Here is a 115,372-nt window from a genome sequence, read left to right as displayed (position 1 = left end):
CCTTTCAACACTGCCAAATTCAGAGTTGAAACAGAGACCCATGTCATTAGATTTCAATCAAGTGTTATCTTACTTAATTGTCTGGCACCCTGAAACACTGGAAAGTCCAACTGGTAATGGCAAAATCTTTGTGTAATAAGCCTAAACTGGTAATGATACATGATTTGTAGTAATGTGAGAGCCAAAATTGGTAATGGGAAAGTCTATGTGGAAAGTCCAAATGGTAATGGGAGAATGAGGAACGTCTTGAAAGTGGTTATAGGAGATTATAAACTGTTAATGTGAACATCTTTATGTGGTAATGGGAAAACCCAAATTGGTAATGGGAGAGCCCAAAATAGTAATTGGAAAGTCCAAGTTGAATGGAAGAGTCTTAACTGGTAATGGGAATGTCCTTATGGTAGAACCCAAAGTGGTTATGGGAAAGTCCAAGGTGGAAATGGGAAAGTCCAAGTCCTTATGTGGTATTGGAAGAGCCCTAAGTGGTAATGGGAAAGTCCAAGGTGCAAATCGAGGGGTGAATGCGAAAAGGTTCTAAGTGACATTAAATAAAGAAGCAGATAGAACCTTTTCGCTTTCACCCCTCTTAATGGGAAAGTCCTAACCTGGTAATGGAAAAGTCATAAGCGGTAATGGAGTCCCAAAATGGTTAAGGGAAAGTCTAACTGGTAGTGAGAGGGAGAGTCTAAACTGGTAATAATGAAACATTCCTAATAGATGATTGGAGGGTCAAATCTGGTGATGGAACTTTTCTAAATGGTAATTTGAGGGTTCTAACAGGTAACAGTCAAGTTTTAACAGATAATTGGATATTCTAAACAGATAATTGAACAATCCTGTAGTGGAACATTTCCAACAGGTTATGCATGTTGAAAAAACATGCATAAGTATGACAATGCTTGTCAACCTACCCAAGGGTCATAACTTTACACATTTTAATTACTCCAGATTTACAGGCAATGCAGAACAGATCAGTATTTTATTCACATAAGCAATACAGTTTCTTGTGACATATTAATACATTTGCACAAATCAAACTAAAAGACATACATGTAAGCGCATATTTAGAATGAATCTTACATTGAATATAGAGTTTTAAACATTTCTCAAGGTAATGGCACTTTCCATACAAAATTAGTGAATATAGTGTTTAGTTCAAAACAAGGTAAATAACATAATGAAAGTGGTAAAATAAATATTTTCAATACAATATCATAGCCTTTAATATAATGTTGATTTTTTTTAAATCAAAACTTAATAATTCTAATGTTTATATTTATATACAGCGGAAAACTCCTTCTATCCGAACACTTTTCCCTTTCATCTATGCTTTAGGGAATACACCACAACTTAAAACTTCTATTGAATATAGTTCCGCCACCGACCAACCCTGGTCTAGTGTGAGCGTGATATTTCCAGGCTATTGTACGCTTAAACCAGAACAAGATGTCAACTTAAGTCAAGACATTAATTTCTATGTCATACTTTAACATTCAGATAGTTCCATCATGTTGTTATATAGATAAACAAGCGTACATATCATACAGTATGAGTATCATCTCTGAGCCCCAGAATCCAGGAATAAGCCTTAAGGTAAGGGGATTTGATTTATAGTCAGGTTGGCCATTTATTGCCCAGAATAATAAGCTATTTCTCTGGATATTTAGTATAATATTAGTTATGGTATAGATTTCAATGTAACCATTACCTCGCGAACTATGCGGTTCATGTCTGGATGATCCGGGGAATGAGGTTTACGAGAATTGTAAATAGAATAGGTTACAAGATTTTGGGAAGGTTGACAAACTGTCCCTGGATTTGTGGGGTTGATATGCAAAAAGTAGGGGCTCTGGTGATGTCATCGATAAGATGACATACACCGGGGAAAAGAATCGAGCACAGCCATTTCCGTCATTCATGGACATTACTGATTACCATTTCGTCAATTCTTGGTTCTAGCGGAGAACCCTGAGCATAGAAAATGACGCTTGACAGGCTAAACTCCAGGTGGGGAAGGTGTGATGATTAAGAGGTTGTTTTATCTCTTTGACCGAGAAATACGAACTATCCTGGAGTAGGAAGTACTGTACCTAGTTCTAAAGGGAATTTTAGCTATATGGAGAATTGGATATGGGCCAAAGAAGATGGTTATTTTTAGACACAAATATAAACATAGTACATGTGTACATGTATAATATGATTTGATTATGACAACATGACGAGCACTGCCTAACAATTTATCAATAATAAACCAACTTAAATATCACTACCTGACAATGGAATACTATTTGTATTTGAGCTACCATTTAACTCTTAAAATCCCACCAAGAATCACGCGGTTTCTTTGATTTTAAATTTTCAAACTTTCTACAACACTTCTATTCAAATTGCATTACCTCCTTCTTTACAGTAATCTTATACATAGATTTAAGTCTACACAATTCAGTTCTACCAACATTTAAATGCGATGAAACAAAGCATTTTTATAAAACATTTTTACATTCTTCATCAAACCAGTGGTTTGAACTTTGACCAATATATCAAAACACAAGGAATAGTCAAATATTTCATATTCAAATCAAACAATTCATTCAAACATTAGATTAACAGTAAGGTGTGAATGATAGTTCATTTTGCGCCCCGATAGGAAAAGAAATTGATCCTTTTAAAAAAGTTAATAATTCAGAACATGGCAAAACAAAGGCGACCCATACCAAATCCATTACCTGTTAGTTGATTTTCAGTAGAAAAGGGCCATTACTCAAATTATTAAAGCCAAAGTTATAACTATATGTAAGTTTTGTCTGTGGCGACATGTGTACCAAGTCATATTTAAATGGTTTCAAGTTATGGCCAAGTTCAAGTTTTTGCATGACAACAACAACGCTAAGGCTTTCACAAAACTCTTCTTTGAAAAATTGAAAAGCTTATAAGAATGGTTCATTCGATAAAAAAAATAGTGTTTCGTGATAACATATTACAAATACAATCAAATTCCTTATTCAACTATTACATGGCAATGTTATCAAACATAATTATCGTCTGCAGTCACAGGTGAATAATCACACGCCATCTCAACTGTCCAGCAGTTCCAATTCAGTGAATCAAGTATCGCACGTGGGCTGAACCAAGTATGGCACTTGGGCTGAACCAAGTATGGCACTTGGGCATTTTATAAAATTGTACGACAGCGAAGACGCCTGTTCACTTGTTTTGCTTCTCTAAGACGTTCAGATACTTTCCTCGGGTCATTTCTCGGGCTGAAAAAGTCAACAACATAATAATTCGACTACAATCATTCTGGCTTTTATGGGTCTTGATAATTTTTTGCCAAATTCTTTCAGACAGAACAAAAAGTGTTGAAGATAACTCTTATACATCTAGTGGTTTCTACCAATACTGCTATCAATGACTTAGTGTTGTATCAACTTTAGTTGGTATGTACATTTGACAAGTATACATATATTTTTCTGAGTCCAAAATTATGTTTCGCCTCAATATCTCATCTCAAAAAGGCACAATCTTAACTCATCCTACCACATATAACCCAAGCATGATTTAAAATTTGGTATGATATAACTCTTTCAATATTCCATTTTCTCATTTTATTAGTACAAACCGTTTGTCAGTATTCCAAAAAATAATAATACAAGCACAGAAAATGCACTTGAGTAATTGCTTTTAAACAAGGAATTGCACTCAAATCCATTTTTGGCTTTATATTATTATTTTTTCCATAGAATATACACCAATGTTTTTTATCAATATGTTTTATAAGAGCATGCGGTTTTAAAAAGATTAATTACAATAGGGTAGGTAGGTATATTATTTTCAAATTTACTTTATGTCAAGATCGTTTTCATGCAAATAGCGCAATTACTTGTAAATACCACTCATATATTGCTGTTGTTATGGAGCTTTATTCTGTCAAAAATTAATGACAGTTTATGTTTTAAAAAATTGTGTTGATGGTTGGAGGACATGGCGGCATTGTTCTTTATCTTACAGATATTGTAATGCTTGAAGTGTATTGCAGCTATTGCTTGTCAAAAAAACTTTGACGTTCAGATATGTACCCCTGTGGTAGCGTCACCTAATACAATACTTATGACAAATTGATTGCCTATTTGCCTGTTTCCATGACAAAATAAATTTTGAATGAGTGTTTGTTATACCTTCATCCAAGCCAAGCTGATAAGCCAGGTTTTGTAAGCCTTTTACTTTCTCCATAAGCTGGGACGTTGTCAAACTTCCAAACTCTGAAAATATTCACACCTCTGTAAAAAAACTACCTGGTATATGAAACCATTGAATTTCACCATTCTACTATGAATTAGTAGATGCTACATGTAAAATATAAATGATCTGGGCCTAGGAGTTTCAGACAAACAGATTTTCAAAGATTTCCATTTTTTTTGGCCTTAAGGAAATTGTGAACGCCAGGATGAGGCCAGTTTTGACCCCATGGGCATTTGTACAAACTTGACTTGGACTACTTTATGCTGCTACATACAAACTGTCCAGGGTCTGGGCCTAACTATTTCAGACAAGATGTGTTTCAATGTTTATCTTATTTAAGTCGATAGGAAATTTGTGAACCCAGGGCATGACCAATTTTGTTCCTAGGGATGTGATTTGAACAAACTTGGTGGAGGATCAACGTATGATGCTACATACAAAATATCAAGCATCTGGGCCCGGCAGTTTCAGACAAGAAGACTTTCAAAGTTGTTCTTATATAAATCTATATAAAACTTGTGACCCTCCTCGGGCATGGCTAGTTTTGACCCCAGGGGTACAATTTGAACAAACTTCATATAGAACTACTATATGACGCTACATAAAAATTTAAAAGATCTTGGCCTAGTGGGATCAGACAAGAAGATTTTTTTCAAAGATTTCCCTTTATAAAAAGCTTGTGAACCCCAGGATGGGGCCAGTTTTGACCCACGGGGCATGATTTGAACACACTTGGTGGAGGACCACTAGACAATGTAACACACCAACTATCAAAGCTCTAGGCTTTATTATCAAGATTGTTTCCTTTCGGTTACCATAGTTCTGCATGGAATTCATTTCTTTGAACAACTTTAAAAGGGCACATCCAAGGAACATAACAGTTAAGTTTCTTCTAAATTGGCCATGAGGTTTAGGAGGATATGCTGTTTGAAGAAACTGTTGACAGAAGGAGGGCAGACAGATGATGGACCAAAAACTGATGTTGGACTATGGGAAAAGCTTACCCTGAGCATTTAGTGGTCAGGTGAGCTGAAATCAAATATCATGAAAATCAGAACCTCGATCTTGCTTCACAATGTTAGATTGCATACAAACATACACTAATGACAGAAATGAAAACTTGGATTGATACCTTGAAGAAGATTGATGTCCTCGTTTTCCAAGTCGGCCATCCATTTGGGCGGGTTTCCGTCATGCTCCAACTGACGATCCCATTGTTAACAAGATACACACATTAATACTTTGAATAGTCACAAAAACATACAATTATAGCTAAAAATATTGAAAATTTTCTTTTTGAAGACTAGTGTCATTCTGGTTATAACAAAATCATATTCAGATTTAATAATTTCAATCAGTGATTGAGAGAAATCCATATAATGAACAGGTGGATTGTGAGTTTAAACAGCCCAAAAACATTTAATGAAAACAAAATTATAATCACCATTCTTTCAGCAGCAAACTCTGACACACCAGGAACTGTAATGAAGTAGTAAAAACATAACAGTGTACAATGTATATACGTATAACACTAAATTAGAACATAAAGGGTTTTCCCAAGGATTTTTCAGCTAAGGTTCCTGTGACCCTCCTTCTTGATAAGTTTGGGCTCTCTCATTATAAATATGGAGTCCTAATTGCTCTACATTAATGTTAACTTGGGGGACCCAGGGATGCACATGGGGGGACCCAGGGATGCACATTAAGTTCATAATGTGGGGTACCTAGCATGGAAATAAGGGAAATTTCTGGACCCAATGTTTTCAACTTAAAACAGATAAGTTGCATGCTTTAATACAGTGAAAGCATTATTTTATATGTGAATGTGCGTTCCTTAGGAACATTTCTGTAGATTATTTTAAAATTAGGCCAAAAGATTTTCAAAGTTTTCCATACAGATATACAGTAAAAAGTAGCCCCACCCACTGGTGTCTAAGCCTTTAGACAAATCAACACAAATCAAAGGATCATTTCTGTGAACTTGTTTCAAAATCAGGCCAGCAGTTTCTGAGAAGTTTTTCAAATTGTGTCCTTTTCAGGTGCCATGGCAATCAGAGTTCTGCATGGAACCAATTTTATTGAAGGAATTTGAAAGAGTACCACCAAAGGAACATTCCTGTGAAGTTTGGTTGAAATTACCCCAGTGTTTTAGGAGAAGTTATTTAAAGGAAAATGTTGACCACAGACAATGGACAATCATCATTACTCACTTTGTGCTCAGATGAGCTTAAAATTAAAATATGTTATTGACAGACACAGATGGAATTAGAAGAGCCAATGTTTTAGCTACAACAATAGACTATAGAAAGTCAGACACATACATTTACCCACATTTTAATTTTATATTTATTTCAGACTTACTTTTTTCTGGCCAAAGATCAGGTGAGGCTCGGTCTAACTTCTCAAAACTTAACAGCTGATCGCCATCTGGATACTGCATCCAATTGGAGTCACCTGAAAATAATAATTCGCAAAAAAACTCTTTTTTAATAATTATTCAAAAGTATGTCTCAGTCTTCTATAAATAAAATGAACTTTGGTTGTCAGGGGGGTACACGCATTCCGAATCTGCAAGGGTTTAAGTGAGGTTTTGGAGCTTGATATGCAGGATGGCGGCGAAACCATGACGAAATAGGATTTTTGGAACCTGTTTTCGCCTGGTAAGTGGTATAAAGTATATATTTAAAAAATATCAGGTTCCAAAAATCCTATTTCGTCATGGTTTCACCGCCATCTTGCATATCAAGCTCCAAAACCTCATTTAAACCCTTGCAGATTCAGAATACGTGTACCTCCCTGGTTGTGGGATCCTTGAATATCGCTTGTTTGTCGTAAAAATTTATATGATTTAATAAATTCATCAATGGTTTGCTGAGGCGGACAGAGTGGCTGGCATTTATGGAATATAAGACCATGGCTTATACACATGACTGCCCCAATGAGTGGTAGAATGTTTGCTTTCGGTGCAGAAGGTCACAGGTTCAAATCCTGGTCGGGTCAAACCGTAAGACGTTAAAATATGATATCAGCTCTTTTGACTTGCGCTCGGTATCAAAAGAATAATACTGGTTAGATGGTTCATTCAGCACTGGTTAAACTCAGGAAAGTTGTATCACATATATCGGTGTTTTACACAGAGCATGACTTTTTGTTAAACAAGAGCTGTCACAGAGACAGCGCTTGACTTTTCCGCCGCTCTTCAGTGTAAGGATTGAAAAGTTTTGGTGAAACATGCATGGATCACTGTTAGATTAGATTTCAATGCAATACATGATGTGCTGAGATATTAAGATAAATGTATTTACATGGAACATTTTAACCAGAATTTTTTAGTCTAATAATAAAGGGCCATTATTTGCAAAATACAGTTATCTAACTTGGTTATTCAATTACTTTGGGTGGTTGAATACCATTGTATAAAGTCTCAATACAATACATCAAGTAATTGCTGAGATATCATCCTATGTGTGCTAACATGCAAGACCTTAACCAGAATTTCTAAGTTGCAAAATAAAGGGGCAAAAAATTTATAATATGAAAGATAGAGTTATCTTACTTGATTAAAAAAGAAGGTTAAATGGTTGTGAGCATGTGTGTAAAGTTTCAATGCAATACATGATGTATTCGCTGAGGTATTGACTTAAACGTGGTAACAAGCAAAACCTTAACCAGAATTTCTATGACTAAAGAAGGGGCCATTATTTGAATATAATGCAAACTAGAGTTATCTTACTTGGTTAATTAAGTAGGTTGGATGGTTGAGTACCATTGTATTAAGTCTTAATGCAATACCTCAAGTAGTTGTTGAGATATTAACCTATGTGTGCTACACGCAAAACCTTAACCAAAATATTTTAGTTGAATAATAAAGGGCAATTATTTACATTAAATGCAAACTAGAGTTATCTTACTTGGTTAATTAAGTAGGTTGGATTGTTGAGTACCATTGTATCAAGTCTCAATGCAATACCTCAAGTTGTTGCTGAGAAATTAACCTATGTGTGCTTGCACGCAAAACCTTAACCAGAATTTTTAAGTCGAATAATAAAGAGCAATTACTTGCATTAAATGCAAACAGGAGCTATCTAACTTGGTTAATTAAGTAGGTTGGATGGTTGAGTATCATTGTATCATGTCTCAATGCAAAACCTCAAGAAGTTGCTGAGATATTAACCTATGTGTGCTACACGCAAAACCTTAACTAGAATTTCTAATCGGATAATGAAGGCCTATTATTTTCATAAATGCAAACAAGAGTTATCTTACTTGGTTAATTAAGTAGGTTGGATGGTTTAGTGCCACCGTATCAAGTCTCAATGCAATACCTCAAGTAGTTGCTGAGATATTAACCTATGTGTGTTTGCACGCAAAACCTTAACCAGAATTTCTAAGTTGAATAATAAAGGGCAATTATTTGCATTAAATGCAAACTAGAGTTATCTTACTTGGTTAATTAAGTAGGTTGGATGGTTGAGTACCATTGTATCAAGTATCAATGCAATACCTCAAGTAGTTGCTGAGATATTAACCTATGTGTGCTTGCACGCAAAACCTTAACCAGAATTTCCGAGTTGAATAATAAAGGCCTATTTTTGGCATTAAATGCAAATTAGAGTTTTCTAACTTGGTTAATTAAGTAGGTTGGATGGTTGAGTACCACTGTATAAAGTCTCAATGCAATACCTCAAGTAGTTGCTGAGATATCAACCTATATTTGCTTGCATGCAAAATCTTAACCAAGGTGTGACGCCGACGCTTGGGTGAGTAGTATAGCTCTCCATATTCTTCGAATAGTCCAGCTAAAAACCAAGAGGTCTCTTGGCAAACAGCTACTACTGTATTGCACCCGGATATCTTGCATCTCACTCAGTTTCTTCAAGTCTTAACAATCATTTCTATTTCATGTCACTTATGGCATTTAAACACATTTACCGGTAAAAGGGTGATGGTGTTGCGGCACTGTCAAGCCATAGTACTGCCCACATGGGCAGGCAGACCTTGATAAACTCAATTAAAAAAACAGACACTAACATAGAGAATCTAAGGTATTTCACTGATTTAGTAAAAACAAACATTAACCAAAAATAATGAGCGTTAATCATTTTGAAATTTGTTATGAATCCCTGTAACTAGTCTGCCATGTACAAAAATAATCAAAGACTCTATGAGATAATGACGTCCATTTAGGTGAACTAAGACATACATTAGCCACATTAATCTATATTCAGAGACTCTTTCACTTTAAGTCATTCTTTGTGTATTTCTAGAGTGTTTTTGCAGTCCCATGAAATAGATACTGGTGACAGTGGTCAATTATATTTTACCAAATTTTCTAATAAATCAATATATATATTATATATTTCATCTAATATTCTACTCTCTAGTCAACTTTTGTCTGTTGACTATCTGTTATGTTTCTTGCCTCTTTCCTCTTAAATAAATCGACAAAGAATGTAGATTAATTAAGTCTGAAAGCCAAAAAACCTTGCCAAGTGATTTTGACCAAATTCCTGTAATATTATACCTAATATTGTCCACTAGTGAGTGGAGGCCTCACAACTTCTAAATAGTGTTGTGTAACCTATTGATTCCTATAAGAACACGTATAGTACACAAATCCATGGGTCGTTAAGACTTCCTTTAAATGTTTAAATAACAAACATATTCAATCACTTCATTTTTACTGATGTTTTATAAGCGTAATATATATTAAGGTTATAATTTCACCTGTGTTTGCCTTTTTTCGCTTTGAACTTTCCGCCATCTTTTTTACCAATAGGGCATAGTTTTCAAGAACGAGTTTTACCAAAACGATATCTCGGGGCACCTTGCCAATACATTGTTGTCATTAGAAACGAAGAAAAATGGTCAGTACTTCAGTGTTTTTCTTTTCTTTTTATCAATGTTTTGTTTCTCATTATAATATTTTTGCTTTTATGAAGGCCTGTTTATTGATAATGATATCAATTATCGTTTCAGTCGAAGGGAACCACTATCAAGGACGCGATTGCAAAATTTGTAAGTAAATACAAGGAATATATGCATGTACAAAGAAGTGGGTGGGGTAACCGATCTATCTATCTATCTCTGTTTAATGTCAACTCCTCTTCCGAGTGTTACTGACATGAACGGTGCGCGCCGGCTTGTTAGTGAAAAATAATAAAACGCTGATGAGGCAAATCACATCAGAAAAGTGAGAACTAGGGTATAAAAGAGAACACAATTTAGGTAACATGATAAAAAGTGATTGGTGAACTGGTAAAAGGATAAAAACACTGCTCGCTTATCTAATGGTTGCCACAGCCACGTTAAATGTGTTAGGGGTGGGGATAGTGACAATACGATTGGGCAAACTGTTCCAAAGTACAACAGAGTGAGGATAGAATGAAAATTTGTGATTGTCAGTTTTTACTTTAATTTGTCTGAAACATAGTGGGTACATTAGTCTGGTAAATCTTATTGGTGTTTGAATATATGATGGCAGCGTAATAGCAAGATAGATAGATAAATAGACTTGTGTTGTAAATAGCATCTATATTATAATATCTTAGTATCTATCTTCCATTAATGTCAAACACAAACCCCTGCTGGGGACCTAGACATTTGTGTGTCAATCTACTATAATATTATTAATGGTTGTAAAAGAAACGGAAAAGTTAAATAAAACAAAGTTAAAAATAGGAGGTATAGATATTACCCTATATACAGATTAGGTTAAGAAGTTTGATATCCCTATACAGATGGCATAAATCAGAACAAAATATTTCAATGAATGTGTGAATTTTATATTATTTTCTGACTAGCTGTTATTTAGCAGAAAAAAATCCAACCTATATTTGCTACTCAATCAGTTACTAAGAATATTATATGCTTGCCCTAGGTGCAATATCTAAAACTTCAACATCTAAACTTATGCTTATTTCAGGAAGAAAAGGAAGGCTGTAAGGCTTGTGATGCTGAAGTTGTCAGTCTAATAAGCCAGTTGCCACCAGTTGAAAAAATGGATGCCTCCCTCTCCACGCTTGTAAAATGCACGTAAGTAATATACTTATACTTACCCTATTTTTTGAAAATCAAAATAAACTATAATCAAGACTTGCAAAACAAATAATATTTCCTTACTTAGTCTTTAAGGAATTACTTTATTACAATATTTGCTGACTGACTAAGAATGTTTTATAATCATATTTCTGTAATCTGCATTCCAAAATATGATGACTTATATCATTATACTTAAATAATGCATGTTGATCAGTCATTTCATAGGCTTACATAATCAGAACACCTCAGCCATTTCTGCCATATGAAGAGCCTTTCATATAAGTCGGTGCATAGAAAAAATAATTTGTTTAATTGATAATTATAATATTAATCAATTGCACTGTTTTAAATAGTAATTTCTATAACTTATAAAGTTCAGATTATTTCAGATTATTTCCCAGTGAAGTATATTATTTTATAAATCATTAAGATTCCAAAGTGTCAAGTCATAAGAAACGCAACTTTTTCTTAACATTGTTTCATGTTAAGTACATTTATATACATCCTCCGAGGTTGTTTGAAAGGAAAATGGTAGTGGTGTTCCGATTAATAGGTTATATTCTATTGAGTATGCTGCTGTAGTAGGTTATACACTACCCTGTTTTACCTGCTTTATTAATTACAGACAGCTGTCTCTCTCAACAAACTGTATTGAAAAGATTGCAAACTTAAATGGTTTGAGTAAGTATAATTTGTTTTCATTTATAATTTTAAACATGAATTTTGAGAATTGATGGAGAAAATTATTATGTTTATAAATGGCATGTATTATATTTAAAACTGCTCATTTTGTACTATTTAGAAAAAGCAAAACCGGTTGAATTTGATTACAACATTGTAAGTAATATCAAATGAGATAATTATCAAATGAGTTAATTATTGCTTTATGATATTTCCAAATTGTCAATACTAGTAAACTATTGTTTTTTATTTACCTAGTGTCAGTAATCCTTTGTGCAGTATTTTAAACATTAGAAATAATGTGTTTCAGAGAACCTGAGGATCTTGTCGCTTGGGAGAAACAATATCAAGTCTTTAACTGGACTGGTGAGTAGCAACCTTTAGGCTGTTGCAGAATGATAAAGGCCAGGTATTGCTTTGTTGAATATTCAGAGCAGACTTACATATATTTAGAGTTTGGGCTGATGTCACTGCCATTTGTAATTACAGTCAGTATGAAATCAGGTTTATCTAATTTGAAGGTTTGCTTTCTGGAGATCTGATGTGAACAACCTCCACCAATACATTTTAAACCATGTTGTTAGTTTAAACTTATTTGTTTTACAACAATTGGGAAACATTAGTTATTACAACATTATATCAATCGCTCTTGTTGGTATGATGTTACACGAGAGTGTGGTCTTGTGTAACTGTGGGTAAAACAGAGTACCCAGAGGAAACCCACTTGTCAGGCTTGGTGACCACAAACCAAACTCACATGCTCCCAGGCCAGTGATTGAACCCAGGTCATCTAGGTGAGAAGCACTTTGCTAACCACTGTGCTAGCTGGACAACCATAATTCCTGTTGTTTTTTTTTAAATTGGAATGTGCCATTGGTTGGGTCTGCGATGGGCGAGCTGGCGTCAAACAGGGAATTTCCCCTCTATATATGCTCCAACTACAACCACTGTAATATGTGTTGCATTGCAGTCACTCATTCATGTTGTTTTTTCTGAGCAGGAGGCAGTTGGTGATACATTGACTGAGCTGTGGATTTCATACAACAGAATTGAGAAACTTAAAGGAATAAACGTCCTCAAAAAGTTGAAGGTACAATTATTTTTTTAGTTAGTCTTTTTGTTTGGACAAAGGAATTTAGTCAAATGACTGGGATATTGTCGTAGACTTGGTGTCACCATTGTTGTAGTGCAAACCTTTAACCTTAGCCATAACTTAAAAACATTTAAGGGCTTTAATTGAAACTTGGTACAGTTGTTGCCAGAGACAATACAATCATGCATAGCAAAGCCCATAACTCCGAGTTGAATATTTGTTGTGTTATGCCCTTTTTTAACTGAAAAAACAAACAAACAGACATTAATAGTGTTGAAGTTGTCAGTAATACATGTTCAAATGCATATTATTTCTGTCATAATTTAAATTAAACATTCAAAGTTTTATATGTATAGCAAATCAAGTCAACTTTTGTTAATTGTCAGATGTCGATGGCCTTACTTCAAAATGTGGAAGCTGCATTTTTTCTGTTTCGAAATTTTTACATCTCTTAAATCATAAAGGCTTTGTTTAAAGTCTTCATTGGAATATTGCCATTTATGACATAATTTATCACGTGGCATTCACACACTGTTTAACATTTCTATTCTCCAGGTGTTGTTTATGTCAAATAATGAAGTGAAGGACATGGGAGAATTTTCCAAGCTGGTGAGTGATTTTATCTCAACTTTTAAATTTAAATGACCGTTTATTGTTATATCAATAGAGTTAAATTCGATTATTAGTGACCCACATCCAGTTACATAAAACTTCAATCAGTTGTGCACAGAATGACTTAGTTGGATGACTCATCAAAATTGATTTGATTGGTTAGAAGTTATTTTAGGATAAATATTGACCAATTAATAACCTTGACATATCCAAAACTTAACCATTTTAATACAATTGGCTGCAGCTTTATAATCATACATACTCATCTCAAAATTTGTAAGAAGTACTTCAGGGGCCGTATTCATAAAACTTCTTAAGTTTTTCTTAAGAAAAATGAAACCTGTCTCAACTTAAGATAGGAATTTCATTTATCTTAAGTTCTATTCATAAACGTTCTTAAGAAGTAGTTGGTGAATGTCAACTTAAGATATGAAGAATTCCTAGGAAGTCCCATTGCTATGTGTTGAATACTCTTCAAAGAAGAAATGCGCCAAAAGCTACCATCTATTTTTAACGGTTATTGGAAGCAATTTTTATGCCCCCTTTTGAAAAAAGTGGGGTATATTGTTTTGCACATGTCGGTCGGTCGGTCGGTCGGTCTGTCTGTCGGTCGGTCGGTCGGAATACCAAATGGTTTCCGATCAATAACTTGAGAACGCTTTGACCGAGGGACCTCATACTTGGTATGTGTATTGGTCATCACCAGCAGATGAACCCTATTGATTTTGAGGTCAGTGGGTCAAAGGTCAAGGTCAGTGTGACCTTTACATGAAAAACGGTTTCCGATCAATAACTTGAGAACGCTTTGACCCAGGAACCTCATACTTGGTAGGTGTATTGGTCATGACCAGCAGATGAACCCTATTGATTTTGAGGTCAGTGGGTCAAAGGTCAAGGTCAGTGTGACCTTAACATGAAAAACGGTTTCCGATCAATAACTTGAGAACGCTTTGACCCAGGGACCTCATACTAGGTAGGCTTATTGGTCATGACCAGCAGATGAACCCTATTGATTTTGAGGTCAGTGGGTCAAAGGTCAAGGTCAGTGTGACCTTTACATGAAAAACGGTTTCCGATCAATAACTTGAGAACGCTTTGACCCAGGAACCTCATACTTGGTATGTGTATTGGTCATCACCAGCAGATGAACCCTATTGATTTTGAGGTCAGTGGGTCAAAGGTCAAGGTCAGTGTGACCTTTACATGAAAAACGGTTTCCGATCAATAACTTGAGAACGCTTTGACCCAGGAACCTCATACTTGGTAGGTGTATTGGTCATGACCAGCAGATGAACCCTATTGATTTTGAGGTCAGTGGGTCAAAGGTCAAGGTCAGTGTGACCTTAACATGAAAAACGGTTTCCGATCAATAACTTGAGAACGCTTTGACCCAGGGACCTCATACTAGGTAGGCTTATTGGTCATGACCAGCAGATGAACCCTATTGATTTTGAGGTCAGTGGGTCAAAGGTCAAGGTCAGTGTGACTGTAAGCTGAAAAAAGGTTTTCTGATTGTCCATATTTTATTTTCTTATATAGTAGACAGTAGAAATTTATATGTCACTAAATGCATGAGTTGAAGTATCAGTTTTCAGTGAACATCTAGTTTAATTATGCCCCCCTTCGAAGCAGAGGGGTTATATAATTGCTTTGCACATGTCGGTCGGTCTGTTGGAAGACCAAAGCTTGTCCGAGTGATAACTCAACAATTCCCGGACCTATGGTCATCAAACTTGACATGAAGATTAGGTATGACCAGTAGATGACCTGCCTCATATGCATCCAATGACAAATCAGCTGTCATTTCAGTCCATGCATATTTCATTCAATTGTCCAAATATTTCTGGCAACTTGGCGCTCAGGGGGCATAATGTTTGACAAACATCTCTTGTTATCTTTTTGGTCAATTTGATCTTAAGTGTGTCCATATATGAAACTTTCAGAGCAGTGAAGATTTCGAGGTTAACAATCATTAAAATGTAAATGTTAACAATGTTGCAAACCTCGTAATTGATAACTTTTAAATCCTTATAACTGTGGAAGTTTAAATGACATACTTTTGAGCTGCAGAATATTTCATAAGATTTAAAATCATTGTCACTGTAAACATTCCACAAACGAATTTCCTCTTTCCCCCAATTTCTAGGCGGACCTTCCGTGCCTCGAGGATCTAGTATTTGTCGGGAATCCGCTGGAAGAAACCCTAAATAACACAGAGAAGGGCTATAGACAAACTGTCCAGGAAAAGCTGGTCAAAGTCAAGAAGGTTGATGGTAAGATCAACGTACTCTATATATATAGAGGACAATTGTTTGTTTCAGTGTCTGATCATAATATATATCACCGAGTGAGCACCATAAGTTATGTTTCGTGAGTGGCGTAGCCACAAGTGAAATATTCACTTTTGGTGTTCACAAGGTTAGATATTCTGCTATCTTATACTGAAAGAAACAATTTTCCTTATTATAAGATGTCTAAAATTGGAATTAAAAGACATTTAATAAAATTTATTTGAAAAAAACATGTCAATTGGTAGGCGCATGTAACTTCATTTCAGAAATGACGTCGTTAATATTGTGTCCCAGCCATGTGCAAGCTGAAGTTTTATATAAATGAGAGAACAGGCTAAATTTCAAAACAGTGAAATATATCAAATTGTTATTTTCACTGTCTGAAAAAGTGAAATATCATTTAAAATTTCACTATAAATCTTTATTAGCCACAGGAAGGCATATAATAAAATATATTTCTGTAACGTAACAACTGCTTTTAAAAAAAGTCAAGGTTTTGTCATAGCCTTGATACCTGGGCTCATAACTCACAAACTGTTCAAGATGTTCAAATGAAACTTGGTACACTTGTTGCCTGAGACAATACACACATGTGTAGCATGGCCCGTAACCCTTTAGTAGTTGATGAGTTATGATTGTTTTTAATTCGAAGTTATATTAGGTTTATACTGCCAAATATGTAGATTTTTTGTGTGTTTATAATCATATTGCAAGTTTTAATGAAAATAAAAGAATATTTGATTATCATTATTAGTATTTATTTAAATTCTCTGAGAGCAGAAGGGTTCCTGTCCAGGCCCCAATTTCAAATTAAGTCCCTTATAACAGGATTAAGCTAAGCTCACTATTTTTGTTGTTCTATAAAATGTGTTATATTTAGTTCTTCAAGAAGTGTTAGAAATTATGTAGAAATAATCTGTATGATTATCAGAATCAACCATTTTTCATTTATCAAAATCCATTTTCAGTATGTATTTTGGCGAATTGAAATAAGCGACTTAAGCCTGTTAAGCTTAAGAAGTTTAGAGAAATTGGAGCCAGATCTCTATGAGGGCAGAATTGTGCTACCAAAAAAAGATGAAGTGCAGAACCCTTCTTTAGCTTTTAAGCCTAAACCCCATATGCAACTTATTGATTGCCTCATTTCCAAATGTCGAAGCTACAAAATCCCATGTTTTCAGAAGAAACATTTTTAGTATTTAATCTTGGTGATTTGATCACACATTTTATTTTACAAAATGCCAAAGTTACAATTTTTGTAGTTACAAGTTCTGAAGGTTTGGCATTTTTACTTCTCTGTGAGATATCCAATCATTGCTTGACATTTTGATCACATGATTCAACTCCATTTTCTCATTGGACTATTTGCCCGCCATTATGCAGGTAGATGCGGCTCGCCATTATGATTATAGTGATGTCAAAATTCCGAAACAGAAAAATGCAGCCTCAGCATTTTTGAAGTAAGGCCATCGATATGCAATGATTTGTAACATATATAAACTTGTTATTTATTTTACAGGTGTTCCAATAATCAGAGATAATGATGATGAAGACTAAAATTTCAAGAAGGAAAATCTCGATGACCGACTGTGTTGATAAAAAAACCCAATAATTTGCCGGACTTTATTCTGAAGTACAAGAGCGCAGATATAATGTTACTTTGTGGTTTCAAAAATACTGTTGTCGCTGCTGATTGTTCAACTGTTAAAAATAATGTTTTCCATAGTTTATTTTGTTCTACAGTATGTATTCATCAGTGATAACAAAATGTTGATGTTAAAATAAGAAATATGACCTCCAACAATAACGTCTTGTTTATTCAGTGGAATATTTTTGGTTAAACTACTTCATATTGCTGTTAAATCACTCTTAAATTTAGAGAGATATATGGTTCAATTTTATTTTAAGCTTTTTTCAACTTTTTACCTCTTCTTTCTTCACCTGAATGTTGCTTTTTCCAAGTTTAATTTTCTTGTTAATTACTTTGTTTTCTAAGTTCAATTTTCATGTTAATAACGTTCTTGACTTCTGACCTCTTCAGTGTTTCTTATTAAGTTTCAGAATTTATTGTCCTTTTTTGTTTTAAATGTCTTTTTGTGACAATTTTCAAATAAATTAATTGTTGTGATGGAATTGTTTTCTACATTCTTTACAAAAATGTCTTCAAAGGGTGTTCACGGAAAAAATATTTATCGGAATATTTTCATTGTTTTTCTTTATTTCTATTCTGTTCTGTTCTTTAATGCAGTTAGAAGATTTCTGTTACATACACACAGCCACCAGGAGTGACTTTGTTTCTTAACAAACCAGTATAAGTATTCATTGAACTATACATATATTTGTTTATTAATTCTTTACTGAATAAAATCTATATATTCATACTCGTAAAGGCGTTCTTCTTGCATCACTCCTTACACCCAGCAAATACAAAATGTTAGACTAACGTACCAGCTTTGGACTTACATTATGATGTCGGCAACCATAATCGAACAACGAGTTAACATAGGAGCCCCAATTTTGACCAACATTATGGACCGATGTTATATTAACATTGGATTTTGGTCATACACGATGTAAACTCATTCATAATTGACCAATTAATTAGTTTTATAGTGTTGTCAACCGATAAGGCTTTCTTTGTGTTTTTAAGCCCAAAAAACTTCAGCTATTGACGCTAGCTTACTCCCCTTAGCAGTTTCTTTCCACTGTGTGCGGCTTAAAGTGACCTTATTAATTTGAACTTTTGGCAGAAATCTGAGACTCGATCTACAGGCTTCCATGACATAAACTTGTTATTGTTCTGTGTTACAGAGCTAGAACCCCTGAATAACAAATTGTGGTATAAATATAAGTAAGTAATATGTATTAGGGTATAAGCCATGTTTTAAAAAGGACAGGGTGCTGCTAAAAAGCAAAAGGGTGTTTAGAGGCTCAAAAAGGCACATATTTCATCGGTCTGATAAGAATTTAAATATCATGAATCTGACAGAAAATGTTCGAGATTTTGTTTAATTGAAGTTATATTAGGTTTCAACTGCCAAAAGTGTCAAGTGTGTATGTATTTATTATATTATAAGGTTTAATAGTTAGTAGCACAGCTCCAGCATGTTTATACTAGCCATTCAATAAACCTTAGGAGATACATACATGTATAATTATATTGTGACCAATTTTTGTGCACTCTCACAGATTGACCATTTTCAAACTTTTTTTTGTCCTAGACTCAGTCAATTTTTGCATTAATGTCTGGAAACCAGTGATATAAGACTGCTGACAAAAGATCAAATTGCAGGTTTCCATATTTACTGGGGGGATTTTATGCCCAAAAACTCATTTCTCTTAAACTTCAGTAATGCTTTTAGCCATAATTAGCCACATTTTTGAACATAAATATGAAAACTGCGATCTGATCTTTTGTCAGCAGTCTTATATCAATGGTTTACAGAGATTTATGCAAAAAATGTTTCATTCCAAGATAAAAAATTAAAATGATGTCAAAACGGTCTATCTGTAAGCTTTAAGAACACAATTGATAAGAACTGCATAACCTTATGGACAGTCAACTTTGTAAACTTTTGACAATTAAACGGCCATAATCAAGGTGTGATTAAAGGGATCAGACTAGTTATGGACTGAGTTAGAAATATTATGCTCATAGACATTGTCATCAAGTTTGGTAAGGAATAGATTATAAGTATCTATCATGTGTTTCCGGTACAGATAGAACAAGAGCTGTCACAGTATGTGTCGAATGCCCCCGAATGTGACATTGACCTATGAACAAGGTCAGTACATGAAAAGTTGATCTTGCCTTTACGTGTCAAATACATATGGCAAGTTATTTTAAATTGCCTCTGAACATAAAAAAATACCACCCATACTTGACAACCTACACTGTTATGTCCTTATATTCAGCATTCCATTGTGATTAAACACTAAGTGTATCTTTCTCCTTAGAGGTAGGGACACGGGTCTTGCACGCGACACGTCGTCTTGGTATGTCAAACACATGTTGCAAGTTATTTTAAAATCTGTCCATACAAGAGAAAGTTACAGCCCGGACACGACAAACTATACTCTGTGTCCTTATATGCAGCATTCCATTGTGAATAAACACTAAGTGTGACCTTGAACTTAAGAGGTAGGGTCATGGGTCTTACACGTGACACGTCGTCTTGGTATGTCAAACACATGTGGCAAGTCATTTTAAAATCTGTCCATACAAGAGAAAGTTACAGCCCGGACACGACAACCTATACTCTATATCCTTATATATGCTGCATTCCATTGTGAATAAACAGCTAAGTGTGACCTTGACCTTAGTGGTAGGAACACTAGTCTTGCATGCGACACGTCGTCTTGGTATGTGGAACACATGTGGCAAGTTATTTTAAATTCTATCCATACAAGGGAAAGTTACAGCCCAGACACGACAATCTATACTCTATGTCCTTATATGCAGCACTCCATTGTGAATAAACAATTAAGTGTGACCTTGACCTTAGAGGTAGGGAGACGGGTCTTGCACGTGACACGTCATCTTGGTATATGGAACACATGTGGCAAGTTATTTTAAAATCTGTCCATACAAGGGAAAGTTACAGCCCAGACACGAAAACCTATACTCTATGTCTTTATATGCAGCACTCCATTGTGAATAAACAATTATGTGTGACCTTGACCTTAGAGGTAAGGACATGCGTCTTGCAAGCGACACGTCGTCTTGGTATGTGGAACACATGTGGCAAGTCATTTTAAAATCTGTCCATACAAGGGAAAGTTACAGCCTGGACACGACAACCTATACTCTATGTCTTTTTATGCAGCACTCAATTGTGAATGTGACCTTGACCTTAGAGGTAGGGACACGCGTCTTGCACGCGACACGTCGTCTTGGTATGTGGAACACACGTGGCAAGTCATTTTAAAATCTGTTTATACAAGGGAAAGTTACAGCCCGGACATGACAACCTATACTCTATGTCCTTAGATGCAGCACTCGATTGTGAAAAAAACACTAAGTGTGACCTTGACCTTAGAGGTAGGGACACAGGTCTTGCACGCGACACGTTGTCTTGGTATGTGGAACACATGTGGCAAGTCATTTTAAAATCTGTCCATACAAGGGAAAGTAACAGCCCGGACATGACAACCTATACTCTATGTCCTTATATGCAGCACTCGATTGTGAAAAAAACACTAAGTGTGACCTTGAACTTAGAGGTAGGGACACGTGCCTTGCATGCGACATGTCGTCTTGGTATATGGAACACATGTTGCAAGTTATTATAAAATCTGGCCATACAAGGGTAAATTACAGCCTGGACACGGGTTATTGAGCCGGACGCACGGACGGACGGACGGTGCGATTTTAAGTTGCCCACCTTCGGGGGGCATAAAAATCCGACCGGAGGGCACGTTTATTTTCAATTTTAATTAAAAGTCTTGCATACTTATATATCTGATTGCACTTGAAATGGCATAATATTCTTTTCATAAATCATACAAAAAAATAAGAAGTGGCGCGTTGTTGCACGTGTCTCATCTTACATGGGGGTGTAAGACCGTTTTTTCCAGCACTGGTCATATGACCAGAAACACACGTCTGGTATGCAAGAAAAGATATTGTCAAAGAAGAGAATTTTCACCTTCATAGATGCCAGCAGCTAAACATGTACCGGTATAGGACCTGCTTTTCATGTGTGTGTGTGGAGGGGGGGGGGGGGGGGGGGGGGTGTATATTAAGGGTTGAATATTAACACAGAGTTTAATGCTTAGTTTAGAATTTATTTCAACAAAACATATAAACATATACATGTCCTATCCATTTGAATAGAGCACCAAATTAACATCCATACAACTGTGGCAGAATTTACATCCTTACCAAAACTGATGTTGAGCACAAAATAAAATTCTTCAATGACTGTAATGAATATGTGATCTGCTTTGAGAAATTGCAGAACAATTAAATTATATGCAATATGTTAACTTAAACTATCATATATGTGGGGTTATCTTAAGAAGGTACTTAAAGCTGCACTCTTACAGATTGAACATTTTGACAACTGTTTTATTTCTTGTCTTGGAACAAGCAATTTTTTGGTGAAAATGCATGGAAACCAGTGATATAAGACTACTGAATAAAAGATCGCATGTTTTCATATTTATGACCCAAAACTGATATTTTATGCTTTTTTCGTTAGTAACACTTTTAGCCATTAAACTTTAATTTTCGAATGGAAATATAAAATGCTGTGATCTGATCTTTTGTCAGCAATCTTATATCACTGGTTTTCTGATATTAAAACAAATTTTGGCTTTTTTCAAGACAAAAATTAAAAAAATATATGTCAAAACGGTAAATCTGTGGGAGTGCAGCTTTAAACCTAAATTTTAATGTCACTTTCAGCCTTCTGGCTTAACTCCACAAATTAAATCTCCACAGTTTGATACCACTTGAGATGACTAGTATTCCCCAAATCAGGTGTGATGCCTGTTGGGATCATTTAAGGTCATGATCTTGACATTTGACTTATTGACCTCTAAATCAAGAGGGGTGATCTACTGACCATGACTGATGTGCATATCAAGTTTAAAGACTCCACAACAAGTCATTCAGTAGTTACTGCTCAGAAAGGAAAGTGTGACCCTGGGGACAACACCAAAAGTAATCCCTACATGTGTATGTGTCTGCCATGCTTTGCAGGCAACCACAGAAATAAATGCAAATATTCACTAACATTCCAATGGGCATATAGCAAACATGACAACCATGACACAAAATGGGCACATAACATCCATGACACACAATGGGCACACAGCAGCCATAAATCCCAATTGACACATAGCAGCTATAACACACAATTGACACATAGCAGCCATAACACACAAAGGGGACATAGCAGCCATAACACACAATGGGCACATAACTGCAATGACAGTCATGACACAAATGGGCAGATAACAGCCATGATACACAGGGGACATAGCAGCCATAACACACAATGGGCAAATAACTGCAATGACAGTCATGACACAAATGGGCAGATAACAGCCATTGCACAAATTGACACATAGCAGCCATGACACAAAATGGGCACATAACAGCCATTACACAATATGGGCACATAGCAGCCATAACAACCATGACACAAAATGGGCACATAGCAGCCATGACAACCATGACACAAAATGGGCACATAGCAGCCATGACAACCATGACACAAAATGGGCACATAGCAGCCATGACAACCATGAGACAAAATGGGCACATAGCAGCCATGACAACCATGACATAAAATGGGCACATAGCAGCCATGACAACCATGAGACAAAATGGGCACATAGCAGCCATGACAACCATGAGACAAAATGGGCACATAACAGCCATGACAACCATGAGACAAAATGGGCACATAGCAGCCATGACAACCATGAGACAAAATGGGCACATATCAGCCATGACAACCATGAGACAAAATGGGCACATATCAGCCATGACAACCATGAGACAAAATGGGCACATAGCAGCCATGACAACCATGACACAAAATGGGCACATATCAGCCATGACAACCATGAGACAAAATGGGCACATAGCAGCCATGACAACCATGACACAAAATGGGCACATAGCAGCCATGACAACCATGACATAAAATGGGCACATAGCAGCCATGACAACCATGACACAAAATGGGCACATAGCAACCATGACAACCATGACACAAAATGGGCACACAGCAGCCATGACAACCATGACACAAAATGGGCACATAGCAGCCATGACAACCATGACACAAAATGGGCACATAGCAGCCATGACAACCATGACACAAAATGGGCACATAGCAGCCATGACAACCATGACACAAAATGGGCACATAGCAGCCATGACAACCATGACACAAAATGGGCACATAGCAGCCATGACAACCATGACACAAAATGGGCACATAGCAGCCATGACAACCAAGACACAAGATGGGCACATAGCAGCCATGACAACCATGACACAAAATTGGGAACAAAGCAGCCATGACAACCATGACACAAAATGGGCACATAACAGCCATGACATAAAATGGGCACATTTATCAGTCATATTAACCATGACACAAAATGGGCACATAGCAGCCATATTAACCATGACACAAGATGGACACATAACAGCCAGGACAACCATGACACAAAATGGGCACATACAGCCATGACAACCATGACACAAAATGGGCACATACAGCCATGAAAACCATGACACAAAATGGGCACATAACAACCATGACAACCATGACACAAAATGGGCACATAACAACCATGACACAAAATGGGCACATAACAACCATGACACAAAATGGGCACATAGCAGCCATGACAACCATGACACAAAATGGGCACATAGCAGCCATGACAACCATGACACAAAATGGGCACATAACAGCCAGGACAACCATGACACAAAATGGGCACATAGCAGCCATGACAACCATGACACAAAATGGGCACATAACAACCATGACAACCATGACACAAAATGGGCACATAACAACCATGACACAAAATGGGCACATAACAACCATGACACAAAATGGGGAACAAAGCAGCCATGACAACCATGACACAAAATGGGCACATAACAACCATGACACAAAATGGGCACATAGCAGCCATGACAACCATGACACAAAATGGGCACATAACAACCATGACAACCATGACACAAAATGGGCACATAACAACCATGACACAAAATGGGCACATAACAACCATGACACAAAATGGGCACATAACAACCATGACACAAGATGGACACATAACAGCCAGGACAACCATGACACAAAATGGGCACATAACAACCATGACACAAAATGGGGAACAAAGCAGCCATGACAACCATGACACAAAATGGGCACATAACAGCCATGACATAAAATGGGCACATTTATCAGTCATATTAACCATGACACAAAATGGGCACATAGCAGCCATGACAACCAAGACACAAAATGGGCACATATCAGCCATGACAACCATGACACAAAATGGGCACATAGCAGCCATGACAACCATGACACAAAATGGGCACATAGCAGCCATGACAACCATGACACAAAATGGGCACATAGCAGCCATGACAACCATGACACAAAATGGGCACATAGCAGCCATGACAACCATGACACAAAATGGGCACATAGCAGCCATGACAACCAAGACACAAGATGGGCACATAGCAGCCATGACAACCATGACACAAAATTGGGAACAAAGCAGCCATGACAACCATGACACAAAATGGGCACATAACAGCCATGACATAAAATGGGCACATTTATCAGTCATATTAACCATGACACAAAATGGGCACATAGCAGCCATATTAACCATGACACAAGATGGACACATAACAGCCAGGACAACCATGACACAAAATGGGCACATACAGCCATGACAACCATGACACAAAATGGGCACATACAGCCATGAAAACCATGACACAAAATGGGCACATAACAACCATGACAACCATGACACAAAATGGGCACATAACAACCATGACACAAAATGGGCACATAACAACCATGACACAAAATGGGCACATAGCAGCCATGACAACCATGACACAAAATGGGCACATAGCAGCCATGACAACCATGACACAAAATGGGCACATAACAGCCAGGACAACCATGACACAAAATGGGCACATAGCAGCCATGACAACCATGACACAAAATGGGCACATAACAACCATGACAACCATGACACAAAATGGGCACATAACAACCATGACACAAAATGGGCACATAACAACCATGACACAAAATGGGCACATAACAACCATGACACAAGATGGACACATAACAGCCAGGACAACCATGACACAAAATGGGCACATAACAACCATGACACAAAAGGGGGAACAAAGCAGCCATGACAACCATGACACAAAATGGGCACATAACAGCCATGACATAAAATGGGCACATTTATCAGTCATATTAACCATGACACAAAATGGGCACATAGCAGCCATGAAAACCATGACACAAAATGGGCACATATCAGCCATATTAACCATGACACAAGATGGGCACATAACAGCCAGGACACAAAATGGGCACATAACAACCATGACACAAAATGGGGAACAAAGCAGCCATGACAACCATGACACAAAATGGGCACATAACAGCCATGACATAAAATGGGCACATTTATCAGTCATATTGACCATGACACAAAATGGGCACATACAGCCATGACAACCATGACACAAAATGGGCACATACAGCCATGACAACCATGGCACAAAATGGGCACATACAGCCATGACACAAAATGGGAAAATAGCAGCCATGACAACCATGACACAAAATAAAAAGATCTTTGTTTGAAAATATAACAAAACATGAGGCAAAATGTTTTGTAAGTAAATACTAAGAGTAGCGTTTGAAGTCAACATTTCAAACTTATAAAAAAGGTCATCTAGTAAATATGATGTAATCAGATTATATGACAACATAGTTTCCTGTGACTAACATTTAAATGACAGGGCCATTGTGTGACACATTTTTAAAGTTCATGGTGCAATAAAAAAACATTGCTTCCTTTCATGAATAACATATTAAACTTTAGTTATTTGGTAAAAACTGGTAATTTAAATTATTGGTAGCATAATTTAAAATTTCACAATGAAAGCCAATCCTGGTTTTTGCTGTTCATTTTTCGCCCCCCATGAGAACAATGAAGGATAACATAACGTGTGATTGATAATCCTGCGTCAAATAAACGAGGCAATCAGCACAAAGCAGGCACACCTCAGGTCCCCAATGCCTCCGAGTGTTGAATGCCAATCCACATAAAGCCATATGAACTGATCGGCATAAAAGCTATTTCAATCAGTTCTAAAATGAAGACAAAACTTTGATAATCATAACATAATGATTCCATCAATCTAACAATTACATGCAAAAGAAAATTGTCTCTAATTTTAAATACAACAATAAATGAAAAAGATTTAGTGAGGTATTGTTGCTTTGTCACAACCACTGAGCTCTGTATTATACCGAAACATCTTAATTGTACTAAACTTTTTTAAAGTTAACAACGTGATTAACAATATTGTTGTTAACTTTTAAAGTGAAATATCCGATATTAAACTAATATGTTCAGGAAATATTAAGCAGATTGTACAAAACGTTTTTAAAGTTAACAACATGATTAACAATATTGTTGTCAACTTTTAAACATGAACTATCTGATGGTGCATGTGTTCCTTTTTTTTTAAATAAAAACTAGAGCTGTCACAGGAGTGACGAATACCCCCAAATGCCGCCTGGACACAGGAATGGCAAACCATTCCTTTGAAAAGAGGCCATAACTCCAAGGTTACTGCACACTGCATCTTCTTTTATCATGCATGTATTGTTTTATTTAAATCTGTTGAGTAATTTAGAAGTTACACTGCTGACAAGAAAAACTAGCCTTTTATGAGTTATCGTCCGGAAACCGTTTTTTTTTTTTAGTAACAGTGACCTTGACCTTGGCCCCACCAGCCCCAATATCGAACTTGACCTGTATCTTCTGATGTTACACCTGTGTACCAAAAATTGTTCAAATCTGTCAAGCCTTTCATGAGTTATCGTCCGGAAACCGTTTTTCTATTTTTAGTAACAGTGACCTTGACCTTGGCCCCACCAGCCCCAATATCGAACTTGACCTGTATCATTTGATGTTACATCTGTGTACCAAAAATTGTTCAAATCTGTCAAGCCTTTCATAATTTATCGTCCGGAAACCGTTTTTCTATTTTTAGTAACAGTGACCTTGACTTTGGCCCCACCAGCCCCAATATCGAACTTGACCTGTATCTTCTGATGTTACACCTGTGTACCAAAAATTGTTCGAATTTGTCAAGCCTTTCATGAGTTATCGTCCGGAAACCGTTTTTCCATTTTTAGTAACAGTGACCTTGACCTTGGCCCCACCAGCCCCAATATCAAACGTGACCTATATCTTCTGATGTTACACCTGTGTACCAAACTGTATCTTCTGATGTTACACCTGTGTACCAAAAATTGTTCAAATCTGTCTAGCCTTTCATGAGTTATCGTCCGGAAACCGTTTTTCTATTTTTAGCAACAGTGACCTTGACCTTGGCTCCACCAGCCCCAATATCGAACTTGACCTGTATCTTCTGATGTTACACCTGTGTACCAAAAATTGTTCAAATTTGTCAAGCCTTTCATGAGTTATCGTCCGGAAACCGTTTTTCTATTATTAGTAACAACGACCTTGACCTTGGCCGCACCAGCCCCAATATCGAACTTGACCTGTATCTTCTGATGTTACACCTGTGTACCAAAAATTGTTCAAATCTGTCAAGCCTTTCATGAGTTATCGTCCGGAAACCGTTTTTCTATTTTTAGTAACAGTGACCTTGACCTTGGCCCCACCAGCCCCAATATCGAACTTGACCTGTATCTTCTGATGTTACACCTGTGTACCAAAAAGTTTTCAAATCTGTCTAGCCTTTTATGAGTTATCATCCGGAAACCATGAAAACCGACAGACCGACCGACCGACCGACAGACAGACCGACAGACCGACCGACCGACCGACCGACCGACCATCAAGCTCACTCCTATATACCCCCCCAAACTTCGTTTGTGGGGGTATAACAAGCGTAGCTCAACCAGTTGTCTCAATTCTTGTAAGGCATACTGCATATTACGAGTCTATCAATTAAACTTCCAGAGTAGTTAGTTTTAAATGTTTACAACGATAATGTAAACAACTTATTATTATTATAAAAATTATTATTAACAAATTTCTGAACAGTTGGCCCATTGTCTCATATTTGTCAATGCACTAAAGAATTATTACCTTTAAAATACTACTATTTAACAAACTGAATATTTTAAGAAAGGAATAGCATTTTTCTTTACTCTTTCAACCTTGCTGTGCTTTAGATAATTTCTCAAGCTGTTTGCTTGTTTTTGCTTACTATATACAGAGGATTTAATATTTGCTTAAACAACAAATTTCAATATTCTGATCTGGAAGAATGTTAAGTCTCGGTAATTTGCCTCTGCTTTTTTGCTAATTCAGCTATTAAGTCATTTTTGATAAATGCAAAGTCCATTGAAAATGACAAGTTCATTAAACATTTTCTCTTAAATTGATTTTCACAAGGAGGAAAATTTTGAGACAAATATTTGTGCACTAGAATTGTGAAATGATTGTACCTCTACCATTAATAGACCAGAAATCTCTGGAAAAAGCCAGTGTCAGTTTCTGCTAACATCCTAATATACCTCATAAAATGTGCACTTTTCTTAGAAACTAGATTCAGTGAATCAGTGTCGCCTATCAGGAGTGGCCATCATTTTTCTAGTAAAGTTCACCATGAAATTAACCTTTGACCTTGACCTACTGACCCCAATATATATAAGGGTAATCTACTGAGCATGACAACTGTGCATACTCCACTACAACAAGTCGTTCAAAAGTTACTGATGAGAAATGAAAAAGTGACAGTGATGATGCTGCTGCTGCCCAAAGTTAATCCTTGACCGTCTGCCATCCTTCACAGGCCCAATGACATAAATAGGACAGAAACAAAACAGATAATGAAGACAAATAAGTTGGTCCTTTTAAAGCATGAGCAAGTCTAAATGCAAAAATAACATAATCATTATAGTATAACAATGAAAAATGATTTTCAGGCTACATGTATTTTATTTTAAATGAATTAAAAAAACAAGAGCTGTCACACCCACATAACAAATGTCCCCAATTGGGCCAAGTTTGAGGACCATAGGACCAAGCATACTCTAGTAATCAATTGGACAAACATTTTGTGGTCAAGATCAAAGTGACCATGACCTTTGACTAATACTAACTTCGAAATAAATAGGGGTCTTCTGCTGGTCATGACCAACCTCCCTGGCAAGTTTAATGACAGTATGAAAAAGCATACTCTCGATATTAGTCACACAAGCTTTTTGTGTTCATAGTCACCATGACCGTGACCTTTGACCTTCAAACGAATAGGGGTCATATGCCAACATGCCTGCCAAGTTTGAGGACCTTAAGCCCATGCATACTCTATAGTTATCAATCATACAAGATTTGGTCTACCGACCAACATGAGCAAATCAAACACCCGCTTCTTCGAAGGGGGGCATAATAACAAGTAAAGTTTGGAGATGCAAGTAAAAACAGTAAACAGCAACAGAAATGGAAATGACATATCTGTGAAAACAGTTAAACAAAATCTACAAAAACATGAGATCTAATAAACCAGAACACTGGGGAACAGACGCCAATGGTCTTATGATGTTTTTCAATGAAAAAGGGCATTCATTTTCAATAATCAAAGCTGGGGTTGTACATGTGTGCATTGTCTCTGGTAACGTATGTTCCAGGTTTCATTTAAAGCTGCACTCTCACAGATTGACTGTTTTGACAACTTTTGCCTTGGAATTAGCCAATTTTTGAATTAATGTCTGGAAACCAGTGATATAAGACTGCAGACAAAAGATCAGATCTCAGTTTTCATATTTATGTACAAAAATTAATGTTTTATGGCAAAAAGTGTTACTAATGAGTTTTTTTGGCATAAAACATATTTTTATTGACGTAAATATGGAGAATGTGATCTGATCTTTGGCAGCAGTCTTATATCACTGATTTTCAGACATTTACGCAAGAATTGGCTACTTCCAAGACAAAAAAATAAAAGTTATCAAAACAGTCAAACTGTGAGATTGCAGCTTCAAATATCATGAAACAGTGTTGAATTATGCCCACGTTTTAAGCTTTAGTCATCAACACCAAGATAAGTTATCCCAATACCTAGACTTTCCCCTTAAAAAAACAGACCAGCTCAAAGTTGTCCTAGCCGCCTATTTCCAACATGATTTGCTTGAATCAATCCAAGTTCATGATTACATTGCGTCTTTATACCGTTACTAAGTTACTTGTCTTATCTGTTTTGAAAACAAACCAATCAGAAAATCGCTGGTAATATCTCACTAAAGCAATAAATCATGTCACTAACTAACCATGCCTGAAAAATATTGTCATACAAATAAAACGAGGGATGGCAAAAATGCTTCCATGTTTACATATGGCTAAAGAGATGTCACTAAAATTATAAAAATTATCCTGGTATTTTGCAGCTGCTCCAATACTGTAATTCATTACATTTGATTACAATTGATTATGATTACGTATTTCTGCGCAAATATCTCTTTATCCATTTCCTGTGGTTATGATTATGATTATAATAGTGTTTTATGTGCTATCTGGTTGACAAATATAGTCACGATGTAATCTCTCATTAAAACCAGCATATGAGTCAGTCAAAAATGGCTGCCAGAACACAACGTAGTGTGATGAAACTGTCAGGTGAAACATGTGTCTAATTTGCATCTTTAGTCTTTTGCACCACATGCCTAAACTAAATCAAATATCATTTACCTTTCCAGTGAAGGTGTGTTTTTTTGGTTAAAAATTTGCTGTATACTTTCATAACCAGCGTGTCCAGAATTGGATCATGAATGAGTTGAGGTTCAAAGAGCATCAATTGACGGGAACCCTATGAGCAAGTAAGAGTCTAAGATGCATGGCCTACTACGTTCCATGAAACATTGTCAGTTGGTCACATATATTTTTTAATAAAAATTTGAGCTAACATAACATGTGGATAATACCCCCACACGCCAACATGTCTGAAATACAACCTGGATAGAAAAAAGGGGAATCTTACATTCGTTGACATTAAATACATTTTTTAATATGAGACCTCGTTACCGACACAATTCTTACTTACAATAGAACAGATTTCAATTGTTTAGAAAACTAACGTTTTTTTCGAACAATTGAGATCTGCTCTACTGTGAGTTATCTTTTATGTCTGAATTGAAGGCATTGATGCAAAAATCAGCTGATTCAGAGACAAATAATAAAAAAGAGGGTGCAGCTATAAATGAACGTATCATATCGCCTCTGGCAACATGTGTGCCAAGTTTCAGTTGAGTTTCTTGGAACGGTGTTGGTGGTATGGCCAAGGTTAATTTTTTTTGCCAACACGGAGTCTGTCACCAATGACAACAAAAAGACTATCACAATAACCCATCTTTTTGACTTCGAAAAAATAAGTCTTAGAAAAATATAAAGAGGTATTACTTTAACCATTATATATTTCATATATTTTACAACGATTGTGAAGGAAGCTATGATAGCTTATACTAAGTCACTCTCGTTGGCACGATGTTGCACGAGAGTGTGGTCTCGTGTTGTGGGGGAAACCGGAGAAAACCCACTTGTCTGGCTTGGTGACCACTAACCAAACTCACCAGGCCGGGAATCGAACCCGGGTCGCCTTGGTGAGAAGGGAGTGCACTAACCACTGCGCTAACCGGACAAAGAGGTATTGAGAGATCAGACTAGACAATGACTATGTTCATTTTGCATTATGAAAAATTATAATATAAGATTCTAAACTGTAAAATTCAGAACTAAATATTCTCATGTTTTCATGACCATTATTGATATAATGCTCTCTGGTGGTTTATAAAAATTAACAGTGGGATATAATTGACATCCAACTATTTTGAATGGTTGAAATTACATTTTGATATTAGTCAATGGGAGGATTGTTCAGAGCTTTGTTAAGTTAACAACATGATTAGCAACATCGTTGTTAACTTTTAATCGTAAACAATATTTGATTATGTGCTTACATATTTAAATATAAACAAGTACAGCAGAAAAAGACTGTCCCAAATCTTGTAAGAAATACAGCAGATAAAAACTTCCAGAACAGTAATAATTTTAAATTTAACAAATTTGATGATAACAACGTGTTAACTTTAACAAAGTTCTGAACAAATGGCCTACCGTTTTGTAATTTTTACCCGTCCTACTGCCTGAACCAAAAATGAGTGCACATAACTTGGACCAAAAAATTAACAACGTCATTCCCGAAATGATGTGACATCCACAATTGCATTAACATGCTTATCAGATTAAATAATATTTGATGTAGTTTTAACATACAATAAAAGGAAGAACTAAATTGTTCCTGTGAGATTCAATTTCATCTTGTGAACGCAAAATTTTCACCAGTAGCTGTATCACTCATGAAAATATGACTTTTGATGCTACCTTGATGATATTTAATGGATATGACACTGAAACGAACAATTATCGACAGATTTTTGTCTATATAAAAGTATTTTGAACAGATAAATCTTGTGAACACAAAAAGTTAATATTTTCACTAGAAGCTGCTTCACTCTTGAGAATATGACTTTTGATGCTACCTAGATGATATTTAATGGATACTGCACTGAAATGAACAATCATCGTCCATATTTTTAACAGATTTATCTTCTACCTTCTGCACACAGGTTATTAATGATTCACACAAAATATAACATTAATATTTTCGCTACTGATATCATAACTTAAAAATAAATGCAAAATGTGAAAAAAATATTTACACCGTATAGAAGTATTGCACATATTTAAAACAAAAACATTTTATTGCACCACTAATCACGATAAAAAATACAATATTAAACTCTGTTATACATAAATGTAATACTAAACATGACACAGACATTTTCTAAAAAATCATTACCAAAACAAATAACTGCTTTCTGCTATACAAGGGGTTTGAACCACTAAAAATTGTCAATCCTGAAAAGTAGCCGAGGCCGGAAGGTCTGTTTGAAAATGAGGGGTATATGCCTAAAGCAGGATAAAGAGGTTTAGACCCTGTTTGATTTGTTTCCGAAGTCGTATACATTCAGTTAACTTGCAGTACTCCCTACTGTTTTTGATAGAAATGAGCGAGCAACAAACAATTTTTACAATTGTACAAGAGTTAAAAGTTAAAAGCTGTAAATCCTGAAATCAGGAATAATCCTGGACATTAGAACCCCTGGCCCCAATTTCTCGAAACTTCTTAAAGCTGCACTCTCACAGATTTACCATTTTTACAACTTTTATATTTTTTGTCTTGGAATGAGCAAATTTTTGCGTAAATATCTGCAAGCCAGTGATAAAAGATTGCTGACAAAAGATCAGATCGCAGACTTTCATATTTCTGTTCAAAAATGACTGTTTTATGGCTTAAACTGTTACTAACGGTTTAAGAAAAATGCAAAAAACATCAATTGTTTAACTGAAGTATAAAAAATCATCAATCTAATTTTTTGTCAGCAGTCTTACATAACTAGTTTCCATGGATTTTTGCAAAAATTGTTCAATCTGTGGGAGAGCACCTTTAAGCTTAACAGGCTTAAGTTGCTTATTTCAATTAGCCTAAAATACTTAATACATACTGAAAATGGATTTTGATATATGAAAAATGGCTTATTGTCATTATCATATAGAATATTTCTGCACAATTTCTAAAAACTCTTTATGAAGTAAATAATACTCATTTTATAGAACAACAAAAATACTGGTAGTGAGATTAGCTTCATCCTGTTATAAGAGACTTAAGAAGTTTTGAGGAATTAGGGCCTTGGTATTAACACATAAACACATAGTATCTATAAACAAGTAAAAAAGCACTATTCAGATCTTTTTCATATTATAAAAATCTTTTTCATATTATAAAAGAAGTAAAAAAGTACTGTTCAGATCTTTTTCATATTATAAAACAAGTAAAAAAAGTACTGTTCAGATCTTTTTCATATTATAAAACAAGTAAAAAAAGTACTGTTCAGATCTTTTTCATATTACAAAACAAGTTAAAAAGTACTGTTCAGATCTTTTTCATCTTATAAAACAAGTAAAAAAGTACTGTTCAGATCTTTTTCATCTTATAAAACAAGTAAAAAAGTACTGTTCAGATCTTTTTCATATTACATATTATGAAATCACTCATAATAAAAATCAAACAGACTGTTCCAAACAATTTTCAAAATGTTAATCAAAGCTCTGACTCCCATTGTAAATACAATAGTATTATTATAACTGAACATAACATAATGCACCAGTCAATTGTAACCACGGCTCCCCCAGGTCCGGGGATAGCTGGGGAAATGTGCCGTGTTTTTACCTTCCAGGTGACCCCACAGTGCCAGTTGAATGTGGTGGTATTGTCTTCGCACAAAATATAGCCGGGAATGGGCCTTACCTAGGGTCCCTGGGGTGTCGGGGCATTTGGCGGGGATTTTACCATCAGTTTGTCCCCGCAGTGCAGGGATTTTACCCGAGGTTGGCTAGATCTAAGAAAAAGTCCCCACTATTCCCCAGACCTGGGGGGGTTGTGGTTATAATTGACTGGTGCATAACATGAATATATTTTTTCATGCTAAAGCTCTGACTCCCATTGTAAATACAATAGTATTATCATAACTAAAAGTAACAGAACAAACAAGTAACATGTTTTAAATGTCAAAGCTCTTGGTATGATAGTCCTGAACATTTAGAGCAAATTAAATGAAGAGAGCAACAGAGCGTGTCTCGTGGTTTCTTTTGTTTAACATTACAGTCATTGAAATTAGTCTTTCGGATGAACAACCCTGAATCATTACACTAGTGCTTGGCATTACATTATTATCAAGTCCTGCTATATAAAACCCAGAATTTGAGCAAGCCAAGAAAGCATTTTACCAGTGCCCGGGCTTGCAGGCTCGTGCTTATTTCGACCACTGGAACAAGGGGCGTTACTCAATGAAAGCTTAAAGCCAGAGTATCAGGCCTTGCTGGACATGCGTATAATGAGTTTTGGTAACATATGTAGCAAGTTTAATTCAAATGACTTAAAAAGATTGAGTCATGATCAAGGTTAAAGCTGCACTCTCACAGATTGACCGTTTGGACAATTTAAAAAAAAAAATTGTATTAGAAATGAGACAATTTTTGCGTAAATGTCTGAGAACCAATAATATAAGACTGCTGACAATGGATCAGATCACAGTTTTATCATATTAATGTTCCAAATTTGTCAGCAGTTTTATATCACTGGTTCAATAATTGGTTTATTCAAAGACAACAAACATAAAACAATCTGTGAGAGTGCAGCTTTAAAGTCGATCGCACTAAAATGCTGACAAAATCACCAAGTCAATCACAATACTGGGACTAACTAAAGCTAAAAATAGCAGTATAAAGAAATAATAGACATTCAAATTCTTTTGATCAGTCCCATCTCATATTTGATAAAAATGGAACCCCTAGGGTTAGTAATTTTTAAGAAACAAAGTACATGTTATCACAGTTTTTTGACTTAGGTACTTTTTTAAGTATCTTGTGCATTTCCAGGCAAAATTTTAATTCTGAATTAAAATTAAAATTATGCATTTTCCCAAAGTCCAAAAGGTCCTTGCCCACCTCCCAAAGCTGTGTGTAAAACACTGTAAATAAAATACTATATTCATAATTCAACAAAAAAGACTTTCAACCATTAAACAGTTATGAACAGCAATCAGATGAAAAGTACAGATTGTGATTGGATATTTCATGTTTAACAAGTTTCTTCCATGACTAGATTGTAATTGGCGACATATCCTGATAATGTGCCAGTGTTTCTTTGGGCTTAGCCCTGCTGTCCTGCTGCCATGAGGTCCCTGTGGCCCCCTCTTGTCCCCTCTCTTGATTTCCATCCCCTTCCTGGACCCCAATTTGCCTACTCACCCCTCCTAAGGTCCCACCCCCTCCACTTGGTAAACTAGTCCTCTCTGGACACTCTGCATGCAAGCTTGTACCACAGTTTCGCATCTCACTATTATTACTACGACTTTTAACCAAGTTATAATCATCACTGGCATCAAGATTATTCTGTGAACTACTGCGACAATGTGAATGACTCTCGTCACCTTGATTGTCACATGTACAGTTGCCATTATCACTGTTATCATTGTCATGACAATCATCATCGACCTCAGAGTGACCTTGACCATTTGTGATGCTTGTTAGGTCACCTGTACTTTCTTCAATCACTCTGTGTCCCATAGCCTGAATAAGAATAAGAATAAGAAAATGGTTATAGGTACTCAGGAGTGGTTAAGTAGAAGTTAGACTACATAAATTAAAGTATGAATGACTAAGAATGGGCGGAGTGAGAGTAGGGACAAGCACTGCTTAATCATTAAGAATTTAATTCAGGTCATTTTACAGACTTAGAAAACAACCTCATTGGCTGACTCACTGGCTGACACATTGCCAACGCAAAATCTGATTTAAGGATTGTGTATCTGATAAGAGGCAGTGGGTGGACCTTTAACCAACCGCGAACTTAAAATTCTTTAGGATTAAGCCTAGTGCTTAATGATTGCCTATCTGCAATTTCATTGGCTGTAAATATAGGTTGTACTTTTAGAAAAAATAAATTGACCAACAAGAGTTTCAGCACTTGCATAACTGTTAACATGATGTCTTGATTTCAAAGTGATACTCAGTTTTATAAATAATATGACATACAATTTTTTAAATGAAAAACTCATAACTAGGTTCTTACTAAATATTTATGGAAATATCAATTACAGATAAACAGATAGTTACTGTGAATTTAATAGGTGAAAACGTATAAATATTAAATGAATGGTGGGTCCTATCAAGGATCATCTTATAAGGTAGAAATACCATGTTTTTTGCACCTTTCTTTCAAATGGAACACAGTATCCTTCATAAGAACCATTTTTTTGTGATATTAATTCACCCTTTTCAGAAAATTAAAACATTTGTGTAAAACATTTCAATATTTACAAAGACGATGCATAAATGACATGCACGCATGCGCATTAGCTGAGACCAGTTGCTTGCTTTTAAAGTTTATATAAAATAATGTTTATTATTATTTATTATTTAATATTAAGAAGACTATGAATTTATTTGATATACATGTACCATATTAATTACTATTGCTTACTAGATACTTTTAACGACCTTTCGGAATACAGACGCCAGCAGGAAGATTGGTTCAAGAAATAAAGCTCAGTATGGTAAAGTTCTGTACATTCAAAATGTTGTGGTTATTGAAATTAGCAACTGGTACAGAAACTGCTGCGCTGAATGGATGCTGGCAAGTATGCCTGCTTGCTGGCAACCAATCAAAAGCCAGGTACTTTCAGTATCCAGCAATACTGGGAAAACTGAATGTGTGCTTTGGTCAGCACAAGCATTCCTTAAATATGACAACAGACTCGCGAAAGTTATATTACAAAATGTTGCAAGTAGCGAGCTTATTTCATAAAAAAATATAATACAAGGCGCATTTACAAAAATAATTCATAGACTATGATAAGGTTAAACATATGGCAATATATATATAAGTGTGCCAGACTTCCGTCAGCCTCAATCTGCACAATGGGTTTACAATTAGTACCCAACAGGATCAACAATATCAGAAATATACACTTCAAATGAAGTATAATGTCTATTTTTAACAGAGACATAAACGAACAATTCATGACAGTTAAAGCAATTCATTAAACTTTGTTAAGTAAAACAAAATTAATATTCATCAACTGAAATTAGTGCGCTGTAACCTGCAGTAAAAATGGCCGATGCTGTCAAAATATTAGAGTTTCTCTCGTCATTTTTTTTTCAAAAAAAGGGAAAATCACTCTATGACTATTAATACCAAAGTTGTGTGCCTCTTTGTACTTCAGTGTATTGTCTCTTTCAACATGTGACCAAGTTTCATTTGAATACTGTAAACACTATTGAGTAATGACCACCGTTACCATGTTTATATGATGACCGCAACAAAACCAAGGCTATGCCAATGGTTCAACTTTAATTCTTTGAAATGATTTAGCGAAATAACTGTATTATCGTAGTTCAATTTATACATTTTTTTTTACCTGAATTTTTTTCCCAATTAAGGTTTTTGCACCAAATGTCACATGATACCGAACAATAATATTTCATAAACATTCAAAAGACATCTTTATCCACATATTTCACCTGATAATATGGGGGCGGGAGTTCCCCATCCCCAGTGTTAATGATGACGTCGCTAGAGGACTCAGGCCCACCGTCGCCTGATACTTCTGTGTTGTAATCCACATCCTCCATACACATGTCTGCTGTAGCCTCATGGTAGCACGGCAACTGGTCACAGTCACTCAACCTACAGAATAAAGGCCATGAGTACAAACAGTCCATTTCACAGTGATTATGTCAACTAGCAGAACCGTGCACGTGTAGATTACACGTACAGCCGGGAAAACTTGTTTATGTTATCAGTGTTTTCAATGCTCTAATCCATCTTACTTTTCATAATTGTATGCATGAATATAGTAACGAAAAGCTTTTGTAAATGCTTGTTCCAATACTTGAACCTACTTTAAACATATATGCTTTATTTTCAGGTCACAAGCTCATTGTTATGTTTTGATATGTTCTGTACGTTTGCTATTCATGTCGGAAAAAAGCTCATTGAGCTAATTTTTTCTGTTATCATATACACGACATTAAATAAAGATTCTTGTATCTTGTATCTTGTATCTCTCTTGTCTCAAAACACAATCTAGACTCAGACTCAGAAAAGGCTTCAAAAGCATTTATATGAAGGAACAGAAAATCATCTTTGCTCTCTAAATTCAATGACAACCATTATCTGCGGTTAAGAGAGATTGTCACGGCTGATGAAACATGGCTCAATTTTTTTTTTATCCCGCATCCAAGATAATAATAAAATGTGGATGGATTAAAATAATGAGTGTCCTGTGAAAGCTAGGCGTAAGAGTCCAAGTAACCTGTTTACTGCAGTGTGACAGGCATATTTCATAGGAATCATGTTATCTCTTGGTGTTATTGACCACTATCATACCATGCGCCAATTTACCACAAAACGCTGCGTCAAGATGTTGTAGAATAATGCACCAGCACATCGCTTTGCCATTGTTACAGAATATTTGCAACAGCACAGTAGCTAGATTTTGCACCAAACAGCCTTGACCTCATCACCTTGTAATCTCTGGTTGTATCCCCACATCAAGTCGCAGCATCATTTGAAGTGTATCAAAAGTTATCAAAGTTTGCAAAGGCATTTTAAGACTGGATTTCATGGCTAAATCAAAGCGCGAGGCGCTGAAAGACTATCTGCGGGCAAACATGTGAGAACTTCAGCAATAATTTCATTCAAGATGCACAGCTTATCACTTAAGGCGACGTATCCCTATGTATTTAAAGTCACAATCCGCGGCGTAGCCAGACTTTACTGAATGTTACACACTAAAAGGGGAGGGTGTGGGATGGGAAATATCCCTGTAGCCGGTTGGGAGTTCGTGGGGTCTACCCAGTGGAAAACAATGGAAAATGGAATGAACATGTTGAGCTCTGAGGTGTATTTGGAAGGATTAATAGGTTCGAGGCCGCCGACCCTGTAGTTACCAAGTGATTGATTTCTGCTCAGAAAGCTATCTATCACAGGGAAGCAACTTTTACTTTGGCTGCTCTTCCTTTTATTCTGATACCAATTTTTAGTTTAGCCCTCGACCTTTCATTTTTCAAATAAATGTTACATGCGTATGTGCGTAACGCTGGCTACGCCCCTGGCAATGCATGCCCTTTTCAATCGCTTCTAAGATTTTCAGTGCTTTGATTAGATATCATACGTTATGCAAGTTTTATGAACATACACGTTTTAATTGTTTAAGGAAAATGATTTTATTTTTACGAATAACTTTAGCAATAATTCCTATCAAAATGCAGAGCTTATCAGATGGTCATTTTCCCGCGGTGAGGGCAAACATGTGGTCAGTTAATGTATGTAGAAACTATTTTTAGAAAATCAGTCAGTTAATGTAGTTGAAACTATTTCTAGATTATCGGAAATTGTCTGTTCTAAGAATAGGAATATGATTGTGCCTTTTCAAGTATTATTGATAAATATTTATTTTTTTATGTTTTATGTAAGTATCTGTTTAGAAATAATACTAGTGCTGTTATGAATGCTTCGCACTCTTTAATTGTGTGTTTTACAGGTTAAATCCGAACTACTTTGCTTCATCAAAAGTATGCATAACTCACTGTCGTATCAGGGCAAGTGTGTTAGAATAAATTGAAAGGCTAATTTCCAAAACTATGCCAAGAATACATCGGAACGAAGCTTTTACGCAAAAAATGTAAACATCTTATTAGAAAAAAAAGCCTAAAACCCACAGAATGAATAGTATTTTGCTATTGTATAGCAGGCAAATCATAGTATTTGAAGCATTAGCAACGTGAAACCTGGAATACAACTATTTTGATTTTCAGACAATCATTTTTGTTTTTTATTTCATAAAAGTAATATAAGAAATACACCCTTACAAATAAGCGTGCTTTATGGTCACACAAGGTTATAATAACAAACAAACCCTGCAGGGATGGTACACTTGCAGTCGGTAATAATTTCTAAAACATCTTGGGCTGAACTCAGAGTGAATATCAGTATGTTACCTTCCTACCAGAGCATCTATTATTTTGACCCACACTAATCTGATAAATATAACGATCTATAAATAGTTATATTCTGCTAAAAATAAAACGCCGAAATACAGCGCGGAAATAGCCGAACAAGCAATAACTCATACTCGGATAATCTATTTTTATGGTTTCGACGTCATTCTGCTACAAAACATAGAGCGCATTGAGACAAAAAAATGGGTTAAAACGACATGAATAGAAGTAGTTCTTTGGAGTTTGCGGTCTTAAAGACTACCAGCGCGCATGCGCAGATAGTCTAAAAAATGTGTGGATGGCATAAGGGAATACTTTGAGGGACTAAAATAGACATTCTTGCCCAAACTATAACTGTAACTTTGCTTGTGTTGCTGAAACTAATAAAACACTCCTCAGACGCTCTATATGCTCTATCTATCAATGATAGAAAATGTAACTGAAGACTAATGTTAACCTGATTAAGGGTATGAAGATGATACATTCTGCATAACAAGAAGACTTATGTAGGTACTGAGTGATACATCTAAAACATCAAATTAAAAAGAAAACATTTCTCATGCATGTTTACAGGAAATTTTGAGAAGTAAAAGGAACAAGCAAGGAAATAAATGGAAAACAGTTATGTGACATGCCTCTTAAAGCCTTTGACTTTATTTCTTTACTTTTATTTCAGGACATCAATATTACCAGACCTAATGAGTTTTCTTATTTTCAACATATAATGTACCAAATTAAATGAAAATATCAATTAGTTCCAAATAAATATCTCAAATATTTTCTAATAAATATCTCAAATAGTTTCTAATAAACGACCAACTAAAGTTTTACACAAAGATATTGACGGTGAAAATGATACCAAGGATTTGGAAGTTGATTTTTTTTTCTTTTTGTAAAAACAGACCTATTTTGAAATTCCTCATCAAGTTGTTATTAGCAACAAGAAGTGTAGGAAGATGTATGAATTACCAGGTGTAATACCTGGCCTGACAAGTGGTTTCCATGTTAGTCGTATCCATGACAACGGTCAGGGTGCCGCACTCATCTTCTCGTTCTATCACCATGGAAGCCACTGTCCCAGGCTGTGCCTGAAAAATAAATAGCCATATATGGAAATGTAATGTCATATGTTAGTGAGGCCAAAGAAAAAATATTGTGTGGTTAGGGCTACAACTTGTACCAAAAACAGGAAGGGTAGGTCAGCTGTTTTAATGCTACTTTGCCAAGAAACATATAAGAAATGTTATCATTTATTTCACTATCTCTGGTGGAAACTGCTATCTATGTGTTAGTTATCATTAAACAAGTTCAGTGTAAACAACAGCTATGACAAAGTGTGATTTATACTTCCGCACTCCCAAGTGTCAGAAATAATGCCTGGAAAGAACAATTAAAGACTTAAGGTGGAGCATGTTTCATTAAAGGTTAATATGCCACAGAGCATAGAGACATGGGGAAAATATTGGTACTGTTATGTGAAACAAACTGTCACCAGTAAAGCTTTTATACAAAAATGTAAGAAGTTCAGAAGGTTGCTGTGACCTTGACAACGAAGTTAGGAACACAGGTCTTGTCACATCACATCCTCATACAATGGCAGTCTGCTGACTTCTGCCAATTAATTTTACAATCCATCACCATGAACTATATTCAGTATAAGGCTTATAAACCAAGACATACTGAATATAAGTTCAAAAGGTTGCTGTGACCCCGCCATTTAAAGTATGAACATGAGTCTTGTGTGCCACAGATCCTTATGCTTAAGATTTTAGCGAATCTTCTGCTAAATTATTTTAAAATCCCACCATGAATGAGAGAGATTGATTTGACAAAGATATGATGGACTGACTGCCCATACTTAGTTCAGAAGCTTGCTGTGACCTTGACCTTGAGGGTTTGGAGATGGGTCCTGTGCCTGGTACATTCTCATGCTGTGGTGGTCACTACTGCAAATCAATTTTAAAATCAAACCATCAAAGATTATATGGACAGGACCAAAAATTGGACAGACCCACCGACCATACCAAGTTCAGAAGGTTACTGTGACCTTGATTTTGGATAGGGACTCAGATTTTGTGCGCGACACATCCTTATGCTGTGGTGTTCCCTTATGCCAATAACTTTCAAATCCAACCATGGAAGAAGAAATGGATCAGATAAAAACACGACAAACCAATCCCCAGGCGGAAGGATGAGACGACAAGTGTGATTCCTATATAGCTCCCACTTCTCTTTGTGAAACGTGGTTCAATAAAGATTCTGAGCTTGTATGAATAAAGATAACAAAATGTAAATTTATAACACATAATAAGACTAGCTAAAGAAAAAAGTCAATGTGTATCAGAAATTTACTGTTAAATCCCATTTGTCATAGCCTAATGTCTGGAATGGGTACATTCAACAGATGAATGGACTTAATGAAGACCACACTCATCAGCCATCGTACATACAGTCGAAACTCGATGGCTCGATATTCTAGGGACCGGCCAAAGTACTTCGAGCCTCGAGAATATCGAGCCAAGCGGGATTGCTTACAGAATGTTATTTTTTCATTTGTTACATGAAGTCTTATTTACCTCGTTTGTTATTGGCTACGCTATCTCCGCAAGAGAAGGAAGAGTATTTATTGGGCATAGTTACGCACCCTAAATTTCGTAATATGACTTATTCGATTATTAGAAAATATCATTTTATTTTTTATTTATAATAAAAAATACATTTATGCGAAAACAAGCAATTGTAAACAGTGGGTAACACAACCATAGCTTAAAAGTTATATCAAAATGCATAGTAATTTAGGGATGGATAACAATTAGAGACATAACTTAAAGTTATGGCATGTTTATTCAAACTGTTAAACCATTTAAATTCGATAATAACTATAATATCAGTCAAGCAATTTTAATCGATTAGCGCATTGTGCTAAATGAAGCCAATCAAACAAATCAAGGCGTGAGATTCTTAACTGAACCCGCGAAAATGACATCGACCCAAGCAACCAATTCAAAGCGTGAAATTCTTGTTTGGGACCGCGAAAACGACTTCGAGCGTGGAGAAATATCGACCCTCAAGATATCGAGCCATCCAAACGAAATTTATATAAACAAAGAGTAAATAAAAATCGGTCCTTTTAATTTGGTTCGAGCCAACGAGGATATCGAGCCATGAGATATCCAGCCAACGAGTTTCGACTGTATCTATAATTTTTTTTAATGAAAATTTGAATTCCTTTAGAGATGTATAATAGTCCAAACAAAAGTTATCTAATAAGACTATGTGACTACTCCTCAATATCCACCTCAGTCCTTCTCCTCCTATAATTATGTCAAGCCTGCCATGACATTTTTCAAATCTCTAATTTCCCATTAAATGATTTTCAGCTGAAACATACTGTACAAGCTCTCAGAAACCAATCCTCAACAAGAGAAATATATCAATACATCAAAACATGACAAGAAGGTAATGAAGCTATACATGGTAATAAGGGCTTAGGGCATAAAAATTATGTTTGTTTTCACCAACCCGACTCATTTTTCCTCACGACCTAAACTTTGTTTGCCTTTGTGTTGGTTCTTTTTCGTAATTTAAAAAAAAAAGTCCATCTTTTGGGTGAACATGTTAAAAGTTGACCATTTCAAAATTAAAATTTCCTATAATAGTGATAAACCCTTCTATAGTTTGGTTCCATACAGAATCCTGGTTCTCAAAAAATCAATAAATAAAAAGGTTATATCTACCTACCTATTAATTTTTGAGAGATGTTAATGGAAACAAAGAACTTTTTTTGGGGGGGGGGGGGGTAGGGGGGGGGGGGTAGAAGAATTTTCTGAAAAGGAGTTTCAGACTGTTTATGGAAGTCACTCACAAATAAACTTTTTGTGTAGTTTTAATGTAAGAAAAAGGGAAAAATTCAAATAATTATACCAGTTTTATGACGATTATTATGCAAGTACATGCTGTTGAATGTGTTCCTTCTTTCAGTTAACCAAGGGGTACACATGGAACTCAACACATCATTTCGCCATTGTGAATACAGTCAAACCTGTATTAAGAGGTCACCTTTGGGAAAAGGTCAAAGTGGCTGCTTAAGACAGGTGGCCACTAAATCCAGGTTGGAAATTTCAGCCACTTTAGCTTTGTTTAAACAGAGGTCAATTTAGTGGAATCTGTTTCTTTTTTCAGTTAACCAAGGGTATTAACTCAACAAAATTATTTTGCCATTGTGAACTTGTGCAAAAATTTCATGTTGATATCTTTAAAAGACAAAATTTAGGTTTACCCATAGATGTAATTCCTTATCTTTTATTTAAACACATTATTATGTTTAACTGGTTTAACTTCAATGGTATTTGCTCATGTTTTCAGACCAAAAAATATTTTTTCCGTTAATGCATCTGAAAATACTTATATTATAATTGTTTTACTCCATGTGGCTTACTCTAAGAGGGTTGCGAACCCACCCCGTTTAAGGAAAATTAGAAAAGCGAAGACTTATCCACAAGGCCACAGGAACTTGTAACAAAGTGGAAGATATTTTGACAATTTATCAATACATTGATTACATCACATGATAATGTGAATCAACCTATTATGCAACAACAAAGCTGTAATTCAGTGATTATTAGTGTTGTTAATGCTAATGGAAAATGTGGTCTTCAAAGACAAGAAAATATCATCATTTAATGAAGGTTTCAAGCTTTTTTGTATCTTAGTTTTAACACTCCTAATGATTGCCACACTTTATTTCATCATACAAAAAAAGTGCAGCATTTCAAGGGACATAATCCAGTCATACATTGTCTAAACTGGCTGTTTTAAGAAATGAACCAAGCTCTCATGGATATCTAACTACATTTAAACACAGTTAATCTGAAATCGTAGGAACCCAGATTAAAAAAAAATCGAAAAAACGATATGACAGCATTCACGAATTATACATGACATAAAATATTGAATCGTGAAGATGTCATTCTTGAACAAGCCCTAACTGAGCTTCAATATCACCTCAAGCTGATGCCTAAATGCTATCACAGTATGGTGTGCAACTGCAATCTGATCTTTGTCAGCAGTCTTATATCAATGGTTTCCGATATTTACGTAAATATAAGGCTCATTCAAAATCATAAAATAAAAAAGTTATAATACAGCCCCTATACCTCACCTGAACAGAGGGGTCATGACCTTTCCTGCCACCGGCTATCAGGTAGAGGCGTAGGGCGTACAGACCAATCAGAACAGCCACTGCAATCATTAGCATTCCCAGCAGTGTGACCCCGGAACCAAAAATGTCAACAAAGCCTGGAACATCAAGGAGAAGTATATTTTAGACAATGTGACACCATACAAAATTGATTATCAATTTAGCGTCAGGTTTCATTTTCAAACCTTCTGTTCTAGCACGAAAAAACTGAAGAATAGTGAAATAAACAAGCATATTATCTTTTTAAATTCATGTAACCCGAGTTATATATATATATATCAAAACTATTTTAATGGTTTGTTACAATCTTCTTAACATATTTCCCTTCTTTATCAGCTTCATAAATGCATTTCCTTTCCAAAAGTTTGAAAACTAATATTTCTCTTTTCTTTTTTTTTTTGAAGGCCTAACACAGACATTTTACATATAAATTTGTTTGTACAAATACCAGCTGAAGAAACATAAAAAATCCCAAGGGAACTGTTCTATCCTTGTTTTAAAAATACTGTTGTTTGCTTCTCATCAAGCCTAGTTTCCAATTACAGGATGGAAACAAAATACATCTTTCACTTATCAGCTATGACAGAAACCCTTCAGCTTAAAATTACAAAGACAATAAATTTTCATTATTTTGTTCAATGTAATTTCATTCTGAGAAGAAAAACAAAAAGAAAATAAATCTTGTAATTCTTGTGGATAATTGAGGATAATTTCAGATATTTCAACACAACCAAAAGGAGATGGTTGTTTTTGGTATAACAAAACCAGATGTCTTCCTTGGAGCCAGACAAAACCTGCCATGTCATTTTTGACTAGCTGGACAAAACCTCCCACATCAATTTGACATGGTGTATGGAACATCCCATCCTGGATATTATATCCTATAAATGTTTGTCAGTATGGACACACTTTTATCACAACAACACACTTAAGGTAGTTTTCCGGTAGTTGATAAAATTATTTATAGATGTAAATGAGTGTCTCATTATTGATGGGCTTTGAATGTCAAAATGACCTGGGATGTTTTGACCACAATGTCAACATGACCTGGGATGTTTTTGTCCACCATGTCAAAATGACCTGGGATGTTTTGTCCACCATGTCAAAATGACCTGGAATGTTTTGTCCACCATGTCAAAGTGACCTGAGATGTATTGTCCACAATGTCAAAATGACCTGGGATGTTTTGACTACAATGTCAAAATGACCTGGAATGTTTTGTCCACCATGTCAAAATGACCTGGGATGTTTTGACCATCATGTCAAAATGATCTGGGATGTTTTGTCCACCATGTCAAAATGACCTAAGGTGTTTTGTCCAACATGTCAAAATGACCTGGGATGTTTTGTCCAACATGTCAAAATGACCTGGGAGGTTTTGTCCACCCTGTCAAAATGACATGGGAGGTTTTGTCCACCCTGTCAAAATGACCTGTGAGGTTTTGTCCATCCTGTCACAATGACATGGGAGGTTTTGTCCACCATGTCAAAATGACCTAGGGTGTTTTGTCCACCATGTCAAAATGACATGGGAGGTTTTGTCCACCATGTCAAAATGACCTAGGGTGTTTTGTCCACCGTGTCAAAATGACCTGGGATGTTTTGTCCACCGTGTCAAAATGACCTAGGGTGTTTTGTCCACCGTGTCAAAATGACCTGGAAGGTTTTGTTCACCATGTCAAAATGACCTGGGATGTTTTGTCCACCATGTCAAAATGACCTGGGATGTTTTGTCCACCATGTCAAAATGACCTGGGATTTTTTGTCCACCATGTCAAAATGACCTGGGATGTTTTGTCCACCATGTGAAAATGACCTGGAATGTTTTGTCCTATATTTGTCTCCGTAAAAAAACAATCTACAACATTTGGTATTTTGAGATATGAAGTGGTCTTTGGTTTTTGATGAAGTCATCATTTTACCCAAGTAAATGAAAATGGGTTTAAAAGATATGAAGCCAATATGAAAACAATGACTCGAACCTATGACCTTGAACTGTGTCATTGACCTTGAGCAAGCGCACAGGGTGTATCAGTTCTGCATGTGGTGTAAATGTTGTTAACATGTTACCCAAGCTTTATGAAAATCCTTTAAGTGGTTTAGGAGGTATGGATCAGACATCAGAAATCCATGACTTGAGCCAATGAGCTTTTACTGTGACCTTTACCTTGAGCCTGTGCTGTGTGCCAGTAACGTGGGTTCTGCATATTGCCTCGATATTGTGTGCATGAAAATTCTTCAAGGTATTTAAGAGATATGGAGCTTTCACTAAATATATGGCTCAAAATTCTGACGTTGAACTGTGACCTTGACCTGGCGCTACTGTAATGTGGGTTCGGCATGAATAAGAGATTCCCTTGAATTATTATTTTTTCCTTCCACACAGGAACTGAGCAGCTGTAACAAGCTGTTGCATGTGTTTCACAAAATTAAGGCTGAAGTTTCAGTTAAAGTTGATCTAATTTGTCACAATTCTTATCATAATTATTTTTCATTGTGCTTTGCAGGGCTGGGGTTCTAGGGCAAAATTTCATTTAAAGATCATAAAAAAAGTCCTAACTTTGATAATCTTAAATCTGCATATACGTCATCAACAGCAACAAGTTGATTTATAAATATTGGCGAGAATTCAATTACACAACCTTTAGAAAATGTGGGCGTGTGAGCAATAAGCCTTTGACCAAACACGCGTATCATTCACGTGTGTCAGTACATTAGGCCTTAAAAAATATGTTTGATTCCAGTTCCATGCCCCCCCCCCCAAAAAGGGTAGGTAGGTCGGGAAAAAAGTATCAGCCAATTTTTTCTTGATATTTTTCTGTTACCTAAAACTATACAATGTAGGATAATTGCTATAGAGCATGGATACACTCAGAATAAGCATTGCTGGTATTGTTTAAAGCCGAAAATATCTTTTTTTAACTTTAAATATATTGAAATCACACAAATGAGAAAATATATTTCATAGGACAATAAGAACATTTAGGATCGTGGCAGAATAGCGTTGGTTAGGAAACCAGAAACAAACATATTTTTTTCTACGCCTCACTGATTCAAAGATTAAGTGACACTGCTGTAACTCCATCAAGTCATTTCATCAGAAACGATTCCTATTAATTGACATTTACCTGAGGTTTCATCGCATGCTCATATAACATTGTTTCCATGTTTAATTATAATCGGTTAAGTCAATGGGAGAAAACTGTTTCCTGAGAAAGGAAAACCAATCAGAGGGAGTAAAAGAGTTTCACAGTTGATCAATAATAAATGAATCACTTCAAAGATGTTTGTCATTTACCAGGGGGCTAAACACGATCGCCTTTTATTGCCTTCTGACTGGCCTCATTAGACACAGATTTTACACCATAGATTTTCATCTTCATTGATGTCACAAAAATGATATGCGAAAAAAAAGAGATATACAGCTATAGGCAAAGCAATATATCGCAACAATGTATTGATTCACTGATTGCGCCAAATATTGTTAATTTTCACTGTACAAATGATTAACGTATAGTAAGGTTCATTTTGTTCATTCTTGAAAGACAATTTTTATTAATTCTCTATGAATATTTCTGCACTGAAATTTTCGCAGTTAAAACTGATATTGTGATAAACTGGCATAATTATTATGAAAAATGATGCTGCGGTTCATCATTTGTTATTTTGAGTCTATCATTAGGTCTGCCCGTATCTATTGGTTGCATTATGGCTAGACCCTGATGTGACACCATCTCAGCTTTAATTGTGTTTGAATGCCATAAGTGACATGAGATAGAATTTACTGCAATTCCTAGTCAAATCCAGACACTGGAGGGCCAGAAAGAACAGAAGACTTAAAGAAATAGAGCAAGATACAAGAGCTCTGGTCGCAATACCCTAGCTCTTTGCAAAGAGACCTCTGGGTTCTTTAACATGCTTGATGCACCTTTTCTGGGTTTAATAAGTACTGAGTACACTATTTTCCCAGTACTACCCTTTTAATGCATAGCGGTAGGCAAAGGAGCTACTCGTACCATATTTTTACGTCTTTCATTTTGGCGTGGCCAGACTTTTTGAACCCCAAGAAAAAACGCTCTACAACAAGTATGGGCAGTCATAACTATTGTTCATTTTCTTTCCCAAGTTAATATTCTGGTATGTATTGTATATAAGACAACAAAGTCGAGGAAACCAGGTGGTATTTAGTCATGGCCATGACATAACTCAATCATGAACACATGATAACTTAGTCATGGAAACGAGTTAGTAAGCCACAACGAGCTTTTTTGAAATTGAAATTTTCACACTATTTCCTTTGACCCATTTCATTATTACCAGCTAATTCAATCGGGAATATGCCGTCCCTGTACACAATAAATATACAGGCATGTACAATTCCCATATATTATGGATGTATGAAAATAAACAAGTTACTGTAAACAGTAAGTAAGGAACAGTTACAGTTCCAGTACACCATGGATATATAGAAATGTACTCTTTCCTGTATACACTTATGATATGATTTTGAATTCTGTCATAAGTTAAATACTTTGATGTTTCATTAGACTGAGCATATACATTATAATCAGCATTAATATATATACCACTGATTTATTCATTTCAATGTCAAGTCACATTTCGTAGAAAGGTCTGATACATTCAAACCATTTGGTATGGAATAACATGCCACAGATTACATACAGTAGATTCTGCTTTACTAGCAAGAAACCAAACCATTTGCAGCTCTTTTTATCCAATTTCATCAGGTCTCATTTTCCCGTTGTGATGATACAGCGACCAATCATCACCACTGTAATTACTTCTGCAAATGAACTCTCAGTACAAACACCATGGGAGCTCTACCCTCATATGGTGCAAGCTTACTTTACAGATGTGGACGAATGGCTTGTATAAAAGATTGCCAAGAAGTTACACATTCTCGTTGACATCTGTGATATTATTAATGGCCATCCGATGACGCTTACCTCGAGATTAGATATGATATAGCATCCATAAAACCTTCTTGCACCTTCAAGGAAACCTCCCGAAATATTTCTATTTATAGTACATTGTATAATGTCATGAGAAAAGGTGTGTAAGAGTCTCCAGTAAGTTGTCGATCTGTCTTTAGAAGTCAACAGGATTTTTTTACTGCAGAGAAATTTCAGGAAATGTCATTAAAGGTTTAGGCTTGATTATAGGATACGAGAGGTTGACATTCAGGAATCTGATACTCAATTATATGTTTTTTGTATGCCTGGTGATATCCCATACCAATTGAAAAGGTTTGATACGCTCCCCCCACCCCAGGAAAAAATGATACAAAAATCATATGAGGTCACTTGTCATCATAATTTCTCATTACCACCAATTTCTAGATAAAATGACAAGCTTATTTGTTAGATTACCTTAACTACATTATCATAACTTTTAATTCTGTTTTTTTATTTATTTATATCACATCATTATTGTCAGAAATTAATGTAACATACTGTATTTGCTCGGGCCTCTAGGAAATACATCATGTGGTACCGATAGTGGACATTGTATTATGGTTATGGCTTCATGCAGCATGTTAAAAAGGTACCATTGCTAATCAATGTTTTAATAAACATTCTGTACATATATGAATCTATTCGGAGTCCTACCCCAACCCAACATCTCAAATCCCATCCTTATGTATATTCGCCACCGATTCTCTGAAGTTTCAACCTCAAACGAAATGATTTTCAAAGTCAAATTTCTCCCAAGCTAATGGTGCAACTAAAAATGAGACAATTTAACTGAAACCTGATGGATTCGGCTTTAGGCCAAATGTCACTGAGGCACATGAAATAAAAGACAAGACTCCACAAGCTTTTGTCAGGCTTTACTGTCAATGTTTGCCATATTCTGGTCTCATTATGATGTCTCATTCCATTCTCTTGGAAATTCCATGGTTGTCATAAAGTGTGAGAGGACCTTCATTAAGCCTGTCGATATTAAAGATTCAGCAAAATAACATATTCTAGAGAGGTTGTAGAACACCATTATGTATAAGCAGAAGTGGAAATTGCCACAAGCCTGCAAGGTTAGGTGTAGCATTTTCTTGTCCGTGCCTCCATTTATACACTCATAAGTTAAAAAAAGTGACACCAGGTAGTTGATAACCCTTCACCTTCATTGTAAACGATCAGTTTTTGACAATTCTTGTATCATTGTTTTATTTCTTCTTTTCTTTAAATGAAGCAAAACTAATCAAGGCATAACAATGAAATGCCATTATTAGAAAGGTGAAGGACACAATTTTGAGATCTAGCAATTCTGACCTATTTTTAAAATGATGGGAAAGGAAATGCTTACCAACGTATTTTGTCAGATACATAATAGTGTTTTTGTATGAAAAACAGCTTAAGATCCTTAAATCATCCCTGGAAAATTTTACTTAGCCCTTGCTCAGAATCGATATGTTGCTGTAAAAATACTGTTGTTTGTTTCTCACCAAGTTTCCCGTGGCAGGGCGGAAACAACAGACAAAATACATCTTTCAATGGCTATGACGGAAAATCTATTGGAAACTCTCTATCTTTAAATTACAAAGAAGATAACATTTCTAGTTTTCGTTTTCAAATAAAACAATGCTCCATCAGTCTGGGAACAGAATAACAAACCTAAAATAAATCTTGTACTTCTTTTTAACTAATCAGACTGATAACACTAAATAAAATAATTCAATCTCAAACCTTCCTTTTGTGATCACAAAATCAAACAAATCAGAATATTTGCATGTTACAAACCAAACAAATAAGAGCTGACCATATGAGTTGCCTTTCTTGATTATCTTACTAGGTGTGATGACCAATGACTGGGGGGCCTGTATAAAGTATCAATCAAATACATGGGAGTTGTCTTTCTTGATTATCTTACTAGGTGTGATGACCCATGACTGAGGAGCCTGTATAAAGTATCAATCAAATACATGGGAGTTGTCTTTCTTGATTATCTTACTAGGTGTGATGACTGATGACTGGGGGGCCTGTATAAAGTATCAATCAAATACATAGGAGTTGTCTTACTTGATTATCTTACAAGGTGTGATGACCCATGACTGGGGGGCCTGTATAAAGTATCAATGAAATACATAGGAGTTGTCTTACTTGATAATCTTACAAGGTGTGATGACTGATGACTGAGGAGCCTGTATAAAGTATCAATCAAATACATAGGAGTTGTCTTACTTGATTATCTTACTAGGTGTGATGACTGATGACTGGGGGGCCTGTATAAAGTATCAATCAAATACATGGGAGTTGTCTTTCTTGATTATCTTACAAGGTGTGATGACTGATGACTGAGGAGCCTGTATAAAGTATCAATCAAATACATAGGAGTTGTCTTACTTGATAATCTTACAAGGTGTGATGACTGATGACTGGGGGGCCTGTATAAATTATCAATCAAATACATGGGAGTTGTCTTTCTTGATTATCTTACAAGGTGTGATGACTGATGACTGAGGAGCCTGTATAAAGTATCAATCAAATACATAGGAGTTGTCTTACTTGATAATCTTACAAGGTGTGATGACTGATGACTGGGGGGCCTGTATAAAGTATCAATGAAATACATAGGAGTTGTCTTACTTGATAATCTTACAAGGTGTGATGACCCATGACTGAGGAGCCTGTATAAAGTATCAATCAAATACATAGGAGTTGTCTTACTTGATAATCTTACAAGGTGTGATGACCCATGACTTGGAAGCCTGTAAAAAGTATCAATCAAATACATATGAGTTGTCTTACTTGATTATCTTACAAGGTGTGATGACCGATGACTAAGGAGCCTGTATAAAGTATCAATCAAATACATAGGAGTTGTCTTACTTGATAATCTTACTAGGTGTGATGACCCATGACTGAGGAGCCTGTATAAAGTATTAATAAAATACATAGGAGTTGTCTTACTTGATAATCTTACAAGGTGTGATGACCCATGACTGAGGAGCCTGTATAAAGTATCAATCAAATACATGGGAGTTGTCTTACTTGATAATCTTACAAGGTGTGATGACCCATGACTGAGGAGCCTGTATATAGTATCAATCAAATACATAGGAGTTGTCTTACTTGATAATCTTACTAGGTGTGATGACCCATGACTGAGGAGCCTGTATAAAGTATCAATCAAATACATAGGAGTTGTCTTACTTGATTATCTTACAAGGTGTGATGACCCATGACTGAGGAGCCTGTATAAAGTATCAATCAAATACATAGGAGTTGTCTTACTTGATTATCTTACTAGGTGTGATGACTGATGACTGAGGAGCCTGTATAAAGTATCAATCAAATACATAGGAGTTGTCTTTCTTGATAATCTTACAAGGTGTGATGACCCATGACTGAGGAGCCTGAATAAAGTATCAATCAAATACATAGGAGTTGTCTTACTTGATTATCTTACTAGGTGTGATGACCCATGACTGAGGAGCCTGTATAAAGTATCAATCAAATACATAGGAGTTGTCTTACTTGATTATCTTACTAGGTGTGATGACTGATGACTGGGGGGCCTGTATAAAGTATCAATCAAATACATAGGAGTTGTCTTACTTGATTATCTTACTAGGTGTGATGACCCATGACTGAGGAGCCTGAATAAAGTATCAATCAAATACATAGGAGTTGTCTTACTTGATTATCTTACTAGGTGTGATGACCCATGACTGAGGAGCCTGAATAAAGTATCAATCAAATACATAGGAGTTGTCTTACTTGATTATCTTACTAGGTGTGATGACTGATGACTGAGGAGCCTGTATAAAGTATCAATCAAATACATAGGAGTTGTCTTACTTGATTATCTTACTAGGTGTGATGACCCATGACTGAGGAGCCTGTATAAAGTATCAATCAAATACATAGGAGTTGCCTTACTTGATTATCTTACTAGGTGTGATGACCCATGACTAAGGAGCCTGTATAAAGTATCAATCAAATACATAGGAGTTGCCTTACTTGATTATCTTACTAGGTGTGATGACCCATGACTGAGGAGCCTGAATAAAGTATCAATCAAATACATAGGAGTTGTCTTACTTGATTATCTTACTAGGTGTGATGACCCATGACTGAGGAGCCTGTATAAAGTATCAATCAAATACATAGGAGTTGTCTTTCTTGATTATCTTACTAGGTGTGATGACCAATGACTGAGGAGCCTGTATAAAGTATCAATCAAATACATGGGAGTTGTCTTTCTTGATTATCTTACTAGGTGTGATGACCAATGACTGAGGAGCCTGTATAAAGTATCAATCAAATACATGGGAGTTGTCTTTCTTGATTATCTTACTAGGTGTGATGACCCATGACTGAGGAGCCTGTATAAAGTATCAATCAAATACATGGGAGTTGTCTTTCTTGATTATCTTACTAGGTGTGATGACTGATGACTGGGGGGCCTGTATAAAGTATCAATCAAATACATAGGAGTTGTCTTACTTGATTATCTTACAAGGTGTGATGACCCATGACTGGGGGGCCTGTATAAAGTATCAATGAAATACATAGGAGTTGTCTTACTTGATAATCTTACAAGGTGTGATGACTGATGACTGAGGAGCCTGTATAAAGTATCAATCAAATACATAGGAGTTGTCTTACTTGATTATCTTACTAGGTGTGATGACTGATGACTGGGGGGCCTGTATAAAGTATCAATCAAATACATGGGAGTTGTCTTTCTTGATTATCTTACAAGGTGTGATGACTGATGACTGAGGAGCCTGTATAAAGTATCAATCAAATACATAGGAGTTGTCTTACTTGATAATCTTACAAGGTGTGATGACTGATGACTGGGGGGCCTGTATAAATTATCAATCAAATACATGGGAGTTGTCTTTCTTGATTATCTTACAAGGTGTGATGACTGATGACTGAGGAGCCTGTATAAAGTATCAATCAAATACATAGGAGTTGTCTTACTTGATAATCTTACAAGGTGTGATGACTGATGACTGGGGGGCCTGTATAAAGTATCAATGAAATACATAGGAGTTGTCTTACTTGATAATCTTACAAGGTGTGATGACCCATGACTGAGGAGCCTGTATAAAGTATCAATCAAATACATAGGAGTTGTCTTACTTGATAATCTTACAAGGTGTGATGACTGATGACTGAGGAGCCTGTATAAAGTATCAATCAAATACATAGGAGTTGTCTTACTTGATAATCTTACAAGGTGTGATGACCCATGACTTGGAAGCCTGTAAAAAGTATCAATCAAATACATATGAGTTGTCTTACTTGATTATCTTACAAGGTGTGATGACCGATGACTAAGGAGCCTGTATAAAGTATCAATCAAATACATAGGAGTTGTCTTACTTGATAATCTTACTAGGTGTGATGACCCATGACTGAGGAGCCTGTATAAAGTATTAATAAAATACATAGGAGTTGTCTTACTTGATAATCTTACAAGGTGTGATGACCCATGACTGAGGAGCCTGTATAAAGTATCAATCAAATACATGGGAGTTGTCTTACTTGATAATCTTACAAGGTGTGATGACCCATGACTGAGGAGCCTGTATATAGTATCAATCAAATACATAGGAGTTGTCTTACTTGATAATCTTACTAGGTGTGATGACCCATGACTGAGGAGCCTGTATAAAGTATCAATCAAATACATAGGAGTTGTCTTACTTGATAATCTTACAAGGTGTGATGACCCATGACTGAGGAGCCTGTATAAAGTATCAATCAAATACATAGGAGTTGTCTTACTTGATTATCTTACTAGGTGTGATGACTGATGACTGAGGAGCCTGTATAAAGTATCAATCAAATACATAGGAGTTGTCTTTCTTGATAATCTTACAAGGTGTGATGACCCATGACTGAGGAGCCTGAATAAAGTATCAATCAAATACATAGGAGTTGTCTTACTTGATTATCTTACTAGGTGTGATGACCCATGACTGAGGAGCCTGTATAAAGTATCAATCAAATACATAGGAGTTGTCTTACTTGATTATCTTACTAGGTGTGATGACTGATGACTGGGGGGCCTGTATAAAGTATCAATCAAATACATAGGAGTTGTCTTACTTGATTATCTTACTAGGTGTGATGACCCATGACTGAGGAGCCTGAATAAAGTATCAATCAAATACATAGGAGTTGTCTTACTTGATTATCTTACTAGGTGTGATGACCCATGACTGAGGAGCCTGAATAAAGTATCAATCAAATACATAGGAGTTGTCTTACTTGATTATCTTACTAGGTGTGATGACTGATGACTGAGGAGCCTGTATAAAGTATCAATCAAATACATAGGAGTTGTCTTACTTGATTATCTTACTAGGTGTGATGACCCATGACTGAGGAGCCTGTATAAAGTATCAATCAAATACATAGGAGTTGCCTTACTTGATTATCTTACTAGGTGTGATGACCCATGACTAAGGAGCCTGTATAAAGTATCAATCAAATACATAGGAGTTGCCTTACTTGATTATCTTACTAGGTGTGATGACCCATGACTGAGGAGCCTGAATAAAGTATCAATCAAATACATAGGAGTTGTCTTACTTGATTATCTTACTAGGTGTGATGACCCATGACTGAGGAGCCTGTATAAAGTATCAATCAAATACATAGGAGTTGTCTTACTTGATTATCTTACTAGGTGTGATGACCCATGACTGAGGAGCCTGAATAAAGTATCAATCAAATACATAGGAGTTGTCTTACTTGATTATCTTACTAGGTGTGATGACCAATGACTGAGGAGCCTGTATAAAGTATCAATCAAATACATAGGAGTTGTCTTACTTGATTATCTTACTAGGTGTGATGACTGATGACTGAGGAGCCTGTAAAAAGTATCAATCAAATACATAGGAGTTGTCTTACTTGATTATTTTACTAGGTGTGATGACCCATGACTGGGAAGCCTGTAAAAAGTATCAATCAAATAAATAGGAGTTGTCTTACTTGATTATCTTACTAGGTGTGATGACTGATGACTTGGAAGCTGGGAAGGCTGAACCCATGTATAAAGTATCAATAGAATCATCAAGTGCTTACTAAAAAACGCCCATCATAGAACCTTACACACAAAACTACAACCAATGTATGATCCTTACAATAGTGTTAGTATTATGTAAAAATAGCTTAAACTTCAAATATTAAAACTGTTAAAATTCAAGAGATCACCTTTAATTTAATTACAATATAGACAACCTGTTCTGATTAAGTTACAATACGATTAGTCGCGATGGTAGAGAGGCTTTTGTATCAGACTCTGAATCAGAGGGTCCTGCGTTTGATCCCCACATAAAGCTTCACTGATGATGCATACTGGCTAAAGTACTCAAAGTAGAGGTTCTTAATCAATGTAAATAGCAGATAAATTCTACATATGTTTGTTGCCAAAAAGCACATCCTCAGCACCCCAGCATCAATTGTGCTCTGGATGAGTCATTTGTGGACGAGGATCAAGCGCCCTTAAAATGATAAGAAATGTCGTTTTTATTATGTCCAATTATTTTCAAAAATAAACAAATAAGCGAATATGTTCACGTATATTGGTTGTTGCAAACACAGATGCCAAATATATATAGCCATTGCAACAAAATCAGGTACCCAAAATTAATTAAAAACTCTCTAGTTCGCGTCATATGGAGTCAAATTAAAACTGATATTCATAACATATATGATACCCTAGCCAAGTAAGCTGTAAAAATTTCATACTCATGAATAATTAATGACTTAAAATCCAGCCGCTTGATTGGTCGCCTGAGACACACCTCATGCAATATTGCAATGGCCGACAAGTTACGATTGAAATCTCGGTTCTGAATGATCCAATGATATTGTTGCTTTCAAATAGTTTTTGACAGGGCATTAAATATTTTGTCAAATTTAATGATAGCTCTTCACAAAGGAGATGATTTACTTTTTGTGTTTGGCTTTTTGGTTGGTTGGAAAATGCTTACAAGTATATCGCTAGCCAATTTGCCAAGGGTAACTTATTTGGAATGATTAGGCCGAGGATGTGAAAGCTCTTACGAACATGTTTCAATAGTTTGTTGTTGCAATGGAAGACAAATATATCCATATAACCATATCTTTACAACTTTTAAACATGCTACTTTAGCTCTAAGAACAGTGTATGGATTTTGATGCTAACATATTTTACTTGTCGAATCTCTGACTGAAAGTGCCGCGGGCAACCAATAATAGACACATCCATTTAGGGGACTCTCTAAATTTGATGAAAGGCATATTATGAATATCAGTCTAATGTATATAATTTCCTAATATTCAATATCACTTATAAAGTTATGAATATACAGGATCATGGCAGCTTGAAGGCAAGTCAAGATATAAGATAATTAAACTAATGTGTCTGTCCTCGACACCTGAGGTATTTCAGATTCTTTGACATTTGGACCGAGGCATTTACACAAATTCCCAAACAGATATTTCATTTTTATCCTATCAAAAGTACCTTTGACGAAACATGTGAATCATATACATGTTTATCAGCGAGCTCTTGAGGATAAATCACACAGGCACCAATCATAATAAAACTAAATTTTCTAAAACTGTGATCATTAAATAAATAATGAATGAGCTCTTACCATAAAAATATTGTAGCATTTTAATTTGCATGGGAACATTAAAAACTAGAAGCGTCGCAATGCGACGAAACCAGGTTTTTGTTATGGGCAATCAGAAATTATAGCCAATTAATTTGTTGTATGACTTTATCTTTACTTTTATCAAAAAGAGACGTAACTGAAAATACCTGTTGGCGGAAACCATTTTTCTATTTTTAGTAATAGTGACCTTGACCTTAGCCCCTCCCCACTCAAAAGCAATTCCAAGCTAGCTCTTCACATAAGCTACCTACACACTAAGTTTCATCAATATCTATCAATGCTAACTTATGTTATTGGACAGAAACCATTTTTCTATTTTTAGTAACAGGTGACCTTGACCTTAGCCCCACCCCCCTCAAAAGCAATCCCAAGCTAGCTCTGTACATAAGCTACCTACACACCAAGTTTCATCAATATCGGTCAATGCTAACTAAAAGTATTGGGCAGAAACCATTTTTCTATTTTAAGTAACAGTGACCTGGACCATTTTTCTATTTTAAGTAATAGTGACCTTGACCTTAGCCCCTCCCCACTCAGAAGCAATCCCAAGCTAGCTCTTCACATAAGCAACTTACACACCAAGTTTCATCAATATCGGTCAATGCTAACTAAAGTTATTGGGCAGAAACCAATTTTCTATTTTAAGTAACAGTGACCTTGACCTTAGCCCCTCCCCCCTCAATAGCAATCCCAAGCTAGCTCTTCACATAAGCTACCTACACACCAACTTTCGTCAATATCTATCAATCCTAACTAAAGTTATTGGGCAGAAACCATTTTTCTATTAAAAGTAACAGTGACCTTGACCATTTTTCTATTTTAAGTAATAGTGACCTTGACCTCAGCCCCTCCCCACTCAAAAGCAATCCCAAGCTAGCTCTTCACATAAGCAACTTACACACCAAGTTTCGTCAATATCTATCAATGCTAACTAAAGTTATTGGGCAAAAAACATTTTTCTATTTTTAGTAACAGTGACCTTAACCTTATCCCCACCCCCCTCAAAAGCAAACCCAAGCTAGCTCTTCCCATAAGCTACCTACACACCAAGTTTCATCAATATCTATCAATGCTAACTATAGTTATTGAACAGAAACCAATGTTTGACGCCCGCCCGCCCAACGACAACCTCATTCTAATAACCCGCTTTTTGTTGAAAACCTGGTTAAAAAAACATTTATAGAGGGTAAGGTACATTGTGATTCAACCGGACGGGCAACTTCTATTCCCCAAACTGGTATGTTGAAAATGATACTGCGGTTCACAATATTTTCAGCCACTTTATATACTGTTACATATTGTTGCAATGGTTGCTTGGCACCAATTATTTTTCCCAAAGCTAAAAGGAGCTTATGACCAAAAGGACTGGTAAGTGGAAAGGATTGAGATATGTTATTGCATAAATTTCAACCAATGTCTATTGCAATAATGGATAAGGCCAGACGAAATTCATTCTTATATAAGTAAGTCGTTGGAAAGGGATTGTTAGTCATGGCCACCACATAACTAAGCCATGACTAAAAGATAAATACTAAGTTGTTGGAACGTGGGAGTCATGGTTTGTCTTTTACAAATGTCACATGCAAAAGCAAAACAACATTACAAGCAGAGAAACAACATTCCAGGGTTCTGCTTTATTATCAAAAAACCAAACAATTTGCTGCTCTTTTTATCCAATTTCACCAGGTCTCTTCTTCTGATCATGTCGTTAATGCGTCCAATTATCACCTCTTTAACTAACTCTGCAATTGAACTATCTGTACAAACACCATGATATCTCTACCCTCATATGGTGTACGTATACTTCACAGATGTTGAACTTATAGGTTAAGATTATATTGACATTTGCAGTAATTACACCAGCCCATTGACATCTGTGATAAATGGCTGTCTGATTAAGCTTGCCTGGAGATTAGACATGATCTAGCACCCGTAAACTTTCTTACATACTTGGAAAACCTGCTGATATATTTCTATTTATAATGCCTTATGTGTAAATTGGAATTTTTCACAGTAAAATCATTTTCAGGAAATGTCATTTAAGGTTGAGGCTGGATAACAGGCCATGACATGATGACATGTAGGAATCTGACACACAAATAAGCAATTTTTTTGATAGCTCCACCATTACCCATATTGTTACATTTTGATGCTTGGTGACCCAATTTAATTTTGATATCAATTGAAAGTAGGGATGACAAAAATGCACTCAAAATAAAGAGTGCTAGATCGATCATCTGACTGTATCAAATACTTAACTGACACTACTCCAGAACTTGGGTAAAAAAATAAAGATGCAATCAATTGGTGCTGTAAAGTACTGGCCTGTTGCCAACAAGTCACAACGTGTTGTTCCTCTCATCCTCACTTGCCTGTTGAATTTAAGGACCAGAGTTGCCAAATTGCTTCCCTGTCAATTTAAGTGTCCCGATTTGCATGTGTCTTGGATGTAATGGATGTTTTGATAGACGTTCATCTTAAGCACAGTTGTTTACCAATTACAATGTTATTCACAAAACAATAAACTGACGTAATTTTTTATAAATTAAAATCCCCATAACAACCATTTAATGGTTTATGTTAAAAATGTGAGAATCATTACTTTTGTTATGCATAAACAACAATTTAATGACAGTAAAAGAAAAAAAAACTGTGTTTGAAATTCTGTTTTTTTTACATAGTTTGGTCTCATTAACTTGTTAATTTCACGACATAAATGTTTTTAAATACAACATTACATACACATTTATACTCACGCCGGTTGTACTTCAAAAACTTGCATTGCTTTTTATAGACGAGATATGCCACGGACAAAACCTAAGCAAGAAAATTAACAAAGGGCAATAACTCTAAAAATATGGCAGCAAGAGTAACGGTTCTTGTGCACTGCACTTGCCCTCAATGAGATCTATCTAGCTATGAAGTTTCAAGTTGATACCTCTTATATTCTTCAAGATATGCCCCGGACAAAACTTTAAGCATGAAAATTAACAAAGGGCAATAACTTTAAAACTAAGAAAGCAAGAGTTACTGTTATTATGCACTGCACTTGCCCTCAATGAGATATATCTAGCTATGAAGTTTCAAGTTGATACCTCTTATATTCTTCAAGATATGCCCCGGACAAAACTTTAAGCATGAAAATTAACAAAGGGCAATAACTTTAAAACTAAGAAAGCAAGAGTTACTGTTATTGTGCACTGCACTTGCCCTCAATGAGATCTATCTAGCCATGAAGTTTCAAGTTGATACCTCTTATATTCTTCAAGATATGCCCCGGACAAAACTTTAAGCATGAAAATTAACAAAGGGCAATAATTTTAAAACTAAGAAAGCAAGAGTTACTGTTATTGTGCACTGCACTTGCCCTCCATGAGATCTATCTACATATGAAGTTTCAAGTTGATAACTCTTATATTCTACAAGATATGCCACGGACAAAACTTTAAGCATGAAAAATAACAAAGGGCAATAACTCTAAAAATATGGAAGCAAGAGTAACAGTTCTTGTGCACTGCACTTGCCCTCAATTCGATCTATGTACATATGAAGTTTCAAGTTGATACCACTAATTGTTTAGGAGATATACCCCGGACAAGGGAAAATGGAACGCGGACGCCGCCGCCACCGACAAAAGTAACCCCTATATGTCGTCTTTTCAGGCGACACAATAAAATGATGATAAACAAATAATGTAACAATACTTTCTTTTTGTATTGTTTTCGATTTCTTTAAGCGAAATAACTTCCAAGCTAATAGAGCAACTTTAAATGGGAAAATTTCACTGAAATGTGACAGATTCAGCTTAAGGCAGCATAATTATCAAAGACACATTCTGCAAGCTTTTATCAGACTTTATGGCCTCATTATTATGTCTCTTCCGATTCTCTTGGAAATTCCATGGATGTCATGAAGTGAAATTACTTTATCAAGTATGTCGATATTACAGAAGTACAAACATATTCTAGAAAGGTTCTCAACCACTTCTTAAATGTGTACATGTTCGCAGTGGAGCTTGCAAACATGCACTGGTAAATGCTTTCGAAGAGCTTGCTCAAAATCTGGATTTTATAAAACAGGACTTGTTTAAAATATTCGGCAGTGGTGTTTGGGGGTATTCACCCAAAGTAATTTTTAACAATTCAAGTCTGAAACGGTGCATTTTGAGCATATCTTAATACTTTTTTTCTCTGATGTTGACATAAAAACTTGTACAATTTCAGGGGAACGCACCAGAAGCACAAGAGCAAGCACTTTTGGTTTCTTTTTTTCTTTTCTTTTGTTAAACAAAAGAAATATGTTACATGTTGTTGTGTTTTGTACAAATGACATTTATAGAACATTAAAAGTCCTAAGGAAAAGCATATTGTCCTTGTTCAATATCAAGATTAAAGGATGCTGTAGCCCATCAAACCAAGTTTTCAATTCAAGGCGGACACAACCTACAAAATGCATCTTGCATTTCCTCTGGCAGAAAATCCATACCAAAACTTTCAGCTTAAAATAAACCAAGAAGATAAAATTTGTGGTTGTTTTTGTTTTTCAAAACACATGAAACCTGCAGCCTTCCTTATATATACATAACAAACAGAACAAATAGAGCTATGCTTAAGTAATGTGAGGATATTATCAGGCGATGGCAAAGTGAATCTTATATCAAACTCTGAAGCAAACAGTTCTGCGTTCGATCCTCGATGATTGTACTGGCTATAATCAAACTGTAAATGGTTCCTAATGGTTCTTAATAATAATAATGTACATAGCAGATTTTAAAACTTAGATTTGTTTGTTGCTAGTCAAACTCTTCAAATTGTTAATAACTGTAACATGAATTAAATGTTTACCGTACCAATAGGCCAAATAAACTAATTGCCAGATTTTCATCCATTTTTTTTAATTGGGCGGGGGTAAGATTTTTTTTTTCTATTTTTCTTAGATGACTGTTCGGCCATTTAATATGTTCTCATGCTAGTTCTCATTGTATAAGGCACCAAATATACCGGTACATGTTTCTCTAGACGAACCAAGAATACCATCGTAACAATTTTCCTTTTTACAAGGAATGTTAACATCAACAACGCTGGTATGAAGAAACACTGTTCCCGGACAGAAGCGGAGCGATAGGCAAACACAGACCCAAATTCCTCACTTTTATTTGAGTCAATAAAATTTAAGGGACAGTGGAAAAAAAGGGGGAAGGCAGGAATGAATATCTACCAATTAATTTATAATCGCCTTAAATGACTTTTAAATGTGCAATGTCTCTTTTATCACAGTTCATGGATTTTGATGCTGTTGAAACGCACACTGGAAATTGTATGGCCAATCAATAGGAGATAAATCAGTATTAGGAACTCTCTACATTGGATGGAAAGCATATTTGGGATATCAGTGTGTCTAATGAATATGATTTCATACAACAGTACTATTGACGAAACATGTGTATCATATATACCAGCGAGCTCTTGAGGATAAATAATACAGGCCCTAATCATAATGAAAACGATATTTATAAAACTGTGATCATTAAACGAATAAAAAATGAGCTGTAACCAACAAAACATACTGTAACATTTAATTTTGCATTGAAATAGTGAAAGAAATGATTAACTTGCGGAAGAGTTAACATAAAATGTTCAAAATTTATATTCAATTTACATTCGCTTTTGATGATTTTTCTAAGTATTGTTGAATTGACAAGAAATGTTCTCTGTAAAATGCATACTGTGATAAACAGGTATGATGAAAATGAAACCCCGGTTCACTATCTTCAGCCATTGTATCATATCCTGTTACATATTGTTGCGACCCTACTCCTTGGCACCAATAACGCCATTTGTTTGCACAAACCATTTGGGGAGACTGGAAATTGGAAAAGGTACGGCTATTCACCCTTGACCATCACAGACAATCTTCGCAATGGTTTTTAACACAATTCCAGATATGTGGGAAAACTCTAACATTTCCATTTCAAGTTAATTATTTCCCCCAAGTGAATAGGAGTTGATGACATAAGGATTGGTTCGAACAATGGGTTGCGATATGGTATTGAATATACTTAAACCAATGTCTATTGCACTAATGGATACGGTGATTCCATAATTCACTTTACTAACCAGAAAGATCCCTTAGGCAATAAGACAGAGCATGAACTCATATTCACATGTGAAAAAGTCACTTTAGAAAAATAAAAATAAAATAAAACCTTACCCTCCACTTCATTAGAATTAATAAAAAAAGTGGATGAAAATCGATCAATTAATTTATATAGGCCTAATGGTAGTAGGTAAAGGTTTATTTTACGTTACAATGATTGTCATGGAACACAAGCTCTGAACAGCTTTACTAGCAACAAGCATATCCCAGTTTTAAAATCTGCAATGTACATTATGATTTAGAACCATTCACCATTCCAGTTTGATTATAACCAGTACAATCATTGATGAAGCACCAAGTGGGGATCGAACCCAGGACTGTCTGCTTCAAAGGTAAATAAAATATCTTTCTGCAAGTGCTTGGTCATATCCTAACATAACAAAAACAAAGCTCTTATTTGTTGTGTTCATTGATTTGCTGAAAAATCACTATGGTGAAGAAACAAATGTACTGCTTTATGTTTGACGTCCTCAGTCAAGTGCCAATAGGTCACTTCGTGTTTCGCCCCTTATCTCAGTATGACCTTTAGATGGCAGTGCAGGTAGTGGTGATCAGACACTACCTCGTCTATGTTGACTTTCAAGTCGGTCACTGCGTCGTAACCAGAGTCAACTGGACCCTCTCTCTGCAGCTCTCCCAAGAGCGTGGACGGCAGTCTTTCTTACTTGTCCAATTGTGCCCGCGGCTCCCAGTATTTTCCATACTGACTGTGATGGAAAGCCTGTACACCAAACTTCCACTGGGAAGATCCACGTCTTCCATACTCTCTCTCTACATTTGTTTACCACGTCTTGGTTCTTCCCCTCCATCAATAACAGCTAGCATTAACCGGAACCAAATAACTATGTCTGGCCGACTGTTTTGTCCAATTTTGCGATCCCACAAGGAGGGCTGCAGATTGAATTGTGTTGAAAAATGCACTTAGTTTTATTAAGTTTCGGTAATTGAATTTCTGTCATAGACAGTGCAAGATGAATTTTGTTGTTTGTTTCTGTCCTACATTGGAAACTTGGTTGTTTCTGTCCTACATTGGAAACTTGGTTGTTTCTGTCCTACATTGGAAACTTAGTTTGATGAGGAGCAAAATTACAGTATTTTTTTAATCTGTTCCAATGCATACAAGTACACATTTAAGAAGTGGTTTAGAACTTCTCTAGAATGTGTATGTACTGAATCTGTAAAATTGACAGGGTGGATAAAGTAATTTCACTTTATGACAACCATGGTATATTTCCTATGAGAATCAAATAACACATCATAACTCGGCAGTAAGCCAGCCACTCGGAGGAACTCGGGGGGATTTTAGCGAGGGCAACAGTTTTACCCTTGGAGGAAACCCGCGATCATCGACTTTATCCCTATATCTTTATGAGCGAGGAAAGTGGGTCTAACTCGTTGAGTGTACTGTACTCTTCAAAGTATTGCCTTTATATCCACGGTTTAAATAAAATCCAAGTAATTGAGTCTATCTGCCGAACATTTTAATTTGCTGGAAACATTTTAATTTTACGAAACATCACCATAAAAATGGTGAGCAATACTATTAGCAATCATATTTTATTTGTCGAATCTCACACTGAAGGCACGATTGCCAATCAATAACAGACACATCCATTTAAGGGACTCTCTAAATTTGATGAAAAGCATATTTGGAATATCTGTTAGTCTAATGAATATGATTTCGTTAAATTCAATATCAATGCTAATGTTATAAATACATATACAGGATCATGGTAGCTTGAAGCTAAGTCAAGAGTAAAAAATAATTAATCTAATGTGTCTGCCCTAGGCACATGAGGGATTTCAGATTCTTTGACTGACATAATATGTTTGGCACATCTGACGGTCACATTAGCTCGAGGGATTTACACAAATTCATCTTAATTTCTCAAACAGATATTTTATTTTTATCCTTACAAAAGTACCTTTGACGAAACATGTGAATCACATACATGAATATCTGCGAGCTCTTGGGGATAAATCACACAGGCGCCAATCATGATAAAATGATATTTCTAAAACTGTAAACATTAAATAAATAATGAATTAGCTCTTACCATAAAAATTACTGTAGCATTTATTTTTGCATGGGAACATTGAGAAAAAAAGATTCATAGATGGTACGTTTCATTGTGATTTAACATGACAGGCAATTTCTATTCGCTTAACTGGTATGATGAAAATGATACTGCGGTTCATAATCTTCAGTCAGTTTATATACTGGTACATAATGTTGCAACTCTAACTTCTTGGCACCAATTATTTGCCCAATGTGAAAAGGAGCTGATGACAAAAGGACTGGTTAGAAGGAAGGGTTGAGACATGAATCAAAATGAAGCCTTTTTTACATTTACTAGATATGTTACCTTCAATATTGTTTAAATTTAGTTTCTTCATTATGTAAACAGTGATTAACATGTCATATAACATGTCCCATGATTGGAAATAAAATTGATCTTATCTTATCTTATCATAAATAAGTAAGTTGTGGAAATGGGATTCTAAGTCATGGCCACCACATAACTAAGTCATTATAACCACAAGATAATACTTAGTCATTGGAACGCAGGAGTCATGCATTGTAATTTACAAATGAAAAGACGCCTTACATGTCACAAACAAAAGCAAAACAAGATTACAAGCAGAGAAACAGCCTTCTAGGGTTCGGTTTTATTATCAAGAAACCGAACAATTTGCTGCTCTTTTTATCCAATTTCACCGGGTCTCACTTTTCCATTGTGTCGATACAGTGTCCTATCAACACCTCTGTAACTAATTCTCCAAATCTGTACAAACACCATGATATCTCTACCCTCATATGGTGTAAGTATTCTTCACAGAACTTAGGTTATATTGACGATTGCGAGGAAATTACGCCAGGCCATTGACATCTGTGATAAATGGCCGTCTGATTAAGCTTGCCTGATGATAAGACATGATCTAGCACCTACAAACCTTCTTACACACTCGGGAAACCTGTTAACCTCCTGACATATGTCTGTTTATAATGCATTATGTAATGCGTAAATGGGAATTTTTCACAGTAAAGTCATTTTCAGGAAATGTCATTTCAGGTGGAGATTTGTGCTGTTCTTCTATGTTTCTTGTTTGTGATTTTGTGTTCTATGCCTTTGGCGTTTGCCAAGTGCCACTAAACTGGGTTTATGTTTAAATTTTTTGCTACTGAGCTTGTTTCTGTAGCTTTTTGCATAAATATTGAGGCTGGATAATAAGCTATGCAATTGTGATGTTAAGGAATCTGACACACAAATATCCAATGTTTCTGATAGCTCCACCATTACCCATAATGTGGAAATTTGATGCTTGGTGACCCAATTCAATTTTGATATCAATTGATAGTAGGGATGGCAAAATGCACTCAAAATAACTGAGTACTGGGTCGATCATGTGACTGTATCAAATTCTTAACTCACTACTCCAGTACTGAACTAGAACTCTGTGAGTCGGATGTGTCGCCTGACGAATTATTTACTGTCGACATTATAGCTGTTAGATTGGCATTTTATTCATTTATAGACAATGATGTTGCCATGTAACTTTCAAGTGTAGGTGGCATTTGAACCCTCAATCAGATATACCTACGGAATAAGTTTCAGGTTGAAACCTCCTATAGTTTACGAGATATGCCACGGACAAAACCTAAGCAAGAAAATTAACAAAGGGCAATAACTCTAAAAATATGGCAGCAAGAGTAACAGTTCTTGTGCACTGCACTTGCCCTCAATGAGATCTATTTAGCTATGAAGTTTCAAGTTGATACCTCTTATATTCTTCAAGATATGCCCTGGACAAAACTTTAAGCATGAAAATTAACAAAGGGCAATAACTTTAAAACTAAGAAAGCAAGAGTTACTGTTATTGTGCACTACACTTGCCCTCAATGAGATCTATCTAGCTATGAAGTTTCAAGTTGATACCTCTTATATTCTTCAAGATATGCCCCGGACAAAACTTTAAGCATGAAAATTAACAAAGGGCATTAATTTTAAAACTAAGAAAGCAAGAGTTACTGTTATTGTGCACTGCACTTGCCTTCCATGAGATCTATCTACATATGAAGTTTCAAGTTGATAACTCTTATATTCTACAAGATATGCCCCGGACAAAACTTTAAGCATGAAAAATAACAAAGGGCAATAACTCTAAAAATATGGAAGCAAGAGAAACAGTTCTTGTGCACTGCACTTGCCCTCAATTAGATCTATGTACATATGAAGTTTCAAGTTGATACCACTAATAGTTTAGGAGATATACCCCGGACAAGCGAAAATGGGACGCGGACGCCGCCGCCCTGGCGCCACCGCCGCCGACAAAAGTAACCCCTATATGTCGTCTTTTCAGGCGACACAATAAAAAAGATGAAATCACTTGGTGCTGTTACAGACATAATAAAGATGATGTTAAGGTACTGGACTGTTGCCAAAAAGACACAACCTGTGGTACCTTTCAACCCTGTTTGTCTGTCAAATCTTATGACCGTGAGTTGACAAATATAACACACTGTCAAATTGTCCCGAGTTACACTTGTCTTGGATGTAATAAATGTTTTGATAGACGTTCATCTTACGCACAATGGTTTACCGATTACAGAGTTATTCTCAAAACAATAAACTGACCTTATATTTTGAAAATTCAGATGTCCATTATAACCATTGATGGGTTTGTGGTAACAAGAATTGACCATGACTTTTATTTAGTGAATAATGTTATCCATATACACTAGGTAAACAATTTAAACAAAGACAAAGATATAAAACTTAAGTAAACATCAATCTCAAAAACATATAATTTGTCAAGATGCTGCAGGCAATGAAAATAATGGAAGTACATAATATTTAGTTAATAATTGAAGTAAGTACTGCATTACAGACAAACCTGTCTTAAGTGGCCTACTTTTGGAAAAGGTCAAAGTGGCTGCTTAAGACAGGTGGCAACTGTCTGCCACTTAAGCTTTGTTTGAATAATGAAAAGAATTAAGTGCTACATTATTACATAAACAATGAATGATATTGCAGTTTAGCTTTGAAATTTGGTCCCAAGCTAATAGTGTACCTTTTAATGGGACAATTTCACCCGAAATGTGACAGATTCAGCTTAAGGCAGAATTTCAAAGACAAGAGTTCCCAAGCTTTTATCAAGCTTTACTGCCAATGTTTGCAATATTCTGGTTTCATTATGATGTCTCATTTGATTCTCATGGAAATACCATGGTTGTCATGAAGTGAAATTACTTCATCCACCCTGTCGCTATTACAGATTTAGTACATACACATTCTAGAGAAGTTCTAAACCCCATTGTGCATTTTTCAACACAATTCAATCTGCTGCCCTTCTTGTGTGAACACAAAATTGAACAAACAGTCGGCCAAACACAGCTATTTGGTTCCGGTTAATGCTGGTTGTTATTGGTGGAGCTAACAGTACCCTGGGAAGAGTGAAGTGAGGAGGCATATGAGCTGAAGGAGGAGAAGGTCCAAGACTTGGTAAACACATGTAGAGAGACGATTTGGAAGACGTGGATCTTCCCAGTGGAAGTTGGATGTACAGGCTTTCCATCACAGTCAGTGTGGCAAATGCTGGGAGCCGCGGGCATCATTGGACAAGATAGAGAGACTGCCGTCCACACTCTTGAGAGAGCTGCAGAGAGAGGGTTCAGTTGGCTCTGAGCTTGCGAAGACGCAGTGAACCAACTTGAAAGTCAACATAGACGAGGTAGTGTCTGATCATCACTAATTGCCCCGCCATCTAGATGGTGTGTCAAGATAAGGTGCCAAACACCCAGTCACAGATGGGCACTCGACTGAGGACATTTACATTAAGCAGTACATCTGTATCTACACAATACAGATTTTTCCGCAAGTCAATGAACAGAACAAATACGAGCTTTGCTTTAGATATGTTAGGTAGTTCTTTAATCAACCTCTGAAGTAGACAGTCCTTGGTTTGATCCCCACTCGAAGCTTCATCAATGATTGTACTGGTTATAATCAAACTGGAAAAGTGAATGGTTCTTATCATAAACCTCATTATTAATAAGCAACTTTAAATAAATCTTTACTGCACCAATAGGCAAATATAAATTAATTGCTAGGATTTCATCCAAATTTCTCTTTTTTTTTAAATTGGGGCGGGGGATAAGGTTTTATTTTTTTTCTTAGATGACTGTTTTTCCATTGAATATGTGTTCATGCTCTTTCCTATTGCATAAGGGACCATATAAATATTTTCCTGGACAAACAAGAACACCATCGTAACACTTCTCCTTTCTTATTTTCGACACAGCTGGTATGAATAAACGTCTTTCTCGGACAGTACTAGAGCAATATAGGCAAATACATATCCCAATTCAACACTTGTATTTGATTAAATGAAATTTAAGTTGTGGCGGAAAAAGGAGGGGGCAGGCGGGGATGAAAATTTAGCTATTAACTTATAGTCGCCTTTCATGACTTTTAAATGTGTCTCTTCTATTACAGTTCATGGATTTTGATGCTGTTAAAACTCACCCTGGAAATGGCCAATCAATAGAAGACAAATCAATTTTAGGAACTCTCTACATCGGATGGAAGGCATATTTGGAATATCAGTGTGTCTAATGTATATGATTTAATATGAAAGTACCTTTGACGACACATGCATATCATTAATATCAGCGGGCTCTTGAGGAAAAATATAAAGGCGCTAATCATAATAAAATTGATACTTCTTAAATTGAGATTATCAAAATAAATAATGAATGAGCTGTAGCCATACCGTAACATTCAACTTTTCCAAAGAAACATTGAAAAAATGATTTACGAGGAGTAAGGTTCACTAATAATGTTTCAACTTTACAGGCATTTTCTTTTCGCTTTAGATGATTTTTGTTAGTATTGTTGGAATGCCAGGAAATTATCTCTGTAAAAGAGCGTATTGTGATAAACTGGTATGATGAAAATGATTCCGTGGGTTCAATATCTACAGCCAATATATCATATACTGTAACATTTTGTTGCGACTCTATTAAGTTTCACCAATAACCCATTTGCTGGCATAAACCGTGGGGGATAACTGAATGTACAGCTATTCACCCTTGACCATCACAGAAAAAAAATTGTAATAGTTTTTACAACAGTTCAAGATATGTGGGAAAACATGTAACACTTCCATTCCAAGTATTTATTATTTCCCCCAAGTGAATAGGAGCTGATGACATAAGGATTGGTTCGAAGAATGGGTTGCGATATGGTATTGCATATATTTAAACCAAAGTCTATTGCACTAATGGACACGATGATTCCATGAATTCGCTTTACTAACAAGAAACCAAATTGTTTGCTGCTCTTATTATCCACTTTTATCAGGCCTCATTTTCTCATCTGACCATACAGCAACCAGTCATTACTCTGCTATATGTCTGCAAATAATCAGTACAAACACCATGGTAGCTTTACCCTCATATCGTGAAAGTCGTCTTTACAGATATTGACCACTGGCTTGGATGGACGATTGTGAGGAAATTACATATTCTCGTTGACATCTGTGATAAATGGTCATCTGATTTAAGCTTACCAGGAGATTAGACATGATCTAGCACCCAAAAACCTTCTTACACACTTGGAGGAAACCTGCCGACTTATTTTTATTTACAATGCCTGGTACAATGCTACGTGAAAAAATGAATAAGAGTCTCCATTTTTAGCGAAGCAAACCAAAGGATTTTTTTTATTGCACAGAAATTCTCAGGAAATGTCAAAGACATAAAAGGTTTAGGCTAGATTAAAGGATACGAGATGGTGACATTTAGGAATCCGATACTCAATTATATGATTTTGGGATGCCTGTTGATCCCATAGCATTTTGGAATCAATTGAAAGGGTTTGATGGTGTACAAATGATAGGTTATGATTATACTGACATAAAATTAAAACATACTTGACTTAGTTTTGAACGATTGCAAAATTGGACATTTCATGTTAGCTTTCTGTAGAAATCATGAACAAAATACAATCACTTAAAGGGGCTAGACACTCAAAATACAATCACTTAAAGGGGCTAGACACTCAAAATACAATCACTTAAAGGGGCTAGACACTCAAAATACAATCACTTAAAGGGGCTAGACACTCAAAATACAATCACTTAATGGGGCTAGACACTCAAAATACAATCACTTAAAAGGGCTAGACACTCAAAATACAATCACTTAAAGGGGCTAGACACTCAAAATACAATCACTTAAAGGGGCTAGACACTAGATGATACTATTGCAAGAAAACAACGAAATTTGTCAAAACTTACATTAAAATGTGTACAATGCAATATTTACCAATGATAACATGGCTTAAAGCACATGCATCATGCATTTGCAGTTTTTGCATTTTTCCAATTCGAAATTTACTAGGGTTGTCTACCACGTCAATCCCAGTTAGTTTAAAAATAGCATTGGTATAATTATCTGTACTCATAAACAGATGATTTAAACTTTTTCAAACAGGGAAACAGATGAGACAACAACTTTATTGTAACGTTTATTATTTTAACCATGTAAAAGATGTATAATCAACCTCCTACCAGCTTGCATTGATAATTCTAGGATTGTTTTAGCTACGATTAATTTGCCTATTTTGTGACTATCTGGTGTTTAGCCAATTTAATTTAAAATTTATGTTTAGTATTTATTTTATATATATATTACAGCAAGTGATACCTATTTAAATGATACCAAAATTATATTGGGTCAATTGGCATCAAAATATAACATAATTACCATTGCATGGGGGTCCGACATGTTTTGTGTTTGCCGAATTTTAAGTGAGGGAAATGTGTGATGTGGAATAAAATGGCGGTGTTCGAAGAGATTTTGCTGTTTTTGGAGGATATTTTCACCTGGTAAGTAAGTTTTATCACTTTTCTCGCAATATAAATATGCCTACCCGGAGGCCACATGTGTAAGCTTCTCTCAGTTTTTTAAACTATGTTTCTAGAGGCATTAACAAAATATTTATTGAATGTATTAGCTGAGCGATTAGTTGTTTACAAAAAGAAAATAGAAAATTGTGTGACTTGAAACTGTGTTTTTTAGTCAAAAAGCACCTTTCTTGTACCTATTTTAGCTATTTCTATTTTTTATTTTCGACAGTAAGTGCACTTACATGGACACTATACGGCCGATTTTTCTATGTTTAAACACCTTTTATGTTGGGTGAGGAATTATGCAGTTTTTGTGTGATGCAGAATCAGAATAAGCGTGTGTTAATAGAAGTGTAATTTCACTGCATGGAAGCCAGTGAAAAAGGACTGCTGACAAAAAATCAGACTGCAGGTTTTCATATTTATTTTCAAAAATTGATGTGTTATGCATTTTTTTTAAAGCATGAGTAACACTTTTAGCCATAAAACATTAATTTTCAAAGGGAAATAAGAAAATCTGCAATCTGATTTTTTGTCGGCAGTCTTATATCAATGGTTCTTAAATATTTATGCAAAAATTGGCTCATTCCAAGACAAACAAGAGATGTTTGTCAAACATTATGGCACCCCTGAGCGCCATGTTGTCAGGATTATATGGACAATTAAATAAAATATGCATGGACCGAAATTACAGCTGATTTGTCACTGACATTGGATGCCGTTGAGGCAGTTTTAAGATTATGACCATTCAATGTGTGAGGATAGAGTGTGTTATGACCATGACGTTTAACTGTATGACCTCCAAATCCATAGGAGTCATTTAGCTGGTCACCAAAAATCTAAATGTCAAGTTTGAGGGCCATGGGTGCAGGCATTGACAAGTTATCACACAGACAAGCTTTTTCTGTTCAAGGTCAATGTGACCTTGACCTTTGACCCGATGACCCCTAAAATCATAAGGGGTCATCTACAGGTCAGACACAACTCCAAGTCAGGTTTGAGGGCCATGGGTGCAGGCATTGTCGAGTTATCACTTGAAACATTTTCGCATTCAAGGTCACTGTGAACTTGACCTTTGACCCAATAACTCCTAAAATCAATAAGGGTAATCTCCTGGTCAGGCCCAACTTCCATGTCAAGTTTGATGATCATAGGTTCAGGCATTGTTGAGATATCACTGGCAGAAGATTTGTTAACTTTTTTGCGTTAAAGATTACTGTGACCTTGACCTTGGCCCGATGACCCCAAAAGTCAACAGGGGTCATCTACTGGTCAGGCCCAACCTTCATGTCAAGTTTGATGACCACAGGTCCAGGAATTGTCGAGTTTGCTTTCAAAATCACTGTGACCTTGACCTTTGACCTCTTAAATCAATAGGGGCCATCTACTGGTCAGGCCCAACCTCCAAGTCAAGTCAGGCATTGTTGAGTTATCACTTCGACAACCTTTTATCATTCAAGGTCACTGTGACCTTGACTTTTGGCCAAATGACCCCTAAAATAAAAAGGGGCCATCTACTGGTCAGGCCCAACCTCCAAGTCAAGTTTGAGGGGCATGGGTGCAGGCATTGTCGAGTTATCACTTGGACAACCTTTTACCATTCAAGGTCACTGTTACCTTGACCTTTGGCCCAATGACACCCAAAAACAAAAGGGGTCACTACTGGTCAGGCACAATCTCCAAGTCAAGTTTGAGGGTCATGGGTGCAGTCATTGTAGAGTTAGCACACAGACAACCTTATACCATTCAAGATCACTGTGACCTTGACCTTTGGCCCAATGACCCCTTAAATCAATAGAGGCCATCTACTGGTCAGGCCCAGCCTCCAAGTCAAGTTTGAGGGCCATGGGTGCAGGCCTTGTCGAGTTATCACTCGGACAACCTTTTATCATTCAAGGTCACTGTGACCATGACCTTTGGCTGATGACCCCCAAAAACAATAGGGGTCATCTACTGGTCAGGCCAAACTTCAAAGTCAAGTTTGAGGGCCATGGGTGCAGGCATTGTCGAGTTATCATTCGGACAACCTTTTACCATTCAAGGTCACTGTGATCTTGACCTTTGGCCTGATGACCCTAAAAAACAATAAGGGTCATCTACCGGCTAGGCCTAACCTCCAAGTCAAGTTTGAGGGCCATGGGTGCAGGCATTGTTGAGTTATCACACGGACAACCTTTTACCATTCAAGGGCACTGTGACCTTGACCTTTGGCCCGATGACCCCCAAAAACAATAGGGGTCATCTACTGGTCAGGCCCAACCTCCAAGTCAAGTATGAGGGCCAAGGGTGCAGGCATTGTTGAGTTATCACTCAGACAACCTTCTACCATTCAAGGTCACTGTGACCTTGACCTTTGGCCCGATGATCCCCAAAAACAATAGGGGTCATCTACTGGTCAGGCCCAACTTCCACATCAAGTTTGATGACCATAGGTCTAAGCATTGTTGAGTTATCACTGGGACAAGCTTTAAAATTATTTTACCATAAAAGGTCACTGTGACCTTGACCTTTGGCCCGATGACCCCCCAAAACAATAGGGGTCATCTACTGGTAAGGCAAAACCTTCATTTCAAGTTTGATGACCATACATTTAAGAGTAATTTAGTTATCACTCGGACAAGCTTTGGTCTACCGACCGACCGACCGACTGACCGACATGTGCAAAGCAATATACCCCTCTTCTTCGAAGGGGGGCATAAGAATAAAAAGTTGTGTCAATAATAAGCATGTATCAAAAATTCATGAGCCCTAGTAGCTGCCCTGCCCTATCCCTGCCCTATCCCTGAACACCATGGTCTTTCACATACTTTAAACTTGATTAACATCTTTAAAGAGCCTTGTTGCTAACAAATATTTTAAATAACATTCATTATTAATATGAATACTTTCTTGCCCATACCTCCCCCACCATCTGAAAAATGCTCCCTGAGACAATTTCACTGAAACCTGATGGATTCAGCTTTGGGGAAAATGACACCAAGGCACATAAAATCAAAAACAGAGTCCTCAAGCTTTTATCAAGCTGTACTGCCAATGTTTGCCATATTCTTGTCTAATTATGATGTCTCAATTGATTCTCATAGGAAATTCCATGGTTGTCGTCAAGTGTAAGAGTTCCTTTATCAAGCCGGTCGATATAACAGATTCAGTGAATGTTTTAGCACACTTAAATCACCTTTTTTGTTAGCGCTACTCTGGTTCTTGAACATGCGCCAGTATGAAGCACTGCCAGATGGGACCCAATTTAATGTCCCTCTCGGAAAAAGATTTTCTTTAAGTGGCCACTCACACACATAGTCGTGGCCACTTAAACACTTAGATGTGGCCACTAAAACACCTTGTTGTGGCCACTCTAGTTGTGGCCACTCAAACATCTAGTTGTGGCCACTCAAACACCAATTTGTGGCTACTCTTGTTGTGGCCACTCAAACACCTAGTTGTGGCTACTCTAGTTGTGGCCACTCAAACACCTAGTTGTGACCACTCAAACACCTAGTTGTGGCCATTCAAACACTTAGTTGTGGCCAATCAAACACTTAGTTGTGGCCACTCAAACACCTAGTTGTGGCCAATCAAACACTTAGTTGTGGCCACTCAAACACCTAGTTGTTGCCAATCAAACACTTTGTTGTGGCCAATCATACACTTAGTTGTGACCACTCAAACACTTAGTTGTGACCACTCAAACACCTAGTTGTGACCACTCAAAACACATAGTTATGGCCACTCAAACACCTAGTTGTGACCACTCAAACACTTAGTTGTGACCACTCAAACATCTAGTTATGGCCACTCAAACACCTAGTTGTGACCATTCAAACACCTAGTTGTGACCACTCAAACACCTAGTTGTGACCACTCAAACACTTAGTTGTGGCCACTCAAACACCTAGTTGTGGCCACTCAAACACCTAGTTGTGACCACTCAAACACTTAGTTGTGACCACTCAAACATCTAGTTATGGCCACTCAAACACCTAGTTGTGACCATTCAAACACCTAGTTGTGACCACTCAAACACCTAGTTGTGACCACTCAAACACTTAGTTGTGACCATTCAAACACCTAGTTGTGACCACTCAAACACCTAGTTGTGACCACTCAAACACTTAGTTGTGGCCACTCAAACACCTAGTTGTGGCCACTCAAACACCTAGTTGTGACCACTCAAACACCTAGTTGTGACCACTCAAACACTTAGTTGTGGCCAATCAAACACTTAGTTGTGGCCATTCAAACACCTAGTTGTGGCCACTCAAACACCTAGTTGTGACCACTCAAACACTTAGTTGTGGCCAATCAAACACTTAGTTGTGGCCATTCAAACACCTAGTTGTGACCATTCAAACACCTAGTTGTGACCACTCAAACACCTAGTTGTGACCATTCAAACACCTAGTTGTGGCCACTCAAACACCTAGTTGTGGCCACTCAAACACCTAGTTGTGACCATTCAAACACCTAGTTGTGACCACTCAAACACCTAGTTGTGGCTACTCTAGTTGTGGCCACTCAAACACCTAGTTGTGGCCACTCAAACACCTAGATGTGACCATTCAAACACCTAGTTGTGACCACTCAAACACCTAGTTGTGGCCACTCAAACACCTAGATGTGACCATTCAAACACCTAGTTGTGACCACTCAAACACTTAGTTGTGACCACTCAAACATCTAGTTATGGCCACTCAAACACCTAGTTGTGACCATTCAAACACCTAGTTGTGACCACTCAAACATCTAGTTATGGCCACTCAAACACCTAGTTGTGACCACTCAAACACTTAGTTGTGACCACTCCAACACCTAGATGTGGCCACTCAAACAACTAGTTGTGGCCACTCTAACACCTAGTTGTGGCCACTTAAACACCTAGTTGTGGCTACTCTAGTTGTGGCCACTCAAACACCTAGATGTGGCCACTCCAACACCTAGTTGTGGCAACTCCAACACCTATTGTGGCCACTCACACACATAGTTGTGGCCACTAAAACACCTAGTTGTGGCCATTCTAGTTGTGGCCCCTCAAACACCTTGTTGTGGCCACTCAAACACCTAGTTATGGCCACTCAAACACCTAGTTGTGACCACTCAAACACCTACTTGTGGCCACTCAAACACCAAGTTGTGGCCACTCAAACACCTAGTTGTGGCCACTCAAACACCTAGTTGTGACCACTTAAACACCTAGTTGTGACCACTCAAACACTTAGTTGTGACCACTCAAACACGTAATTGTGGCCACTCAAACAACTAGTTGTGACCACTCAAACACCTAGTTGTGGCCACTCAAACACCTAGTTGTGACAACTCAAACACCTAGTTGTGGCCACTCAAACACCTAGTTGTGACAACTCAAACACCTAGTTGTGGCCACTCAAACACCTAGTTGTGACAACTCAAACACCTAGTTGTGGCCACTCAAACACCTAGTTGTGACCACTCAAACACCTAGTTGTGACCACTCAAACACTTAGTTGTGACCACTCAAACACCTAGTTGTGGCCACTCAAACACCTGGTTGTGGCTACTCAAACACCTAGTTGTGACCACTCAAACACTTAGTTGTGACCACTCAAACACCTAGTTGTGGCCACTCAAACACCTAGTTGTGGCCACTCAAACACCTAGTTGTGACCACTCAAACACCTAGTTGTGGCCACTCAAATACTTAGTTGTGACCACTCAAACACTTAGTTGTGGCCACTCAAACACCTAGTTGTGGCCACTCAAACACTTAGTTGTGGCCATTCAAACACCTAGTTGTGACCACTCAAACACCTAGTTGTGACCACTCAAACACCTAGATGTGACCACTCAAACACTTAGTTGTTGCCAATCAAACACCTAGTTGTGACCACTCAAACACTTAGTTGTGACCACTCAAACACCTAGTTGTGACCACTCAAACACCTAGTTGTGACCACTCAAACACCTAGATGTGACCACTCAAACACTTAGTTGTGACCACTCAAACACCTAGTTGTGACCACTCAAACACCTAGTTGTGACCACTCAAACACCTAGTTGTGGCCACTCAAACACCTAGTTGTGACCACTCAAACACCTAGTTGTGACCACTCAAACACCTAGTTGTGACCACTCAAACACCTAGTTGTGGCCACTCAAACACCTAGTTGTGACCACTCAAACACCTAGTTGTGGCCACTCAAACACCTAGTTGTTGCCAATCAAACACCTAGTTGTGATCACTCAAACACCTTGTTGTGGCCACTCAAACACTTAGTTGTGGCCACTCAAACACCTAGTTGTGGCCACTCAAACACTTAGTTGTGGCCAATCAAACACTTAGTTGTGGCCACTCAAACACCTAGTTGTGGCCAATCAAACACTTTGTTGTGGCCATTCAAACACTTAGTTGTGACCACTCAAACAGGTAGTTGTGGCCAATCAAACACTTTGTTGTGGCCAATCATTCACTTAGTTGTGACCACTCAAACACTAAGTTGTGACCACTCAAACACCTAGTTGTGACCACTCAAACACATAGTTATGGCCACTCAAACACCTAGTTGTGACCACTCAAACACTTAGTTGTGACCACTCAAACACCTAGTTGTTGCCAATCAAACACTTTGTTGTGGCCAATCATTCACTTAGTTGTGACCACTCAAACACGTAGTTGTGGCCAATCAAACACTTTGTTGTGGCCAATCATTCACTTAGTTGTGACCACTCAAACACTTAGTTGTGACCACTCAAACACCTAGTTGTGACCACTCAAACACATAGTTATGGCCACTCAAACACCTAGTTGTGACCACTCAAACACTTAGTTGTGACCACTCAAACATCTAGTTATGGCCACTCAAACACCTAGTTGTGACCATTCAAACACTTAGTTGTGACCACTCAAACATCTAGTTGTGACCACTCAAACACCTAGTTGTGGCCACTCAAACACCTAGTTGTGGCCACTCAAACACCTAGTTGTGGCCACTCAAACACCTAGTTGTGACCACTCAAACACCTAGTTGTGGCCACTCAAACACCTAGTTGTGGCCACTCAAACACCTAGTTGTGACCATTCAAACACCTAGTTGTGACCACTCAAACACCTAGTTTTGGTCACTCAAACACAGTTGTGACCACTCAAACACCTAGTTGTGACCACTCAAACACCTAGTTGTGGCCATTCAAACACCTAGTTGTTGCCAATCAAACACTTAGTTGTGACCACTCAAACACCTAGTTGTGACCACTCAAACACCTAGTTGTTGCCAATCAAACACTTAGTTGTGGCAACTTGAACAACAAGTTGTGGCCCCTCAAACAACTAGTCGTGGCCACTCAAAACACTAAGTTGTGGCCACTTAAACAAATAGTTCAAGTTGTTGCCAATCAAACACCTAGTTGTGGCTCCTCAAACAACTAGTTTAAGTTGTTGCCAATCAAACACCTAGTTGTGGCCCCTCAAATAACTAGTTCAAGTTGTTGCCAATCAAACACCTAGTTGTGGCCCCTCAAACACCTAGTTGTGGCCCCTCAAACAACTAGTTCAAGTTGTTGCCAATCAAACACCTAGTTGTGGCTCCTAAAACAACTAGTTGTGGCTCCTCAAACAACTAGTTCAAGTTGTTGCCAATCAAACACCTAGTTGTGGCCCCTCAAACACCTAGTTGTGGCCCCTCAAACAACTAGTTCAAGTTGTTGCCAATCAAACACCTAGTTGTGGCTCCTCAAACAACTAGTTGTTGCAACTCAAACACCCATTCAGCTTTATAAGCTTTTAGCATCACATTAAATATAGTATTCATAAAAACAGAGGTAAACGACCTTAAATTTACCATAGACCTTAAAAATATGTCATTGGCGCTGCAATTCAATTTTTAGTCACAGGAAACTATGGTGTCATATCTCCCAATTGATCAGTCACCAAAGCTTTCGATCAATTGGCATTGGCATGATTTTTCAGTAAAACCTAATAATAATAATAATAATTCCCTATGCCAACCAAATATGCTTACTTTTTCCCAGTTTCAAAAAAAGGACATTCCCAACTGAGATGAAGTCAGGACAGACAAAACCTAGGTTGTCGTTATACAACATCCCCATTTATTTTAACAGGCGTCAAGTTTTAGCGTCACCGTGGGAACAATCCATTTGGAATAGATCATCATTTACAATTATAAATGTATTTATTAGGACTTTTGGGTGACATTCATGGTTAAATACATTAGTTTCAAAGAGAAATGTTACCCAAAGTGATGATTTTGTTAACAATTTTTATTCACTACATTGCCAATTATTATATGACTCAAAACTCTCAATTTTTTGCAAGTACATGTACTTTGTCCGAATTTGACAAAAAAGGCCTGAAATATCTTCCAAAATTTGTAAATTTTACAATACAAATTTTCCCAATTTGTTCACCAGGGCCTTTTTCCCAAATTGGCCATTTTTTTTATTTTTTTTTAAATATAATCTTTATCATGGTTAACCAATTGTTTGATTGACAACTGGCTACTTCTCAATTATATCAAGTTGTACAACAACATCCATTTCAGCTTGTCTCAACCCTCTAAAAAATGTACACTATACAAGCATTACCCATAACTGTGAAAACTATGCCAGTTATCATGTCATCAAACATCCTCGGCACTCCTGCGTATTCATAACCTATATATAAAGGTTATGAATACGCCGTTATGAATACGCTGGGGTGCTGAGGATGGACAGCAACTAAGTTAAAAACAATACAGTATACTAGCATTACCCATAACTGTGAAAACGATGCCAGCTATCATGACAGCAACCGAGACCAGGGCGTTGCATAATGCACTCCTATAATCATGCTTCCCAGGGGGTCCGTGGCTAGTAGATATGGTCCCCAACTGGTTGTGGTTGCTTGATAGGGTACGGAACTGGTGGAAGTGGTTAGTCCCGGGCCGACCGTGGATACGCAGTCCTGCTGATGCGATCATATCGCCCCCGGATGTCCTCACAAGGAGGATTGTCAGCAGGTAATGCTATAATTTCCCTAGCATTCTTTCACATCCTGAAAATAATTAATACATTTATTAAAAAAAGGGGTGATAATAAAGATACAACTTTTCTCCCACCTCAGATAAGTAGATCCATTAATTTAACCATGCTGGAAATTCTTATCTTGCCCACGGGCAAAGATAAAATGCCCGTATGGAACTTCTTTTAATGGTCACCACATTGTGATTACCTCCCTTGTTGAAGACTGTCGTCTGTTGCGCTTCATGGAAACCTTGTCTTGTGGCAATATTTAGAATGCTAGTTAATTATTTCTCGCTTCAAATGTCACCAAAAAACAGTTTTCACGCACATTTCAAGAAAAAATGCTTCACTCTTCTTAGAACTATTTAAAGACCGATCAGGCCATTTACATACTCTGAATCACTGCGCGAATATCCATGACAACCACGAATTATCTCATATCTGTACGCAATTATTTTCACTAAGCACAAAAGAGTTCCAGCAAAAAAATACATTTTTACTTAATTTTGTTTAACTGAGGTGGGAGAAAAAGCATCTACCATAGCCGCTCGTGTAAGATAGGTTCATCCAGACCCTCGCGCAGGGTGTTTTGTGGAAACTCGGTAAACCTCGTTTCAGCAAAATACCCTACGCTCGGGTCGGAATGAACCTATCTTACACTCTCGGCCATGGAAGATACTAATAGTCTATGTAACTGCATTAGTAGAAACCTGCTTTGCTTCAAGGAGTATCATGGGATTTTTCACTAGGAAAATCTGTCTATTGAATAGAATAAATAATTAACGAGGCAATTTCATTAGTGTCAAATAGGGACCTCTTCTTAATCTTACTCAATAAAATTATGTTGTGTGTTTTAATTTAATCCATATTTTAGAAACAAAACCCTGTATAATGGTGGGGTTCATCTTCTCAGCTGAAGAGTATAACGTTGTTATATAACATTTCATTGGAACAAGACTTTTCTCCCCTGTCTCATTGATATTCATTGAATGGAGATTTTTTCAGTCAATTTTCCTAAGATACTAATGTAGTGTTTACCGAATAAAGTTCCGGGGTTGCCAATGATGATTTCATTGGTAATCAGGGAAAACAAAAACTAAGAAACAGAATTGAAATATTTTTTTGACTAAATTATGGCTTCTTCTATTGTCTTAATGGAGAAAAACTTTTTTCTTCATTATGTGAGATGTTGTTCCCGTCATGTGACTTAAAGTGCTGGAAAAATGGATCTTCCAATCCCTATGGAAGATGAGTCAACAACAGGCCAGTTGAAAACAGTTTAATGTACAATTTTATGAAATTCTGACATTTCAAAATATAAAAAAAATATTTCAATTTTCTTTTTCTTAATTTAACCAGAGTCTGTAAATATGTTTCTGGAAACTTAATGTTGTCAACTGTGTTTTCTTAAAACAAATCGAGGAATGCACAGCATGATGTCAATTAACAACAATGCAGAGGTATTTTCCTTAAATGCACAAAAACTCTGTTTTGAAGTGTTTTAAAGTCAAAACCTGTAGATCTTTGAAAGAAATGGTATGGGAAATAATGTAGCAATCATGAATATTCAGTTATGATGCAAAGCTACAGATAAGGGTCATTTACAAATGGGCCTTTGAATTTCTCACTTCATAAGTCCCTTTTAACCTAAGCCCACTACTTCCCTTGTTCTATTATTTGTGTAATATATACTTTTAGGAGGTAATTATACTTAAAATAGGAATAATCTTCATGATAATCACAAAAAATCATTTTTCATCGATCTAATTTAAATACTGTATTTGGGCTTTTTGAAATAAGCTTTTTAAGCCTGTTAAGTTTCGAGAAATTGTAGTCTGTTCGTATCTGTACAAATACAAATTGTTATAAGAACATTATTATTGACCGCTGCTACAATTAAATTATGACTCTTTCCGAAGCATCTGTTTTGATCAAATGGAAGAGGGGCAATAGCCAGTATTCAGAATCACTTATACCAAGTGGTTTTCCTTGACATTTTGTTTAATAATGCAAAGAGAACTAAGAGCTGTCCATTTTTTTTTAATGATTTCTGGGTTTAGGATCAAAACTTATGTGAAAAACTACAGAAACAAGCTCAGTAGCAAAAAGTTTAAACATAAACCCGGTTTAATGGTTAACACGGTTTAACCCGGTTCAAGCCTATCGTGTATGTAAAATACATAAATGTATGCGCTTAAATGTGACTGAGGCCGTTCAGAATCACAGTTACACTCAATTGAATAAAACCAGGATATACACTTTACTTTCAAAAATAGAACCATCACAGAAGGTGATATTAAATACCCTCGCACACCCAAGTGTCAGAATTACCGCCCGGATAAAAAAATGTAGAAATCAAGTGGAACATGTTTCACTTAAGAGTAAACTGCCACAGAATTGTCAATAGTATTGCAAAATATACACATTCTCATACTATGGTGGTTACTTCCGTCATATGATTTAAAAAATCTGACCGTGTATGAGAAAGATATGGACCAGACATAAACCGATATCAGTAACACTTAGATAACCAAACTTAAGAATTTTAGAAGTTTTCTTTAACCTTGACCTTGAAAGAAGGGACAGGGGTCTCACGCACAACACATCCACATTCCATGCTGGTCACTTCTGCAAAATAGTTCAAGAATCCGACTATGAATGAGAATGATATTGACCGGACAAGAACGAGACAGACAGATAGATGGACAGAAGGACAGACGTGACAACACACTTAATTCCTCTATATCAGTAGCCTCGATATAACTTTGTGAAGCGAAGGTATAATTACATAAGGGCGTACGCAATACACTTCAAGTAAAATGTTTTCTGTAGCTCTGAAGATGGGAAAATCCAACCCTTAGAAAACCTCCTTACCAGCTTTCGGACATGCACATATGTCAGTTTATTTCCCCATTTGCACCATAAACACATGAAAGATGCTTGTAATCGCTCAGCTTTGAAGCTGCACAGAGAGATGATAGACAGATTATCCAAAATCTCCCTCTAGCTTGATCACTGGTAAATTATATGGTAGTCAATACATATAATTGTAGTTTATTGCTTCATACAGGCCTATCAGAGCCAAATATATCTTGAATCCTTTATCGGTTAATTGAGTATGTGATCGAGTAAATTAATTTATTGCGCTGTGTTGTCAAATTTATGACCCAAGTTCCAAAGATAGACAGTAATCCGGTAAAAATATTAATACCATAGATTGATCACAGTGGAGTGTCAAAATCTGCAGCTATCATGTTTGTTTTCACTTAATGATATTCCATATGTATATAGTGGCACTTATACTGTCTCGTGAAATTCGAGGACAAATTTCAAAATGGATGGGGAATGTGTTACCTGGTATTCCATATGTATAAAGCAGCACTTATACTGTCTAGCTATAGAGCCAACTTTTATAGCGACGCGGTAGAGTGTCTGCCTGCAGAGCGAAAGGTTGTGGGTTCGAACTCCGACAGTTGCACATAGCAATGTGTGCAGTCTGTTTCATTTTTCGTCCAACAAGGGACATGTGTTGCACAATAAGCCTCAAGGTCTTTGCAAGTTGAACTTCGTCTTTGAAATTCGAGGACGATTTTCAAAATGGAGGGAGAATGTGTAACCCAGTATTCCATATGTATATTGTGGCTCTTATACTGTCTCCCTATAGAGCTAGCTTTTATAGCGACACGGTAGAGTGTCCGTCTGCAGAGCGAGAGGTGATAGGTTCGAAACCCAACAGGCGCACAGAGCAATGTGTGCAGTCTGTTACATTGAGAATAATTATTGGATGTTTAAATCACAAAGTGAAGGTCACAATTAAATAGTTGCAAACTATACCTTCATCTTCCACCTAGTATCATTGACATTTCAATCATTAACTAGAAGTGCTGCAATGCAATGAAACCTAGTTTTTAACATAAGCAATCAAAAATTATAGCCAATTAATTTCTTGTACAAGTTAGCAAAAAGGAGCAGCCTTTATCTTTACTCTTATCAGAAACAGTTGTCGCTGAAAATTAATCTTGTTAAGTTTATTATGTATTCAGTATCTATAAATTCTATCTTATAAGTTGTTGGGAGGAAACCATTTTTAATTTATAGCAACAATGACCTTTACATTGACCCCAACCCCCTCAAAAGCAATCCAACTTGCTAGCTCTTCACATGAGCTTACTACACATCCACTTTCATCACTATCCAAAAATTATTTTAAAAAAAAGCGTTAGAAACCTATGTTTCTGTATGTAGAAATACGTTTGCACAGTTATGGAAAATCGGTCACATAAGACAATACCAATCAAGAAATGCAACCAGATCTCTTCTTCACTCTCTCGTCAAATCACGTTTGGATTATTGCATCACTCTTATATATAGAATACCCAAACATTCAACGAACAAATTATATTAGGTGCAAAATACGGCAGCTCAAATCATTTCCAGAACATCTTGATATGACCACTTTACTCCCGATTTACATGGACTACATTGACTTCCAGTGCACGAACTTATTTAGAGAATATGATAAAAACATACCCGCCATCCAGGAACTTGAGATCCAAAACAAAACTCTTTAACACTTGTGGTGCCAAAACATGGAAAGGTAAGATATAGTCACAGGACCTTTCAGACAGCAGCTGCAAGGTTGTAGAACATTTTATTGCATAAATATTTCCTCAGGTATATAGGACTGTAAAACATTGACAAGTTTCAACAAGAGCTGTCACAGAGACAGCGCGCTCGACTATTCCACTGCTTTTCAGTGTAAGGATTGAAATGTTTTGGCGAAACATGCATGGATCACTGTTAGATAAGATTTCAATGCAATACATGATGTGCTGAGATATTAACATAAATTTGGTAACATGCAAAATTTTAACCAGAATTTTTAGGTCTTATAATAAAGGGCCATTATTTGCAAAATACAGTTATCTAACTTGGTTATTCAATTAGGCTGGGTGGTTGAATACCATTGTATAAAGTCTCACAGGTTCGGATCATGATGGTGAACAAGTGGGCAAAGTTTGAAAGGCATATGTCAATGGACTTTGAAAATATTTGAGGTGGTACACAAACTCTTACAAAAACTTTAACATAAGTGGTTTAAATTACGCCGACGCTCGGGTGACTAGGATAGAGCTCTCCTTATTCTTCGAATAGTCGAGCTAAAAAGGCACTCAAAACTCAATATTCCACCGAAATATATGGGAACAGATTATCTATAACATCAAATTGTAATAAAAAGACAATATAACTAATTTTAAATCTATATCATATAACTTTTTTAAATTACATTAGGCCACTACTTTTATATAAATTGGTTTACAAAACCGGCAGGTCTAATTTTCCGAAAAGTACAAAAAAATAAATAATGAATTTCACTTTTTTTTCCAAAATTATTTCCCCGACCGTATTGATTTTGGTGCGAAACGAAAGAAAAACAAACAGATAAGAGTACGAATGCAGTATTATCTCGACTGGTTTGTTGAATTGTAGCCGTATTCGCCAATCTATAGTGATAGTATGTGAGCAAGTCATCTGTTATGGCAGCGCCATCTGGCGGAATTGACGATAGCAGTCATTCTTTGTATGAAATAATTAATTAAATAAAATATGCAGGAGTCGTTAAAATAACAAGAGATGTTTGTCAAACATTATGCCCCCCCTGAGCGCCATGTTGTCAGGATTAAATGGAAAATTGAAAGAAATATGCATGGACCGAAATGACAGCTGATTTGTGGCTGTTTTAAGATTATGACCATTAAAGTGTGAGGATAAAGTGTGTTATGACCGTCATGACCTTTGACTCTATGAACTCAAAATCCAGAGTCATCAGCTGGTCACCAGAAACCTAAATGTCAAGTTTGAGGGCCATGGGTGCAGGCATTGTCAAGTTATCATACAGACAAGTCAGATGCAACTCCAAGTCAAGTTTGAAGGCCATGGGTTCAGGCATTGTTGAGTTATCACTCTGACAACCTTTTACCATTCAAAATCACTGTGACCTTGACCTTTGGCTCTATGAATCCTAAAATCAATAAGGGTGATCTACTGGTCAGGCTTAACATCCATGTCAAGTTTAATGATCATAGGTTCAGGCATTGTTGAGAAATCAGTGGTGGAAGATTTGTTAACTTTTTTGCGTTAAAGGTTACTGTGACATTGACCTTGACCTGATGACCCCCAAAGTCGATAGGGGTCATCTACTGGGCAGGCCCAACCTTCATGTCAAGTTTGATGACCATAGGTCCAAGAATTGTCGAGTTTGCTTTCAAGGTCACTGTGACCTTGACCTTTGAACCCTAAAATCAATAGGGGTCATCTACTGGTCAGGCCCAACCTCCATGTCAAGTTTGAGGGCCATGGGTGCAGGCATTGTTGAGTTATCATATGGACAACCTTTTATCATTCTAGGTCACTGTGACCTTGACCCCTAAAATTAATAGGGACAATCTACTGGTCAGGCTTAACATCCATGTCAAGTTTAATGATCATAGGTTCAGGCATTGTTGAGAAATCAGTGGTGGAAGATTTGTTAACTTTTTTGCGTTAAAGGTTACTGTGACATTGACCTTGACCTGATGACCCCCAAAGTCGATAGGGGTCATCTACTGGGCAGGCCCAACCTTCATGTCAAGTTTGATGACCATAGGTCCAAGAATTGTCGAGTTTGCTTTCAAGGTCACTGTGACCTTGACCCCTAAAATTAATAGGGACAATCTTCTGGCCAGGCTCAATCTCCAAATCAAGTTTGAGGGCCATGGGTGCAGGCATTGTTGAGTTATCACTTGGACAACCTTTTACCATTCCAGGTCACTGTGACCTTGACCTTTGGCCAGATGACCCCCAAAAACCATAGGGGTCATCTCCTGGTCAGGCCAATTCTCCAAGTCAAATTTGAGGGCCATGGGTGCAGGCATTGTTGAGTTATCAATCGGACAACCTTTTACCATTCAAGGTCACTTTGACCTTGACCTTTGGCCCAATGACCCCCAAAAACAATAGGGGTCATCTACTGGTCAGGCCCAACCTCCAAGTCAAGTTTGAGGGCCATGGGTGCAGGCATTGTTATCACATGAACAACCTTTTACCATTAAAGGTCACTGTGACCTTGACCTTTGACCCATTGAGCCCAAAAAACAATAGGGGTCAGCTACTGGTCAGGCCCAACCTCCAAGTCAAGTTTGAAGGCCATGGGTGCAGGCATTGTCACGTTATCACTCGGACAACCTTTTACCATTCAAGGTCACTGTGACCTTGACCTTTGGCCTGATGACCCCCAAAAACAATAGGGGTCAACTACTGGTCAGGCCCAACCTCCAAGTCAAGTTTGAGGGCCATGGGTGCAGGCATTGTCACGTAATCACTCGGAAAACCTTTTACCATTCAAGGTCACTGTGACCTTGACCTTTGGCCTGATGACCCCCAAAAACAATAGGGGTCAACTACTGGTCAGGCCCAACCTCCAAGTCAAGTTTGAGGGCCATGGGTGCAGGCATTGTCACGTTATCACTCGGACAACCTTTAACCATTCAAGGTCACTGTGACCTTGACCTTTGGCCTGATGACCCCCAAAAACAATAGGGTTCAGCTACTGGACAGGCCCAACCTCCATGTCAAGTTTGAGGGCCATGGGTGCAGGCATTGTCACGTTATCACTCGGACAACCTTTTACCATTCAAGGTCACTGTGACCTTGACCTTTGGCCTGATGACCCCCAAAAACAATAGGGGTCAACTACTGGTCAGGCCCAACCTCCATGTCAAGTTTGAGGGCAATGGGTGCAGGCATTGTTGAGTTATCACTCGGACAACCTTTAAAATTATTTTACCATTAAAGGTCACTGTGACCTTGACCTTTGACCCGATGACCCCCAAAATCAATAGGGGTCATCTACTGGTCAGCCCCAACCTTCATGTGAAGTTTGATGACCATACGTCCAGGGATTGTTGAGTTATCACTCGGACAAGCTTTGGTCTACCGACGGACCGACCGACATGCCTGTGCAAAGCAATATACCCCTCTTCTTCGAAGGGGGGCATAATAATAGCAATAAACATTGGCAAATTTAACAGCCGACACAAACAATAACTGTCACGTGACTGTTGTTTTTCCCCGCCAATTTAGGTCATGAAACTATTGTTGTTTATAGATAAAATATATGTGTCAGCGGCTGCCATCGAATAAGTGGACACAAATATCTGTAAATTATGTGTGGGAAAACATTTTATAAAATTTTATGGTTAAATATCAAATAACAGTGCACTAAGTGTGAGTGGTGAAATCGAAAGTAAAATTTCTATGTTGACACCGGTGACCTAGTTTCACAAGTTCGGTCGGTTTTATGGATTTTAAATCACAAACTGGTTTGGAAATACTTGTCATTGAGTCAATGTAAAGCTTGTGTTTATTCTAGATTACATGTGTATACATGTTTGGGTTAATAGTAAAGTAAAACCAATGAAAGAGTTGAACACATGTGTCAGTGACATTTACTAATGCCGGGAGTTGTGTGCAAAACATTTAGAAAAAAACACGGACAACTATTTTGAATAAGTCCATTTCAATTTGAAATGAACTTGATATTTCACTATAAATGAGATTTGTTGGTGTAACTAAGGAATACTCTTTAAAATGAAAAATAAACAAGCATGAAGTATAGATGTGCAATTTTTGTGTATTTAAATGCGTAAAATTCGCCTTTTCTTTTTTTTTTCAATTTAATTATAATTGGTCAGTTTTTAAGTGTTCTGCATTCACTTTAACTTTAGCATAACATAAATGTCTTGCTGAGTGATATACAATGTATCTTTAAAAAAAAATTGTAGTTTATACATTTAAACATGTTTAATAGTCAATTTCATTGATGTTTTATATACACAGTATGTAAGATTTAAACTGTGTGTTTACTTTGAAACTTTGAATGTACTATAACATGCATTAATAGCAGTTTAAAAATTTAAAATGTCAAGTAAATGATATAAATGTTCAATGTTTTTATGTTGTTCTTTGATTTTCACCCTTTAAGAGTATGTTTTGTGACTTTTTTCCTTTTTTTTTTCTTTTTTTCGACCACCCGGTGGACATTTTCCAAAAATTCTTGTAAACCAAAATATAAAAAAGGAGTGGCCTTAGCTTTAACAATTGCTTTAATTATTTTGTTTAAATGTTTTATGTTCTCTAAAATGTTGTTTGGTATTAATTTCATCTGTTTTAAATAAATATTAGGCATTGGATTTATTTTAAGCATTATATTGTTATTGAAGGTAATTACAATTTCATTTCATGTTGTATTGTTTGTCCATAATCTGTGATATGTAGTTTGAAAGGCACTTTTGAACATGTAATTCTTATTTGAAATGAGCGCTATAAATAATAATAATAATAATAATAATAATAATAATTGTCGGGCAGTAACCATTTTTCTATTTTTAGTAACAGTGACCTTGACCTTGAACCCACCTCCCTCAAAAGCAATTTCCAAGCTAGCTCTACACATAAGCTACCAACACACCAACTCCCATTACTATCAAGTAATGCTAGCTTAAGTTATTCGGCGGAAACAACGGACAGACAATCGCAATTAGTTATAAATATGACAGAGAATGCTCTATTTTGCCAAAAAGAGTTGCAGTAAAGCTATTGGAAATTGACTGATTTCAGGCTTGGAATTGCAAATAAGAACTTGAAATTTGTTATGTTGTGTTTGTGGATAAAATTACGTAAAATAAATGACTTTGAACAAAGTTTTAAAAAATGGGTCCCTTTAAAGCTGCACTCTCACAGATTTACCAATTTGACATTTTTTTCATCTTTTGCCTCAGAATCAGCTGAAACTGTTAACAATGCCTTCAAATAAGTCATATAGAATAACACACAATAGAACCAAGCACATTGTTTGGAAAAAAAAAACGGAATTTCCCTTAAAGCGTTAGTAATGTTTTAAGCCGTAAAATATCAATAATCATGCATTAATATTAAAAACTTAGATCTGATCTTTAGTCAGCAGTCTTATATCACTGGTTTTCGAACTTTTACGCTTATTTTATAGACAAAAAAAGTAATCAAAATGGCCAATCTCTGAGAGTGCAGCTTTAATAGTGATTTTTTTAAATGATATAATGAAATTCATTCTTTAGGAAGAACATGGGTGAAATCTTGTTTGCTTGGCATCAAAATTATCAAACAGCCCTGCTAAATCAAATCCCAAATTTGAGTTAATACGGAAAGCATTCTACCAGTGCAGGCCTTCCGTGTTTCTGCTAGTTTCAACCAGAGTATTATGAAGTTGACAATCAACAGAGGTGCCTTTTAAACCGCCTTCGTGGTAATGGCCAAATCAATTTATGACATGAAAGGACTATAGTGATTAATTGTTTTTAATTCCAGTATTTAATTTAATTGAAGCTATCTTCCTTCAAAGCAACAAGGACATTATTACGTCTCCACTTTTCATTTTACTAACTCTCACTGTTTAGTGAGTTATTCCAGCCAGTTAGTTCAGTTGATAGAACACCTGAATTGCAGGCAGTGGATTGGAACTTCATTGTCAAACTCAGGTTGCACTCTGTGACAAAAGTATTACCATTTCATTGACAACTGAACGATTTGATAATACTGTTGAACCAATTCTGTTATATGGCTGTGAAGTGTGGGGTTTGAGTGACCTAAGCTAAATAGAAAAATACATACTAATTGTATGAAACATATTTCAAAAGTAAAGTGGAGCTGGCCCATTTGTTATGCTCTATGATGACTAAAGTAGATTTCCACTTAGTTATGTAATTGAGAAACAGATAATAGAATTCCGGTATAAATTAACTCACAATTATTACAACTTATCTTCGATATTATACAAAGTACTTTGTAATAAGTCCATTCAAACAAATAAGCAATACTCATGGCCAGAAACTGTTTAACATATTTTTATTACCTTATAATGTGGCCTTAGCTTTATTTTGCAGAAAGAGCACTATGGCTGTAAAAAAAATCATTTCAATAAACGATCAATGCAAACAGACTTGCAGTAGTATTGTTAATTATTCTCCAAAACTTTGCGCTTATAGGAAATACCAATCTGGTTATAAGTTTGAAGGGTTTTATATATAAATTCCATTTAAAATGAAACAAGGCAGTACTTACCAGCTTTACATAGAATTGATATCAACATTTTATGTTTACAAAGCATAATGTATAAAAATGATTGTCAATTCCTAATATGCAAATTTATTTTAATTGTATTTAAAACTTTAAAAAAACTACCTAGCAACCTAGCCTCAAGTAATCAAGTTTTCTCTATATAGTTTCGTTTAATGATTATATTAAGTGTATTTTATGTCTTTTCATACAGTTAATCAAATAATATAAATATGCTCATCGGACCCAGAAAGCCTGGCTTGATAGTTTCTTAATTTCTTTACATGTTTATATATGTGGGCATAAATAAACAATCATAATTTATTTATAACCGAATCACACTTACCTTTGTGAGCACTGTTCAGATGTCAAAAAAGAATGTAATTATATAAAAATTAATGTTTTGTTGATTGCAACTAAAATAAACTCCAAAAAAGAGCTTTCAGTCACGAGAAAGTGATGTGAAGCAAACATTATCACCATACCCAGTCCAAAAACATAAATCCTATGACAACAAGAACATTTCTTCAAACAATAAAACCATTTTCCGACGATTTCTCTTTTTTCATGCACAAAAATATCACAAAAAAAAACAAAATGAAGATTCACTAACGGTCATCTGCGAGTCTCTAATGACAGATCTGTGTGAACAGAATCGCAGAGAAGTTGTTTCTCCCTGCAGCCTGAAAAACCAATCGAATCAGGCCGATAGCTATGTATTTTTCTGTGATTCGCAATTACTGTCTCACATCACATACATGGTTTGTTCAATGCTGCGTTATGAAGTTCCCCACAGGGACGGACTAACATTGTTATTTTTCATTAAATAAAACCATCTGCCAAACTTGGTTACCCTTGCAACTAAAGTCACAAGAAATCATTTTGTACAAAGAGATGGAAAAAAAATATGAAAAGTCCCTCTAAAACCAATTTAATTCCTTTGCTCACACCAATTTGATGTTATATGCAGATTAACCACACCTAATTTTAAGAAAATTCACTTATTTTTAGTTTGTGACCAAACTTACTTGTCACAAAACAATAATAAACAAATGGTAAAAACAGTTTATTAAAACTCATGGGAGTTATATTAACATGATGTGCCAGTTCACTTTAATGATGATTATGATGGAAACAATGTCCATCATAGGGCAGTGTGCTCGACTATACCTTGCTTTGTCTAAGTAATAAATGCATTAATGTGTTATGTGCATGTCGTAAACAATCAAGAAAACAAGAGCTGTAACAGAGACAGCGCGCTCGACTATTTTGCCTCTTTTAAGATAAGAATTACAAAGTTTTAGTGAATCATGCATGGATCACTGTAAAATAAGATTAAATGCAAAACATTATCTATAATTTCTAAGTTAAATAATAAAGGTGCAAATTTTGCATTATATGCAAGATAAAGTTATCATACTTGAGTGTTTAAACTTTCAATGCAGTACATCAAGTAGTTTATAAGTTATTGACTTACATGTGCTTACACGCAAAACCTTAACTGTAATTGCTAAGTAATAAAGGGGCAAACTTTAAATCATATGCAAGATAGAGTTATCTTACTTGAATAATTAAGAAGGTTGATTGGTTGGGAGCACATGTTTCAATGCAATACATGATATATTTGCTGAAATGTGATTACATGCAAAACCTTAACAAAACCTTAACAAGAATTTCGAAAAGTCGAATAATTAAGGACCATCATTTGCAAAACACAGTAATCTACCTGGGTTTTTCAAGTAGTTTGGATGGCTGAATACTGTTGTATAAAGTCTCAATGCAATAGTATCAATGCAATACATCAAGTAGTTGCTGAGATATGAACCTATGTGTGCTTACATGCAAAACCTTAACCGGAATTTCTATGTTGAATAATACAGGGCAATTAATTGCATTATATGAATGATAAAATTATCTAACTTGATTAGTTTAGTATTAACAGTCTATTTTCTGAAGTCGGAATATGACATTAAATATAGAACGTGCAGTTTCACTATCATTTTCTTGGTTCGGCCAATGTATGAGTATAAGTCATAAAATCTAAGATAAGAAGGTATTTTTCAGTATAGATATGAAGTTGAAAATTGATAATGTAACCCTTGGTTCATACATTTGTGGTCCTGAATTATCGAGTACCTGTACAAACTCACCTTTGCCATGCATGCATGGCTAAGCCTCCTTTGCCATGCATGCATGGCTAAGCCTCCTTTGTTGACAATCTTCTTTTCATTACTTATACATGAACAAACCCACCTTTGCCATGCATGCATGGATAAGCATCCTTTGCCATGCATGCATGGCTAAGCCTCCTTTGTTGACAATATACTTTTCATTACTAATACATGAACAAACCCCCTTTGCCATGCATGCATGGCAAAGCCTCCTTTGTTGACAATATACTTTTCATTACTAATACATGGACAAACCCACCTTTGCCATGCATGCATGGCTAAGCCTCCTTTGCCATGCATGCATGGCTAAGCCTCCTTTGTTAACAATATACTTTTCATTACTTATACATGAACAAACCCACCTTTGCCATGCATGCATGGACAAACCCCGTTTGCCATGCATGCATGGCTAAGCCTCAACAAAGCTTTTTTGTTCATGCAGACACCAGCATAGCTATTTTGTTGGTGCAAGTACCAGCAAAACTGCTTTGCACTTTTAAACAAGATTAACATTTCAACAAGGTTACTTTGCCAGTACTTGAGCATTCAGCCATTGACACTTGGTTACCTTGACATTTTCCTCTCTCTGACTTGACCATTCAACATACAATTTTAACCAAACTTTCTCTTTGGAGTTATGGCCCTTTTTTAATATAACAAGTGGTCTGAAGCTATTTTCCATCAGATTTAATTTAATTTAGTATGTTGGATAGCTGGGAACACATGTCTTAAGTGTCTTACATGCAAAACCTTAACCAGAATTTCCAAATCAAATAATAAAGGCCCATTATTTGCATTATATTCAAAAAGTGTTATCTAACTTGATTAATTATGTAGGCTGGATAGATGGGAATGCATATCTCAAGTTTAAATCCAATACATGATGCATTTGCTGAGATAATGACCTAAAGGTGCTTACATACAAACGCCGATGCCTGGGTGAGTAGTATAGCTCTCCTTATTTGGCAGAAACCAATGTTTCCATTCGACCCATTTTTTTACTAACAGTGACCTTGATCCTGACCACAACACCCTCAAACGCAATCCCAAGCTAGCTCTTCACATAAGCTACCTACACATCAACATTCAACACAAACTATCAATTCTTAAAAAAAGTGTTTGAAACCTCAGTGCTTCTCTGGACTCGAACATGAAGACGGAAAAAAATGTGAACATTGTATGTAAAATACATTGGAAAATAAGTTATGAAAACTCTTGCTAACTATCTCATCACATCAAGTTTGAATTATTGCAACATTTATCTATATGGAATACCCAATATTCAATGAACAAACTACAAAATGTGCAAACTATGGCAGCTCAAAAAACATCTAGATATGACCACATTACTTCTGATTTACATGGACTCCGATGACTTCAAGATTCTTATACCTACTTGAAAAAAGCACTCTGACTCAATTACAAAGCACCAACATTTTTAGACAACATGATAAAGCAACTCTTTAACACTTGTGGTGCCAAAACGAAAGGTAAGTTATGGTCACAGGACTGATTATTTTGTAAGGTTTTATGTTCTTAAAATGTTCTTTGTGATACATTTTATCTGTTTAAAAAAACAATTAGGCACTGGAAATTTATTTTAAGCATTATATTGTTATGAAAGGTAATTATATTTTCATTTCATGTTGTATTGTTTGTCCATAATCTGTGATATGTTGTTTGTAAAGGACTTTTGAACATGTATTTCTTATTTGAAATAATAATAATAATGATAATAATAATAATAATAATAATGATAATAATAATAATAATGATTGTTGGGCAGTAACCATTTTTCTATTTTTTTATAACAGTGACTTTGACCTTGAACCCACCTCCCTCAAAAGCAATCCCGAGCTAGCTCTTCACATAAGCTACCTATACACCAACTCACATTACTATAAAGCAATGCTAGCTTAAGTTATTCGGTGGAAACAACGGACAGACAATCGCAATTAGTTATAAATATGACAGAGAATGCTCTATTTTGCCAAAAGGCGTTGCAGTAAAGCTATTGAAAATTGACTGATTTCAGGCTTGGAATTACAAAAATCCGTTCAAATGAGTACCTGGGAATTGTTGTGTTTAAATAGTAATGTTTAATGCTTATTAAGTGCATGTTATGTCTTTTGATACCAATAATTAGATGTTATATGCTCATCTGAACCCGAAAGCCTGGCTTTATAGTTTATTAATTAACATTATGTGAGTGTAAATAAACAATCATAGTTTATAACCGAAGCACACTTACCTTTGAGAGCACTGTGATGATGTTGACAAAGAATGTAATCATATAATAATTAATGTTTTGTTGCTGGCAACTTAAATAAACTCCAATAAAGAGCTCTCAGTCATGAGAAAGTGCTGTGAGGCAAACATAATCATCATACACAGTGCAAAAAACAAATCCTATGAATACAAGAACATTTCTTTGATCAATAAAACCATTTTCCGATGAATTCTCATTTCTTATTCCATGCACTGACTTATCACAAAAGTCAAAATGAACATGACCTTCAGTAAGGTCAAAATTTGTCATGAATACCTGAACAAAACTGGGAGTTCATGTTCAGTAGCGCAGCACCATTGTTTTTGCCCATATTTAGAGCAATTCATTCACTAACGGTCATCTACGAGTCTCTAATGACAGATCTGTGTGAACAGAATCGCAGATAAGTCCTTTCTCCCTGCAGCCTGGGTAAAACCAATCCAATCAGTCCGATAGCTATGCATTTTTCTGTGATTCGCAATTACTGACTCACACCACACAAATGGTTTGTTCAATGCCATGTTATTAACTTCCCCACAGGGGCGGACTAACATTATTTTTTTCATTAAATAAATACATTTAACAAACATGGTTCTCCTGCAACTAATGTCACAAGAGATTTTTTTCTACAAAGAGATGGGCAATTATGCAAAACATAAAGCTGTCAAATTACTTTACTAACCAATCTTTTTACTGAAGCTATTTACTCCATATATTCACAGCAATTTGATGTTTTATGTGACAGTACCTAATCATTGACAACTCCTGAAAGTTATGAAAACATGACCTTGCTCAAAACTGTACACTTTGATGATAAATTATGAAGGAAGCAAAAGCTGTTGTTGTACAGAACGCTGGACTAAACACCATTCAGAAACAAATGCAAAATAATGTTATATGTGCCAGTCAAAAACAATCAAGAACAAGAGCACCGCGAAACGGAGCATTATACGCCCGAAGAAGATTCGGCTTGAGGTCCTTTTAATGTAGTGATGATTTGTATAAAGTTATTTGAAAATCGCTTTATTAGTTACCAAGTTATGGCCCGGACACGGAATCGCTAACGGACGAGTAACAAAGATTTGGCCCGGACACAGAATTGCTAACGCCCCCCATGGTGATTCTAGTCTTTGAGGTATGGACCTGGAAATTGCGCGCGACGCATCCTTTTAATGTAATGATGCTTTGTATAAAGTTATTTGAAAATGACTTTATTAGTGACCAAGTTGTGGCCCGGACACGAATTTGCTAACGCACCCCCATGGTGATTCTAGTCTTTGAGGTATGGACCTGGAAATTAAGCCCGACACATCCTTTTAATGTAGTGATGATTTGTATAAAGTTATTTGAAAATCGCTTTATTAGTTACCAAGTTATGGCCCGGACATGGAATTGCTAACGGACGAGTAACAAAGATGTGGCCCGGACACAGAATTGCTAACGCCCCCCCATGGTGATTCTAGTCTTTGAGGTATGGACCTGGAAATTGTGTGCGACACATCCTATTAATGTAGTGATGATTTGTATAAAGTTATTTGAAAATCGCTTTATTAGTTACCAAGTTATGGCCCGGACACGGAATTGCTAACGGACGAGTAACAAAGATGTGGCCCGGACACAGAATTGCTTACGCCCCCATTGGTGATTCTAGTCTTTGAGTTATGGCCCGGACACAGAATTGCTAACGCCCCCCCATGATGATTCTAGTGTTTGAGGTATGGACCTGGAAATTGCGCGCGACACATCCTTTTAATGTAATGATGCTTTGTATAAAGTTATTTGAAAATGACTTTATTAGTGACCAAGTTGTGACCCGGACACGGATTTGCTAATGCATCCCCATGGTGATTCTAGTCTTTGAGGTATGGACCTGGAAATTGCGTGCGACACATCCTTTTAATGTAGTGATGATTTTTATAAAGTTATTTGAAAATCGCTTTATTAGTTACCAAGTTATGGCCCGGAAACAGAATTGCTAACGCCCCCCCCCCCCCATGGTGATTCTAGTCTTTGATGTATGGACCTGGAAATTGCGCGCGACACATCCTTTTAATGTAATGATGCTTTGTATAAAGTTATTTGAAAATGACTTTATTAGTGACAAAGTTGTGGCCCGGACACGGAATTGCTAACGCACCCCCATGGTGATTCTAGTCTTTGAGGTATGGACCTGGAAATTGCGCGCGACACATCCTTTTAATGTAGTGATGATTTGTATAAAGTTATTTGATAATCGCTTTATTAGTTACCAAGTAATGGCCCGGACATGGAATTCCTAACGGACGGACAGACGGACGGACAGACGATGGAGGCCATAACATAATACGACCCTTCGGGCGTATAAAAAAAGTAATGAAAAAGTTAATCAAGGGCCATAATTTGTATTTAGGTTAATATGGAGTTACATAACCAGATCGTGCGATGGCTGTGACAACAGTTACTGTGTCAAGTGTAAAGTTCGTTGAATGAACATTATTTGATTTCTTAGTTAAAACCCAAAGTTGCCCTAAAACTTTAACCAAACTTTCTAAGTCGATCAAGGTCCATAATTTGTATTTATGATAATCATTATTTATGTAATCTAATTGTGTATTGGTCTTGAATGAATGTGTAAAGTTTGAAGTCCATTGAAGGAATGGAATTGGAGTTATAAGTGAAAACTCCAAGATGCCCTTACACTTTAACCAAACTTTTAAATTTGATCAAGGGCCATAACTCATTTTTAGGATAACATTGAATTATGTTATCTAATTGTATGATGGCCATCAACAATTGTGTGAAGTATGAAGTGAATTAAATGAAGGATATAGGAGTTATTAGTGAAAATAACAAGTTGCCCTAAAACTTTAACCTTACACAATTGGCCCTAAAACTTTAAACAAAGTTCCCAAGTCAGTCAGGAGCAATAATTTGTATTTAGTATGATATGGAGTTGTTGAACCTGATTGTGTGATGGTCCTAAACAACTGTCGCTATTAAGTGAATTAAATGAACAGTATTGGAGTTTTAAGTGCAAATGCCAACTTGCCCTAAAACTCTTAACTTCACACAATGTGCCCTAAAACTTGGATTATATGAATAGTATATATATTGGAAGTGAAAATGCCAATTTTCCCTAAAACTTATAACAGTCTTAAAACGAGCGCTAACGCTGAAGCCAATTGTATAGCCCTCCTTATTGTTTAATATTCCAGCTAAAAATTAGTTCACTTTTACCTGCTTCTGTTTTTTAACGAAATGGAAAAAGAATTTTTATTTCACGCACTCAGTCAAATTTGGTTCGGTTATACATATTTTGAACAAAAAAGAATTTGGTGTGGTCTGACATTTTCTAAGTCTTCCAAAACATAGCATAAAGTTCAAAAACTGGTAACAAGGTAAAGCAAGATTTTTTCTCTCAAATAGATAGCAATCCACACCAGTACTTGTAAACACTGGACAAATACAAACTGTGATAGGGCGATCAATATTGATGGAGCCCTCGGCACACTGGCGCGTGCAAAGATGATTTGCTTGCCGCTATTGATAGGATATTTTCATAATGGGTTTGCAAATTACTTTTCAAATTAGTAGTCTCAGCAAGAGAATCATATTAGCAGGAAAATGACAGTAAATAATTTGTGACATTTTTAAAGGGTCGTTCTTCCAGACGGTTGAAGGGCCTCACTCACAGACTTTATGTCTGCAACAAATTATTATTGAATTCCCAGCCTAAACTGATTCAAAACTCATTAATTTTACTTATGCTTCTTGGCATAATAGTTCATTTTTCGGACATTTATTTAATATCTTCTAAGACAAACTAAAATGTTGTTATGAGAAAGTAGGAGTTCCTAATGGATTAGCTGTAATTTTCCATTCTCTGACTTTTTTCCGAGGCACTACCAGTTGTTTTGTTAGTATTTGCGTGGATTTATTTTATTTTTTAATGCATATAGTTATGTGATCAATAGTTTTATTTTAAAATAAAGTTATCAATAAAGAAAAATTTCATTCAGGTAACATTTAAAATTTATTCACAAACAAAATTATTGCCAACACAATCATGCCCTTGACAGATTTCAAAATAGGTAATTTCATGTACTATTTCAGTTGAAATAAAACATTAAAACTTAAACTGTGATATCTTAAAGATGCACTCTTACTCCAAAATAAGATTTACCACAATAATACAATTGTTATAATATACCAAAAAGGATGAATAAATGTTGAAAAAAAATGGTTCTTATTAAAGATACCGTGTTTAATTTGAAAGAAAGGTGCAGAAAACATGGTATTTCTATCTTATGAGACAATTGTTGATCACTGAAAATCTTTTAGGACTCACCAGTCTTTAATATTTGAATGTTTCCAGCTATAAAATACATGATTACAATCTTGTTATCAGTAATTGATATTCTCCATAAATGTATAATTTAGTAAGAAGTCAAAAGTTAATCACTCAAAATTTATGTTTGTTACACAATGTACATTTTTATATATATTGATTTTAAAAAAGAGTATTATTTTAATTAACAGAAAAAAAAAAACTATGTATACATCCTGAAAAAAGATGCCGGGTTCTGTTTTAAGGGATTCATGGCCAAAGCAGGGCAAAGGGGCAAGACTTAGACCCCTTTTTTGAAATTGTTTCCAAAGTCATTTGTATTCATCTGATAATTGTACATACTGTAAAACAGCTGAGGTTCTGTTCAGGTATGAGGGATTTATGCCCGAAGCAGGGTAAAGGGGCTAAGACCCCTTTCTTTAAATTGATTCCTACATGTAAGTCATTTTTGTATTCATCCGATAATTGTACATCCTGAAAAACAGCAGGGGCTTGGTTCAAGTAGGAGGGATTTATGCCCGCAGCAGGGTAAATTGGCTTTTAACCCTTTGCGACATTGTTTCTGAAGTCATTTTTATATTCATTTGATAATTTTAAATCCTGAAAAATAGCTGGGGTTTCTTTTGAATATGAGGGGTTTATGTCCAAAGCAGGGTAAAGAGGCTTAGACCCATTTTCTTGAAATTGATCCCAAATTCATTGTTCCATCTGATAATTGTACATCCTGAAAAATAGCTGGGAATCTGTTCAAGTATGAGGGAATACTTCCATAAGCATGGTTAATTGGCTTTTAACCCTTTTTGACATTATATTGTTTCGCAAGTCTTTTTGTATTTATTTGATAATTTTAAAAATAGCTGGGGATCAGTTTGAGTATGAAAGCTAAGACTCTTTTTTGAAATTGATTCCACAGTAATTTGTATGACATTTCATGGTACTCCCAACTGTTTTTGATGCAACTGTCCAAGCAAAATAAAAAACAATCTTTACAACTGCAGGCCGTCAACCAAGTTTTAGTGAAAATATAGGAAATAATATAGGAAATTTTGTCCAAAAATATAGGAGGTTTTGGCATTCTCTGGGCAAAATATAGGAATTTTAAGGTTGAAAAATCGACATTAAGTAGTATGTAAGTGAACATTTACTTACTTGATTATTGGCTTTAATCATAAAATCTGTGTTTCACTTAATCCACATTCCTTAAAGGGACTGTACACCAGATTGGCACCAAAACAGTTTTTTTCTGTAACAAATCTCAGGACAATTATTTAATATTTTTTTTACTCTTCAATATCATAATTGTAAAAACAAGAGGCCCAAGAGGGCCTATGCTCTACTTGCATGGCTCTTGTGGTCAATTTCAATCCAGAGCATGTACGTATGAGTAATAGGTAACAAATAGATAGTTCACTTTTTGTGTTTTGGTTAGGCTAAATAATGCTGCATGTTCAACATCTGAGGACAGAAAGTGTTGTAAGCAGATTAGTTGCATGAACTATTTTAATATGTGCCATGTTAAGGTAATCAGAGGGTAAAACATATTTGCTTTTAAAACTGTACTCATGATCAAAATTTAATTTCTGTAGCTTAAAAAATAAAAATATTTCTTAATAAGTCTCTAAGAAACTTGTGACCCCTGGGCGGTGCCAGTTTTGACCCAAGGAGCATAATTTGAGCAACCATGGTAGTGGACCACTAAATAAAGCCTTGTTCAAAACAGCAAGGATCTGCATAGCTGTTTTAGACAAAAAGGTTTTTAACATTTCACAATTTCAGTATACCAAACCTGTGAACCCTGGGTATGGCCAGTTATGACCCCAGGGGCATAATTTGAACAAACATTTACAAGCAATTGTGACTTTACATGTAAACTTGGCTAAAAATAGAAATTCAAAAGGTACCAAGCTTTAATGGATATCTAAATACTGTACAAGTTTTATCGAAATACAATCAAAACTGAAGACTGTATCATGTTCACAGGCAATTCTTTACAGACGCAAAAACTTTTTTTATACTTTTAAGGCCCATAATCTAGGCATGCATGGGCGGATCTGGCTTTCGAAAGGAACCATGCTCTAATGGATATCTAGATACTGTACAAGTTACATTGAGATACAATCGAAACTGAAGACTGTATCGTTTTCACAAGCAATTGCTTTACAGAAGCACTGATTTTTTTATACTTTCAAGGCCAATAATCTAGGCATGCATGGGCGGATCTGGCTGGTTTAAAGATGGAACCAAGCTCTAATGGTTATCTAACTACTGTACAAGTTTCACCGAAATACAATCAAAACTGAAGACTGTATCGTGTTAACAAGAAATTGTTTACAGACGCACAGACGCCCATACTACGTACACATTACCATCGCATAAGGTTTTTCTGGCTTTTGGCCTCTGGTTTCAAACCAGGGTCCTCAAAATTGCAGTCCAGTGTTGTATTCACTGTGCTTAGAAGGAATATTTCAGCTACAAACCTAACATGATAATATCACGTGATAACATCGACTAGACAATCACGCATAAGGAATGAATTCTACTAGGTAGACATACCTAGTAATCTTTTTTAATGGAAAAATTCCCGAAAAACCTGCGAAAAATAAATTAATTGTAAACTATTTGGTACTTCAGTTAGTAAGTTTCAATGCATTGTACACATCGATACCAAGTTTATGTCAGTTTTCGACAATTTTCTTCTTTTTTTCGCTATTTCATCATACGGAGTACAGCCCCGTTAAACCTCTCCATCAAGGCAGACTATGCTGCAGCAACACAACTGTGGTCACCAATGTGGACACCTTTAAGATTTGATGTTCGTCATACTCTTCATCAAAGGTGTCCAGATGGATAACCATGTGTGTACAACAGCAATTCTGATTGATGGTGATGGTTTATAGGATAAAGACAGTATTAAACTGTAAATAAACAATATCTAAAGGCAGTATCAATCCTTTGAATGATTTCAAATATATCCCAGCACAACTTTTTCAAGAAAAATATAGGAACAAAATCCAAAATATAGGAAAATATAGGAAATATAGGACTGGTTTTGAAATATATAGGAAATTTCTCAAAAATATAGGAAAATATAGGAATATAGGAATTGGTTGACGGCTTGCAACTGTACAAAAGTCTGATACTAAAAGCTCTTAATCCTCATTTCAAGATTAATTCTGAACTTACAGGTAGAATCCCTGGTTATCATAAGATACAGAAGAAGAAAGACCCGAAGAGATGAAACTTGAACCATTTTACCCTTCAGTATTACAAAAACAATGTACGGTAATAGAATGTTATATTAGTAGAAATAAGACATCATGGTAGCTTATACCTATTCATTATACTTTGACTGTGAAGAGAGAGCCCTTAGCTGAAGTGAATCACATTAATAACCAGTAGGGCAAAAAAAATAGTTTGATTAAGGTTGCAGCCTTTTCAAAAACAGGTAGGGTAGGTAGTGTTTTTCTTTACTTAGGCTCTATGTAAGAACGTTATTATCATCATTTGGCAATAATGTGTTTTTTCTGTATAAAGTTTTAAATGTTTAAAACTTTATATTAGAACACAGACTTGATATTATTTAATTTTTTTACCAACAGACTATAACACAGGTAGGGTCGGCACCTATTTCATAGGCAGGAACAGATAACCTGAACCAAAAGTGTGGGAATCTTTTTAGGCCAAGTGGGTGTGTTGCCATAACTGGAGAATGCTCTGGTAATTGCTTGGGCTGGCTATGGGAGGCCATGAGGAAAAGATCCTTCTGGGGCTTAACCTTACAACATCTCGGATGAGGTGCACAGCAGTATAGGTCACAGAGAACAAAACACTCAATCATCCATAATGATACACCAACTCGACCTTTCTGAGGTGCAAGCATCTATAATCACTACAACATCTCAACCTTCCAAGGATTTAAACATCTTTAACCACAAAACTATTGCAACGCCACTAAGGTGCAAACATCTATAACAACTTCACCACATTGACCCATCTAGGGTGTTATAACGACTACACCACATTGACCCATCTAGGGTGTTATAACGACTACACCACATTGACCCATCTAGGGTGCAAACATCTATAACAACTTCACCACATTGACCCATCTAGGGTGCAAACATCTATAACAACTTCACCACATTGACCCATCTAGGGTGCAAACATCTATAACAACTTCACCACATTGACCTGTCTAAGGTGCAAACAACTTTAACAAGTGCACTACTTTGACCCGTCTAAGATGTGAACATCTACAACGACAAGACCACATTGACCTCTCCAATGTGCAAATATTTATAATCACTGGACCTCATTGACCTGACTAAGATGCAAACATGCATAAAGACTGGACCACCTTGACTCAAAAACTGCAAACATCTTTAACAACTGAACCAAATTGACCACTTCATCACACTGACCTCTCTGAGGTGCCTACATGCAGTGTTCTGCCAAGGACGCGCCCTTGCGCCATTGGCGCAGAAAAAATTGGTATGGCGCAAAGAAATACCTGTAGACGGGCCGATCGGCGCGCCCGTTTTTCGAAAAGCGGACGGCAATATTAATACCGCGAAAGACATTACTCCCCCAAACAGTTCAATAAGCGAAACTGACTGCATATTAGCAGAAAATTCTAATACATTGCCGGTAGATAACTGGGATGCTAAAACGTCTGCAAATCCATCTGACAAGAAAAAAAGTGAAACAAGGTCATTCCAGAAAAGATGGCTCTCCGACTTTTCCTGGTTGTTGTTTGATGAACAAACTCAATCTATGAAATGCACTATATGTTTAAAACATAAGAAAAGTAATGCAGTCACTACTTCTGAATGTAAAAACTTTAAAATCAACATTAACAAGACATGCATGTGGATGTTACACCATGTATATAATGGTTAAATAAAACACTTTCATTTACAAGTTTTCATTTTCCCCTGGCAAAGGTCATGGCCCTTCACTTTTGAAAATGGCCCCTAATTTTCATGACTGCTGGGCCATTCGGCCCCATCTTTTTCAATTCTTGGCAGAACACTGCTACATGTATTGTCAAAGGAAAGTGCTGATCTGACAAAAGCTACTTAAGTTAAAGCTCAAACAACATAACATACAAACAAAAAAACTTTTTTTTACTTCTCCCCGCCCCTTCCTCTTCGGCAGGAGGCAAATATTCCCTGAAACTTCGTAAAAATGAAATAATTGAGTGGTTTTGGAATCTTGGAATAGATAGCTTTGTACAATACATGTTCTTACAATATCTATACTCAATACAAGCACCCAAGAGGCCTTCTAGATTATGGCATGCACTGAATATGAATGCAAGAAGTGACCTTGACCTTCTTCCTCTTTTCCCCAATTCCAATGTACATAAGCTTACTGTATAACAAGCTTAATTACTGCACAACATTCTGAGACAAAATTGTTTTCCTTTTTTTTTAATAATCTTGGCCTTGCCACAACTAACCCCAAATGCAAACCCATGGTACATGTACCTCTGAGGCTTCACAATACATCATTCAAATATTAAACTTATCAGTAACATTGACTTTACCATTCCCAAGTTGTTGTTTTAAAAAAAATTGTAATTTGCCCAGGGCATTTCTGATTGGTGAAAATGTGTATTATTTACTGCTGAGAAAACATCACCACACTTAAGCATGCTACTCTGCAAGTGTTGACAATAAAAGTTACATCAAGTTGTCAACAATAAAGTTGGAATATTGTTTGTTTGTGTACACATCCAACTTTACGAGATGCCTTTAAATTAATTTTCACAAGTATCATGATAAATTATGAAGTTTGTTATGGCACATAAGTCGATTTGATCGGGGATAAAACGTTTCTCATCTGGAAAACTTGGGTGCAATTAGCCGAAAGCTAAGGTTCTTAGAATAGCATCTTTTATTTATTTTAGCTTTACAATGGCATTCAACTTCTGTTACTATTCCTTTTTTCTAAGAGGGTTTTTTTTCTCAAACGAAGCCTATTATGTAATAGTTAGAACTTTAGTTGAGATTTGACAAAGTTTAAGCCCCATAATACCCAGGCCTAAAAAAAAGTTCTTGTTTCTGGTCACCTGACCAACCACACTTTTTACCCCCCGACCTTACTTTTTTTCTGCCCAAAAACCAATTTTAGTAACCCCGAGTCCCAGTGGTCGAAATTAACACAGGCCCACAACCCCTGCACTGGTTATATGTCTCCCAGACTTATCCAAATTCTGAATAATATATAGCAGGTCTTGTTAAAAAATTTGATGCCAAGCAATAATATATATTTATAAGAATTCCGGCTTGTTCATTCTTAAGTATAATTTCAATGACTGTCGTGTCCCTGGAAAATGGTAATGGAAACAAAAAATTAACCGTGCTATCCGACAAAGATATTTAAACAGGGCTTTCTATTGACCTCAGCTCCCGTGAGAAATCGTTTATGATCGGAAGTTCTCAAGTAAGCATGAAATTTGAGTTGACCTGTGAGAATTTCAGTGCAAGATTCGGTAGTCCGGAATCTGAAGATCAAAGGGGCTGCAAACCATGTGCTGAATGTTTAAGTGATTAACCATCAACCTGCAGTGTCCAGTAGCAAAAGTCAAACTCAATGTCGTGAATAACATTGCCAATCATATGAATTAATGGATACATTTGGCAGTTTTACCTAACTACGAACAACAACGAGCAACAATATCAGAAATTGAAATACTATTTAATTCAGTTCTATTTTTTTCATTAGCTTAAACTAAAAGATAAATTTTGAAACTTTTTAATGCGAAACAGAAAAATAAACACTTTTTGTAGCATGCACATTGTCTGAAAAGAGCAGGAAACAGGTGAAAACCTTTATTTCCTGTCAGTCTTCATGATAGTGAAATGCAAACTGTTTGACGTAAATTGTGGTCCATCTACAGTTAAGTTCTATTAAATAACATTTTGATTGCTTTTCCATTTTTATAAAAAAAAACAATATAGGGATATTGGCAATAGGAACATTGAATATTTTTGTTTACTTCCGAATGTTATTGCATATTGGAATTTGAAAAGGATGCTTTTGCTGACAGAACAAATAATACACGCAGAATTCCTGTTTAACTCAACACTTACCATTACAACTCAGATAACATTGACATATATCGCCACTCTCCGCAAAAATTTGTTACGAACATCTAACGTCTTTTCCGCAGCCAGTACCAAATGTTGATATTTTTAGTAATAGAAGGTATTTCCCCGCCATTCACAAGTTCTACATCTTAGTTTTTGTAAACTACATGTAGATGATTTAGGTTGTTGTTTATAATTATAATAGGTTATTTTAACTACAAACAAGTCTTATTTTGTGTCAAATGTCATTGACTTAGCATTCGATACTATTAAAGGGGGTCTTATAGTATGCTGGCAGACAATACTTTCAACATTCCGATCCAAAGGTTTATTAAAAAAAAACACTAAAAAAAAACCCTACTGTACCTACCTAGCCTTAGGAATGTTTTTTGACTTATAAAATAAAACAGAGGTAAATATAGTGTTTGGCCAGCACATTAAGAACATTTTTGACTAACAATATCAATAAATAGAACTATTTGGATTCAGTAAACACATTTATTAATATAATTCTATTCCAAGTTACTATTACACTTGTATTATACCCCATATCATAAACCTGTGGTAAAATACAATTTCGTACAATTTCTCCAATGAAATATCCACAATAAACAAAATAACTAAGCCTATCTGCTCACCTTGATAAATATTTAATGCCAGACATCAAGGATTAAACTTGTTTTTTAGAAAAACATTTTTTGATCTTAGATTGTGTTTATGTTTATGTTGCTGAAGCTGGGATGTCTTCTAGAAACTGTGCCCTAACGCTTCTTGAGGTTACACAACACCATTATATTAATTTATACAAAGTTCATCTAAAATCCCAGGTATAGAACGTACATATAATAGAGGTGTACCCAATACGTAAAGCATTGCAAACAAAGTTGTAAGATAACGGTGTTTTTATAATTCGCAGACAGTTTGACATAAATAATGTTGACAGGCGGATTTTCTGGAGTTAAAGCTTTAAGTTTATAGAATACATTGAGGTTTTTTTTTTAAAAATAGTCGCTTCATTATGTTACGCACCGGGTGATGAAATAAAACGAACGCTATGATGATTTTTATGAAATTAAGTATATAGTTAAGAAATGTACCTGTGCATATATGGCAATTATAAAATATAAGTAACAATTAAATGCAATATATTATATCCATCCATTTTGTGTATTTGAAAATTGTATTGATCACTAAACTCGTAACCATACATTATTTCATTTTGTCACTCTGGGACCTATACATCTTTCTCCAACGTACAATCAATGACTTTAAAATACAGGTATGGCTGGAGATGTATACAAATACTGTGTATGCTTGTGCGGACTGGCGGGGGTGCTTCCAAACTATATTTAAATTGGAATGTTTTTTTAAATAAATACAGCTCTTGTACTAGTAATGTATATGTCTGTTTTTGTAAAAAGATTACATTAAGGTAAGAAATATCCAATACATATTTTATGTTGTAAGACAATTAATATGGAAATCATTATGCCATTATATTTAGCAGAAAATGGGAGGGGGCAAGCTAGCCACGTTCATAATTTCTAGTTACTTGTCTTTCAAGCAAATGAAAAGGACGTGAAAACGCAAGGATGAGTGACGAGTTAATGCCCCGGCTTCGACGCTTTTCTGACGCCGGGGATCAGCTTTTTTAAGTCTTAGGTACATGACATGCTCTTAAGTATCCATGACGCTACAGCTTAGCAGGTATTTCAAATTTAATTAACGTAGCTTCTATGGTTAAGTTTAATATATAATACTCAACTCATCAAAATGATATCTTATATTATGCAAAGATAAGACGGTCATGATGTTTTTATGTTTTCGATTGGTTTTCGAAACTAAGGTTTTTTCCACTTTTCTTCTGACAATCATATCACATGAAACGCCGGCATGCAAAAAGGCGTAACCTTTTACATACATGCACTACCCGAACATAGTGTGGTTGTATGCAAATGAGATCGGATAATTTATTATTTTCATGTAGATGAGCTTTCAGGAAGAAAGATTTGTGAGCAAAAAAAAAATGTACCTTAGAAAAAAGATCAGGTGCTGTCAGATCAAAAATCGTACCTGTGATTTTATATGTGGTGACATGTGAATAGCTAGCTATACGTGCAAATAATATCAGATGTTTTACATTTCTATTTCTGATATGCAACAGAAGACAAAAGGATGAGTATCGAGTTAGCGAAGCGGGTCCGACGCCGGAACAACGAGTTGAACCAACGCCGGGAATCAGATGCTTTAGGCTCATATGATAGATCAGTAGAAATCCGCAACGCTACGGCTCACCCAATATTTCACAATCATTATTGCGTATATAAACCTATCATGTTAGTCGATACTCGATAGTACATGGTTAAAGATATAATTAGAAAATGACGCACTCTACATCAAGTATTTATTATACGTTATAAGATCTAAAGCAGAGAAACATTCAGCCATCTGTTTATAAATACAAAGGGACAAAATCCAAAAAAATATAACCTTTTTTAAAAGCTTTGTAAACTTGTGACATTGTTCATATTATAAGTATTGTTAGTAGAAATTAGGATGATATTCATGATTAGGTTGGCTATATAGGTAGTTTGTAAGATGACAAAGGGGAGTAATCCCACTTTTCAAACAGATATATTATATATGGATTTAAGTAATTTATGGCATGCTTACCTTTGGATTTAAGAGATTAATCAGTGAAATAAAAAAAGATACTTCACTGTTAAAACAATGAAAATTGCAATATGTTTTTTTGCCGGTTATATGTTATCAAAATAAATAATCAGCGCGTTCAGGTCTGGGCCACGAACTTTTGACGTTATAATTTGTCTAATCTTTCTAATATCATGAAATATACAGTGTCGTCTAATACCACTTCTAGGCATATATAATTAGTACAAAATATAACAACAACTAACAACAATGTGATATCGAAGTCTATTATACCTCACGTGACTTTGCCTTTATAAAATTATCCCTCAGGCACGTTACCACTAAATGCCAGGGGCTCAGATGTGGTCCAGGATGGACTCTCTTTAATTCAAGATTGAGGATGCTACTTTAGGTTTATATTTTGCTTGAATCTGTGTTATGCAAACTATAAACAGTTAAAATACTTTGAATTCAGTGCTGTACCTGTAATCTGGAAAACAGTTAATCCATTAATATAAGTCAGTTATGGTCATTAATTTCGTATAGCTTTGATTTCTTTTCGAAACAGGTTTTTACCCCTTTTTCCTGTCAAACATATTATTATATGGAGCTACATTTGAAGGCATGCAAAAAGGCGTATCTTTTTAATAACATGTTCTGCCCGTAGACAGTGTACATGGTTGTATGCATGTGCTCATAACAAAATAATGCGCCTGATTTCATTTCAGGCCGAAACACTTGTGAGCAAAATAAATTATATAAACTAAGGGACCTAAGAAAAAAAGATCAGTTGGAATGAGATTAAAACTCGTACGTGTGTTGTTATATATGACATCAATATGTCTACAACAAAACACTATTGAATAATCTAGATTTCTATTCCTCAAATGCAAAAGAAGAAAAAAGGATGAGTATCGAGTCAGCGAAGCGGGTCTGACGCCGGAACAACGAGTTGAACCAACGTCGGGAATCAAATGCTTTAGGCTCATGTGAAAGATCAGTAGAAATCCGCAACGCTACGGCTCACCCAATATTTCACAATCATTATTACATATAAAAACCTATAATGTTAGCCGTTACTCGATAGTACATGGTTTATATAATAAATAGAATATGACGCACTCTATAGATATAGTATTTAGTACACGATGACCTTGCTCAAAATAAGTAGAAACATAGGATTAATGTTGTGGCTGGCTATATCTGTAGTGTGTACGATGACATTTTCAAATGCATATATCGTATTTGGAATTAAAGAAGTCAGCGCATGCCTTCTAGTTGTTATAAGAAATTAATCAGTGAAATAGATATTTTACTGTTGTAGTTAGTGAAAATAACAATTGCTTTGAAGTTTCAGCCCGTTCTGTTATCAAAATCAAACATTAGCGCGCACAGGTCTGGGTCACCAATTTAGTATACTTAACGTCACTTTGCCTTTATTA

The 115,372-nt window shown here is 36.1% G+C and overlaps 6 protein-coding genes across 6 annotated transcripts; 4 read left to right on the top strand and 2 right to left on the bottom strand.

The window, feature by feature from the left end:
- Positions 1-965: 965 nt before the first annotated feature.
- LOC128208090 (protein lin-52 homolog) lies at positions 966-10,004 on the bottom strand. Its single transcript, XM_052911438.1, has 6 exons — positions 9,967-10,004; positions 6,601-6,693; positions 5,684-5,718; positions 5,372-5,441; positions 4,176-4,259; positions 966-3,260 (listed from the first exon to the last, which is right to left on the bottom strand). The coding sequence occupies exons 1-6, from the start codon at positions 10,001-10,003 to the stop codon at positions 3,205-3,207; spliced, it is 375 nt and encodes a 124-aa protein (XP_052767398.1). The 5' UTR covers position 10,004; the 3' UTR covers positions 966-3,204.
- Positions 10,005-10,050: 46 nt separating this feature from the next.
- On the top strand, positions 10,051-18,338 carry LOC128208089 (dynein axonemal light chain 1-like). Its single transcript, XM_052911437.1, has 9 exons — positions 10,051-10,106; positions 10,219-10,257; positions 11,165-11,274; positions 11,906-11,961; positions 12,272-12,327; positions 12,962-13,051; positions 13,610-13,663; positions 15,813-15,939; positions 17,477-18,338. The coding sequence occupies exons 1-9, from the start codon at positions 10,104-10,106 to the stop codon at positions 17,512-17,514; spliced, it is 573 nt and encodes a 190-aa protein (XP_052767397.1). The 5' UTR covers positions 10,051-10,103; the 3' UTR covers positions 17,515-18,338.
- Positions 18,339-22,527: 4,189 nt separating this feature from the next.
- On the top strand, positions 22,528-23,998 carry LOC128208721 (histidine-rich protein PFHRP-II-like). The gene is made up of 2 exons (XM_052912270.1): positions 22,528-22,598; positions 23,065-23,998. Exons 1-2 carry the CDS (start codon positions 22,528-22,530, stop codon positions 23,996-23,998), a joined length of 1,005 nt encoding a protein of 334 aa, XP_052768230.1.
- A 152-nt stretch (positions 23,999-24,150) lies between these two features.
- On the top strand, positions 24,151-24,846 carry LOC128208720 (GATA zinc finger domain-containing protein 14-like). The gene has a single exon (XM_052912269.1). It carries the CDS (start codon positions 24,151-24,153, stop codon positions 24,844-24,846), a length of 696 nt encoding a protein of 231 aa, XP_052768229.1.
- Positions 24,847-25,423: 577 nt separating this feature from the next.
- LOC128208719 (histidine-rich glycoprotein-like) lies at positions 25,424-25,894 on the top strand. The gene has a single exon (XM_052912268.1). It carries the CDS (start codon positions 25,424-25,426, stop codon positions 25,892-25,894), a length of 471 nt encoding a protein of 156 aa, XP_052768228.1.
- Positions 25,895-36,474: 10,580 nt separating this feature from the next.
- Positions 36,475-112,027, bottom strand: LOC128208718 (uncharacterized). Its single transcript, XM_052912267.1, has 6 exons — positions 111,917-112,027; positions 84,037-84,318; positions 46,541-46,677; positions 42,349-42,467; positions 38,899-39,064; positions 36,475-36,945 (listed from the first exon to the last, which is right to left on the bottom strand). The coding sequence occupies exons 2-6, from the start codon at positions 84,242-84,244 to the stop codon at positions 36,475-36,477; spliced, it is 1,101 nt and encodes a 366-aa protein (XP_052768227.1). The 5' UTR covers positions 84,245-84,318; positions 111,917-112,027.
- Positions 112,028-115,372: the final 3,345 nt, after the last annotated feature.

This window comes from Mya arenaria, chromosome 11 (genome assembly GCF_026914265.1).
Source record: "Mya arenaria isolate MELC-2E11 chromosome 11, ASM2691426v1".
Lineage (NCBI taxonomy): Eukaryota > Metazoa > Mollusca > Bivalvia > Myida > Myidae > Mya > Mya arenaria.
Note: the sequence above shows the minus strand (reverse complement) of the source record. Positions and strands in the feature narration are given on the sequence as shown.

Coding starts and splice junctions, on each gene's coding strand:
- LOC128208090 (XM_052911438.1), bottom strand. CDS start 10,003: ATGGCGGAAAGTTCAAAGCGAAAAAAGGCAAACACAG. Junction 5,442..5,683: donor AGTTTGCTGCTGAAAGAATG/GTGATTATAATT, acceptor TGGGATCGTCAG/TTGGAGCATGACGGAAACCC. Junction 3,261..4,175: donor TCAGCTTGGCTTGGATGAAG/GTATAACAAACA, acceptor TGACTTTTTCAG/CCCGAGAAATGACCCGAGGA.
- LOC128208089 (XM_052911437.1), top strand. Junction 11,275..11,905: donor TCCACGCTTGTAAAATGCAC/GTAAGTAATATA, acceptor TATTAATTACAG/ACAGCTGTCTCTCTCAACAA. Junction 15,940..17,476: donor CAAAGTCAAGAAGGTTGATG/GTAAGATCAACG, acceptor TTTATTTTACAG/GTGTTCCAATAATCAGAGAT.
- LOC128208721 (XM_052912270.1), top strand. CDS start 22,528: ATGACTGATGTGCATATCAAGTTTAAAGACTCCACAACAAGTCATTCA. Junction 22,599..23,064: donor GTTACTGCTCAGAAAGGAAA/GTGTGACCCTGG, acceptor GGCACATAACAG/CCATTACACAATATGGGCAC.
- LOC128208720 (XM_052912269.1), top strand. CDS start 24,151: ATGGGCACATACAGCCATGACAACCATGACACAAAATGGGCACATACA.
- LOC128208719 (XM_052912268.1), top strand. CDS start 25,424: ATGGGCACATACAGCCATGAAAACCATGACACAAAATGGGCACATAAC.
- LOC128208718 (XM_052912267.1), bottom strand. CDS start 84,244: ATGATCGCATCAGCAGGACTGCGTATCCACGGTCGGCCCGGGACTAAC. Junction 46,678..84,036: donor CATCGTTTTCACAGTTATGG/GTAATGCTAGTA, acceptor TTGATGTTCCAG/GCTTTGTTGACATTTTTGGT. Junction 42,468..46,540: donor GTCATGACCCCTCTGTTCAG/GTGAGGTATAGG, acceptor TTTATTTTTCAG/GCACAGCCTGGGACAGTGGC.